At 43.1% G+C, this 144,179-nt stretch overlaps 1 protein-coding gene, 1 long non-coding RNA gene and 1 pseudogene across 2 annotated transcripts; 2 read left to right on the forward strand and 1 right to left on the reverse strand.

Annotated features, from left to right (window-relative positions):
- Positions 1-16,101: 16,101 nt before the first annotated feature.
- Positions 16,102-61,431, reverse strand: BASP1 (brain abundant membrane attached signal protein 1). Its single transcript, XM_087815057.1, has 2 exons — positions 61,233-61,431; positions 16,102-17,676 (listed from the first exon to the last, which is right to left on the reverse strand). The coding sequence occupies exon 2, from the start codon at positions 17,665-17,667 to the stop codon at positions 16,987-16,989; it is 681 nt and encodes a 226-aa protein (XP_087671183.1). The 5' UTR covers positions 17,668-17,676; positions 61,233-61,431; the 3' UTR covers positions 16,102-16,986.
- Positions 61,432-62,328: 897 nt separating this feature from the next.
- On the forward strand, positions 62,329-108,466 carry LOC107540552 (uncharacterized). The gene is made up of 4 exons (XR_001603528.2): positions 62,329-62,689; positions 64,229-64,336; positions 85,382-85,464; positions 107,734-108,466. It is a non-coding gene; the product is annotated as an uncharacterized LOC107540552 (long non-coding RNA).
- Positions 108,467-139,055: 30,589 nt separating this feature from the next.
- On the forward strand, positions 139,056-140,162 carry LOC107540538 (glyceraldehyde-3-phosphate dehydrogenase pseudogene; annotated as a pseudogene).
- Positions 140,163-144,179: the final 4,017 nt, after the last annotated feature.

Consider the following 144,179-nt stretch of genomic DNA (forward strand, 5'->3'; position numbering starts at 1 on the left):
TTTCCTGTGCCAGGCGTTGTTTTAGGTACAACAGTGAATAAAAACAATAAATTTCTTGCTCTTGTAGAGATGGCACTCATTTGGGAGAAGCAGAAAAGTTAACAGATATAGGTCAGTTGGTGAAAAATGCTATATAGACAAAGGGTAGGAGGACAAAAATGATGGGGGCACTGTTGCTGGTGGGCCAGAAAGGCCTTTCTGATACGGTGACCTTGACCTTTGAACCAAGACCTGCAGTAAGTGAAACCAACCCAACTGCTCAGCTCATTTCCACTGGGCCTGTCAGAAGTGCTGAGAGTCGGGAACGAAACGATGTGAGTACAAGGGGTGCAGCAAATCAGGTTCCTTTGGCTGTACCCTAGGTTTAGTCTTTTGAAATTATTATTACTGAGATGAAATTCATATAACACAGAATTAACTATGTCATCATGTACAACTGAGTGGCATTTTGTACATTTACATTATTGTGCAACCACATCTATTTCTGAAAAATTGTCACCAGCAAAAGAAAACCCCATACCCAGTCACTCCCCATTCCTACCTCCCACCACATCACCACCTGGCAACCCCTGACTTGCCTTTCGTTTCTATGGATTGACCTACTCTGAATATTTCACGTAAATGAAACCATACAATATGGAAAACCTTTTGTGTTGGGTTTCTTTCACTTTCAAAGTTCATCTACATTGTGGCAAATATCAGTACTTCACTCTTTTTATGGCTGAATAATATTCTATTATTTGTATAAACCACAGTTTATTAGTTCAACCATTGGTCAGCACTGGCCTGTTTCCACCTTTTGGCTATTATGAATAGGTGCTCTTATGAATATTTATATAATTGTTTGAGGACCTATTTTTAAAGTAACTCTTCTTAATCCCCTCTCTTAATTCACTTCTAAGCCTTGGTCGCAAATCAGACTTGAAACTTTGAAAAATGTTTAAAATGACCCCACAGTGATAAAGAACCAAATTTGCTTAAGCCCCAAAATGAGTGCCTGGCACATAAGAAGCCCTCAACAAGTGCTAGTTGTTATTATCAATAAAAACAATTAAGAGAACACAATGCTAAACCGCGCACGGCTGAGTGCAAACTTCATAGAGCATTGGTCCAACCTGGAGGGCAGGAGAGAGCGGGGACCAGGTCCTTGTGCAGAGCCAAGCAGTTCACAGGCTGCCCTGCAACTGTTCATGCCCCTCACACACCTCCCAGGGGTTGGAGAAATTGGCTGGAACTGTCCCCAGCATTCACATCTTTTATCTGCCACACTATAAAATATTCACAAGTCCCCAGATCTGCCAGTGGACTTGCCCTGGGTTTTGCCCTGAAGTTACACAAACTTTGTGAAAAGCAAATGGAAAGAGATTGTTGGTTTCTGATTTTGTGCTTGGTATTAAACGAATCTTTAACTTATTTATTTAACATGCAACTGCTGACATCACTGCCTGAGGCAACGTCAAGCAGGTCTGACCCCAGCTTGTTTGCCACCCAAAGTCAACACCATTTCAATGAATTATGACAATAAAAATTTCATTTTTATCTAGAGCCAAATATTTGATCCTTGATGATCATTTGCAGTGTTAGGATTTTTAAGATGCACTGACCTAGAGCTTAGGAGAGTTCGAGATATTCCTCGTCTTTCTGTGACTCGTTCTGTGACCTCTGAGAGCACACTCCTGGCATCGTTCTACTTCCCCATTACATTAAGGTTATTTTATCTGACCCTATGTACTTCGCCAAAGGTTGTAAGACTTATCCTATATTTATGTTTACTCAATCTGGCCAATTCGTCAAAGGGATTATGAGTTGTACAAGAAACTGCTTAATTAAGACCATATTTAGATTTCTAATGTCAATATACCTTTTTTATTTCAGTTAAAGTTTTCTTCATGTATTACGATATTAATGATGTTGGTGAGAGAGAATTGGTGAGAGACAACTGGACTAACTCTGCAATTTGCAGTTCCGAGCCAATGCCAATTTAGTATTAATTGCCAGTTGTAAGAAAGACATGTCTTCCTCAAGCAAATAAAAGAGTTATTTCCACAATCCTCTAGAACTTTGTTCATATATTTGCACATATATATATTTGTTCATATATACATAGGGCTCCTCAACTTACAGAAACAAATTCTAGCTGTTTTTAGTAACTGTATGGCTGTCTATCTTCTCAATGCATCAGACTGCAGACAAAGGAAGCTTTCATAAAACTCTCTCCAAACGTTCAAAGAGAAACACAGCACCAAGAGTCCTTCACTATCTTAGAGCTCAGTGACCCAACTGAGATATCTTCACAGCTTAGGCCAAAGTCCAAACCAAACAGGTACCATTATAACCAAATTTTTCTATAAGAAAAATATTTCCAAACCTTGAAACTTTGTTGCCATTGTCTCAGTAAACTATACCCTGCAGACAAATAGGAGGCCTCTGAGACACTGAGTCTGGGGTGCCCAATCTTCCCCTTCCAACCAGGTCTTTCAGAGCAAGGATTTGTACCTCTGGTGCCTGGTAATTAATGTTGTGATGCTGGATACATACGGAAATTAGTAGGTGACATGTTAGTTGCTGATGTTCAATAAATTCCCCTTCAAGGTACACAGAGTTGCCAGCATTGCCAAGACTATTGGAAATATTTTAATCCTTTATTTGCAAATATTGAATAGATTGTTCTGGGGGAAAAAGACCAGTCATTTTGTAAGTAGTAGCCATTTTCAGTTATTTGAAATCTGTTCTCTGTCTGATTGTTCAAACTATAAATTGTTTCAGGGGGAAAAAAAAAAAGTCTTACTCATTTATATAACGGCACCAGCTAGCACAGCGCCTAGTTCCATAATCATTTCTAGGACTGTGCTGTTATTGTTAAACTGAATCTTTAAGGGGCTAATCATAAAATAAGTAAGTAATGTGGGCTAGGAACCCATTGCCAAAAGTAAGTACTTCCTGACTGACAATTTTGCATACAAGCAACCCCGGTCCTACTGAATCTTTTGTTGAAGGCACTATTCCATCTACTGTAAGTGAAATGGAGAGGGCCTGGGAGATTTTAGCCACTTTCATTTAGAAAGGCCAAAAGTTTTTTTCAAGTTCAGTTCCTATGGTGTGCAAACTCAGAGACATGTTGTCCTGTACTGGTTTCTCAGTGGAACTGAGGTATCTCAATGGATTTCCAGTGCTTTCCCTGAAAAAAAAAATAATCACATTTCCCTAACTGCAAGATCTGCTAGGAATCTTTCACTTTCAGGCTAAGATTTCTGAGACAGAGGATGTTGCCTACAGCAATGTTTTCAGATACCAATCCACCCCTTCAACCATTCTCAGGTTAGTGTATCTGGCTGACCTCAAGGAAGCCCAGTCCCTCTGGACCTACTGAGAATGGACCTTCTTGGGGTCCTTGGTTACTCACACCAGGGACCCCAACAAGGGAGGGAGAAGTGGGCAAGCTCCTTTGGAGGTGCGTTACTATGTTTCTGGAAGATAAATGATTGAATGTCCAAAAGTTGTTATATAGTAGAAAGAACACTGGGGAAAAAAGAAAGAGAGAGAGAGAGAGAGAGAGAGAGAGAGAGAGAGGGAGGAGACTAGGCCAGTGTTGCTCAGTGGTTGAGCATTAACTTATGAACCAGGAGGTCAGGGTTCGATTCCCAGTCAGGGCACATGCCCTGGTTTCATACTAGAACCCCAGTAGGGGGCGTGCAGGAGGCAGCCGATCAATGACTTTCTCATTGATGTTTCCATCTCTCTCTCTCCCTCTCACTTCCTCTCTCTGATATCAATAAAGATGTATTTAAAGAAGAAAGGAAGGGAGGGAGGGGTGTCCATAGATCTGATGCTCATGGAACCCTTTCTGAGAAAGGTTTTTTGACACATGGTGAAACGGCATGGATATAGGAACATTTGCTGTAGCAATGTCTGATCATTTCCTCGAGAGGGGAATGATTAAATAAATTATAGCAAGTATTCCTTAAAAGCATGGGACAACTCAACATGACCTATGTACAGTGTAATCTCCAAGATATATTGTTACGCGTAAGATAACTGTGATGCATATTAACCTGCACAGTATCCCCCCAAGTCTCCCAGAGGTGAGAGCATCTCAGCCAAGGGAGGAAAGGCTGTATCGTCTCTGCTATGACTCCCTGCAATCCCATGGCTCTCCTGCCCCACCCTCCAGCCCTGTTGGGGTACAGGGCCGTGACAATCATTCAGTAGTGCTCTCAGAGCAGTTCTCTGCATGCATCTGATCTGTATCTCCAGTGTGAAAAGCCCTTTACATAGAACTTTTATATGGGAGGAGCCCAAAAGGAATATGTTTCTCCAGGGAGCAGTTTACTCCAGGTAGATACTGTAGAGCAGTAACAAGAAAAGAGTACTCCTCAGCAAGAATACCTAGCTGCAGGCAACTCAGTGCTGTAAGACTGAACAGAGAAAAGAAGGTTTGGTAATAGGAATTTTCTTGAGTTTCTGCTCATGGTTTTCTTTGGCTCATTTCTGGGTTTACAGCTCATGAGCTTTCATTGGTCTCACCTCTGACCCCACTCCCAGGTAAGAGGCATGTACTAATGCATCCACAAATTGTATTGTTCAATCTTCACAAAATATACTTAAAATATTTCATCAGTTAAAAAAAAAAAAAGGAAGCATTTCTTTAAAACAAAAAGCTAATTTTTACTGTTGGGAATGTGCAATGGGTGTGGCTACCAAAGTGTTTCAGTTCTTAGCTATTTATGATTCTAACTCCAAATGTCTACTTTTGAAGGCTGTTTCCCCCAGTTTAGGAGCGATCCAAGGTAACAAATATGTTTTTCTCAACGGCTAGAAGATTTATACTAAAAACAACTTTGGAAGGTCTAGTCCTATTTCCATTCTTAGTTCTACTCTAGTTTTATGGAAAAAATGTAAATTCTTTCTTTCAAAATTTACCATGAATATAGCAATAATTCTTATGCTCTGCCTTTTTAGGAGATGTCACTCTTCCTGTGGTGCACAGACTGTCATCCAACCCTTTCATAAGGTCACTGATGCTTCGTGATTATTGTCCATTCCTTTGGTCTGTTTTCCACTGACCTATGTGCACCTGCATGCACAGGAAAACACACATATACAGACATGTTCTCTACCAAATGCCACCTGTTTTTCCACATATATACTCAAAATAACCTAAAGGTTGAGTCTAAATCTGCAATTTCTCAGTCCAATTTTTCTTTGTTCTTTCTATCGCTAATAAATATGGCATATCAACCATGCCCTTATCTGAATCCATTATCTATAAATAATAGTCCCTCCCAAACCATATTAGTACTTCTTTAGGAATGTTACCCTTTTCGAGGTCTGATTAACTAGACAAACAAAACATGGAACTCCAGCCATATTTCCAACACACACTAAATAACTTTCTGTTTTAAATTATGATTTTTTCCAGTTAAAACAGTGAATATATAACCTTTGATGACCAAAACATAATTCCTCAAGGCAATAATTGAGTAATATTTCTCTTGTTCTGGAAGTCAGACTTTGGAAAAACCTAACTATCTTTAACAGAGATATGAGAGCAGAAATTAGTTAGGCAATATTGTGGAAAAATCCAGATTAGCAAGTCAGAGACTATGCCTAACACTGTATTCAATTACCTGCGGCTTGCTGAGCACGCACCACGCTTGTTTACGCTCCGTGTGCATTGCCTTCCCCTTGCACTAATTCAGACCAGAGGGAAAAAAAATACTTTCAAATAAAATGGCAATTTAATCAAGAACAAGTAAGATTTTAGGGCAGATTTAAACTAAAATGCCAGCCACAAATCCACAGAAAGTTGAGATATTAGAAAACAGCATTATAAAAACATATGGATACTGTCAAACATCCACTTAAAATTGAGATTTCAATATAGAAGAAAAAAAGCAAAAATATGAACAGCACTTACCAAGGGCCTGACGCTATAAGCCCATTCATCCCCACAAGAACCCCCACTTTACAGATGAGGCTGAGGGTAAGTCACTCAGGGTTATCAGCGGTTAGAGTCAGCTCCGCCGCAACCCAGGGAGTGGAACCCCAGCACCTATTATCAACCCCGACATCACCCACCATCGGCTTTCAGAGCACGAGAAGCTGGTCTTTTCCTCTCCCCGGACGATGTGGCTTTTTTTAAAGGACTTTGAAATGTTAAAATACAGCGTGGGGTACCTTTCTAAGAACACGTCTGGCCTTCTCTCCGAGACCTTACATTTTATGTGCGGCAGCCTCCCTCCTCCAGAAACATGAGCTGAATCATTAGCATCAGGCGAGGGTGACAGTCATCCCTGCAATGGGACGGCAGCATGTCCACTTCCCAAAGTGCTCTCCCATTCACCAATCACACTGCCTAACATTGCACCCCCAGAAGACTCGGGGAAATGGCCACACGTTCACAGTTTAACGGCAGGGTGTCTTCAGATTGATTTTCCCATCCCAGTTATTCCACAGCAAAGGGCACTGGGATGATGGACTGTTGTTGCGGCAGCGGGCCATTGATCACCCCTCTTTACCCCACTGCTAGGGGAGGGATTCCCACCCCAGCGTTATGGGGGCGCCCAAACACGTGACACCCAGCAATGGACAGGTGAGATCGACAGCAGTGTCTCAGGGAGGGGGACACTGCTCCTGGCAGGGCCACACGGGAGTTGCTCTTGAAAACAGAGTGAACAGCAGAGGCTGTGGAAGGTAAGCTTCGTAGCAATCAGAGGTTGATGTGGTTCCCACAGGAGGACAGGCTTGTTTGAACAGGTCCTCGGGCTGGCAGGGAACTGAAGCTGCCACTCAGAGATGAGCAGGACCGGTACCTGGTCCCCACGAGAAGAGGGATAGAGCACCCTGCTCACAGGAGCAGAGCGGGGAGGGAAGCATGCTGTTAGGCCGTCCAAGACTCCCCTCCCCCTTCTCCCTACATGTTGAGGCAACACCTAATATTGGGCACATTTTACTTCCTTGCCCCAGACTCAGCTGAGCTCGCCTCCCACCTCCCAGATGCCGCCACGTGTGCTCTGGAACCACAGTGTCGCCTTCTACCTGTGCCTTGCAGCCTATCTGCCCGTCAGATGTCTCTAATAACCAGTCCTCTCTTTTATCTCCTTGGTAGTCACCTAATCCTCAACTGATTCCTTTACATGGTTGCATAGACTGGGTCAAATCTCTCCCATCTAAACAAACAAAAACTTTCCTTTCTTGACTCAGTCTTATTACTCCTCTCTCATTCAAACCCAGACTTTCAAAGTTTCTAGAAAAAGTGGCTCAATCTCCTCACGTCCAACTCCTTCCTGAGGTTCCTATAACTGGTTTCAGCCTCTATCCCTCTAATCTGACAGCTCCTGTTAAGGTTGCCAGAGCCCCGAGGTTGCATTTTATGTCGTTTTATTTGACATCTTAGCAGCTTTTGTCATTTTTTTCCATTCTCTTTCCCTGAAACATCGGTTCCTATTATTCCGTCGTCCAAGGCTCGCCCAGCTTTCCTCCTTCACTTGTGTACAGCTTCCCAGTCTTTGCAGGCTCATGATCCTTCCTCTACCCATCAGATAAAAGGCTCAGCCCTAGGCACACTTCTCATTCCCCTCTCGCCTCGCTCCCTGCATAGGTGATATTAATCAGGTTTATGGTGTCAGTTACCTTCTAAAGGATGTCGCCTCCCATTTCTGGCCCAACTCTATCCCTGGAGATCCATGTGGCTACTCAGTCTGTCAGTACTATGCCTCCAAAACACCTCAAATTGAACATATCGAAGTATAAAGTCTTGACCTTCCCCTCAGTCCTGATTGTTTTTCTCACTCCCGGGGAGTTGGGGGGAAGGGGCAGCGATAATGAATAAAGGTTGAGAAACACTAGGTTATACTGGAGGGCTGAGAAAGTTGCTCTTAGTTTCTGACTCATCGAAATGAATGGGTAACCTTATCATTCACTTGTTATAGATAATGGGGCTGGGGTGGGGACGGACATAAGCAAAGTACAGGCACATTCCAGGTGAATTATATTTGCTCTTTCTGAACAAATAAATAATAAGAGTTATGCAAAGTCAGAAAGAACAATATACTTAAAGTGTATTTATGAACTGCACAGTGAAGTTGTATATAACTTTCATAGTTCTGGCTCAGGATAAGCATTTTTGCTTCTGTGTGAAGGTGACAGAAGGAAGGAAAGAAGGGGAAGGAAGGAAGGAGGGAAGGAAGGAAGGAAGGAAGGAAGGAAGGAAGGAAGGAAGGAAGGAAGGAAGGAAGGAAGGAAGGAAGGAAGGGAGGGAGGGAGGGAGGGAGGGAGGGAGGGAGGAAGAAAGGAAGGAAGGAAGGAAGGAAGGAAGGAAGGAAGGAAGGAAGGAAGGAAGGAAGGAAGGAAGGAAGGAAGGAAGGAAGGGGGGAGGGAGGGAGGGAGGGAGGGAGGCCAGCCAAATTGAGGGGGGGGCATTACCACTTTAAAATTTAATTAGCTGACAAAAAAGGTAAAAGACTTGATGGGAAAGACAAAATATAGGGGAAACAGAATAAGGGAGGGAGAAAATAAAAGACAAAAACATTATAATAAAGTGTCCACTAACATCGGAAATGCAGCAGCTCTTTTCCAAGGTACTCTAATTAGTTTGTCTTCTAATTTTATTATCTCTGGTTGTGTAATTTTACTAGTGTGTGTGTGTTTTATTTTGAAAGGGTACAGTTTGCTCTGAAAGTCCAGGCACTTTCAGCTCCTGCAAGGCAAGGCAGCTGAAGAAGTAGCAGGCAAAATACAGTCTCTATTCTACACACACACCCCGGGGAATTTGCATACTAGTCAGACTCGGTGTCCTGCAGTGGGCGGCGGGCCCGAGGCAGCTCTATTCTTAGCCGCCTGTGCCAGGCAGAGTAGGAGGCAAACTGCTCTCGCTGCTGCAGGACCTTCTCCTCGGTTCTTTTAATGGGGTTCACCCGTCAGATCAGATCGCCCAACCCTGCGTAAAAGGCTCTTCTAATCACACATGTCACCTCCTTCTTTTCATGGCAAATCTCAAAACAGAGCTCTTTCTGTCAGGAACGGGCTGAAATGTGGTCTTTCCCTTCCATTCAGAGGACTGCTTTCCTTTTAGGGGGTTGGAGGGCTTTGTTGTTGTTTTTCATGTTTCTTCCCCATTGTTTTGTTATCAAAAGTGTATTATAAGTGAATATATTTCCTCAAGGTTAAAAAAAAAAAAAAGTGCCTTTTTCCTCTAAGTAACAATATCATGGGCCCGACTTTCTGGTTGTGTGGCTCTTAAATACAGTCCAGTTGCCATTAAGGAATCATTTACTCAATTATAAAGCAAGAATTTTTGGTGCATATTAAACACATGTTCTACTTGAATAAATGCATAGCTTGAAAAGCCAAAAGATAGTGAGGGTGCCTAGAACAAGGCTTTCTTGCTAGTGAGTGGAATTCCATCTTTTAGATAATTTTTTAAAAATTTATCAGAATATTTAAGTTTTAAAAAATAAATTTTTTAAGCTTTCATATACATTTCTATACCCACAACTTCAGAGAAGCCTGTGGCCTAATAATGTTTGGTTTTCACTATGTGAAACTCTGCTTCAGAGTTAGGGAAATGTATAGAAAATCACATTCTAGGTGAGAATTTCCCCAAACAGCCTTTTTGTTGAGACTCCTTAATCTCTTAAATCCTGGACTGTATAAGCAAAAGCATATGTTCTCAAAGCAAATACGAATGTTCTCTAAATGATTCTAAATTTGTACGTGTAGCTCCATCATTTTGTCATTTGACCATTTAACACAGTGACCTGAGAAAGTGAAAAACAAAAGAAATGATGCATTATATAAGGCCAGTTAATTTATAAATGAGTGATAGTAAAGGTGAATTTTCCTGGTCTCAGAGGAAACACAAAACCCCCTTTAAAGAAAACAAAATGTGGAACAAAGGTGATATTTGGACCTTGGGAAAATATGAAGGTCAAGTGTACAGGAGATAGAGGTAGATGGTATTGCTATTTAATTTTTCTATTTCAATGCATACAGTTAAACTGAGTATTCTTTTTAAAAATCATAGGTCTTTTTCAAAAAGATATTCACTCTAGAAATTTGCTTAAATATGTATGTGAAGTATATAGCCTCAGAATGCAAAGTGCTCTTAAAACAAAAACAGAAAACTTGGAGAAACATACGGAACCAATGGTTCCTGGACTTTGAGATTTCGTACACTAATAAAATTTCTATCATTAAAAAGACATGAAGCATACAGGCTCATGATAAAAAGGAGCTTTTTTAAAAATCAAAGACATACCTTCAACAAAAACCTCCTATATTGCCCTTTTTACTTTTCCATTAGCAGAGGGGGGAAAAATGACATCCGGCCCAAACAGCAATCTCTGAGCTAAGCATTTAAAATATTAAGTACTTGACAGACCAAAAATTAAGCAAATTTTGCCTCCTTTTATAAGGATGCATATAAAAGTTCATCTGCTTAATCCCACAACTATTAGTGGTACTACTATTTGATATTTTCTTAAAATTACCTTCCAAGCATCCAGTTTTCGATATTGTGCAAATCAGTTAAAAATATAGCTCAAAGTAACTGTACTATTAGTCTCAAAAGTGAAAGAGAAATCACAAGAATGGAGATTAACTTCATCAATCCTGAGACAAGATGTTGGATAACACCAAAATAGTAAATTTAACGAAAATATTTTCCCCCCATAACTGAAATGACTGAAATTTGCCTTGCCCTATATGTATAAAGGGGCAAGAAACAATGGGTGTACCAGAGCCGTATCCGACAGTGGATGTTTTCAATGAAGACAGTTTCAATATAACATGATGTTTCATATAATGAAAATTGAAGTCTCAGGATGCTTTATGAAAATAAACTTTGTGTAGCTGCTGGCACCTAATAATTTCCCCAACTTAGGCAGCTGAAGAATGTCTAGATCAATTTCCTATTGTGCCCTAGACCCACTCCCACTGAAAGGGACTCTCCAAGAATGGTGAATGGCATTCCTGGACCATGGCCATGGGTGACCTCTGCCTTAATGACCAGGAACAGCTGAAGACAGTCTTCTGTTAGGGTTGAGGCCAGGTAGGGCCATCCTGGGATGGCTGGTGCATCCCAGCTCTTGGGGATTTGGGTCCATCCCATCAGGCAGAGCCAGTGTCAGCTATTGGACAGAACCTTCAAGGTGGCAAGACAAACCTAGCAACCTTGAACAAGTTCCTTTCGGTTCCTATTAATTTCTTCCTTGCAGTATGCTCACAGGCTCTCAACAAGCATTAGACCTCGGAACCCCTTCCTTCTTCAGAGAGATGTTGAACACCTGCATTCGTGGGCCAACTCTGTGGTGAGTTCCCGAATAGTGCGGACTTGCCTGTTAAGCACAGCCTGTGTGTTGCCTTCCCTTCATTTTAGATCATTCATGGGGCGGGAACAACCTAGGTTAATCCAAAATTAACTTGGACGCCCAACACTGTTTCCTTCCTCCCTGAACCAATCACTCCCACGCATATAACATTTTCTGTTGAATATACAATTTCAGACTACATCTGAAGTTTTTCTTAGGTGTGGTAAAATTAAATGTTTTGAGCCATGGTTAGGTTAAAATTGTGATTTATATATTTTGGTGACCACATTTCTGTACTCTTTAATTGAACACAATTCTAATAGAGTTAGAAAAGAGAAAAAAATATATAGCTCAGATTTTAATTCTCCTATACCTAACTCAACAATTCTAAGTGTAAATACAATGAGAGAAAAAGGTCTTACTTTCATTTATCCCTAAACAGTGATTTATTAAAAATGCTAATCCAGGAGGCTAATTTGATTATCTCATCACCAAAATGCTTAGTGAATTTTTTAATTAAAAGAAGCCAATGGGGATTGGAGACAAGATGCTGGCGCATGTAACTTCGGTACCCGCCGCCTCCCACAACATCATCAAAATTACAACTAAAATACAGAACCACCATCACTCAGAGCCTCCTGAGATCTGGCTGAGCAGAAGCCCCACAACCAGGGAACCGAAGCAGCACCAAGACCGGGAGGAGGGGTGGAGACGCTGGCCGATTGGGGCTGAATCAGGGAGGTTCGGCCACAGGCCCACCCTGGTGCGGAGGGGAAAACCGAGAGGGAATCTCGGCCAGCGGCAGAGGTTTCCCAGAGGAGGGAGGAGGGAGGAGGGAGGAGGGAGGGGTCCCAGCCCCACAGCAGGCCCCCAGCCCAGGGCTCCAGGGCCGAGAGAAGAAATCCCCACAACTTTGGGCTGTGAAAACCAGTGGGGACTGTCCCTGAGGGTCGCCGAGGCTGCGGGAGCCCCAGCAGCTCCTCCTAAAGGGCCGCACACAGACTTGCTCAGACTCGCTCCCTCTGAGCCCAGCGCCAGGCAGCAGCCTGAAAGGACCCGGGACACTCGGGGAGGAACTAACCTGCCTGGATTCAGGGCGAGAGCTGGAGGGCAGCTTCCTCCCAGGCAGAAGGGCTGGCGGAGGCCATGGCTCCTTTGGCGAGTCCTCCCCACACACAGCCGGCAGGCAGGCGCCATGTTTGAATCGCCAGCCCCTGACTCACACCTTTGGCCCCGCCCCGTGATTCCCAGAGGCCCCACCCCTCCCCACCTGCAGCTCATCCAGGCCATTTCCAGGGGCTTTTCTGTGCAAGTGGCCCCTCGAGCCTCATGCTTAGGACTTTCCTAAAATCTCTCAAACAAGCAGCAGCTGGGCTCAGCATGCCCCATACCTCTCCATAAGCGGCCCCAGGCCTAGCACTAGCGGCAGCTGCATTGATTCATAGCAAGACCTCCTTGGGCGCCTCCAAGCCCAGCACAAGTAGCAGCCAACTACTGTTTGCTGTGTAGCTCATGCTGTGTGGCCCTGGGCAAGGCACAGGCAGAGGCTGACTCCTCACCTTCCAGGAGGCCCCATAGACAGTGCACCCGGTGGTCAGCTTCGACTATGCTGGATTACAATCCTACCACATCCACAAGTGACACACTCAAGGGGCGCACTTAGTGAACACCAAAGGCCCACTGAAGTAAATCCTGCTCCATAGGGGTGTCTCCAGCACAGCAGCTCTTCAGCTGTAGCTGCAGCTGGTCCTCACAGCTGATTGGCCTGGGGGTCAATTCCTCCCAGGGAGGCCAATAGCAACCAAGGCTCAACTATAGCAGGACAGTGCACACAGCCCACACAGAGGAGCACCTAGAAGGCCCAGCTCAGGTGCCTGGGGAGGCTGAGCCACTGGGTCCTACAGGACACCTACTACACAAAGCCACTCTACAAATTCCAGGAGACATAGCAGCTCTACCTAATACATAGAGACAAACACCAGGAAGCAGCCAAAATGCAGAGGCAAAGAAACATGTCACAAAGGAAAGAACAAAAGAAATCTCCAGGAAAAAATTAAATGAAATGGAGCCAAGCAAGCTACAAGATACAGAGTTCAGAATAATGTTTATAAGAATGCTCAAGGAACTTAATGAGAATGTCAAGGATCTTAGTAAGACTTTTATGAAAACTAGTGAGGTCATCAATGACATAATAGTCAGTAACTGAAATGAAGAATAATTTACAGGGTATCAAGAGTAGAGCAGAGGACATTGAGAATCAAATCAGCAATTTGGAACATGAGGAAGCAAAAAACACCCAGTCAGAAGAGCAAAAAGAAAAAAAGAATCCAGAAATATGAAGACAGTGTAAGGAGTCTCCGGGACAACTTCTAGGGGCCCAACATTCGCATTAAGGGAATGTCAGAAGGAGAAGTAAGAGAGCAAGAAATTGAAAACCTATTTGAAAAAATGACTGAGAACTTACCCTAACCTGGTGAAGAAAATAGACTTACAAGTCCAGGAAGCACAGAGGGTCCCAAACAAGAGGAACCCAAAGAGACCCACAGCAAGACACATCATCATTAAAATGCCAAAGGTTAAAGACACAGGGAGAATCTTAAGAGCAGCAAGAGAAAAGCAGTTAGTTACCTACAAGGGAGCACCCATATGACTGTCAGCTGACTTCTCAAATTAAACTTTGCAGGCCAGAAGGGAGTGGCAAGAAATATTCAAAGTGATGAAAAGCAAAAACCTACAACCAAGATGACTCTACCCAACAAAGCTATCATTTAGAACTGAAGGTCAGATAAGATAAAGAGCTTCACAGATAAGAAAAAGCTAAAGGAGTTCATCACCACCAAACCAGTATTACATGAAATGTTGAAGGGTCTTCTTTAAGAAGGAGCTAATGAACAAAAGAATCTGACAAACAAAATAGACCCAGAGACATTGAAGCATGCAACAGACTGTCGAATCTCAGCGGGAAGAGGGAAGGGGGTGGGAAGAGATTAACCAAAGAAGTTATATGCATATATGCATAACCATGGACACAGTAGTGGGGTGAGGGCCTGGAGAGGGGGTGGGAGTGAAGTGGAGGGAGTCAATGGGGGGGAAAATGGGACACCTGTAATACTTGCAACAATAAAGATAAATTTAAAAATAAATATAAATAAAAGAAGTGGATGAAGACGTTGGATATACAACATATTTCTCCCACCAAGCACATTTACTTGCAAGAAGTGCATGCTGTTTAATGTTAGTAACTGTATAAATGTCCTCCACGGCTCACTGAATCTGTCATCTCCCTCCCACCACCGCCAGCCCGCGCTTGAGCTATTTTATATACGCTGGGCCACATTGGTGATAACCTGGACAGTCCTCTGCTGTTTTGCATACCTAAAACAGTTGCATGGTGGTTTTGTGTTTACATATTTCTCATGTGCTGTGCTTTCAAGCATTAAGAGTTCAAATTTATTTCACTATAGAAACAAGAACCAGAAGTGCCAAAAAGTGATCATAGGCATGAACCAAACAGGTATATCTGCCTAGTATTGTTTCAGCACTTCTTCCTCCCCCCTACTACCCACCGGCACCGTCTTAGGTATGCTGCAGACCACAGGCCACTCAGAAAGTAATTGGAAAGAATTTTTGTTCCCCTTTATTTAACCATGCGCAGCGTAACGCATGAGGACACTTTCAGGGACAGCCTCGTCTACTGTATTGCTAAGGCCCCTTTGAGTATACTGGCCCTTCTCAAATTCTATAGAAAATTCCCTATGTTCGAGTATGAAAATTTCCTGTGTTGGAGTATAAATTGTTTGAATTTATCTCTCTGGGCGATTATTATCTAATCTTCCTCTCCCCAAAAACCTGACATTTAACTTATTCAAGCCTGAGTGATCTTTACAGCGGCTAGGGTTAAGTTCATTTTTAAGTGTTTATTATTTGAGATTTGGTTTCTAATATCCAATTGGATAAGACCAAAATGACTACCAAGATCCAAGTGACGATTACTTGTTTTATTTAAAGAATCCCTTCCCCATCTACAGAATATATGGAACCTGAGTAAACTGAGGGGTTTGGGGGAGAAGTCAGGTGCAGAGCTGACATCACATCTGTTGGTACATACACATCCACCATAATATAAAATTGCCACCAGATATACAAACAACTGAATGTTTCAGAAGTCGAAAGGGGTCTTTCCTGAGAGATCATAGAGCCTTTGCCCTCTTGTAGATAAAGCAGGGAAGCTGGGAGGTTAGAAGTGACTTAGAAGCCATGCAGGAGCGGCAAAACCTGGACAGGAACCTGGTCACCATGAAGGCCAGCTCTGCGCCTGCTTTCACACTGCTGCTCCTCACGGCCTGTTCACAACATGCGGTGCCCTTTGCCGGCTCTAGCACAAACAAGTAAGGGATGCGACAAAATGAGTGTCAGTGGTGTCACCACTTCCATACATACGTTTCTGTAAGGTCTTATCACTTTTCTTCCCAACCTTCATGATCAAATCTACTGTCCTTCAACTGTTTTATTCAAAATATTTCTTTTGAAGTAAATCAATCACACCCACATTTCTATTGGGTGCATATCCACAAGCACAGGAAGTTTTCAGCTTGGCCTCTTCCAAGATAACTCACTGGCACTGACCCAACTAGTGACTTAAACAGATAATGTTCATAAAAATTTGAGGATACCACCTCATGCTTCTATCCAAACATAGCCCAGGAAACGCCGGATGCACTGTTCTGTTCTCCACTGAGGTTAATCACCGAGGAGGAAATGGTGGCAAAAGAAAACCAATGGTCATCATTACTTCTTTTTAATTGTTTAACTTTATTACTGTTGCACCATTTATACAATTACATATAATTTCAATGCATCCATTGTACATTTTTTTGTAATTTTTTATTTTTATTTTTTTTCCATTTTCCAATGAGTGGTGTGTTGGTGTCTGGGACACAGAATGGAGGAGAGACTGGAACTGCAATGAACGCAGACATTTTTTTATTTTATTTTTTTTTTCATTTCCACTGACCAATAAACAGAACTACAGGTGCACCCAACCACGGACATGCATTAACTCGTCATGAGAAATCTAGGGAGGCTAAGTCGGATGAGAGAATGTCTGTTACTCCCAAAAATGCCTGGGGAGGAAGGGTGGGGTACTGGCATGGAGATACATGTGGACAGGCTAAGTGGGCTGTCTGAAAGTTGGCATTCATCCACAAACATTGAAAAAATATCAAAATAAGAAAGGCTGCAAATGAAAAAGGAAACACAGAAAATACTGCTTTCGTCAAGATCTGATTGCCTCGGGACGGCCCCGCGCGCAGAGCCGCGCCGCGCTCCCAGCCCCCTCGCGGACGAGGCGCGGGGCTGAGCGGCGGGCGCGGCAGTGCGGGTGCGAGGGGTCCTGCACTTTCAGACGCTGACCTCTAAAATCCAGGGCTGCTTGGTAAAGCTGGCTGACGGTATATTAGATATTTCCCCACAAAAATACTATTCGGATTCTCCCCGCCCCGCCCCCCCCTCCCTCCCTCGATGGGACGTGTTTTCTGTTTTCTTTTCTTTTTCTCTTGGGCAATACATACGGTTATTCCGATTGGAAACAAAGTTAGTGTAGGAGAGAGACAGAGAGACAGAGACAGAGAGAGAGACAGGCCGCGCTGGAGCCGCAATCTTCCCACGGCTGTCCCGGCTACTCCTTCGCGGCCAAGCTTTGCTCGGAACTGGCGGCCGGGGCCTCGGCGGGCTGCGCCTCGTCTGCGGGGGCTGCGGGGGCTGCGGGGGCCTGCGCCTTGGGCGTGGAACTGGGCGCTTCCGTGGCCGCGGGGGTCTCCTTGGACGACGGGGCCGCCTCGGCGCTGCTGGGTTTTGAGTCTGAAGCTGGGGCCCCGTCACTTTTCGTCTCCTGCGCGGCAGGAGCTGCGGGAGCCTCAGTCTTTGCGGGGTCCCCTCCCTCCTTGCTCTTGTCATCCACCTTGGCGGCCGCGGGTTCCGCGGGGGCCTCGGCCTCCGCGGCCTTGGGGGCGTCGCCGGCAGCGGGGCCCGGGGCGGCCGCCGGCTCCGCATCCTTCGGGGGCTCGGGCTTCGCCTCGGCCGCGCCCTCCGTCTGCTCGGGCTCCGCCTTCGGGGCGTCGGCCGGGGCGCCCGCGTCCTTCTCGCCCTCGGGGTCGGCGGGCTTGCGGGCGGCGTCCTGCGCGTCCGGCCCCGGCTTCGCCCCCTGCGCGTCCTTCACCGCGGGGGCCGCCGGGGGCTCGGTCTCCTTGGGGGTTCCCTCCTCCTCCGTGCCCGCCCCTTCGGCCTTCTTGTCCTTGTCCTTGGCCTTCTCATCGTTCACGTTGTACCCCTTCTTCTTCTTGCTCAGCTTGCCGCCCATCTCGGAGCTCTGCAGCGCGGCACAAAAAGAACACAGAACCGGTTACTGCGCGCTCCGCACCGGCTCTGCGCCCCCAGCGCCCGGCCGGACCCCCACCCGCCAGGGGCGGCATTCGGAGGTGGGGCCTCCGGGAGCCACGAGGCCGCCCAGGGGGCCCTCCCCGCGTGCAGGGGATGAGTGCTCCCCTGGAAGGCACCCCAGGGCTCCACTGCCCCCTTGGGGGGCAAAGCAAGAAGGGGAAGGGAGGGGAAGGGAAGGGAGGGGAGGGGAGAAAAGGAGGGGAGGGGAGGGGAGAGGGGGAGGGGAGGGGGGAGGGGAGGGGAGGGGGGAGAGGAGAGGGGGAGGGGAGAGGGGGAGGGGAGGGGAGAGGAGGAGAGGAGGGGAGAGGGGGAGAAGAGGGGAGAGGAGGGGAGGGGAAGAGAGGGGGGAGGGTGAGAGGAAGGGAGGGGAGAGGAGAGGGGAGGGGGAGGGGAGGGGAGGGGAGGGGAGGGGAGAGGAGAGGGCGAGGAAGGGAGGGGAGGGTGAGAGGAGGGGAGGGGAGAAGAGAAGCCAGCCATCCAGCATCAGGAGGCAGGTCCTCTCCGCCCGGGTCTGCCCACCTTGCTCTGGCCCCCCCAGCCTCCAGCACTGTGGGAAATACGTCTCTACTGTCTAAAAGCCACTTCGTGCATGGGACTTGGTTACAGCAGCTGGAGTGGGTGGGGAAGCTGGTGAAGTCTGAAAACTAAAAAAGGCTTCACTTGACCAAGAGGTCGGAACGCTGCTGAACCGTATACACTTTCACATGACCAGCACGGTGAATTTTTGACATGTATTTTGCCACAGTTATAAATAAAACGGTGAATCACTTAAGAAAAGGACGCAGTTATAGTGTCCAACCAGGCAAGCTGAGGACATAAGCTGCGATCAGAGACTCAGCAATTGAAGACGAAGCTTGTCAATAGTAAAGAGACAGGGAGCGTCTTTGTTTCTCATCTGCCCTCCAATGCCCAGGATGGAAGGCGTGTACTGAATGGTATGAGCAGCCATTTCAGATCATAGCATAGCTAGCAAAAGATTTCATAGGTGTTTTTGTTTTTATTTTTTGTTATTTTTTTAATCCGCACCAGAGGATATTTTTTCCATTGCTTTTCAGAGAGTGGGAGAGAGGAAGGGAGAGAGAAACACTGATGTGAGATTGGTTGCCTCCTGCACAAACCCCACCAGGGCGGGGACAAGCCTGCAACTGAGGTACTTGCCCTTGGCTGAAATCAAACCTGGGGACCTTCAGTCCACCAGTGGACACTTTAACCACTGAGCCAAACCGGCTAAGGCAAGACTTCCTAGTGTTAAATGGCACAGCTCTAATAAGCACAGATCACAAAGTTCAAGAAAATAATCCCAAACCACAAACTTCTTTCAAACTCCACTGTACATATACATGTTCATGTAAGCACATACATCTTCAAAGACCAAAGCCAAGCAGGACTTGGTCTTGCTCATTAAGTAGGACCAGCAAAAGGAAGACTGTCCCCCAAGAAATGAAAAGCACAGTGTGCCCAGTTACCTTTAGGTTGTTAGTTGTATCAGATTTGTATTCATTGCTTTTGAAAGTGTTTTTGGCTTAAAAGAAATAGTTCTATAGCAACATACAAGTGTCCTTCACTATCAATTTTCTGGTTAGGATTCAAACTAGATATACAAGATCAATGGTCATTATGAGCCTTGTTAACTCAAAGCTAAGTCTCCAGCTTCTTAGATGACATCTTGATTGGGCATAATAACATGGTTTTGTATTTGAATCCTGAATTTTTCTTCTCTGGTACCACAACATTAATCCAGATAAATAATTTAAATTTATAAATAATAAATTCAGTCCAAAACCACTTCCAGGGCTAGACAGACACTGCATTTTCTTCTTCGAATACATTTTTATGGCATCATGTATCAGTGGGAACCCACTGAAATGTTGCTCTTTAGAGGAAAATTGGTTGCTTTTTCTTGATGAAGCTTGGCAGAAATAATAGTCCAATATCTTCTCTCATCTGCACAAATAAGTTGAGAGAGAGAGAGCCACAACCTGGGCCCCAGTGAAGGTTACAAAGTACAGGTGGGACTGTCTGATTTGGTTCCAGGTCAGGGTCTACTCCTGAAACAATGTTACAGTACTCTTTGACCAGTCATTTTTTAAAAATATCACCAATTTAAAAGAGAAAATTTGCTATTTATTCATTATACTCCTTGAAATTATAATTCATGACAGTGAAATAACCTGCATTTATTCTAAAAGCTGGGTAGGAGAATGCTAATCTGAAGAATTTTGACTGAAGTCAAAACTTGTCTCCCCACTCTGTATGCTAATTTCCTGCCTGGAGTGACTTTAATAGTTGGGGGAGGGAAATAAAGCAACAAGCTGAAAGATGACTAAAATACTAGTTTCTATTCTCAAGAAAGGCCTTTATTATGTATCAAAGAAAGAGTTTCTTTTACATATCTTTTTTTTTAAAAGGAGTGATTTTTTGGTCATAATCCACTTCAGGTATCCAGCAGTCTCTATCTGACTTAATTTTTGGTTATTTCTCCCTTAGAACGGGGAGCAATCAGATGTGCTAAAAATACAATTCCATATACCTTGATCCTATAAGTAATCACAAAGGCAATAAATCAAAATATAAAGATAAAATAAACTAGATCGGTATTTTAAATGATAGTTAGAAATCTTTGCGTTCTTAATTAGCCAGTACCCATAAATGGCGTTATGTCAAAATAATTTCAGCTCTTATATGTCAAGATACCTAAGAAATAGAAAACGCGACAGGCCTGCCTTTAGGATCGCCTCCCAGTTCCATAAAGGAAACCCGTACACCAACGCAGAGATCACAGAATAGAAGACAAAGTGTATGTTGTGAATGTAACGCAGGAGTGCTGAGTTCTGACATGCCCAGCATGAAATTCTATATAGCTATCCCCAGAGGCCGAAAGTCATGCTGGCTCACAAACCCAAAATCTGAGTTACTAAAGTTGGTTTTCTGAAATGCAGTTAGGGTCACTTTCTATTCTTTGTTTTAAACCCAGCTATGATTCCTTTCTGGGTGGGAAATGATGTACAGAATCCAGTTGTAAGTGAGAAAGTGCGTTTCCATTCCTGTTTGTTTTTCAAACACAAAGTTAACCAACCTGCCTTTTGCTAGTTTTCTTGTGATAGTTATGGTGAGATATCAAAGGGGGGCTTATAGAACCCACTAGAACCCTGGAAAGGCAAGGTAGCTGGTTCTTTCCCAAGACAATATGGGTGAAAACCTTGCCTACTCCTGTGAGTAAATTAAAATTACATTTTAAAACCTATTAACCATTTCCTGCATATCACAATCCTAACCCTAAACACATTACAGTACCATAGGTAGTAAGTATACCCTTAGCATCCGTCTGTTACCCATATGGAAATTCTAGCTGACTTCATGGAGCAGTAAAAGCAAAAGGCAGAGCCCAACAAAATTAGGTGAGACAGGGAGGCACCATCTCGGGGGTCAAAGGGAACTCCACTAAGAAGCTGGCAAGTGGGCCGAGCTCTCATCTCAGGGCTGTTACCCACCCTGGGTGACAGGGTCGGTACAGATCTGGGGTGAGTCAGAACTCAAGATAGTGACGAGATAATGATGAAATTCAGAGCTTCAGGGACTCTCTGTCCCTAAACATTTCATCACCCCATTTGCCGGTACAGCTTTGTGTCATGATCCTTAAGCAATTAGAGAAAGCGACAGGCACATTTTAATTATTTTTCTCATTTCTAGTACTTCTAATTTTGAAAGAAATCGGTTGGTGTAGAAAGTTAGAAGTTGGAACTTCTAAGTTAAAAAAAAAAACACGTAGTTAAAAAGACACAGCAACTAGTAACACACCCTGGATATCATTTAAACCTAAATCTAAGCTACAGGGAAATAACTACCTTTGCATTTCTCCACATTTTGGTCATTCACTAACCACTGAGTACCCCAGCAAGAAAACCCAGACCGATGCTGATGTGCTGAGCAATGTGCTGATACAATAACCAAACTAGGACATATCACCATTTTTACCCAGCTATTGGAATGTAGCATTTTAAAAGATTTTTCCAGGAGTTTATAAGTTGGAAAAGAGCCCCAGGCCAGTTACAGGTTTTAAATGACAACAGATTTGCTTTGGGAATATCAATAGAGGTCATGGTGACTATTAAACACAGTAAGAACAAAGAGTCATTACCCTCACATGAAGGAGTGAGAGCAAAAGAGAAAGAGAAAGCTTCTCATGTTGAGTCAAGTCTCCCCACCCTCCTTCTACTGCATCTTCAGAAAATCTACTTCTCCACTGGATACAACCTTTTTGTTTTGGGGTGTGGTTTTTTTTGCATTTTTAACTTATAGGAACTGAAGCCAAATATTCTATCCCATAAGCATGTTCTGCATCTGCAGAGGCACACAAGAATGAAAGTATCCAGCAGTACAGGGTGGACATTTCAAGCCCATTCTGCACCAAAACTAAAGCAAACTGTCTTATGAATCAGGAAGCCCATTGGAATAGTTTCCCTTTCCCCAAGGCTGAGAGGGGAACCCAATTTGGCAGATACCAGTTGCTATGGTAAGTGGAGCCATTGAGCTGAATTGGTCTTAAGTAGTCTCTTTAGAGGACAGAGAGTTCTGGCCATTCCAGGGACAGAGGTTCTCAAATCCTCTGACTGCTGCCAAGTGAAAACACATGGCTCAGCCCCACTGTCTTTGGTTTCCGTCATGAAAACTGCCAGTATTTTAAGACATAGGAAGGCACAGCCCTACAAACCCAGAGAGTCTAATCAATATCTTAGCCATTATGGAAGCTATTTTTATGGCTTTCCAATGAAATGTAAGGTTTCTGGGAGCTATCATTTACTGTTTCCTTTCTTTAGTCCCTGAAATATAACACTTACTAGATAGTCTAGCTGGGTGTAGGTGAGGAATAAGAGGGGAAATGTTGGATCACAGGGAGTCTGAGTAGGAGAAACAACACTAGCATTGTCATCACCAACTTTAAGGTTTCAGTCCTTTGAGGCAGGGCTCAGTAATAGCATGCCATCAGGCATCCCAGAGACCTCAGTCATCCAAATAGCTTTAAAGAAGCCTTCTGCATCTTGGTAGCAAGCAAAATTATTGGTAATTAACAGCCCACATATTGACTTTTATATGTTTTGATATGTAGGTGATCGCCACCTATAATTTTTGAATCTGTGCTTTGACAGCACTTTGTTGGTTATGTCCATTAGTTAGTGTTACCCAAGTGTTTGAATGAAAAACACAACCTCAGTTATAGCATTGTCCCTCTTCAGAAAAATGCAACCTTGCATAATGACAGTTTCCAGGTATTGATGATCCCAAGACCATGGGGGCTTATATGCACTGTGGTCTGCCTACAATTACTACATACTCCATAACACATTCTATTTCTCATTAGTGTATTTTTACATTTCTGTTACTGTCAATGAGCAACAATAAGATTCTGTGACAACAAAAATTATTGGTGTGCATTAACTGGTGTATAAAACAAAACAAAATGATTGATACAGAATTTCTCCATATGATCCCAAAGTTACGATGTTTATGGCTTCACGTGCTATTTTTATGTCTTCTGTCTCTCACTAATAATACCTAGGTACTTCCTATGCAGGACAGTTTGAATTACACCAAGGTCCCATTCAGTGCCAAATTTCCTCTCTGAAAATACAAACCTGGATTAATTAAGCATTTCATCTAGAACTAAGAGAACATAGTTCTTAAGGATATCAGACAGATGATCATAAAGAAGATGACGGCAAGCTTATAGCAAAACCCAACATGAATATCCAACGGTGTGTGTCAGAGACTGGAATGTTATTTCTGGTTTGATTGTTGCTTCATGATGTGATCAAGACAAGAAATCATCTCCTTTTGATTCTGTTTCCATCTTACAATCCGAAGAAAATGTATCTGCGTCACAAGGATGCTGAGAACCAATCAGTGTTTCTTGACACTTACATATGTGGCTGCAGCAACTGGCACTGCAAATTCATCGCTGCAAAGGGTCAATGGGTTTATAGACAAGGCAATCTATATTGACCATTTAAGATAACATATAAAGTTAGAACTGACTTATGAGTTGCATCTGCAGATAAACTCATCACCAGACAAGCTGGATTTACAATTGCTCAGGCCGAAAGAATCCATGTTATTGATCAAACCTAGCTGAAGCATATGTTGAGGTAAGAAAAAGGAAAAGAACCTTTTTTTACCTTAAGAAAAGAATTTACACAGATTATTTTCACGAAGAAAATCAACAAATTTAAAAATATTTTCAATAAAACAGAGGAAAAATTAAAACATTTGGTTATGTTCAACAATTTCTATTTTCAACAAACGTCTGGCTTTTTTCTTTTAAATGGCCGAGATGTTTATTCTGAAGGAGGAAAGCGAAATAAAGATAATGTAGCCCATGTGTATTTTTGGTGTTCCAACCAGGATGTGCTCAGTCACAATGATTGGCTGTCAGGTTTTATCAATGCCTGGTGATAATTCCCATTGTTAGGTTTATTGTTCTCAGCGTCTGATTCAGTTGGAGCTTCTACTCAGCAACTGTAACATCACCAACATTTAGGAGGTGAGACTGTCCTTTAGGGAAAGAATTGTCAATCCATGTCTAAGATTTTGAAGCACACCGATTAAATACCATGAGTAAAATGGTAGAGGAAACATTTTCAAGACAATGTATTCCCTTTGTCACAATAAGAATGTTCACTCAGCATTGTAAAAAATGTACTGTAGAAATGTGTTAAGAAATATTTGGAAAAGAGGGCACGCACACTCACACTTCTAAAACCCAATTTCTCCAAAAAAGTTCCATTAAGATGACTTGGATCTCCAAGGCCAGAAAGCCCTCCAGTACAGTAAAAGATTAATCAGAAGTGACTCCTTCTTCTTTCTCCCTCATGGAAGTCCAGGTTAGGCCTCCAGAAGCACTGTCAAAGTGTCTTTGGGGATCTCTCATCAAAATTCAACATGCAGAGTGGCCTCAAGAACTTCAGATGCTCAAATTATTCTAGAAAATTAGACTTGATCTTAGTGGAAAAAGAACTTTTTTGAACTGGGTACTAAATATAGGCAATGACAGGGGACGTAACTGAGCAAAAAAAACCTGCTCCAGTCTGGCAGGAGGAATAAGATACAATTAAAATGAGATTCAGTTAAGTGTCATAATCGAGTGAAAAACAATAGTTTTCCCAGAAGAGATGGCCTTTAGTTGGATTCAGGGGATCTGGAAAAAGTTTTCTAGAGAAGGTGGAGTTTTGAGATGGTAGCAATATCAAAAGTGCTAATACACACAGTACTCACTCTGCCTAGGACTGTCTTACTATTTAGTCTTCACATGTTTAGCTCACTGTCTCATCAGTCCTATGAGGAAGGAATTGTCACTATCTCCACTTCACTGTGAGGGAACTAAAGAATGTTGGAGGTAAATAACTCACCCAAGATCATTCAACTAGTAGCCTGGAGATGTGGGGTGAACCAAGGCACTCTGGCTCTTGAGTGAGGTCTGTTAACCATCAAGGTAAAGTGCCTGAAAAGATCACTAAGCTATCTACAGATGAAGATGGGGAGGTGGGAAGTGTTTATGTCAGAGTGAACCAATGGGAAGGGTCTAGTCAAGATTATAAGAAAATCCTGTTTATATTTAGGAGATAGGCAAGGACACATTAACCTGGAGGAAGAGATGATGCAAGGTCCATCTATAAAGTTTACCTAATGGAATGTATTCAGGTGGCAGAAAGCAGAAAAACAGGTCTTAAAGGAGTTAAAAGGGAAAAAATGTGTCTCAGAAATCAAAAGAGAGAACTTTAGAAAGCTCGAAGAAGTTATATGCTGCTGCAAAAGGCTAAGACAGATAAGAACAGGAATTGTGCAATCTGATCTGGTGATGAGTTGTCAACTACTGGCCCTGCGGGGACTCAGATGGAGGAGCGAGGACATGCCTGTCCTTGGAAAGGCTCAACGAGTATATGAAGAGCCAGAAAGGATATTCACAATGGTTGACATAAAAGAGTGCAGGCAAACTGAAGGCAAAAGTCAGGGTTCCGGAAGACTCGGAAAGTACATCAAAATTAAGATGGGGGAGCGAGAGAAAGAGCGGGGTAAATTCCAAATCCACGGGTTGTTCCCAGACTCCACAACGGCATCACTCTTCCAGGTGGATATGGTCACACCTGAATTATCCCAGACCAAAGGCTCAACAAGACCTCACTAGAGGAAATGTGAGATCCTGTGTCTTTGTAGTAGTTCATCTTTCAGTACTTTAGGTCTTTATTTGTCCAGTCATTTACCTTCTCAGTTTCTTTCATATTACAACACAAGATTTCTCAAGTACTGAGAGGAAAAGAACACATTTCATAAACTAAAATGTTAAAGCATTAATATAGTGACCACTAAACGTGGAGAAGTCTTACTGTGAAACAGTTGGATGTGCGAAATTAAAGCAAACAGGCTCACTGCGTTACGAAAGGGTTTAAGAGACAAGGGAAAGCACAGGTATCTAGCCATGGATTCTCCTTGTAAATAGAAGGAGACCCTTACTTTTTAAAAACTCCTCTATTTTCCTTGTTACTTTCCTTATTATGCAATCTGGTCTTGTCCTAGATAAGCCATCCATCTCGGGTTGTTTATCTGTTATCTTTATTGCTTAACCCTCTTATATTCTGTTGTACTCTATTGGGAATTTTAGCAGTAAAATAAATCTAGCCTCGCCTAAACGCTGACCAAAAGCCTTTCTTCAGATTTATTCAACATATATCTGATGACCTCAGAACAAAGATTTCGTTTCATGGTTATTAGTACACGATGAGTTCTTGATAAACACCGAAGACTCTGAAACATGCAATTTCCAAATTATAAACTTGGAAGAGTCAATACAACCAGGACTATAAACTGAGTTATGTAAACTCAGCTTTCACTTAGCAGGAGAAATATGCATGCTAAATTATAGCTGAAATTTCCATTCCATTGAATGATACATGGCCAAGTTCCAGGGATCATGCTGATGACAAATTCCACGGCAGAGGACCCATCACATAAAGATGAGAAGGCAGACATCGCTACAATCAAATTAACAAGATATTTTTCTTTAAAGTTACTATGTGCAAATTATTGAAACCAATTTTTCAAAATATATCTCCTGATTGATTCTGCAGGTTTTAACCATAAAACTCTGAATTGATGCTGCTGCTCTAAATATGGCAGTTAAGTTTGTCTTTGACTATAAAGGTAGACTTAATGTAGGCAGACCTATGCAGAGGGGTCCCCCCCCCATTTAAAATATCCTGTCACATGAAGCCAGTGCTATCAGAAAACATGTATTATTCATTCTCATCAATAGTCTAATATGCTTTTAGAGTCTTCTGTGCATTCACATCATTATTTATTTGTACTTAACAGGGAGTCCTTTCAAAAGCCATGGCTGCAGCAGTCTAACATATGACTTTATATGAATCATCTGGTCTTTTAGTCAATAAAGCTAGTAAGTGAACCACAACCAGCTCAGGAAATGCAAGCTGCTGAGATCACCTCTGAACCTCTCTCTTCCACAGACCCAGGAAACTAATGTGTCTTATCACCGCAATTTAGAAGTCTCAAGACAGAATTAAAATAAAGCACAGAGAAAAACTTCTAGCAGTTGAGATATTTTCGCTGCTCATTAATGGACTAGACAGACCATCATGGGCTTGGAGCCATAACAGACTTGCACAGTGTAGCCCACCCGACAAAAGACAAATTGGCCAAGGAGAAGGGAGGGGGCCCACCTATACGGGAAATAACTGCAATTTTATTTCAAGCAATTTCTATCTCCAGTCCTAAAGGGCTAATTCACACTTTATATGACCACCTAAAATGGTCACATATTGACATTTTAATGTATCTTTTTGGGGCACCAATAACAAGTATAGTATTTCCAGTCCTAAAGCTATTTCATATTTTAATAATTTTCAAGGAAAACCATTCTAAAAGTCTTGATACATATGTCCTTGATTTTTTTTTTTAAATTGCATTTTTCTTGGTGTTATGCTTAACACAAATAGGGGTTCAGTAAACATTTGCTGAATTAAGAAAGAATGTATTAAATACACAGGTGAGTAGTATGTGCTGTGTCTGTCTTCAGGGGATTACTTAACTGCAATGCTGAGTTTCAGCGACACAGTGTAACATTCAATGTCCTTTGAAAGTCAGCCCCTCCTTACAAATCCAAATATATCTCTCAAAATTTCTTAACCAAACACTTCACTCCCAGCTGTTCATACTCCTCTCCAGATTTTTGCTTTCTTAAAATTTAAGCATCTGGCTTATTAATGAGGCATTTAGCAACGATGAAGCATTGAATGCTTGAATCCTAGAGCTCTATGAGATTTTAAAACACAACTGAGAGGTATTCCTTCCTAACCTTGGACTCCCTAGAGAAAAAAGACTATGTCTTTTATCTCCAGACCCCGTATGGTAAAAACTCAATACATATCTTTACTATTTTTATTTTTTAATTCTCACCCAAGGATGTTTCTATTGATTTATAGAGGGAGAGGGGGAGAGAGAGAGAAACATGGATGTAAGAGAAACATCGATTGGTTGCTCTCGTAAGTGCCCTAACCAGGGACCGAACCTGCAACCTACGTATGTGCCCTGTCTGGGAATCGAACCCAAAACCTTTCTGTGTAGAGGACAATGCTCCAACCAACTGAGCCACGCCGGCCAGGGCTCTTCTAACAGAAGCAACTGGAATGCAATACCAATCTGCCCCTTATTCATGATACGACCTAGAGTAAAGTCAGTCATACTTTCTTATTTGTCAATATTTTGATATAATATGTGAAAAAGTAGCAGTGAAATTCATGTATACAGGAATCATCTGAAAAGCTTGTTAATATTGCAGATCAGGGGTTTCCTTTCAGAGATTAATTACTGAGTCTAGAGCAGGTCCTAAGAATCTATTTTTTAATAAGTTCACCAGGTAAAGGTGAGGCCATTGGCTCAGGAACCACTCTGAGAAATACAAACACATGGAGTTTGCAGGGACATTGAGTCAGTTAATGTTTTCGCATTATCTGTAACAGCATAAAAAAAACAAAACACCTAAAAACCCATGTGGTTACTGGTGGTGACAAAGCTGAAAACAAGCATGGAAGAAACCCTTCTGTGTGGGACCTGGAGGTAAAGGTGGGCAGAAGCCCAGTGAAATCTTATCAACTACTGAGCCATTTGGTCTCTGAGTTCTTTGCTACCAGAATCACAAACATGTTAGAACTATCAGGGCTTATTCTTCCTCCCAGACAGTCTCCAGCAGCCAACTGCCCCCACTGCCTCTCTCCCACCCTCCCCCCTACTTCCCCACCCAGCCCTCTCACTAGTGCCATTATTTAGCCAAGGAAGGGGCACCACACCAGCAGGCTGCACAGAGGAGCAAGTCTCCTGACCAAAGAGCAGTTACATCAGCTACAGAGAAGCCCCCTGCCTACACCAGGCCTTAGGCAACCTTGTTGCTCTGGCAACTTGGGCTGCTGGTGGGGGAAACACAGTACAGTGGCTATTTGCCTCTGTAAACCCCCTTTTTGTATAATGTGAGGCTTCAATTGTTATTCAAGGTTTACAGCCCGCCCTGCGAGATAATACTGTTTTCAGGAGCATCCATTTTATGTAATTAGAGTTCACATTTCAGAAAACAGGTTTTTCTCTTTTAGTTCAAATGGAACTTTGATGGCTTGCCAATGAATCTTGAGCCCTGATCCAATATACTCTGTGGGAGAAAGCATATGGGCAATGGGGCCAGTAGGCCAAGTTCAGCTATGTGAACTTGGGCAGGGAGGTTAGCCCAGCAAACTCAATTTCACCTATAAAAGAAAAAAGAAGCATTAAATGGAGCATTAAATGAAGCTTTAAATGGAGTATTTGCAGGAAAGGCTATACCAGCTCATGACACAGTCTTCGGTAAATTTTCATTGACCTTTCTTTACCTAAAACCATTTCTCAGTCCTATTAATATGTAATAGAGAATAAATCTGAATTTCAAGACTAAATAAACACATAGGTGGAACAAATTACTATATTCAAAACAGGCAAACAAATGGAAACTGATTCAATTATAATCAAAACACTTTCCCTAAGTATCCAAATCCTAGATTAGATTAAAGATTGTAATATCCACTATACAATCTGTAGGTTTTAAAGGGAAGTAAATGTTACTAAATGGGCAAGTTCTTACAATGGTGTGAACACAGAGAGCTCATTTAGGGAAACGATGAATGATAACAGAAACGCCAAATGCTAAGTGAGCCCAGCATATATGAAAAAACATTACACCAAAAATCAAAAGGGAGAACACACGTTGAAAGCAACCTTTTGGGAAAAAGAGAGTATTTTCCAAACTCTATTTCCATCTCTTTTTTTTTTTAAAATATATGTTTATTGATCTCAGAGAGAGGAAAGGAGAGGGAGAGAGAGAGACAGAAACATCAATGATGAGAGAGCCATTGATCGAGCCCACAACCCGGGCATGTGCCCTGACCGGGAATCGAACCCTGATCGCCTGGATCCTAGGTCGACGCTCAACCGCTGAGCCACGCCCGGCCGGGCTCTATTTCCATCTTGTTTGCTTTAGGAAAATTTAGAGGTTGCGGCGAGGGACCAGGCACAATGCTGTTTTGCCCGTTCATTCCACCTGTTTGGAGTTCAACAGTTTTAAAATGGAAATATCAATAGACCTTTCCCCTGAGGATATTTTATTTTTCACCTACAGCTATTAAGTAGTATGTTCAAACACAAAGTAGAGAATTACCAGATATCCTTCCTCGACTTTAGCATAAAATTCTAGAGAGAAGTCAGCCACTTCCCTGTTTTTTCCTATAGGCTTCAAAAAAGCAAGTAAAGAAATCCCAAGTGCCCAGATCCATGAGCACTTTTCTTGGAATCAGGGAACCAGCCACCGGGGAGTGTGGCACTACATTTTAAACCACACCAATATCACCTTGGAACACAGCCTGGTGACCAAGTGCTAAATACTATCCCAACATGCGGAACTTAAAACAGGGTACCTATTTAATGCCCCAACGGCATCCCTCTATCAGGGTGCTCAAGCCATGCAATCACTGAATCGCTCTCCTTGGAGAAGGAACTACCACCATCTGCTGTCCCTGCTTTTGTGAACTGAAATCTTAAACAATATCTGTTAAACTTGGGCTTGAGTCTCACCATAGCCACTGTTAGCTGCTTAGGTTAAACAAGCCAGGCTTCACTCCCCGAGGCTTGGTTATTTCACTTGTTATGTAAGTGTTTAGACTTGTATTTCTTTGGTCTATAGTTTTTGTCTTCATACAAATGTGCAGTAATAATGTATATATTCAGGTAGATTGAATTGGGCACTCAAATTCACTTATGCGTCTATTTCAGAAGGGCCACAAATGTCCAGGCACTGTTAGACCCAGGGCACCCAATGTAAAACAAGGCCAGCTCTGAGTGCAGGAATACCTCTTAAACATGTCAAAAGTAACAGCACCAGGCAGCGAAAGACAAATATCACCTGATCTCGCTTACACGTGGAATCTAAAGAACTTAATAAACCGATGAACAGAACAGATTCAATGACATGGAAGCATGGATCAGACTGACGAATGTCAGAGGGATGGGGGAGGGCGGGTGGGTGGAGGGGGAGAGAGTAACCAAAGAATTTATATGCAGATATGCACAACCCAAGGACACAGACAATGGTGGGGAGAGGGACTGGGGAGGGGGATGGGATGGGGTGGAATGGGTCATTGGGGAGAAAGAGGGACATCTGTAATATTTTAAACAAAAATAAAATTAAAAAAAAAAAAGTAACAGCAAATGCTAGCCTGTGGGTTGGATTCTGAGTGTGGCTTAAACAATTTTAACAAGTCCTCTACAGCAGAAAGTTCCTTTATTTTGCAAAAGACATAGGCAGGGGCCCAAATCTTTCCTAATGAGGCTTTTGGGGCTCTCCTTGGATGTCCCGCAAATGTTTTGTGCACTTTCTAAGATGAAGACCAAAGGTGGGGCTGCTAAAAATGGGGTGCTGAATGGCAAGGGTGGAAAGTCATGCTGATGCCAGATAAATAAGGAACAAGTGGAACCTCAGATGTCAATAACAGACACCAAGATTCGCTTGATCAGGTGCAAGTTCCCTCTGCTTAGTAGAGCAAGGGTCCTACCCTGTGCTCTCAACCACGCGGGTGCCTGCAGTTTACCGTCAGTAAATGTCCTCTGATCTCTAGGACATTGCCAAATGGAATACAGCAGTGACGGCGTGAGTCTGAAGTAATCCCAGAGTGGTGACAGCTGCCTCGGAGGAGAGGTGCACTGTCTCAATGAGAAAGGCGAAGGCAAACGCATTGCCCATGTAAACAGAAGGTGGACGTGAAAGGTGTGTTTAATGTGATCAAGTTTATCTGACTCACCTAAGCTGGCAAAATTCAACTTCAGTAGAGATTCTGAGGGCTCCGTTCCCCGTTCCCGCCAGCCACCTTGCACTCCCACCACTTCCTACTCTGTTACAAATTACAACATTTCCTGGCTGACACTAGGCATCAGTGTGGGGCAAGAGATTTCAAAACACACAGCAGCCTCAGGCTGGCAAAGGGACCACAGATTCCATATGACGCTGAGATGCAAGGAAAGAACAGAATAAAAGCGTGGAGGGCAATACTAAGCTATGACTCATGAGTCTCTTTTAATGGGGAAAATCCTAGTGAACTTATTATAGTATCAAGTGGGTAAATTGTTTTACTGTGTCATTGCCATGAGTCCTAATACAGATTAAGCTGAACAAAAGGGCAGAAGCACCTGTGTTAGAAGAGCATCCCCTAGCTCTTAGGACCATATATCTGTCCCTAACATCTCTGGACCTACAAGGGTTTTCTATAAAACAAAGGAACTGAGCTATTTCATCTCGAAAATTCCATGTGTCTAAAATACTAATGCAATAAATACCAATACAAAAAATTTGCATGTCCCAAACTATTTACATGTTTGCAACAGTGGGTTCAAATAAATAGATACGTTGCTGGTGAGAACAAATCCTAAACATGAAAAATCAAAGTTATACCTTTGATCAGCTGAGAGGCAGGGAGCACTACCAAACACAGTATTTAGTAAACATTCTTTATTCTCAATCACATGATTCAATTTGTGATAACTTGAACATGGGATTTGCAATTCATATTGAATTAAAATCCGAGAAATAAATATAGTTACTCAAAGCTCTCACTGAGCTCTTCATTACATCCTGAAGATCGGTGGCAAATTAAACATTTTATCAACTGACCTTGCCTTCCTTATACACATAGTTTTATTCCGTTTATACCGTAGCTTTGAAAGTAGACCATCCTAAAATCTGAACCGTCCTCTCAGTAAGGCAAAACAGTCTCCTGAAATTTGACTTTTGTAGGTGATGACGACATAGGATTCACAGGATTCCCCAAACCCAGTCAGGTCTTCTCAGTTCCCCCAGTCACTCTAACTTCAAAGGACCTTTTGCGAGAGCAGAAGTATTTAATTTCCTGTAAGTCATGAGGCGAGCAAAAGGTCAAACAGATAAACACTCGACAGCAGTGAGACGTCCACTGGCTAAAGGTGCATCCTGCGTTACAGCAACACCTGCGGCGCCCCGGGGACCCAAAGGCCGCTTCTACACGAACACAAAGGAGGAATTACAATTATTTTGGCAAAAATTTGCCTTCTCAATACAAATGACAAAAAACTGCTAAAAAGAAGATGGAACCTGCTAGCAAGTAAAATGCATGAAAGCTCTCTAGTGATGCGAGCATTTCTCATTCTAGTCTGTGAACCCCACAGACATCAGGGTGCACATTGTCGGTGATGAAAGCAAACCCACAGCTCAGTTTGGAAATCAAGGCTCACTAGAATTTCAGGGCTGATTTGAGAGATAGGGACTGAGACATTTGGGAGAATCTTGACAGTCCAGAATGCCATCAAGACCACACGGGAGAAAACAAAATAGAAACGGGGAATCAAATATCATACTTTGCAACTGTCCTCCAAAAGTGTCATTACACGTATAAAAAATTATTATACAAATAAGTCAATGTTAAAAACAAAATTAGCTAGATGATTTTAGTTCTGGAAATGAAAAAGAAAAATTGACTATTTTCACAATTTTGTCAGATGGTTTCCTAGAATTTAGCTTTCTTCTGGAGCAGGGGGGTCAGCAAACTGGGCCACCAGTTTTTGAAAACAAAGTTTAATTGGAACACAGTCAGGCCCCTTCATTTACATAATGCAGCTGCTTTCATGCTGAAGAGTTGAGTCTTGTGACAGGAAATGTCTGGCTGGCAAAGCCTGACATAGTTTCTGTCTGGTCCTTCAAGAAGTCTGCTGGCCCCGTCTAGAAGCTTAGATGAACGTACTCAACCGGCGACTCAGTTCCTACTGCCACATGAGAACGTGACTCAGGCCTAAATGACGCAGCAAAGATTCATCGGGCTCTTTAGTCTGCGATAGTAGCAGTAAAAGAGAATGTCACGTAGGAATGTTTCAAGGCTGGAGACAAGACAGTCATTATTTTTTTTAACAGTCATCACCTACTCTGTGTATTCTGACTACCTGAGAGCAAAGAGGCTTAGATTGTAGGATCAACACAGCACTCACCCCATCAAAAACCCTAACCTCTCAGGAGACATGATGCCATGAAATCCAGGCCAGAACCAAAAACAGTTGCTTGGGTTGCAAGCCAGGGTGGCAGAAAATGGGGATGATAACTTTACACGAGAAAACTTACAACAATCGAATAGGAAAATAAAGACATCAGTGCTCCTCTCAAGCCAGGGTGTGGTCTTGTGGATCCCTTCAGATTATATCCTGCCTGACCGTCTCTGAAGTTAAAATCTTTGCAACATTTTCAGAATATCAACAAGAGTCCGATGGTGAAAGTGAAGCTAAAGAAAACACAGCTGTTGCTTCCCTTTTACTATCCCCAGACCTGTCTTTCTCATTTTCAGGCCCGACCCAAGCCCATTCTCCTGTCCATGACTTCCTTCAAAGGTTCATGGGGGCATCACCCTCGGGTCCACATCTTCACAGTCATCTTGCTTTTCCTGGAAGAGGCACCCACGTGCACAGTTTTAAGAGCCTCTTGGGATGCTGATCATTCCTCTGTCTAATGCCTACAGCTTCTGAGTCATTTCCTAAGCCTCAGACTTCTGCGCACAATACCACTGGCCCAACATGGACATCCCTTGGACATTTCAAATTCAACATTTTCCCAAGTGCGCCCACTGCTCCCTTTCCCATCTACCTAAACCCATTCTTTTTCCTGTGTTCCCATACAAGAGACCAGAATCCCACCCGGCCCACTGCCTGGGCAGAAACATGGGGGTTTTCGTGGACCAACCTGCATGACCACCGCCACTACCACGTGCATCCAATTGCTTAAGTCTTTCTTCCACTTAAAATCTGTTCATAACGCCACTGCTAGGTGCTGGCAAGCAAACAGGATCTAAAGTGGTGTGTGTGCTTCTGAAGAAAGATGGCTTGGAGCTCCAGCAGTCATTTTGAAACAGAAGGACAGAAATCAACAGAGAATGGAAGAGCTGAAAGATAGGAGCCTGGTAGCGTGATACCACCACGGAACTGCCACATCAGCCCTGGAGCCCATTTCTGGAATTTTATGTAGAACAGAATTAAATTTCTCTCTCATTTAAGCCATTATAATTTTGGATTTTCTGTCCTATCTATGCAGCAACACCTAATTCTAACAGTAAATTTCTCAAAATCACTCCTCAAGCACCAAAAGTTCAGGTTAAAATATCTCAACACATTTGGCAATAAGCCATTCTTGTGAATTCCCCCAGCCCCATGACCATCTCTCAAACACATACATTTCTCAATTGTTAGTGTTCGGGGTGTGATACTACTTGAAAATACCAAGTCTGCTCAGTGAATTTTCACATAAAATATTATTGATGCTGTAAAAAATAAATAGTAACAAAGAATTAAGTTGATTTTTAATACTATAAGGTCAATCCAGCTAATCTCACAAAATAGACAAGTTCAAAGAACACACCTTCTATAAAGTGCAACATTTTTATAAAGAACAAAGTGACTTTTTATAGTCAAATAGAACATAGTCCAATTAAAAGAGGTGTATACTGTCAGAGGGATGGAGGAGGGCGGGTGGGTGGAGGGGGAGAGAGTAACCAAAGAATTTATATGCATATATGCACAACCCAAGGACATGGACAATGGTGGGGAGAGGGACTGGGGAGGGGGAAGGAACGGGGTGGAACGGGTCATTGGGGAGAAAAAGGGGAATCTGTAATATTTTAAATAATAAAATTAAAAATATATAGAGAGAGAAAAAAAAAATATATATATATATATGCACAACCCAAGGACGCGGACAATGGTGTGGAGAGGGACTGGGGAGGGGGGCGGGACGGGGTGGAACGGGTCATTGGGGAGATAAAGGGACATTTGTAATATTTTAAATAAAAAATTAAAATAAAAAAAAGAAAAAGCCAATCTATAGAATGGGAGAAAATATTTTCAAATTATGTAACTGATAAAGGACTTGTATTTAGAATATATAAAGAACTCTTACAACTCCATAATAAAAAGGCAAATAACCCAATTAAAAAAAAGAGGTGTATTTTAGTATATAGGTGGACAAACAGCTCTAGCAAGAGTCTTAGCAATTAAAAACAAAAAGGAACCCTAAAAACACATTTGAATGAAAAGCTGCCGTAGGGATAGTCAAGAAAAAAAGACTTCGGTCAAATTGTGGGCTAAAGAAAAAGTCCTGGAGTAGGAAGCGCAAAGCGAGCGAAGAAGATACAGGCCTGTTAGAATATGGAAAAGGAGCCGTCCACAGAGGACACGGCAGAGTCTACACTGAGCTTTAGAAAGGGAAAGAGGCTGTGTGCAGCAAGTGATTTCATGTAGGGTCACAAAAATGCACGATGCGAAAGTGCCTCCGCACTGATAGACTGAGGAAAGGTCTTATGGAAGCAGTACCTGAATCTGGCTTTTGAACTTCTGAGTCAGATAATCACATCCTCGAGGCTCCTGCAGGCCCCGCAGCTCAGGAGGGACGTCCCACTCGAAAGGTCCTGACCAGGAGATAACAGGGACTAGCTGCTACAGGTGTGCACGAGGGGAGCAGGTGGCCTCTGGGCTTGGATCAAATGTTTTTCTGGCTTGCGGAGGACTGACATTTACTGTACTCCACCCAGGTCTGACCCATCCCGGGGTGAAGGGATGCAAGGCCAGCAACGGGAATGGTTCCTGATGCAGGCCTGACAGATCTGGGGCAAGGGTTTGAGCTCAGAAGGACCCTGGAAAGTCTAAAAGTTTGGGATCTTGAACAAATAAAACAATGCCTCCAGAATACAAAAAGACCTAACAGTGTGCAAAAATGCTTTAAAACCTATAAAAAAAGCACAATTATAAAGTGGCATGTATTTTTATTAATGATTTTTATCAGTATCATGGTGTTAAGCGCCATCCAGCACCCATAAACATGCTTGGTTTAGGACGCTGTGCTATACTATGGGCTAGAGACCAGTCACACCCCACAGTGGACACGTTGCTTCCTTCTGGGTCTGAACTTGGTCAGTAGCTGAATTTGGTTTTATTAATCCTCAAGTTTATACAATGAGAATGTTCAATCGTGGAACAAACATCAAACTGTCCTCATGGTGATGATTACCAGACACCACCATACCCCAGAGTAATGCCAACTCGAGCTGAAGCAGATATTTTTATATTGGTTCTGCTGAAGTGACCTCCCATTTAAATTTACGCCTCAGAGTCAACTACAGAATTAATGCCACGTAGGCACCAACGTTCAGAAATAATTTTTAGTTGCAAAATCCTTATCCATCACACACAGCAACAGTTTATGATGAAAAAACAATCTTTTATTTTAAGGTATGACATAATTATTTTCACATCAAATCAATAGATTTAGGTCACACGAGAGGCTGCCCTGGTAGGCACACATATAGGTCACTTTCTCCAGGTCATAGACACTGAACATGAACTTGGGCCTTTCCTTACAATAGTTTACAAGCAGTGGCTAAACTTCAGTGTGTGCCAGAGAGATGGTTGCATTTCTAGCTGAAGTGAGAATTCTGAGACTATGACTGCAAGCAACCATGTAAAACACATTTACTAGCATATTGACTAGCATGAAACCACATGTTCACTATCCACCCCACATCTGAAATATTGAGTGTTTGAACTGAAATCATCATAAGCAACCAAGAGCAAGACAGAGGAAGCCTCAAGACCCCGGGGCTACTGACCATCAATGCCTAAGACAGCTTCATGGTGGCCCAGTGCAGAGATTTCTCTGCTCACTAATGCCCCTTTTCCAAGCAACAGTGGGGTGCTGCTAAAGAGAATACAAATGCCAGCTATTTTCCAAATACTCTGCAGTATATTTATCCTGATTCCCATAGCACAAAGCCCACCCATTCTTTTAAGTTAAATCTGGGACATCTGAGGTGCCAAGCTCACATACGTCATTCCTGCCACTGTCTTATACTCAAAGAGATCCAGTTTCTTAAGTTTGACTGAGGGGTTAGTCCATCAAAGGCAGGCTTGGTGCTGGCCCAGGAACTTTATATAGGCCACATCAAAGTAGATTCCCAACCACTGGTACTGTTTGAAGCAGCATTTGTGTTAAGAATTACAGCTTTAGATCAGTTTCAAAAGCCTGAAAGTGTACAGCACATACATCCACTGGGCAGTGTGTTATTACGCTGATTTCTGCCATATTGAATGAACACATGGTAACGTTTATGTTTTTCTACCCTCCAAATCAAAAGAAAACCTCACAGGAACATAACATAGCTGTATATATGAAGTCAGGAGCCACATCCTTTACCACCTGTCTCATGGAAGGGTGGAGGCAGTGTGCTACAGGTGATCCAGAATGTTCTCTCTCCCTTTACACCCATGATCCACTGTCTCATACTCCAATTTTAAGAGAGGAACAAATTTATGGGGATGGGAAGGTCTATAAAAACATCATTTTATAAGCACATGTTCACTTATTTAAAGATATGCCCCGCCCCCAGCAAGATTTCTTTTAGAAGGAAAAAGATGCTTGCTTTTTTTTTTTTAAACTGAGTTGTTTTTCCTAAAGTTCCAGTCCACAGGATATTAACAAGCTGAGCAAATATGTATTATTATAAATAATGTTAACCATTTTTTGCTGTTTAAAGATTCTTAAACATCTTATTGATAGTCATAGAGACATAATAAATACACTTACAATCCCTTAACCCCCCTTAAATTAAATGAGAAGCCCTGACTTGAGCATTTATTAAGAGACACAGTTATCACACTAAAATCGTGAATATGTCATTATAAATTTGCCCAAACCTATAGAATGTAGAATACCAAGAGTGAGTCCTAATGTCAACTATGGACTTGGGGTGATTATGATGTGTCAGTATAGGTTCGTGGATTGCAACAAATGTCCCACTCTAGCCGGGGATGTTGATAGTGGGGGAAACTGTGCATGTGTGGGGGCAGAAGGTGTGTGGGAAATCTCTCCATCTTCTGCTCAGTTTTGCTGTGCACCCAAAACTACTTTAAAACGCCTATTAAAAAAGAAAGAGGTAACGCCACAGAATCATTTCACCTCATATATACATTGCAGATATAGATGTACACTCAAGTTTCTCCCTCTCCCTGCTTTACTGAGTAATCAAGAAAATTTAAAAGAAAAAAAGAAACCACAAATACACTGTGATTGATAGTGATCGATGAAACTATTGACGGTGCCTCAAAGGCTGCCTTCTTACTCTCAGGGAGCAGAGCAGTAAGACAGCACCTTACTGTGATGTTCGTCCTTTCTGTCACTCAAGAAAGCAGAGAGTGAGTGAATGAGGGAGTTGTTTTCTTCGAGGTAACCACTCAGCATTAAAATGCAGCACACCTCCAATTGTGTGGGGAAATCACAGCATGATTCAATATCTCAGTCAAGAGTCCCCTGATTTAACGTTATTTAAAAAGCTTAAATTTGAGTTTCAGAAAACCCAGCTTTGCATGCACTAGTCTTGCAGCCTTGTCTATCCTTAAATCCATCAGCTCCTGGTTGGTCAGTGGGTCAGAAGACTTTTTTGTTTTGTTTTGATGAACTGACCCACAAACCTGACATCCACCCAGTGCAGTCAAAGGGACTAAAGAGGGGACATCTGGGACCCTAGTGGCCCTGAGGGGCTCACAGGAATGGCGGCTGCTGTGCACCCTGGCTTGCTCCAGTTCTGGGACTGATCCTATGAAAGCTTCAGAATCTCATTCATTTCCAACAAATGTGGCTAATGCATGGCACTCATTTAAAGCAGTCGAAGAAAAGTTACCTAAATTGGAAGCAATAAATTACACTTTTTTATTGCCTGGGAAAATTCAAACAAGTTAAGAGAATGGAATGCGGACCAAGAAGGGCTGAGTCACACTCAGCAGGTTACGTGACCTGTTACTTACTTCTGTGCCAAAGCTTCCTCATTTGCACAATGGGATAACAGCAGCACCTACCTCATCAGGTGGCTGCATCTGAAAATGTTAATCTTTTCAGAACACTGCCTGCTTAGCACACGGTAAGCCTGTGTTCAGTAAACTACAAGGTGGGGTTTTTTTTGCAATTTATAATTAAAAGAGATTACAAAATGCTGTGAAATGTCATTTTAAAAATAAATCTTTGCCTAGTTCTCCCTTCCCTGTAATGATGGTTTTAAGCTTTCAACTTAGAATCAAAATCACAACCATGCAGGCTTTTTACTTAGCAGTCTTTGAAATGCATGTCTCTTGACAGTTCCAACTACAGGACTAGACACTGGAAAAGAAAGAACAAACACCACAACAGTACTGGGGGGTGGGGAGGGACATTTCCAAAGACCCGACGACTACCTCGGTGGTCACCAGTAAAGAGGACTTTGAATAGTATAGATTCACAGATTTGGGAGAAATCCAGACTAGAAGAGTTTTGCTTCACTAATTGAAGCTTGAGTTTTCAACAGTAAGAGGCCATCATCAGATACAAACATGCCACACATCTGAATTTCTAAGTGGGCATCAACTAGGGTCACCCTGACTTTGCAAGGCCCTGGGAAGATCTTGAAGCTGTAACTAAGATGGGTAACTTGGGCTATCTCAACACATCCTGCAGGACACTGAGGCCCAGATCCCAGGGGGAGTGCAGGGTTGACGGTCATCATCAAATATACAGCCTTCTGTTACAAGCATGGTAGTCCCCACTCATCCAGGGTTTCACTTACCCACAGTCAATCGCCGTCCAAAAGTATTTAATGGAGAATTTCAGATATAAACAATTCACATGTTTGAAATTGTGTGCCATTCTGAGAAGCAGAATGAAATCTCACTGTCCAGCTCAGCCCCACCCAAGATGTGATTCATCCCCTTGACCAGCATCTCCCTCACCCATTAGTCAGTAGCCCTCCAGGTTATCAGGTCAACCATCTGGGTATCCAGTGCTTGTGTTCCAGTAACCCTTATTTTACTTATTAATAGCCCCAAAGCGCAGAGTAGTGATGCTGGTACACTTTGGACATGCCAAAGAGAAGTCATAAAGTGCTTCCTTCATGTGGAAAGGTATATTTGTATAGGATATAACATTGTATAAACAGGGCTTGGTACTCTCTGAGGTTTCAGGCATCTACTGGAGGTCTTTGAACATATCCTCTGAAAATGGGGAAGTGGAGGGGGCGGGATGACTACTGTGCTAACACTGACCTATTTTATTTGGAACCTGAGTTTGGTGACTTCCAAAATTGTTTACAAAGAAAACACAAAGTGAATGGGGGTACTTTTCATATACGCCATACCTTCTTTCAGAAAGCGCTAAAGGCAGTGTGCATTATTTACTCAAGTATGATTGATTATTAGGGAGGGGTAAGGAGCCGTGTAGCTTTACTCTCCAACTCATTTACACATTTTATTGAATGAGCCAGCAAAAGTGGTTTGTTACAGGGCTAAAAGGAGCAAACACTACATCAATACTCCTTTTCCAGGCACTTATCAGAGAGCTGGGCGGTCCTCATTTGAGTGGAAAGATACTTAAAAGTTTACTGAAGATAATCACATTTGAATAGAAAGCAGGTGATTAACAGTTTACACTCAAAAATAAATTTCCACAGAGTCTTCGAAAAGGCACTGTCATATCAGTATTTAAGTACAATCTATAATGACTCATGTTTAAATAGTCCTAGCATTCCACACTCCAGACACGGAGCAGGGAATAGGAGCAGTTCATGGTGCTGGACAGTAGGGCGGCAAACTGAAGACAGTGTGATGCCGGAGGAACAGGTGGCAGGGGACGAAGAAGAAAAGATGGGTCAAGTTCAGATGCAAAGTGCTTGTGGCTACACGTCAGTCCATTCAGCTGAGACTATGTGGGGGCCCGGCGAGCATTTTACTCCAAGCTTCCACGGGTTCTATAGAAACCTGTGACCGCAGAGTATCAAATGCTCCACGCAGACTATTAAAGGTTTGTGCACACGGCCCTAAGGCTCACATTAGTCTCCATTAACACTTAACTACATGTTTCATCAAATAAACATCAAATTATTTCCAAGATAAACATCGGTAGGTGTTAGTTGAAAGGGACAGCAGGGAGGCTCAAGCTTCTTCAGTTTCTTTGAAGTTTTATTTTGGTTTCAATAAAACCTCAGCTAGCCAGCTACGGAAACTGAGTGGGTTGAAAATAGTGACCACTTTTCCTGGACAAGAAAGACCAAGATCATGGGGAGATCCAAACAAACCTGGAATGACTGTGAGGAGAAAGTCCAGTGCTATTCTGGAAAAAAGAGAGCAAATTAAATAGAGAAGGAATAGCAAGGAACCTGGGCAATAGGATAGGTATAATTCAAAAAAACATTTCAAGCCACAAACCAAAGAAAGTATCCGTGAAGTGTCAGACTGCTTGGATCCATCCAAGCAGGAAAAGACAAGAATCTTCCAAATAAGCATTTACATAATTAAACAGCCTCCACACACACATCATGGTTCATACTACCTTGGTGACACTATTAGTAGTCTAACTTTAGAAAACATCGGGGAGCACCTCGTAAGGGCCAGGTGGCAGAAAACTCATGTATGCTGTGCATTTCCAGAGGTCCACACCTGTAATGCCTGCAAGTCCATTCAACCACGGCCTGAGGCAGTCTTCCTTCTTTAAAATGAAAACCATCCAAGTCACTAAAAATGAGAACAGACATTTAGTCTGTGTTTTAATCCCAACAGCATTCCAGATGAGCTCAAGGAGGGTTCTTGGTGTCCCTGTCAGACAGCCTTCCTGACATCCTTGTAACACCTCAATGAAGAATTCTTGGTTGTTTACTGCAGCCTGGGCTGGAGATTCCATTAACAAGCTTTCAAGATATACAGAAAAATTCCAGCTTGTGAAAATTTCAGGGGAATTACACAGCAGCACAAACAGCTCTTTGATACACGGAGTTGTGCTGTTTTCTCATCAAGCCTGCCTATTGAGAATCTTTTCTTAAGATACAGAGCTAATTAAAAGTGGGCATTACCCACTGCACTTGAACGACTCAACTTCTAGATATTGGGATCTATGAGGACTTGATAGAAATCTTTAATTCCTAATATTAAAATATTTCTGTGTTTATAAACAATGAATGAAAACTAAACTCTGAGTACATGCTCTCAGAATATATTCAGGAGCCATTTAACTACTTAGGAGAGAACATCAATAGAGGAGGAACACTGTAATTCTCATTGATCAACCAGGAAACTAGCTTTCTGAATGGTTTGCCCAAGATCCCCACAAATATATACACTGGTTTAAATACTTGTAATAATAAATCATTTTTGCTTTTCTTCCCCAAGGTAGAATAAGCTCTAAGATTAATCATTGATTCACATTGAGCAATTACTCTGGGCCACCTACTGTCTGAAGCTCTAGGAGAACCAACAGAAAGGGTTCCTATGTCAAAGGGGGGTTGAGAAGTAATCAATTGTCAATCAGCCATTACTATTGACAGGTAGCACAAACCAGACTAGAAGGTGAAGTCTAGAGGAATGATAAAGAGATTGGTTACCAACCTTGCCACAAGTTTATTGAGAGACTTCAAAAAATAAATCATGTTCAAGAGTCCCAGCTGCCTCTGGAAGCTATTTGCAATTCAGGAATCAAGAGAAACCACCATTTTATGGCAGAAAGGACTAGATATGCAGAGAAATACAGTTCCTATCACAAAAAATTAACAGAAACATGAACTATCAACTTTAGCTACAAACTTACCCAATCTACAAAGAAACTCTAGAATTAACGTTTTCCAAAGCAAGTTTTATGAAGACTGAATGTTTTCTTTGTATACAGAAACCTTCCTTTGTCATATGTCCTGTGCAATTTCAGCGTCATTTCCATGTATCCTCAACTTGTGTCCCTAGACATCTCTCTAGAACAAAGGACAAGCATCATTTATCCCTTGGATCAAAGAATAACTTCCCTAAAATAAAGATCTGAAGGATCCTATAAACCATTGTGAGCTTTTCTTGGCATCTTGAAGACAAGAGAAACGACGATTCTTCCCTGTTCTTCAAGCTGAGTTAGCCTGAATGAACAGACTGGCAGGAGGGAGCACCTGCTGGGGACGGTTCCCCCAGTGGTCCCTCAGTTACTGTAAGGATGCTGCTCAAAATCTAAAGCATATTCTTACTGTATTTTAAAAACTAACTATTCTTGGAAGGCTCTTCCTTCAATTCATAAACCCAAAGTACTTTGTTTTTGATGAAAATTTATGATATATAAATGTCTTTTCTATCTAGTTTTAAGACCTTTGAATTAAATGAAATCAATCCAGAATTCTATATTCTCAAAAGTGGTATGTACATAAAACTCTTTAAATAATAGCTGATTGAACGCAGAGTATCTCACATGGCTTAGTCAAGTCAAAGAGGTGGCTCTGACAGAAGAATAGAGAAAGGGCAGGTAATGACTGATCCAAGTAGTTAATTTAATGACTATCTGCTGGTTAATACCTCTATCCCATGTTATCTACAGACTAACACTTGTCTCACTGTAATTACTGGTGTGCTTGTTTGCCTTCACTGACTATAAGCTCCTTAAAAGGAAGGAAACAGGCCTTGGCATCCCGCTCCCAGCTCATTCAATAAACAAACATTAATTGTGCAATATTTTAATGTGGTTTGTATTTCCCCACATTGAATTTAACAGGATAGAAAAAATCCTACATTGTCTGCTCATTCGAACTGCTTTTAAAAAGCTTAGTCTTAGAAATATGCTTACAAAAGCCACTGATGTTTAAATAAAGAACCAACTCATCGTAAAAGCAACACTTGTACCTTTTAACTATATAAAATAACTGTTTAGTTATGACTTCAAATGAATAAGTGTACATCATGAGCGTCCAGCCCAATAATGAATTTATAGAGCAGAAATAATGTCAGAATCTAAATATCCACACCAAGCATGCCTTGGGCTCCTTACTGCGGCCACAGCAACTTTTCTGATTATATTCTCCACTTTTGAAACCAAAATGATACCTTTGCCCTAGTAAGTCACATAGGAGGGTTTCAAAATAATAATAAAGGAAAATATCCTCTAGTAAACTTGTTGGAAATACACATCAAAAAGGATATCAGTCATCCAGTTATTCATCTGTGTCATAAATGGCTGCTCAACCATCGATACCATGTCATTCCAGCTAATTACATATTCCAAGGACGCAATCTACATCCTGGGCCAAGACTTCAAAACAAAACATGAAGCTCGGTATGTGAGAGATCAACAGTCAGTGTGGCGAGTTAGGGAGACTAAATAGTACATAAAATAAAAAATTAATTGCAAAGAGCTATCACTGCCCTTTCTAGTCTACCACTCAACTTAAATCAAACTGACTTGACCCTGTGGAGTAGATGACCTTCCCCTGACCTGATGGCCAGCTCTTTTTGATCCTTATGGAAGTGTCATCCAGTATGTTGGGGGACAGGCATCAGGGGAAGAAGGAGAAGCTAAAAGAGTCACAGCTGAAGACAATGCCACTGGCTTTGTCTGACTTTATTTCAGATGAGACCATGTTTAGACCAAATATTGATTTAGCAATAAAAGTAGCAAGTGTGTGTGGTACAAATGGTATGGGGATGTCTTATGCCCCAACGCAGCTCACAAATGTAGACAATAAGGACCCTGTAATCACCTCAACTGTAACTAGTTTTAATATGTAAAAAAGAAGCCTACTAAAATAAGGATTTTACAAATAAAGTATCAATATCTAGAAATGTTTTAGAATGAGTCGACTGTATTGCCAAATTATACTTGCTTACTGGAACCCTGAATTATTATTTAACTACAGGTTATTTTAGAAATCAATTTTATATTATTGTAAAAGACTACATTTTTAAAATGTAATAAGAATATCATCAATAAGTATTAGATTTAGAAAACTAGACATTGACTTGTGAAGGCCAGTAACAGTCAGGGGTGAGACAATGAAAGTTGAATATTGACATCAAAAAGTATATAAGAACATAAGGACAAGGTATGGGGGGGGCAGGGGAGTAAATCACAAATGTTGTCTTAATTGTGTTCCTCCCTCCCCCCAAAAAACACTGTGATGTTTGCAAAAGGTTTATTACAAGTTGGTTCCTGGATGTGAAAGTAAAGAAAAGACAACACCCTGACACATGTCTTATTTGTATAGCACAATGCCAAGGGACACTATGGAACATGTCGTTCCGTACCTTCAGCCCAGTACTGGACTACAGGTTTTGTGTTGGAAACTGTCATCCAAAGATGAATGAAGCAAGATCCTGACTTGGAGGAACTCACAATGTGGTCACAGCACAGAGCCAGGACTAGATTCCTAACCATTTATTTGGTTAGGTTTATAATTGACTTATGTGTAAAATTAAGATTTTTAAACCACATGGTCATCTGGAGACCGAATGCTCCCAACTTCACAAAGGCTGGTACAAAAATGCATTGGTTTGGAATGAACCCGGACCCAGGGTGTTCAATGACTTGGAAGAAGGGATGAGGAATGTTAGGACAATGAGCCCAGCTTTCATTCCTTGTGGTTTACTTCTGAAAAGATTCCACAGTGTAATAGTATTTGTTTCCCACAAATAATATATACAATTTCATTCTTCCTTTGAATCTCTACCTTGGGAGGAAGCTTAGATGCATGAGCCATTAGTACTAATTACTCATAATGTCTCAGGGATTTAGAACAATTACTACTAAGGTTACTGCCGGGAAACAGAATAATTACACTAATTGGAGTTCATCAGATATCCATCTTCATAGTAAGCACAACTGATGAGGTGAAATTTACTGTCCATAAATGGAAGTCATCTCAACTGCCAAAGGTAACTTTCAAAAGACATGTGCCCTCCATGAATGTGATGTACTGTAGGCAGCCTATGATACTGAACAAATGTGGAGTGCTTGATATGTATCAGAACTGTTACAGAGCACTGTTACGGTCAACAAAACTGATATATCCAAGCTGGTCTTTTCATCTAGAGACATTAAATAATCACATCAGTTTTGATAAATGTAATGACAAAAGAAGGCAAGTGTTATGAGAGGTGTGGGGACAGTCAGGAAAGGCATCTCTGAGAAAGTGGCATTTAAGCTGAGGAGTGCTTGGACAGTGGGAAAAAGAATATTCCAGGCATAAGGAATAGTATTACTACTAGAGCTTGGAGCATTAGGAGAACTGAAAGGCGGGCAGTGTGGCTGGAGAGCAGAGGATGGGTGAGAGAGTGAGAATGAAAGGGTGGAAGAGAGAAACAGGAGGTAAACATACAAGACCTTGCAGAGCAGTGAAGGATTTTAATATTTTATTCTAGGGGTAACAGAAAATCATGATATAAAGTCTTAGGCACAGGAATGTGAGGCTTAGATTTAGAAGAGTATTGGGCAGTAATCAAGGACAGGGATGGAGGCTTTGTCTAGACTCATGGCTTTGGGTGGTGGGTGAAGGGGAGCAAAGTTCACCATCCCAAAATGTACCTCTTCAGGATATTGATTATTTTAGGCTGGTTAGTTTTAAGAAACAGCAGATATGGAAGAAGCTCTGAAAATCAAGTAGAAGTTATCCTTTGTAAAAGGACCTTGACATTTGAGGAAATCTCCATTTGCAAGGGTGTTTCCCTCACTGTATCAGGAAGGTATCTAAATCCCTATAAGCTTATCAATGGAGAAGGCATGGACTGGACTCAAATCTGAGTAACAATTTTGCCCTACTTACCGATGCTTTTCCTGGTAACCTCCCATAACTGACTATCCCCAATATCTTCTGTCTTTAGTTGAAAGTGGTATCTTGTTATTAAACTTTAATTTTACTCTGTCTCAACTTGATTATTAGATGGGCCAGAAGAACCTTGAAAGGTAGAGAAAAAATTATCCTCCCCCACAAGGGAAATGGACATACATGCGAGACACTTACAAGGTAGAATTGATAGAGCTTTGTTACCAGGAAGAGCCCTGCTCTCTGGAATGAATGGAAGAAGGTGCTATTGACCAAGACAGTGAGCACTGAAAGACTGTGGATACTGGCTTGAAAATAAAAGACACATAAATTAAAGAGTTAAAATAAAATATTCTACGGTAACTCACATCACATGTTTCATGCAGAAAGTAATTTATCAGTGAAAATTTTTATGAAAGATATTGAATAGTACCAACTTTCGATTATTTTTAGGGCCAGTGGTTTATTTAGTATAGTAAAATTGAATTGTTATATTCAGTTAGACCTTGGATCAATGAGGTAATATTTTTATTGCCATAGTTAACACAATGTGACATGATCTGAAATTTGAAACAGAAAGCAATAATTGCATCACTTGAGAGGGTACCCTCAAAGGTTATAAATTGCTCTTTTTAAAAAAGCCTCTCAAAAGAGCTAAGTGTGGACATACCCAAATCAAAGAACCCCCCCTCAAAGAATCCATGAAGTATCACTACTTGTTTTATTGTATGGAAAGGCCCCAAAATTCATTAGCCTTGACTTTTGTGTCATCAAAGATTCCACATGATTCCTGACATACTTTCCTTCCCAGCACTTAGTGTGGTACAGAAACCCAGCAGAACCTCACCCATTCTTCCCACACATGCTTTTGTTACAGCATCTATCTTCTAATGTGTTCAAGTCTCCATCCAGTAAGGCTTGCCCCCTGGTAACATTCTGTATGGCAAATCCCTACCCATAAGCATGGATGCTAGAACAGGATTTTAAACAGGCCTACACATCTGGTCAATCCTTTCATCTAGAGTAAGAAGGCTCTTTCCCACTGCCATTACTGGTGGGAGATTCTAAAGTGGGCTTTCTCAGAATAACTCCAATTTACTCAAGGCTAGTTTTTTTACACTAGACGCACTAAGTCCATCTTTGTCTCTTTCTGCACTGTCTTGTAAAATTCAGGTATATAAAAACCTAATGGAAAAGCTTTCAGGCAGAGAGAAAGCATGATAATATACGATAGAATGAAAAACAGGCTTCACTATGTGTTAATGCCCATTGACTGGTGGCGGCTGCCTAAAGCACTGTATTGGGAAGGATCCCGAGGCCTCTTCCATGTACCCATGGCCACCGGGAGTACAACAGAGGGAGTGGCACCTGCACACACCTTTGCTACCCCCGGGGGACAATGGAGCCACAGAAACATGGCTTTGAATCCCACACCAGACTCTAGTTTTTCTAGCAATGTGAATCTTAGCGAAATTAACCTCTCTGCATCTAACGCATAAGATAAGGACACCTATCTTTGCCCCACCTGCATTTCTGAGCATCAAACCAGGGGCTCAAGTGTTGCGGATTTTCCCCACTCCCTTCTTGAGGGCGGGAACGCGTGAAATAGCACTTTGCACAGAAGCTGGAAATTGTCCTTCACTGTAAAATGCCTTCCTTGGTATAAAACATAAATTGTAATGAGCTGAGTGGTACAACCCCCAAAATTCATTTGTTGGAGCCCTAACCTCCAGTACCTCAACATGTGACTATTTGGAGATATGGCCTTGAAAGAGATGATTAAATTAAAATGAGGCTATTGGGATGAACCTTTCATCCAATAGCACCGGTGTCCTTATAAAAAAAGAGATTAGAATATGCTGGAAGAGACACCAGGGATGCAAGTACACAGATGCAAGACTGTGAGAACAGAGCAAGCAGTCAGCCACCTGCAAGCCGAGGAGAGGGAACCCTGAAAAAATCACACCTGTCAACACCTTGATTCTGGACTTCTAGCCTCCATAACTTAGAAAATCATCTTCTGTTGTGTAGGCTGTGGTCTTTGTTATGGCAGCACTAAGGGACTAAGGGTAACAACGCTCCAGTGTCCTCCACCACCTCTGTTCTGCTCCACCCTTCCTATCCATTCACTTCCTCCTCTCCCAGGGTATTTTCTTTTCACCCCTTCGAGCACTAGGAGGGAGCCATGGGGCCCAGAAATAAGAGGTAACGTTGACTGCTGACCTAGAACAATGTAGTTTTGCTTCCCGTATTGTACTTACCAGAAGCCCTGCCCACACAAGGGGAGTACGGACACTCCTGGGAACAGAAAGGAATGATGTTCCCCTCTCCCCATTCAGACACATGGCTGCAAAATCACCGCGCTGAACTTCCCTCAAGCGTGGCCATTTCCTCCTCCTCAGGAGGGTTTTTCAAAACCTCAGTGTTTAATAAAGAAATTCTGTTGCTCACAGGTGCCCCTCCCTCTCTCTAGACTGAACTGTTTAATTAGGTAGGGAGGTAGTTAAATGTGTTATCAGAATCCAATTTAAATGGACATGCGTCCTGGCCCATTAAATCTCACACTAACCACGGTGCACATTAGTGCTCTAAAACATTTGTTCTAGCAGTTAGATACGTTCTCTACCAGGTAAACTGTGCACACCATTGCCCAAGTGTCAGGGCCTGCTGGTTTGCCACGCTGACTGCTGCGAATGTCACAACACCTTGCTGACCGGTCACAAGTATACACCAGTTTCCATGTCCGGACACTGCCGACCAGTCACAAGATGACTTGTGTCGGCACTTACATTAATTTAAGTAATTTTAAGCACCTTGCTGACCAAAGTAGCCAGTTGCACAGGCGATTTCTGGCTTGAAATTAGCCAGTAAGCAAGGTGTTAACAACTGTTCAATACCCCAAGAGTTTGGGTGTTGTTTTGTTTTTTTAGATATATCTCCCCCCAGTTCAGCCCCGCTTCCAATAGGAATCATGCCCAACTCAAAGTTGGCCTGAGTTTGTTCACTCCCCTGAGAAACAGCAGTAACATTTCTTACAATATGACATCATCCTGGACTTCTTTGCCCTTTATCTGAGGTTCTTGGCTCTCACTACAGAAATGACAAAGGATCCTCCTTTGGTCGTCTGCCTGGCCAATGGCGATCAATACAAGAGTGAGACTCGAAAGCAGTGTCTCTCGGTCTAAAGGCAAGTGAAAGGGGTTAGACGAGTGCTCTGGTCCCGATTTGCCAACTGCTCCCTCCAACCACCATTTCTCCCCTGAACAGTCGAATATTGGTTGCTGGAAGCAAGGATACAGCAAAAAAATAAGTAAATAAAATAAAAGTGTGATTATCGACGGCATTAAAATTTAAAATGCAAAAAAAAAGTGATATTTTTTAAGCAGAAAGTAGTAATTAACATGGTTGTTTGGATGAGGGGAAGAGATGTGAAGACTGTTGAAAGTTCATTTTGTTAAATTCACTTTTTTATGACTTCTCTATATTCAGAGTTAGTAGTAAATTAAACATAATATCTTAGAAATATTCCTAGAATGTTTTCTCATTGAGAGTGTGTCATATTTAAAACTACAGCTCTTACCTTAGTAACATCGTGAGTTATACTTCCATTGTGTAGGGACTTCTCTCTGCACTGTGGCCAGCTGCAGTCCCCTGGGACAACCACACACCCAGGAACCTTTAGGACAACTGAAATGAAAGCTAAGCTCTCTGGATGGTGGAAACAAAACCAGTTTGAATGGAAAGGGTAGAGGTGAGTAAAGCAAGCTATTAATTTTTGTCCCTTACACCAATGAAACCTTCAAGGAGACTTTTCATTAGTCAACCATTGGACCGGATTCGGGATAAGAGTAACATTCAGATGTGAATTACATGAAGAAATATATACCTGGGAAACCATTATCAATCTTGTCTTGACAACCTTTTCAAGAACATTGGGACAAACAATTGTTGCTATTTGTCTGGAAACCAAACACTGAAATTTCTGGAAGCAGGTTTCTAAAGTCCAGCTGAGTGAGCACTGGGAATTCAAAGCTTGAGTTCTCAACAAAAGATCACCAGGGCTACTGAGGAAATGCTCTTGCCACAATAAACCTCCTGTCAACCGGGTGGTATCCACCAAGGATGGGTCATCACAAGAAGATCCAGGAACTATGTCATCTCCAATTGTTAATTGAGAGTCTTTCTTTTTTTCCTTAGGAAAACGAGTCATTCATAGAAGATTCCAGAACACCTTGCTTAACCATAACAACGTATTTAGTAAATACCCTGGTGGTCACATAACTCACCCTACCTTCTTGGGGAAATGCAGGATAAAGGGAGAAAATCACCTCAAATCTCCCCACCTGTAAATCACCAATTTCCTCTAGATTTTCCTTTTCCCCCATCATCTTAAATAGGCCAAGGCAAATATAGGAGCTGCTTATCCTCTATTGAAACGGCTGAGAACATTTGTAAAGGTCAAAGGGAGCAAATATTCCTACGGCCTTTACTGTTTCCAAGACAAGCTCAGGGAAGCTTAAGACAGTGTTCTGGGAAGACCCAACTTATATACATCCTTAAGAAATAGGAATGTTCTCACAGTTATTAGATGGCTGCTATTGTTTCCCCTTTTAATATACTTTTTCCACAATTAGATCTTGTTACTATTTAACTTGCCTATTACATTAACCTAGGTGGTAATCGTGTTTTGAATGGCTGTCAGCGGGTAAATGATGTGGGTCTTTTCAAAATCATTTTGCCGAGCAATTCAGGAAACTTGGCATGAAGAAAGTGCAACCGGGAAAAACTCTCTAACATCTATTTCTTCAGAGACTTAAAAAAAAAAAAGAGGTTTCAATTTGGGCTTATTTTAGGACATATCCTTTTCTGAACCTGAAAAACTGTAATATTTAAAGCATTATAAAAAATTGTGAAGTTATTTTTTGCTCGTTTCCCTGGGGGGGTGGGAAAAAAATATCAAAGCTTATTCTCCACTTATTGAAATATCTACAGATGATCATTTTAAAATATGAAATTAAAATTGTGTCTTATCTAAAATGATTACAGTTTCACCAAATACAAATGTAAACAGCTAACATCAGTTTCAAACATCTAAATATTAAGCTTTGCAAAATGTTTGAACATGTACCTCAGTTCCATATTTTAATGACTGCCTCAGAAACTTAGAGCCCTTTAAACCCTCTAAATCAGCCCAAATACTATAAATGATAATTCTAAAGAAAAAAGAGTGAACCTCATATATTATGCAGCTGTCAAACCAATGAGCCAGATAACACTAGTAATCAGAGTAAAAGCTCATGTCCACCCATCACCTCCCACAACACAGCTTGCTGGATTTCCCAAGAGCTTCCCGAGCGCTTCTAGACCTGATGCTTGACGATTCCGCTTGCTCTGTAGCTCCCAAATTAGTCTACAACCAACTGGCTTCTTCTCAAACATGCACCCTCCATCCGCAGCTCCCCAACCTTGTACCACTGTTAATTTTAGGAGGAAAACAAAAGATATGGCACTAAAATTTAGTTTTATGAGCAGTTATTTTAATACATGCCATAAATTCTTTGGCATATGAAGGAAGTCATGTGCCTATGACGTAAGAAGCAAAGAAAGGTCAGTTGAGGGGAGAGGTGGCGAGTTAGATAAAGCAGTGGCAGGTAGAGACTGGAGATGAGGGGCACAGTCATGTACCAAGAGCAGAAGTTCTTTCTGTAGGAGATGGGAGAGAGCAGCAGGTAGAGACACACAGAGTCAGGTTGGGATTTTCAAAAAAGTGGCAGGAATACTGGCTTTTAAGTTGCAGACAGTGAATAAGAGTTTGACTCAATTAGACAGGAGGGAGGGACAGTGGGAGTGACACTTTATTGGGAAATAACCTGGGTTTCCACTCGGCCACTAACCAGCTGACAGGACCTTGAGAAAGCCACTAACTTTCCTAAGATTCTTTTCGGTTCCAAAATAAGTGTTTTAGTCATGAGCCTTCACACCTTTTGTTACCATGACATGAATCTTTACAAAGGCCTTCTGTTGTAGTTCAGCTATATTGAAAGCAGCCACCAAGTTTCTGCAGGTGAATCCTGCACACATGGATTCTGCATGGAGGCAGAATGAAGAAAACTAGTTAACACACTTAGGGCCTGGTTTATTTCTAATCAGGCAACTCTACTGCGTAGCTGGAAGAGGGCTGGCTAGTATCTGGTTAGTCTGGCAAAGTCAGGATTCCAGGAGAGGGGTCTGAGCGATTACCTCCACCCATGAAGTGTAATGAGGCACAGGAAGGGAGCAGACCAAATGCACATCTATCCACAGTGCTTTTTAAGAGCAGCCAGCACCAGCATCACACTCGAAAAGGCATGGCTTGAGGACATTAGCCCACGTTCACTATCGCAAGAAGCACTACTTAATGTATTGACTGATTAAATATTTATTCCACACTGCTTCTTTTCTATAACATAATTATTCTTTGAAGAACTTAGCACGGCTTTCTCTAAATAACATTGACGATGTGAATACATTAGAAGGCTGTCCATGTTACATAAGGTAAAATGTCCAAGGCTTATGAAGTACAGAGTAGCCTTGTGGAGAGGAATAGGGCCATCAGACTTGGATTGAATTCTGTCACATTTTATTAGCTCTAGAATCTTACGTGCATTATTTAACCCCTATGGTCGAAAAAGGGGCCACATACTAACCCTGACAAACTCAGGGGAGGCCTGCAAGAGATAAAACTCAATGAGAGCACATGATGTACAATAAACAGCCAACAAATGTCCAGTTTCAAACCTTAAGTTCTCCAGATTTAAAAACAACAACAACAAAAAACCTTTGATAGAGGAAATTTTTGTAAAGCTATAAGCCCCGTGCCCAAAACCTCTTTTCTACAGTGGACACCTGACAGAGAAGTAAAATATAATTTCCCTCCTGATTCCATAAGATTCAAAACATATTTAAAGAAACTATTTTAAATGATTTAACCAAAAAAAGAATGTCTTTACCTTCACTCAACAGCAAAAACCAGTGTCCAGAAAGCCAAAAACAGTCCACTTGGGCATATCCCTGGAATATATGCCTGAAAGACTGGAACTGATTGGAAGAGGGTGGACCAATCCCAAACATCTGAAATTCCAAAGAAACTTTTTTGGGTTTTGAAGAGGCCCCAGTGACCAAAGTCTCCATGCAGATACTTACTTCCACAAATTTTGTTAACAGGTGCAACACCTTTACATTTCTGCATAGTACAAGCTTCAGTTTTCCTCCTGGAATGGGGGTTATGGGGGATGTGGGAAAGTGGAAGCAGATACCATGTGTCCTTGGGATTGTAAATATATAAATTGGTTTATGTCAATCTTAGTACTAATGACTAAGACACTCCTTTCAAATGCCAATTAATGAATGCACCTTGATTCAAGGCACAACAAAGCCAAGCACTTTCAGGAACTTGATTGAATTAAGTCTACCCCCAGCATCACACAGTGAGCCTTTCTCTGAAGGTCTCTCAAGTTCCAAGGATTTTCACTTTTTTTTCTTCATTTTAATGCCAGTTCAGTGTGGAGGCTGGGGTTGTATTAACCTACCCACTTTAGACTTTTGAAACTGGGACAAGTGTCCTGGCTACATATTCAAGGTGTCAAAGGATTATTCTAAAGCACAGACTTTAATGCCCTACCAACTACTCTCTTCAAGGTACCACCATGGCCTGTCTGGCAATATGACCTCTGAAACAAGCATATGAACAGCTACAGACGTAGGGGATCAAGTAAAGAAAGGTGGGCTTCTCCCCACTTTATGGTGAATATGCTAAATTAAGATGCACTGAATAATATGTGTGAGGCACTGTCATTTCACTCAATCCTTATAATAACTCTTTATTGTAACCCCCATTTTTCAAATGGGGATTGAGGCACAGAGAAGCTAAGCAACTGGCCAAAATTTACCCAAATAGAAAATGGCTGAGGCAAGATTCTCAACCCGGTGAATCTGGCTCCAGTCCAACTCCACCACACCTGGCCCTCCAAACCATGCTTTCTAGATATTAGACTCCCTTCACAATGTAGAGCAGTAGCTGAAGTATACATTTCAGAGAGAAATCCAAAAAAAACAAGAATCCAGCCCTTCCTCCCTCATCCAAAATAAACAACCACCACAACAAAATCAGTTCAACAACGTTCAAAAAATAAGTGATAAGGGGGAAACAGTGTGTAAATGCTTTGCCTTCCCCACTGAACACCATTTTCCTATATTATCTTGAAATGTTTCCTTATGCCCTGTGCCCCTGTGGTGCTAGCAGATGGTTTCTATTTCTCAATCTCTAAAGTTTTCAGGAATTTATTCCTAGACTTCGAAGCCTGCTCAGTCTCAACCTCATTGATGGCCTTGACTAGTCAAGAAATCTCTGCTTTCCCTGTTAAAAAAAAAAAAATCGAATACCTTTGGAAAGCCTGATTTTTTTTTAGGTTATTTAAATCCTTAGGTGTAGAAAGAAAACACACTATGAGACTCTCTGCAGCCCACTTCATCCCATTTCTGACCTCCAGAGGGAAAGAGAGAATGCTGTTTAATCACAGTGCATCTTGGGCTTGTGTTTTCTCAAAATTACAACTTAACTACATCTTGGTAAGATCTGGCTCTATGGTTGTCTTTTACTCTTGATAAGGATCACTGGACAAGTTTTCTGTTGTGACACCTAGATGTCTGTCTCATTAGCTGTGGAAGGTATGGCATTTAACAAAAACTTTCCTTTGGCAGGCTGGGAACTTCTGTGGTTTTAAGACTACCCCTGTATTTTTTCAAAAGAACTCAAATGCCATCTCTTGAGTTACATAAGCTGGCATGGGGAATACAATGGGAATGGCCATCCCGGCTTCATTCAATCCACTTTTGGCCAAACTCCTATGCAGTCTCAGAATTTCAAATATGTATATCCCTAAAGACAGAAGTTTGGGACTATGATATCATAGCATCTTTGAGAATGAGATATTCTATTTCTCACTGAATATACCAAGCCCTCAGATCTTGATTAATCAACACGAAACAAAAACACAGCTCAATATACAGAAATTAGATAGTGATGTCAATCACACTGAATGTGCTAAAACACAGACTGAAAGGTCCAGAGACCCCTAAGAGCTAGCTGTTGTACTTATGCACTTTTTACACATATGTGTAGTCCTTAGTATAGCCTGAAAATAGGAATTATTATCCCAGCTTGACAACTGAAGAAAGTAAAATCCAGAGTGGTTTAAAGTAATTTGCCCAAAGTGGCCCAGCCAGTCCCTAAAGATTTTTCAAATCCAGTTGCTATCCACTATGCCCTAGGAAACCATAAAAAAAAAACACAACTCTCCCCAAAACACAACAAGAGTGTACTCTTTGAAAAAATTCTGACAATTCACAACTTCAAAGTCATTTTTGTATATTTATCCACCATAATTAAGCCAAAAAGTAAAGTTCATGTTTCATTGGGTTATCTCAAGTCTTAAGAGACAGAATAATGAAAAAGATTCAGTAAGCTGAGAAAACTTGATGAAATGAAGAAGATTCCACATCATTCCCCTTGTCCATATACGAAAGGTTTTCCCTGGTTTCCAGTTTACCAGCTGAGACGGTCATTAAGAAATGTTAACCTTTTGATAAAAAAGGTGCAACAATGAGGAGGTAAAAACTACCCGTAGAGAAACAGGAGCCTGAGCAACCCGAAGTACGTCTTTCAAAAGTATCTGACACCAAAGGCAAGTGCTTTTAACAAGTAATAACTGACAGGCCTTTTTTGGACATTTTCAAAACAAAAATTTACAAGAGATCACAAAAATAAGACAACAATTTTATAAATCCTTTATTTAGAAAGCATTGTTTATTACAGCTTTTAAAGTTCAGTAGGGCTTAATTGTGAGTTTTTAAGCCTCTAAATGAACATCTTCATTTAAGATGTTCAATGAAATCCATTTGTTTTGGGAGTACACTGGTAGAAATTGGAAATGAGCTTCTTAGTAGACTAGCTGGGCTCCCTCCCTTTTACATACATATTTAGAGATAAAATTATTTTCCAAAGACAAATATGAAACACTATAAAATAATATTCTATTCCAACTGGTTTAATTTCATACCACTAAAGAGATTTATTTTATAGCATGTGCATATATAATATATACACCTGGCACCTTTAATTGCTTTAAAAATGGTTTTGGGTTTTGCAATTTTTTTTTATAAAACTGCAATGAAAAACACAGACATTTATTTTATAGTAATCAAAACTCATCCAAATGTAAATTTTTCACACTCCACTTATTTTGACCATGGAATGAAAATGGTTTTAAATTGTTCTTAATGTAATTTACACACACACACACACACACATAATGACACCTCCAAGAACAGGGAGCTGAAGCCCTTTGAGCTGAGCTCTTCCATTGGACATTTTCAGTACAGTGATCTTGGGGGAGAAAGGGTTCTCTTCAACAGGCCACAATGAAAGCATGAGCACCAGTTAAAGACAAAAATGCCGCTGTCCATATAGTCACTGTTGGAGCATTTTTGCCAAAAGGCCCAATTAGCTAGCTCCCTTTCTCCGCCTGCTAAGGCTTGGCAAAAATCGAGCTAGCTAAAAGAGTAAGGCAACTAATTGTTTTTTTAAAATTCTATTTTAAAATTATTTTGCTCAAAAACCTAAAACTCATTGAATTTGGGGTACATTGGTATATATTTGCTATTAAATTTGGTCTCTATTCCAACTCCCCTTTCCCTCAAAAACACAACCTACAGGAAAAAAGATAAAAAGTACATATAGCCATCTAAATCATGATAAATCACTCAATACTAAGGAATAGAGCAGGTACCAGGCAGTTATCCTACCAAGTAAAGGCCCTTTTAGATAAGATTCAAGTTTTTATGAGAAGGAACAAAAGAGGTGATTTCCATTTTCCTGCCACGTGTTGTCCTACCAGGGTGTACCGAGCATATGTAAGCGTAAAATTCATATAAGTGTATGTACCACAGCAAAAATATAGTTAGCTCTATTTTATATATACAAGGTCTCCTTTTGAATGGTAAAAAAAAATAGCCCAAAGAGAAATCTAAAAAGCTATAGCCTGGACAATACATTATTAGAGAGAAAATCAGCCAAAGGTATACATATTATGGCTCCTGTTAAATACTGAAGAAAAAAAAACAAGAGAAAGAAGCGCAATGGACTTAACCATATTTACCCCAGCAGCTGGACTGCCTTCTTCCTCCCCCAAGAGCGGGTTTCCATCCCCCTGGGGTTTGCCTTTGGGGATCCCTACTGGAACAGTGAGGTAGGAAGCAGGAGAAACATGAAAGGATTTAGGATCCTGACGAGGTACCCATTTTCTCCGCTCTGGGTTTTGTAGGCCATCTTGTTCCTATAAAAGCCATGATGTCTCAATTTTTCCCAAGTAGTGAGACCAATGTCCCTTAATCAAATGACCAGCAGCAAAAAAAAAAAAAAAAAGTCAAGCAGTTAATTGATGCAAATTAAGAGAGTCACCATGCACTGCAGTGCAATGCTACAGGAAAATGAACAAGGGACGGTACTAGAAAGGAAGATAACAGTGTTCCATTAAAAAATTCCTAATCCACAATTTGCTCTCATTATAAAAGCTAATCTCATTTTTGGCCAATTGAAATCAGTAAGAAAGCAAAAGATGAGAGAGAGCCTGATAAACAAGAAACACACACACGGGGGTGTGGGCGGGGTGGGAGAGTGTCATTTTCACCCTAGGGTTTTCTGCAACATTTAGGCAAACGCCTTTGTTCCTCCACCTCGCCGGGGAGTGGGTGGGTGGGTGGGTGATGGGGAGAGAGCTCAGACCCGGCTGCCGGGCCCTCCACACCCTGCTCTCCCGCGCATGCGCGAGGCCAAGACAAAGGAATAGGTAATTACAGCCGGGATTCATTCATTTTGCCCGCAGCCCTGGGGATCTGTTAGCCCGGCTGTAATCCGGGGGGAAGGGGGGTGAGGGTGTTGGTCCGCACCCCGTCGGTAGGAAGACCACCTCGACGCCAGTGCCCGATTTTAACCTGCCACGTACGTGCCACTGGCCTCGCGGGAGACCGAGGTGTGGCAGCCGGTTCAAGGCACTAAAAACGCGCCCATGTGCGCGGTGCTGGTGTCAGCAGGGTGAAATTACACCAGCCAAGGCTGCCCACGGAGTTGTCTCGGGGCGGAAATATCTCTGGGGAAGCAGATAAGGAGCTCAGCCCAGCGTTCGATGAATATTCATGAAAAGAATGCGTTTTCTAGCCGCACATTGTGTGTGCGATCCGATCCGGGGATTCTGCAATTTCTATTTTTCGGAGGGGAGTTGGGGGGGGGGGGGGCGGGGGACAGGAACCGGGCGTCAGGTTTCAGAGTTAGTGCTTTAGGCAAAACCTGCTAAACCCCAAACCTCCGCTCACGGAGGGGCTGGGCCGGTAGGGGCCGAGCGCCGTCAGGTTCAAGCGCACACCCTCCAGGCCGGGGTCGCGAGTGGAGCGCCCGGTGAATGCTCTGAACCGAAGACTCCAAAAAATTAAATGCTCGGAGAGGCCCGCAGGTTAGCGGGAAAGCGGTTCAGTCCCGTCCGAGGCTGGGGCTTGGATCCACTCGGAGGTGCTCCTGGAGGCACGTTGTCGCGTAAGCCTCGCACTCCTTGGCCACTCCACGCCAGGAGGCAGCAGTCCCGCCGGTCAAGGAAACCCACCCGATAAAGCCCAAAGCCACCTCCTTCCTCTGATCGGACCAGAGTCCCCGTATTTTCTCTCCCCTCCCTCCCGCCGCACCCCACCCCCACCCTCCATCTTTACTGCTGCGCCCCTCGCACCGAGGGCTTTCTTCCTTGCCGGGGAAGGTTCCGATGACAGATGCGCTCCCTCAGCCCCGCAAAGCCTGCGCTTCGGGACCCGGGGCGCTTAAAGGGTTTCGCATTGGGCAATTTCTTCACCTAGCGGCTTCTCTCCCGCTACCCACCGCCGCCCCAACTCCATTTATCGGACTCGCCACCCCCCTCCCCAATCCTCGCCACCACGCGAGTGGCTGCAGCCTCTCACCTCCGGGGCCCCCTTCACCCCAGATCCCCGAAGTGCAACGGAGCCCTCGCGGAGAGCCCCCACGCCCGGCGTGGTCTAGCGCGGCCCTGCCCCCCCCCCCCCCGCCACCCCAGCCGCAGCGCGGAGGTGGGACGCAGGGCCTGGGAGTGGGGCACCGCGCGGCGGGGAAACGGGGCCCCGGGGAGGCCGGCGCCGCGGGTCTGCCTGGGCGACGGGGCCACCGGGACGCCCTCCTTACCGGCTCTGGGTGCCTGCGCCGCCCCTGGGTGAACGCGGTGCCGCCGAAGGGCCCGGTTGCTGGCGTCGCCGGCCCGGGGTCTGGCCGCCGAGGAGGCTCTCTCTCCCGCTCGACGGCGGAGTCCGGGGCGAGGAGCGAGTTGGAGCGCTGCCGCCGTCGCCGTCGCCGCCGCCGCTACTGCCGCCGCCGCTGCAGCCTCCGCATTTCTTGCGCTCGCGCTCCCCCTCCCCTTCCTGCCCAGCGCCCTCCCCCGCCGAGCCGCGGCCCAGCCTCCCGCTCGCTACCCCGCCCGCCTCCCGCCCCCTCCCTCCGCGCGGCGCCCCGCCCGCCTCCCCTCGACCCCTCCGTCCCCGCGCTCCCTAGGCCCCCTCCCCTCCCCAGCCCCTTCTCCATCCCGGCGGGCCCCTTTCCCCCCTCCCCTCCATCCCAGTACCCATCCTGCTTCTCTTGATCTGCCCTCCGTGTGGGTTTCCCACTCCCTCCCCACCACCCTACATTCTGGGGGCCCCCCCACCCCGGTGCCCCCTCCCCCGCTGCGCGGGGCTGTCCGTGGGTGGGTCTCTCTCTCTCTCTCAGAGCCGTTGGCTGGAAGTGCTACGACTTTCGCTCAGACTTAAGGGGCTGCCTCGAGGTGATGAGTGATGCCCCCTGCCCCTGCGACCCTTCTCAGCACCCCAAGGCCGGCTGAGATCCTAAAACCCCGACAGGCAGCGGGGTTGGGAGTGACCTGGCGGCATTCCCTCAACCCTTAAGGACGGCTGTCCGCGGGTGGAGGGGGGCCCCCAACAGCTGGCACTTCTGGGAGGCGCGCGGGGTAGCGCCGGGCGCGGCGGTTGCCACCAGCAGCGCAGCTCCCGTCGGGCGAGACCGCTCTCGGGACCTGAGAAGGCCCAGAGCCCGAGGGGAGGACCCGCCGGGACGCTGTGTGTGCCTGTGATTCAGTGGAGGCCGCCAGTCCTCGGGAAGGCCGGCTTAGCCGAGGCCACCGGCTCGAAGCGCCCGCGGCGCAGCCGCGCCGACCGCGGCGCGCGGGGAGCCCCGGGGTCTGCCGCCCGTGGAACCCGGACCCAGGATAACCACCCGGGTGGGGAGATACGCTCGCCTCGCTATCTGTTGGCAAGAAGCAAACGCAAAGGACAGCGTACCAGGACGCCGCTCACGACGGGAGCTCTTTCATTAGACAAAAGCCAGTTTCACCTTCCCCGCAACGGCCGAGCGCGCCTCGGAGCTTCCTTCGCGGCGTTTGGGCGCCCTCTGGCGGGGCTCGGGCGGCTCTCGGCTGCCCGCGCCCCAGCGGGAGAACCGCTGAGCTGCGGTCTCCTCCAGGCGGCAGGGTGGATCTGCCCCCTGACCTGATTCAGGCACCGGTCGTCCTCCAAAATCCGGACGACAAACCATAACCATATTTAGGCGGACAGACGCCCAAGGCAAGTGCATCCGCACGCAGCTGGGAAAAGGTAAGTCTGTTTCTTTATTTACAGGAAAAGACTTCCTGAACTTAACTGCATTTAAATCAAGTGGGGTGGCCATGTCCGCCAGCACTGCGGGGGGCACACTTGCACCCAACCGAACAGGTACTTGCGGTTTACACGGGCCCGCGCCAGGCTCGACTCACGCGTGCAAGCTCGAACTGTTCACAATTTAACCAAAGGGCGGTAAGAAAAAAGTAGGGGTTTTGTTGGTTTGCTTTTTTCGTGTGTGTTTTTTCTCTTTTTTCCATGTAAGTGAATAGCAAATAAATATGGTACAAGAACAGGAAAGCAAATTGCAAACCATCCTATTTCTTTGACCGTAAATATTAATTCAGTAATTTAATATGTTGGATGTGTGTCCCTCATTCCGGCACACCATCTATGAGGCTAGATAGATGCAGGGTTTCTCAGCCTCCTGCTTTGAGCTGGTAGTTTTCTGTTGGGGGGACGGGGCCTGTCCTGTGCACTGTGGGATGTTTAGCATCATTGCTGGCCTCTACCCACTAGTTACGAGTAACACATACATACACTCACATACACAAACACACACCGCCACCACCACATACGTTCCAAAAGTTGTGACAACCAAAAATGTCTCCCGACGTTGCCAAATGTTCCCCAGGAGGCAAAAATCACCCCACATAGAAAATTTGATACACTGAGCCCCACTGGTAAGTGTAGGCTAGAGAACCAAATTGCTTCAATTGAGTCACAAGACCTCATCTACAAACTGCAAGCTCAAGGCCAGACAGCCAGTATTATATGTGAAACTCTACAGCTTTCCTCCCCTAAATATATTTATGATTTTTAATCAAAGTAAAATATCAAAATCTGTATAGCCTTTATTTTATCTTTCTCCCTTCCTACCCTCCCCACCACCCCCCATTATTACAACCTCACTATCACATAGCCAACAGAAAGGACTTCCTCAGTTTCACTCAGCAGTTCCCAAGCAAGGGCTCTTTTGCACCCCAGAGAGCACTGGCAATATCTGGAGGAATTTGTGCGGAGAAAAGCATAAGGAGGGCAAGTATTTCTGGCATCTGATGGGTAAAGATCGGGGTTGCTGCTGAACATCCTACAATGCATACAGAACAACTCCCCAACAGACAATCATCCAGTTCAAAATGTCAATAAATTATCCAGCCCAAAATGTCAAAATGAGTTTGAGAAACCTTAGCTTCAAAGTGCATGAAATAGGAAAACACCTGATTTTTGTGAAGTGCCACAGGGATCCGCCTCTTGCTATGGTTCAGGTGTCCTGGGCAGGCACAGGTTTGGAGGCACGGAAATGGAGCAGAGCTCTCCTCTGAGCAGGGGCCCGCCATGCTCCCTGAGCCCTTCGCTGACCACTGTCCCAGGCTGTCGCACAAATCCAGGCAGTCACTTCTAGAGCAGTGCCAAAGATTAGCATCAGGGATTTTGAATTCCACTTTCTGTTACTACACGTTGAGCAACTGGAAGAAAACAGATTAACTTCGGTTCCCTGTTCCACGTTGCTCTTTATGTTCTGTGAAAGGATAGCCGGAAACCTGAGCAGGCGTGTGTTTACTACGCAGCACTGGACTTGGAGTGGAAGGAGCAACCTGGCCTTGGCACGAACACTAGGAACATTTTTGCCCGAGATGAAAGGTGAATAAAAAGCATCTCATCCTCTATCTAAATAGTTCTCCCTGATCCCTGTCATCGACCACAATTTCCCAACTAGGCTTTCAGTCCCAGAGTACTTTTTCTACTCTCCAGCATTTCCTATTAAGAAAATATACAGAACCAATGGTAGGAGGGGGTTTGCCTCACTGAGCAGCAAGGGCTCTTTCCAGGCAGGGCCTACCTGCTCCCACAGACGCAGGGCCGGGGATTAGAGCAGAGGGACCAGTGTTGGGAAGACAGTTCTTAATTCTTTGGCTGTCCTTCCCCCATAATCACCCACTAAACTCTGCAAAGAACAAGTTATGGCATAAGGAATGTTATGGAACAATTATCCATGTGGCTCTCCTCCTGAATAAATGTGGTTGTGGGGGTTCCAGTGCTAGATAGTGCAGTCTTGCCACATTCCTCGTTACCACCTGATTCTTCTCTCGATCAGCCCCTACTGAGAATCAGAAGGTCTTAAATTTAACTCCAATGCAGGGAATGGTGCCCAAAATAAATTGGGTAGTGCACAAGCACGTTGCCAAACAGTATGCAAAGGATGCACATTTTTGCTAGGAATTAATGAGGGGTGCTGTTTCCCTGGCTTCTCCAAGTGCAAATGCTGCCCAGATGCCAACATCTGCTTACCTCTGCTCCATACATAGACTCCCAAAGACCGCAGATGCCATAACCCAGTTGTGTCCCAGCCTGGGAGTCTCCTCAAGTAAGCTCAACTCAATATCAGGAAGAATGACTTCTCTCCAAACCAAAAAAGGAAGATAGTAAGAAAGGAGAGAGCCAGGCTTCAAGTGTGTTAAGGAAAAGGCTGGCATAAATGGTCGAGGGTATCTAAAAACAAACAAACAAACAAAAAACAACAACAAGCAAAACAGCTATTGCATTAGTAGTTTTCTGGGGAACCTAATGCCACCTATGAAAATGAGGTAGCCTGTCACAGTGACGGGCCATGGTATTGGACACAAGAAAAATCATGGCTCTTGTCACTTCCTGGAGGACTTGGAACAAAAAAAAAAAAAGCATTTTCATTGTAATTAAAATATTTATTTGATCAAAATCAAACACAAGGAAAGATGTCAAAAAACAACTTCTTAGGTGCCTAAAGCAAGTTGCTGACCAGGAGGCGTTTGTCCCGTCGTGGTATCATCAGTACATGGGGAAATGTTTGAGGACTTTAGCCCACACGGGTACCAGGCTGCTCTGCTGAGAACTGGTGCCATTTCAGAGGTGGGGTGGAGCTTGCTCAGCTTTCCAACACCATGTCATACAATTCCGTGTAGAATGAGTGTTTTTCCAGTGACCACTCATTACTCTGGGAATGATATATAATTTTGTGTGTTGTTCAGGAGGCCTGTTCCAAGCTGAGAAATCACTACTTATCAGCTTTCCCTGCACTCTGAATTTGAACCCTGAACTTCTGTTTCTTGCATTTTTCTTTAAATTAGTGGCTCAATTTGGGTGAAGAATATGGCCCCAGCCCTGGCATCCTTCTGGCTGTTAGTCCAGTTCTCTGGGGTGTCCCACTCTCTTCCACTTCTAAGGCAAGAGAAGCTTTTGAGGTGATGGCCGGAGCCAGGAGATTTTAGCCTGTAGTTAGCACCTACTACACCATCCATATATTAACTTACTTTTTGCCCTGATGGACCCATAATCAACGCAAAGCTCTGTTTTCTATATAACATTGGCTTTCATGTCTTTCTCCGTCTATCTGAATGATCTAATACATAGCATTGCTGCTGAATCAGTTCACTTAAGCATTTTATCTTCTATTGAAGGCCAATTATCTTCCTTTCTGTTTTTTTACTTCTAATCATGCTGCTGTGACAGCTTTAAACACATAGTCTCATCTTTTAAAATATTTCCTCAGTTTAAGTTTCTAGCAATGGGATCCATCAATCATCACTGTGCTGATTTGTGTGGGTTTTGTCTTCCACTGAGATTTAAAAATTCTGTGTAACCAGAAACATTTAAGAGAGTCTTTTTCCCCAGCTCCAATACCAGTACGTGTCACAAATATTTTTTAGGTGCAATATGGTTTTAAGTTGCATATACTTAATGCACGGACAAGAATTGACTCTTTTTCCAGGACTGCTTCACTGTTTGGGTTTTGTCTGGGAAAACAGATTCCATTCTTACAGATCAGTTCTCCTGACAGCTGTTGAACTCCATTGGACTGTGACTGGGGAGATAGTACATCTTAGTGGCGGAGTCAACAAGCTTGGTTTTTACCTAGTAGTGGTTTCAAATCCTAACCAGGCCTCCACTTTCTAGCTTTCTGATTTTGAACGCAGTCCTTCCTGTTCTTTAGCCTTAGTCTTTTTCACCTGGAAAATGAGAAAAGTCCAACCTCACGGGGTTGTTCTGAGGATTCTGTAAGAAAATGTATTTAAAGCCCTTAGTTGATTCATAAAACTCATTCAGCAAATGTGTCCTAAAGAACTGATTGTAGAGCACCACCAGCAGGACCATTAAGGAAGAGAGAAAATAAGAGTTAAGTATGGTATCGGGGATTACAGGCGGGCTTGGGTAACTCTAATGGAAAACCTGAAGAATATAGCTACGTTTGCACAAGGAATTTTTACCTGTAAGCTTCCTGGCAGCCAAAAGAAAAGATTAGAATATCATGGACTGTTCATTTCTCTAATAAAAGCAAACATTTTCAGTGTGTCAGGAGGGACAGACCTTCCAAGCCATCAACTTTAAGAGAAATGTGTTGCCACACTCTCTTGTGTAAAGGATACCGAATTTCAGAACGGACAATTTTTTACTGCAAATATAGAAATTTCCTCATGAGGCCATTTATTTTATCAGCCTGCAAACTGCAGAAGCAATCCTATTATAACTTCATTTGCAAAAACCCGTGGCAGGTCAGCTTTAACACAGAGCTGTCGTTTGCCCACCGCTAGTCTAGATCATTAAGAATTTCCTCCTGCTAAAATCGCCAATTGCTATCTTCGCTTTTCACTAAAGTAAACTCTATACCCTCTTTCAAATCTTCAAATCCATTCAGATGTTTTTATCCATTCAAAACATTTATGAGTGTCTGACACACAAGGTGATGAAAATTTTCACTTGATCCCGATTTCCTTTAAAGAAGTGTACGCTTTCTTCTGCGGTTTATTTTGTTGTAACCTCATAATTTCACACTTGGTATCCCAGTAATTGAAATCTAGCTCGAAATACCTGCCAGTCTGGTCTGGAATTACCCCTGGCAGAGAGGCAAGGTGGGGGGGTGGGCGAGCAAGTGAAGCCAGCCAATCAGAAGAGAAGGAGCGATGACACGTCTCAGAGGAAAATGAAACATTAAACACAATAGATACCAGACTTGGCGCAGGACATTTTTCTGAAAGGAACAGTTTTAAATATTGTACAATAAAATACTTTTCCTTCGTGGTACAGGATATCAGATGAACTCTGGGTAAATACATAGGTGAAGATCTGTTCCCATGTATCTTAGGCTCATTCCTGGAGATTGCGGTTCACAACTTTGAATCTGAGTTTAACTCTTCTGTTATTATTAAATGCTGAGGACTGTTCAGAGGTTAAGTCCAGTTTATATCTAAAATGCAATTGAAACAACATTTTGAGACTCCGTCTTTTTAAATCTCTGACATTTAGAGCAGGAGGAGACCATGTGACCAGGAATGCACAGCCAACACCACCTCCCTCATCCAGGGTGGACATCACTAATCAATCAATACCACAGCATATTTGTGGCCAAAAAATTCTTTGTAATATTATACCCAAGGTGCCACTGCCAGTTAGACCTCGCCCCAAGATCCTTACGTGCTGTGTAACTGTCATCCAGAGCAGCTCAGCCCTCCATTCACAGATCGGGAGCCCACCGGTTAAAGAATCTTCCCAAATGCTAAGCACAGTCCTCACCCATTTAATGCCCTTTCTACCTCTATTTTCCAAATACCAGATTACCCGGAGACCAGGCCGGGGTGGGTGTCATCGTTATTGCAATATGAATCCGTACGCACACTAAACACATTTATCGAGCACTTGCTACTTCTGAGGGCCGGGGATTCGGCAACCAGCCAGGCAGATGAGGCTCTGGCGGCACAAGGGATAAAAAAGAAAAAAACTTTTGAGAAGTTTTATTGTGATGGGATGCAAAAAAAAAAAAAAAAATGCAGCATTAGATAGAAAAAATCGGGGATTAAGGAAAGTTGTTTTGAAAGGGTTTCTTTGTTTGTTTTTTGTTTTTAAATGAAAGACATTGGCGCAAGTCTTTATATTGAAGGGCATGGGCAAGGGGCAGGGGGAAGCCTTTGAGAATGTAAGAGAAAGAGGGGGGCTCAGTACAGATGCAAAGTCCTTGAGCCCTTGAATTGGCAAGAGGCGTCCTTATGTTATAAAACATAAGCTCCAGAAGGTTGGGGGTTCTTGTTCATTTCATTCACTGTTGGAAGCTGGAACAGAGTTTGGTACACATTAGGTGCTCAAAAAATATTTGTCAAAGAAAAAACTGCGGAGCAACTGGTTTTGCCAAGTCTTATTTTCCACATAACCACTAGGTGGCAGGCTCGTTCCAGAAAACAGTGACACCTGGCTGGCTAATTTCTGTAGTGCAATAAATGCTGAACCCAGAGAAGTGACTTTTTAATGAAGAGTCTAATAAACTAGGGAAAAAATTAACTAAAGCATTGGGATGTGTATGTATTTACTTGTCTTGTGACAGACAAGGACTTTATGCAACCATGAGAAAGAAAATAAAATGCAAAGACTGGCTAGGTACCCATGAGTTTAAGATATGCTTCTGATGATGTGAAATTATTTTCTCTTAAAATTATCTCACCTTTTTTTTTCTTTTTTAAAATATGTCTTTATTGATTTCAGAGAGAGGAAAGGGGAGGGAGAGAGAGACAGAAACATCAATGATGACAGAGTCATTGATTGAGCCCACAACCCGGGCATGTGCCCTGACCGGCGGGAATCGAACCCCAATCGCCTGGATCCTAGGTCAACACTCAACCGCTGAGCCACGCCCAGCTGGGCAAAATGATCTCACCTTAAAACAGTCACACTTACTGCCTCTAAGCTATTTCATTTGTCAAGTTTGAGTCACATGATGAATGTAAAACACTAGAGAATCCCCAAAATGAAACAGGATCCTCTTTGAGACCACCTGAACTGGATTTCCTTTGTATAAATAACATTGGAATGGCCCTTTTGTAAGGCAATCTCTCTGTGTTATTTCTTATAGGATAATACCTTTATGTTTCCTTTTTATTTTTCAACTACACCCTGGAAAGATAACACGCGTGTGAAAATTAATTCTTTCTCTTAAAAAAGTGGCATACAGAGTTTGATTCTAACATTTCTGCATAATTAAGAAATGTTAGAATTAATTAAGCCCTTGATGCTATGTTCTTGTTTTGTTTTGCTGGTTTTGCTTTGTTTATGGTAGATCATATTATTCAAAATATTTGCTGCCCTCCCTGGTGGAGGATTGTACTCCCCCATCCACGGATACCAGGCTGGCCTCATCGTTGGAGATGATCCTCGATGAAATAGAGTAAAACCTCTGGCTCAGTGAGGTCAGGAGTGACTTTGTGACTGGCTTTGCCCATGAATCGAATGGAGACGTGACATGCATCCCTTCTAAACAGAAGTTTTAAGAACCAGCTCACGGTTCACCATCTCTCCTATCCCTTCACCCGAGACTATGAATATCCATCCAGGTGCGGCTCCACCTTCTAGGCCCTTGGTTGTGCAGCCCGTGACAGACGTGCTGTGGGGATGAGAAGTAAGTGTGTGTTGTCATCAGCCTCTGAGACCTGGGGGCCACTTTTTCATTGCAGCATAACTTAGTCTAGGTTGACTGACATAATATCTTACATGGTAGTTGTAAAAATAAGCGAACTAATACTTATGAAATACTTAGCCCTATGGGTGGTATATATTAAGCAACGCGTTGTTAATGTCCTTGGGTGTCATTCAACCATTCATTTTACCTGCCATATTCATGACAAAACACATTTCGGCTTTATCTAATTTGCTTTACAAGGTGTTGGCATTATTAAGAGGTTTAAAATTAGATTTAGAGTCCAATAAAGAGGCTAAGATATCTTCTGCATGGAAAGCTCCGGAAAGTGTGGGTGATTAAGAGCCATCATTGGAACACACACACTCAAGTATATTCATTGAACAATTAGTGTTAATTTCCCTGACGCCACTACTCGGCTTTTGCAGCCTCTGTTATACAGAAGGTATACATTTCTTTAACTGCTAAGTACAACCAATAAAAAGAAATTACTTAACCTAAGATATTCTAATTTTTACATTCCAATTCCATTAAATAGTTTCCCAATATGACAGTGAGTTCTTGGCATCAAGGGAAAGAGAGTGCACACTCCCCTCCCGTCCTAGGTCAGAGTAACAAAGCCAAGCATCTTTGATACCGAAATGGAATTATTTTTACATCCTCTTGATGTTTCTGCAAGAATGCATTCTAATGTACCAAAAAAATACAAATTTCCTTTCAAACTGATGGCAAATCAGCGTTCTTAACAGTTTTCAGTATTTGCCAGCTACCAGCCAACTTCCTCAGCGGAGTAGATTCTGACCTGTTGTTCTTGCTGATCCTCTCAACCCAGATCAAGCATCATGAATTCCACCCCACCAGACAAGTCACAACAATACTCTTTGATTGGCTCCTTTCATGGAAAAGAAAATGGTTTTAAACTGTCATTCTTTCCCAGGAGGGTTTGAAAGCCAATTTTCCTTGCAGAACTTTCAGATGCCCAGGACTTAGAGGTAGGAGATACCTGAGGCAAGGGATTGATGGAAAGTTTCTACGTAGAATGAATGTGCCCCCAGATTTCCTTCCAGCCATTCCATAGAGGCCACCACCTCCACGCTCTCTGGCCCCACCCTTGGCTGGAAATGTGTCTTAGAGAAAGTGACTCCAGGGGGCGCCAGTCTAATTGCTATTGATGAGCACAGAGAGGATGAGGCACAGGCCTGAAAATAAGGGAATGAACTGAAAGTCGGCCTAATGATGGTAGACTACTCAGCCCATTTCCAAGAACCTGATGCCAGAAGGCCTTGGCCAGGGAGATACCCACCAACAAGAGGTTGGAGGCTTCTCTGGAGAAATGGGTCCCTAATGAAAAGGCCAGTTGTCCCCTTAGCCAAAATTTTTGTTTGGCAATTATAGTGAAGCCCACTTGTCCACAGCTCTGCCCACACACAGCCTTTTGCTCCCACATTTGTGAATTAGAAAGAAGCCAATTTATTTTTGGTAGGTTAGTAGAGAAACAGAGGGTTTCTAGACACAGCCCATTGATTGACAAATAAATTGCAATGATTGAAATATACAAAATGACTGAGATCAGTGACCTAAAAGGTACAGCAAAATGTTGATCGCAAAATAACATTAAATGTGGGAATAATGACTGAATAGCCCCTGATGGGAAATGTTTTAAATATAATCTTAAGACATTGGAGACTGTATTATTTTTCTGTGGCCACCTTAACAAATTGTCACAAATTTGGTGGCTTAAAACAACAAAAATTTATTGTCTCGCAGTCCTGGAGGCCAGAAGTTCAGAACCAAGGTGTTGGCAGGGCTGTTATCCTTGGAGACTCTCGGCGAGAATCCTCCCTCGCCTCTTCCAGCTTCTGGTGGCGGCCAGCATTCCCTAGCCTTTGGCCGCAACACTCCAGTCTCTGCCTCCGTCATCTCATCTTCTCTGTGTGTCTCTCCCATGTGTCTTTTATAAAGACACCTGTCGTTGGAGTTGAGCCCACTGGAATAAACCAGGACGAGCTCTCCATCTCAAGATCTGCAACTTAATATGCCTGCGAAGTCTCCATTTTCAAATAAGGTAGATTCACGTGTCCTGGGGAACAGAATGTGGGCATATCTTCTGTGGAGGCCTCCATTCCGCCCCTTATCCAAAGGTTAGGGAGATGAACCAAGGTGAATTGAAAGATACACAGCAAGTAAAAATAGGAGGAAGAGCATGCGGTGTGCAGACTCAAACACACAGAATGGGAGGCTGCACTGAATTGAGTACATGTCAGTGTCAATTGGACATTAGGATATTGTGGCCCATTTGGAACAACACTTGTGAAAAGGAAAGTAAATCTGAAAAGAAAGAAAAAAATCAAACCTGTGTGTGTAAAACAGGGCCTTCAACGAAAGGATAAACAGTTTGAGCATGGCCAAGAGAAAGCTCAGAGGGTAAAATAATAGATCCCAGTCCAGCAGGTGAAGGCTTTCAAGAAAGGACTCTGACACTGGCTTTTCTTCAGCTCACGGGGTTGCTGGTAGGTTAAGGGAGCAGCTCAGAGGTAGAGGGGAGGTGTGAGATATGAGTTTGGGGCCCCCAGCCAGCCAGCCCCCGTCTGAGAGGTGTGTCCCTGTTCCAGGCCACAGTGTTGGGCTGTGTGGAGTGTATGGGATAGTGTCAGACTCTCCAGAGACAATTTTAGTGAATCTCTGCTTGTCCTTTGCCTCCGTCAGGTGAATTAGTGACTGTATTATAGGGAAATTCAACTACAGATGTGATTTTAGGCCCATTCAGGCTCTAAAGCTCTGTGAACTTCCTTTCTGAGAGTAGCATGCCTGGGCACTGGAATGCAATGGCCCCTCTGCCAGCAGTGATTCACACACGGGTCTGCTCTAAAGTGGGAGGGTTCGCCAGACAACCCCTTTATTTAGGTCCTGTGTGTTCCTAAGTGTCTCTAAGGTCTGACATTGTCACATACCCTCCAGGGCAAGCAGAGGCCAGCAGGCAACAAGTTCTGTAACCCTGGAGGGCAAGCGTTCTCTCAGAGTTCATCTCTCCTTACACAACAATGGATGGGGGGCTGAGTCCTGATTTGGAAGAAAAAACACAGAGGAGGTGATCTCCAAGTCATGCAGAGAAGATCAAAGTTCAAAGGGAAAGTTCTCACATTGTCCCCAAAGCCAGTCACAGACAGGTGCCCTGCAGTCTCCTGGAAGCTACAGAGCAAGGAAGTGAGGCCAGGACCTTCACCTCCACCCTCACTGTGGGCCAGAATGCGAGAGAGCAGGCGGGGCAGGGAGGTCCTTGTCTTCGCTGAGTAAGTTGGGGATAAAGTTACAGGCAGGACATCCTTATGCAAAGCCATAAGAAAGTGGCCTTTATCTGGGGACCTGTTGTTTCCTCCCCACCCACTTGTCACAAGCCCTCTGGCACCAAATAGATGTCAGATGCTCACCAAATGAATTCATATCTCTATCCTGCTTTAAAATGTTATGAATCATATTAATCTCAGTTTGAAAACTTCACTATAGTCATGTGTTTAGCATTTTAGTTTTCTAGATACACGTGGCACGTTACCTACCACAGTTCGATAGCCCTTAGGGTAACTTTCTTCTGTGCCATTTTATTGTATCTGCCTTCTCTCCCCTCTTTTCTAAAATGAGGAAGAGAAGTGTAGAAAATTTCATGTGAACAATCAGAGGATTATATACACACACCATTTGGTCATGTGTTGACGTGAACTTTAGTTGGATGAAAAACAAGAAGCAAAATATGGACCCACTTTAGAAAACAATGAGTTTGTTAAAATGCTTTCTTAGGTGTCTGTGAAAACTGGTACAACACATCAAAATATCCACCAGGGGGCACTGCAGTCAAAGCACAAAGAATGGACTCAAAGCCTTTACTCAACTGCGGGTAAACTCAGGTCATTTGTTTCATTAATATTGTCAAAAATTAATTGTTTTCACAAAATGAAAGACCACTATTTTCACTTTTTGCTCAAGGGAAAAAAATCCATTTTCTGGCAGCAGAAGCTAAAAAGTAGCTGACTCTTGGCATCCAGAACTGGCCCTGTACTAAGGTCAATATACATGTGTTCAGGAAACCTGAACCCACTTGAGATTGTGGACCAAGCAGGGCAGGTCAGAGATAACACCCGGGACTTGTAAATGTCACACTGCCGAAAATGTCCTCCCTCCCACCTTACCCTTCCCCACCCTCCCCCCAACCCCCGCTGGTAGTCATAGACAAGAAAATTTAGGTGACTCACAGGAGCTTTAAAATAAGATTGAGAAGGGGAGGGCCTTGAATTTCATAATGCGTCTGATGTCACCAGCTGACTGCGGCTTAGTGAGGGCCTAACCTCCAAGGAGCCTGGTCCCTGTGCCAGAAGATCCAGAGGGGTCTTCATTGCGACAGCAGCAAATGCAGAGGGGAAAATGGGGTAGAGGGTGAGTGGCTAGAAACACGTGTTCTGATCCTTTCTTAAAAAACATTTGACTTTTGTATTAAAGTAAGTCCATTTCTTAAAAGCACTAAAAAGAAATTTCTTGGGCTGAGAGTTGAAGAACCACTGAGGGTTAGGAGAGGTTATGGTGACGACCCAGGAAAGGAGCTAAGGCACATACAGCACAGTTCAGGTCCCTACAAGTCCTGCCTGCCCTGTAAGACCACCACCAGGTAGCCTTACCCACTCAGGGAAGTTGCCAGAGCCTGGGTCCCCCGGGGAAAGTGAAGATTTTTTTTATTTAGTCAGTATTGTGAGTTGAATTGCATCCCCCACAAAATATATTGAAGTCCCAACCCCCTTTCATGTGAATGTAACCTTATTTGGAAAGGTCTTCCCAGATGTAATCAAGATGAGGTCATTAGGGTGGGCCCTAATCCAATATGACCGTTGTCCTTATAAGAAGAGGAAGCCTTGACACCAAGATTCGGAGAATGCGTTGTGACCACACAGGCAGAAATCGGGGTCCGGCATCTACCAGCCAAGGAACGCCAAGGATTGCTAACAGTCAACGTTGTTTGGGGAGCAAGGCGGATCGGATGCTCCCTCAGCCTGCAGAAGAAAGCAGCCCTGCCCACACCTGGATTCCAGACTTCCAGCATCCAAAGTTGTGAGAAAATCCATTTCTGCTGTTTTCAGCCACCAGTTTGTAGTACGTTGTTACTGCATCCCTAGGAAACTCATTATTATGACCAAATTCAGAAACAGTAGGATGGAATTCTGGGAATGGCAATGAAGAAATACTTAACTGACTAAGCACAAGGTTTTAAAGATTTTTTTCCCCTTTCCTTCTCCCCCCCCTCCCCCGTCTACCTAGTACCAATATTCCAATGTTTTAAAAATGAAATACTATTTTTATTTATCTTTAAATGCACAGCTCTTAGTGATTTCTAGAAATGTGATCATTTATAAGTCTCCTCAAAAATCCAAAAACTTTACAGTCCAATCGGTATTTTTAAAGCACTTCGCTCCCTTGAGGTGCTCAAAATATTAGGCTTAAATGTTCTTTATTCTTCATGACATCTTAAAGGAAAAGATTTTTTAAAAAAATAGGAGAGTTATTTTAAACCTCAGGAAATATAGAGCCTAGTTAATCATATTGCCCAAGCCACACAGCCTTTCAGTGCAAGAACAGGCTTTCGGAGACAGATCTCCCAATTTCTCGTATAATGTGTCTTTTAAACATCACGCAATTATATTTTGTTCTTAATTATCCACCTATAAGAGAAGAATGAATAAATCCTCCAAAATTATGGTCAATCAAGAGTTGCCAACTGAGTACTTTTTCTATATTTTGGATACTTTGGGAATTTATAAAACCTCAAACCAAATGGTACAAACACATTGTCATCTTCTAATTTCCCAGTCACCACAAGAACTTTTCCTCCCTTCCTTCCCATTCCATTCTGAGAAAGAGTCACTCCACCTCTTGGGATGATAGGAAAGATTAGACGCAAGCCAAGCTAAACTTTCTCCCCACCTTTCCTGGCTGCAGACATCCTGCAACAAGAAGATCATGAGTTTGCTGACTCTGAGCGCCAAGGTCATTCAGAATGCCTCGGAGAGCCTGATGCCCTCTGCCATCACCGTCCTGCCTCCCAAAGAGGACTGCCATCGTCAAGGTCTGGCCCATGCTAGGACAAAATCCCTACTCTTGCTGTGACTCAGCAGGATTGAGATAGAATGGAATTTCCAAAAGTACCAACAACAAAAAATTGGTTTTCAAGGAAAATCATGGAAACACAGAAACACAGCTGAGTTTGTCCCATAGCTCACGGGGTTTGTCCCCCATCATTCCCCATCAGAGCATATACACCAAATTCAGATGATAAAGACCACCTGTGGCCTCCTGGTGTCCCAGCTCTCAGTCATTGCCATGTAAAAAGTGTCCTCTGAGACCCATACCAAGCCGGCTTCCTAGTCCATTTGCCCCCTTGGATCAAATTTGTCACTGACCTGAGACCCAGTCTTCAGATGAGAGGTCGATGATGAGATTCTTCACATGTGATCTGGACTGTGGTGGGCAATAGGGGGTTGTCTAACCTCCCATTGATCCTTATAATGGAATAATTATGAAAATATAACCACAGAATAAGCATGGCACTTGTATAAGATAAATGACATACATATCATAGCTTATGTAGATGGCAGTAAAAATAAACCATCTGACCAAGGTTGAGCGGTCCCAGGCTAGAGCTACAAAAAGACAAGGATATGATGGGAAAGAAGAAAGGGACACTGCAGGGAGGAGGGGGGGGGGGGGAGGCATGGAGACCGGGCGGTCGTCATTAGAAAGTGGGATAGGCATGCAGTGGAGACACATGTCCTGAGTTAAGGAAGGGCAGGGATCTCTTGTGGGGACCAGGTTATGAAGTTCCAAAGAATGCTGAAGTTTCCCCAAATGATGGTGGGATTTGGGAAGGAAAGCAAGCAGGCCAAACATGATGTACTTAACAACCATAGAGTTGTGACAGAAACGTGCCAATCACTTTATATGGGTCTTCTCATAACATCCTCACAACAGCCCTATGCTATAGGAAGTACTATTGTTTGCATTTTATAGAAGAGCTAACAACATTAAAAACATTCAATAACTTGGCCAAAGTCACACAAACTAGTGGGTACAAATCAGAAATTAGAATCCAAGCCATCAGATATTATAGCCAGGGTCTTGACAATATATATGCACGTACACACACACACACACACACACACATTTACACACACACACTCACATCTTAATTGCATTGGAGAGGTGGGAGGGAGCAGTCACCAGCAGATCCCATGGGGGGCAGCAAGGAGGAAGAGATGGGGAGAGGAATCACAAAATGTCATGGACTCAACAGATGGGGGCTATTTTCCAAGAGGAGAAGAGTAATAGATTGCAAGTGATCATGGAACATTGGTAGAGTGTTGAATCCCGAACCCAGTTGATGAAATGTGGAAAAGTGGAAAACCAGGATACTCTAGAGAGAGCCAGACTTCAGTAGGGTTAGATCCTTGGAAGACTCTGAGGACACAGAGGAATTGCCCACCATGGAACAAGGACCCCAGACAGCTCAGTGGAAGAGGGCCCAGGAGTCCTCAGAAAAGACCCATGGAGCAGCAGGTGCATGAGTCAGAAGGAAACATTACCGGAGGGGCCAGAACTTGAGTGATTCCTGGAGATGACAGAATATTAGGCAGGATGGGACTCGCCAGCTTCCAGGAGTCCCACAAGTGTCCTCTTGTTTCCTGTCCTCTGACCTTGGGGACACTGGGGCCTGTGGTCAGCTGGTTGCTGTCCAGGTGGAAGGGGACTCTTTGGGGCCACTGATATGGTGAAGGAGGAAGGAGCTTGGTTTCACCCAGCTGATGGCTGAGAGCAGCCAGTCCTCTCAGGAGAATTAGCTGGGCTAGGAGGCTTACCCTGACGTGACAGCGGGAAGGTGAATAATCTGCCTAATAGACATTCCTTTTTCCACTGGAAAATCTGGAACAGAGAACGGTTTGCTCTAAGCATGGACCTTCTGCTTGTCTGGAAGGGGCAGGGCAGGGAGTTACCCAACAGAGCAAGACTTGTAGTGATTATCATGACTAAGAGCCTAAAACTGAACACCATATTTCAGCCCCCAAGTAAGGCTGAAATAAGTGACAGGATGCTTGACTGATCTCAGGTCACTGGTTTCAGCCTATTTTTCTAATCTTCCAGGCAGATTTCTATTTGGAAACTATCTCAACCAGCCACTATCTGTATGTCAGAGGCTTTCTCTACCGTCTTGTACTCTTGCCATCTCTGACCCCTGCCTGCCTGGAACATGCTGAAACAGTTTTTGAGTGTGTTTTTAAGGTTCCAGGAAAAAACTAAAAAAAAAAAAAAAGTATTTTTGGAAAATGAGTTTGGACTAAATGTCATTCCCGCTTCGGTTTAGCTCAACGGCTCTTGCAGGCAAAGAACAGTCCGATACTAGAGCCACGATCATTTGTCTTGGCCTCTGTTTCCTTTTCCGTTTTTTATTATGGAAAGTTTCAAACATACACACCCAGCTTCAATAATTATCAACTCATTTTGGCCACTACGTTCAATAGACAATGTTCCTTAAAAAAAAGAAAGAAAGCCCTAGCAGGTTTCGCTCAGTGGCTAGAGCATGGGCCTGTGGACTGAAGGGTCCCAGGTTCGATTCCAGCCAAGGGCACGTGCCTCCGTTACAGGCTCAATCAATGCATGGGGGCAGCCAATCGATGTCTCTTGCTCTCTCCCCCTTCCACTCTCTCTGAAAAGCAATGGAAAAAATATCCTCAGGGAAGGAAGGAAGGAAGGGAGGAAGGGAGGAAGGAAGGAAGGAAGGAAGGAAGGAAGGAAGGAAGGAAGGAAGGAAGGAAGGAAGGAAGGAAGGAAGGAAGGAAGGAAGGAAGGAAGGAAGGAAGGGAGGAAAGGAGGGAGGGAGGGAGGGAGAGAGAGAGAGAGAGAGGAAAGAAAAGAAAGAAAGAAAGAAAGAAAGAAAGAAAGAAAGAAAGAAAGAAAGAAGAAAGAAAGAAAGAAAGAAAAAGAAAGAAAGAAAGAAAGAAAGAAAGAAAGAAAGAAAGAAAGAAAGAAAGAAAGAAAGAAAGAAAGAAGAAAGAAAGAAAGAAAGAAAGAAAGAAAGAAAGAAAGAAAGAAAGAAAGAAAGAAATGTTAAAATGTTACACAAAATTTGGAGCACGTTCCCCCCTCCCTCCATATTTCCTCTTACATTCGAACCCAGATTGAAATAGTTTTCAATGCAAATTACACACAATTTGTTTTTGCAAACTCTTCCTGGATCCTGAATTTCAGTTCAATTTCAGGTTATAGGAATTAGGAGCCTCCTTAAAAAGGAATTTATCTCATCGTAAGTTCTTTTTCTGAATATGACTCTAAAACAAAACATGATTATTTATGCCAAGCTCACATTTTACTTGTTGGGGATTTTAACCACATAGAGCAAATTCCAGTAAGAAGCTTAAGAAATTTCCCAGCTAAAGAAACACTGGTGGTGGCAGGATTGGGGGTGGGGATCAGGCACGTTTCAGACTGTTTAAAGAAAAATAACCCATGGGAGGTGATTTTAGGGTGAGTCAATGGTGACTGTTCCAGAAGGACTGAGACAGTCCACTACATTCCAGGCAGGAGGAGATGGCCTATCAGTTGGGAGTTTTTCAGAGGTAGCTTGTGATTTCCTTCCTTTATCTGTTTGTTTTGTTTTGTTTTGTTTGTTTTGTTTTGGAGAGCATGGCCGTATTGAGAAAAAGAGAATTTATATCATCAATATTAGCTGTAATACAGTCACTCACCAAGATTTTCTGTTTTCTGTTAGCAGATAAAAGTGAGAAGAAAAAACATGAGCAGTAGGTACCAGTTCTAGCTCAAGATCTAGCCATATTATTTATTACCAGAGCCATTTGAAACCTCCCATTGCGGGATTTGGTGAACTCAAAGGACTGCCCCAAAACACTGACCACGTACATCACAGCAAATGAGAGGTTTGACATGAAATAGATCAGGGCCTGAAATCTTGGCGGAGGCATCTCCCCTTCCACGTGTGTTTCTCTCTGGAACAAAATGCTCAAGGCAGATCTGTTTCTAAAAGAAATGCAGCCCCACGGAGAAGGGGGAGCCATAGCTTTCACACACGTACACACCCCATACACAAATAGAAATGAGACCCGGTCTCTTGGGGCATGAGCACTCCGGCAAGCCCCTAGCCACCAGTCAAACATCTTAGAATGAAAGACTGTCCTCAAGGACCCCAGGGGTGACCTGCATCCACCTGAGACAACTTTTCTTGTTCTTGACCATCTGCACAAGTACAAGGGACAGGACCACCCTTGGGAGAGTTAGTGGCATTCTGATTTCTGGAGGTCTAAAGGCAGCCCTAAATCTATGGTAAACTGTGAGCACGCAGGAGGGCTCGGCATCTGCCCTGTCAAACCTGAGCCCCAAGCCTCTCAGCTGCGTGAGTGGGGGAACGCCACTTCATCTTTTCTATAAACTAGAGAGAGGAATACCTGTGTCACAGGTTAGGATTGGATTCCTTAAGTATACATAAAGTCCTTGATTTATGGAATATGTGATGATGTTAGACCCCTCCTTTCTAAAATGCTATGATTTCAAACAAGAAGGAATCTGGGAAGTTTGCCTTTCTGGAACACAACTTGATAATTCAGTCCAAAATATTTCCCATCTAACTTATTACTCATTGGAGAAGAAAATTATACAAATCTAGGTCAGTACTACTGGAAAACACTTATGAGATCAAAGTGTTGCATAGTCTCTGTCTCATGTGAGATAGTTTGCATATTTTTTCCTTAGTTGTTCCAAGTCACTTAGAAATAAAAGAAATGGTGTGCGTTAACCAAGCTGGGAAAGTGAAGTCTTCGCAGAGTTTATATTGCTAATTAAATTAAGGTTTCTAGCAGATCAAGGACAAATGACTGAGTTCAACAAAATATTTCCTTTGATCTCAAGATTTTTTACTTCAAAGACTAGCCAGCAGGACCATGCAGGCAGCTGCCAGGGGCTCCTCCTCACCCTACAAGGAGGGGCTCGTGGTGAAAGAACTTGCAAGGGTCTGCTTCCGAGCTGTAAACACCTGCAGGGGTTGGCCCTACCCAGGCCAGAGCGGGTGTGAGGTGTCTTAGAAATGAGTCAGAAGATGTGGGTTTGAGGCTTGGGTCTACCACTTACCCGCATCCCATGACCTCCCTACTTGACCTCAGTCTTCATGTTCTCCCATGTGAAATGGGAGCATAATACCTCACCTATTTCTCTCACAGGTTTGACGTATAGATAATATTGGGCCTTTGCTACATCAAATACTGAGAAAAAATAAAGAAATAAAACCCCAGCAGGATCCTCTGGCAGATTCCCCCCCCCCCCCCCGCCCCCCGCCCGAGGAAGAGTTTCCCCTTCATTGTGTCTCTAGTGCTTCTAGTAGTGGGTGTTCAATAATTCTTTGCCGAATGACTGAAGGGATAGATGAAGAGGGTGGTGAGGGATGAGCCCCACCTCTCGGATCACCCCATTTATTCTGCCATTGCAGCCTTGGCTCTTCTTAAACTTAGGATGTAGTATAAAAGAAGTACCAGGGTTGGGGGTGAGGGAAGGTCAATGGAGAAGGTCAGGGACAGAGAGAAAGGGCCACCCAGCAGCAAGGAAGGAAGGAGGGCAGCTCTGGGGATGGGAGGGGACATCCTGCAACACTTGCAAATGGGAGCCTGTGCTGTCCCAGCTCAGTGTGTTGCATGCTTTCATGGACAAGAAATTGGCAATATTGTCCCCTTAAGTCCACGTTTGCTTCTGACCAAAGGGATCAGCATTCATGTATCATCAAATATTCATAAGCCTGGAAAGACAAACACCCTTCTTATCAGTAAAACACAACTTCTTGTGGGCCTGAATTCTTAGTCATAGAAGAGAGCTTGGGAGACTTGGGAAACCCAGACGTTGGCTCCATGATGACACCGTAATGAATAAACCTTAAGAATAAGCACTGCAGCCTTTCATAGATGTTTTTCAAGTCTCCCTATCTCTTTGAGCTTCTCATTCCCATAATACCTCTGGACAAACTTTATCAGAATCAGAGAAAACGGGCAGATGCTGGAAGGCTGGGCTTCGCTGTCAGCTCCGGGCTGGGCACGGGTGGACCCCCCTGCGGGTGTCTCCATCTGGGTATTTCAACATCAGCATTCCCAGGCCTTAGACTGTTCTTCCTCTGATGATGGGATGGTTTCCTAATCCGTGAGTGCTGTGAATCAGCCCCTGGTGGAGGGGTGACTCAGTGGACTAACACGGTCAGGGCTCTGGATGAAAGAGGCCCGCTCAAAGACACCGCAGCAGTTCAGATGCCTGAAGTTTCAAGTCACAGGAACTCAGCCTAAAATGGTCTTAAACATAAGGATGTGTACTCCTGTCACATAAGAAGAAATCTAAAGATAGATGGTTCCAGGGCTATGCACTTCTCTCTGTTCTAGAAAGACAGCACGTGGAGCGATGAGGGCTCAGCCTCTGCCACTAGTTCCCCTGGCCTCAGCTCCCACTTGGGTGCTTCTCGGCTGTGGGGCTCTGGCATTCCTTAAACTCTCCAAGCCTCAGTTCTCTCCTCTGTGAAAATGGAGGTAACCACAGCACTTCCCCCCGGGGTTCTTGTGAGCATTAAATTAGTTAGTATGTGTAGACTGCTTGGCCAGGGCCTGGCATGGAGTCAGCACTATATTAGGGTTAGCTCTTATCTTTATTTAGTAATAGCAGCCTCTCATTGTCATGAGAGCTTCCAAGGCATCAAGTTTCGCACTGAACATGACAAAATGCTGGGCGGGCAGGAAAGTGTGGGAGGGGGCCAGGGCAGAGGGTGAGAATGGCACAGACTCTTCTTGTGCATCTCTCTCCTTTTGCCGGGAGAAAAATCTCCCCAGATGCCACATCCCTTTATGTTGGAGCCTATAGGTCAGGGTGGGGCCAAAAGGCGATGTCTGGCAAGACTCGGCAAAGAAGACTAGAATCACCATGGTTTGGAGTCTTCGTGCTAACATGGTAGCCACTAGCCCCATGAAGTGATTTAGGGTTTAATTAAAATTAATTAAAATGAGCCCTGGCTGGGTGGCTCAGCTGGTTGGAGTGTTGTCCTGTGTACCAAAATGTTGCCGGTTTTATTCCTGGTAAGGGCACATACCTAGGTTCTGGGTTCAATAACCCTTCAGGGAGCATACAGGAGGCAACTGATCAATGTCTCTCTCTCTCTCTCTCTCTCTCTTTCTCTCTCTAAAGTCAACAAGCATATTCTCAAGTGAGGATAAAAAATAATAAGTAAAAAGATTAATTAAAATTAGAAATTCAGTCGCTCAGCCACATGAGCCACATTTCACGTGCTCAGTAGCCACGTGGAGCTGTGTTCTCCATGACAGACAGGGCAGATGTAGATTGGTCCCGTCCCCCCAGAAAGTTCTGCAGCCAGCGCTGCACTCAGAGGTCACGCATGAGGGGCCCACCTTCCCTGAGCACATTTCCTCCAGGTGCCTGAACAAAATCAGGGCCCTGTTCCCAAGGAAGAGTGGGGGCGGCTGTTGGTCAGTAGTCAACAAGGAAGGAAGACGAAGGAGGACCATCCTAGATGTTGGTGAGATCAGAGAAGATCTCAGGGAGAGACTCAGAGAAGTTAAGGAAGTCGCATCCGACTTCAAGTTTAGCATGCTGGCTCCTCTGCCCACTAGGCTTCCTTATGCACAGCATCCCGGGTATTTGACTGGGGTGGAAATTGGAATTATCAGGAAGGATATTTTTAGACGCCCATGTGAGTAGCTTCAGTTACTAAAGCACAAAAATGAACCTCCAGCCTGCCGACATCCTGGACCCCAACCTAATGTTACAAGGCTCTGCAAATCACCACACAATGTTGGCTGTTTTTATGATTGTCACGTAAAATGGGGTAATAAAAAACATGTTCCACTTCACATAATCACCATGAGGCATAACACAACATAACAGAGCCCTCAAGAAAGTCCTGCAACCTACCTGCAAACCCTGCACCAGGATCATCCCTGGCTCACCCAGGGGTCTAGGAAAGCAGTAAAAGTCCTCTCAGTGTTTGAGAAGGTGTCACTGACTGCAGCAGGAACACAGCTGGGGTCATAATAATAACTATTGTGCATTTATGCTGAACTATATGCCAGGCACTTGCCTAAGGTCAGGAAATGGCAGAGTGGGATTCACGCCCAGAGGTTTTACTGCCAAAGCCAGGCGCTCTGCCACACATTCTCCCCAGAACTCTAGATGACAAAGCTCTTTGGGGATCAGTCAGAGCAATAGTTCTCAAATTCCAGCCAGCACCAGAATCACCCAGGGAGCCAGTTAAAACCCAGATCTCTGGGCCAAGAATGTGCTTAGCAGGGTCTGCATCTCAGCTAGGGAGAGATGACTGTGTGCGTCCCTTCACAACTCCCTGCTCAAGGACCTCACAGTGGTAGCCTGAAACTGGTCCTAGTGGGAGATTTAAACCACGGGAATCAGCAAACTCTGGAGAGTCGGTTGTTAAACCTTCAGCAGCACACCTCTGACTAGTTTCCATCCTCAGATTCTCTAATTCAGTAAATCTGAGATATGGCCTGAGAATTTACATTTCTAGTAAGTTCCCAGGCAATGCTGAGTCTGGTGGTCCAGGGCCCACACTTTGAGAACCACTCAGAAAAAACTTTCAGAGAGAGCCCTGAAATGGACGACAGATTGTTGTCCGGACATAGGTCATCATTGGCAGGAAGAATGCTGGTGGCCTCGTCGAGGAATGTTGCATGTAGATGACTATATCAAATCAATACTAATAAGAGCTAATGTTTACGGAGTCGCCTGTCGTCAGCTACTGTCCTAGTTGCCCCATGCCTTAACTCATTCCGTCCTCCCAACAGCTCTGGACAGCAGGTTTTATTACAGTTGAGACGGAAGCACAGAGCAGTCAAATGCCTTGTCCAAGGTTGTTCAGGGAGCAGGTGGTGTCACTGAGACGTGAACACGGGCATTCTGGCTCCAGAGCCCATGAGTTTAACCGCTACGCAGCAAATCACAGATGAAACCTGACTGTAGTTCTGCCAAATATAAATCTAGTAACAGTTCCCTCAAAAACAAAAACAAAAACAAAAAAAAAAACAACAAAGCAAAACAAAACCCTTCAAAGAACATACACAGAAAAGGGAATTTGAATTTGTTCCTCCCAACTAGACATTCCTGACTTAGGAGAAAAATGGAGTTTTCATTCCTCTCACTTTCCTTCCTCCCACATCCTGAAGGTGCAGGACCACACTACCAGCTGACGAGAAAGTCACTCACCTGGATCAGGAGTCGGTGAACTTTTCCTCTGCAGGACAAAATAGTAAGTAAACACTTCAGGCTTTGCAGGGCACACAGGCGCTGTTGCAGCTACTCAACTCTGCCATTGTAGTTTGAAAGCGGCCACACAGGGGATGTCAGAATGAGTGTGGCTGTGACCCGGTAAAACTGTGTTTACAAAAACAGGCATTGGACCCCGTTCAGCTGTGGGCTATAGTTTGATGACCTGTCCTAGATTTATCTAGAAGTTACTCCTTATTTCTAAATAGCTAGCAGGAACTATATCTTCATTAAGTTTAGGTAGAATTTTAGCAAAAACAAACACACAGAACTATAAAAACACTATGTATAAACATAGAACATTGGTTACACCTGTAGATCACACCACTCTGTGTTCAGTCACTCACCAAGCCTTCTTCCAAGGGTGAGAGGAGGGTGGTGGCGATGTGTGGGTGCTGGCGGTCATGGACGTGGAGGTCATTAAACACGAGTGTCCAGGAGAAAGAGTTAACAGGCGTGCAGGAACAGCCAAGATACCAGAGGTGGGAGTAATTAAACTTCCCTCCTAGTAGCCCAAAAGGGGCTCCCAGTGCCTGCGCAGGTACAACCCTCCTCTCCAGGGAAAGATGCCAACCAGATGAGAGGGGAGCCCTGGTTTCTAGAAGCCTGATTCCATTCTCATCCACATCTGAAAGAGGAATGAAGATTGATACCATCTGGAGGAACATGGGGAGACCTGTGGTTCATTTCCAGCTCTCAGGCGCTCTGAGTTTATTAGGGCTCAGGAAAGAAAAGCAGTCACGATTCACAGCATGAAGGAGGTCAGTGCGGTGTGGCCAAACTTCCTCCCTCCCACAGCACCTTCCTAATGAAAACAAACAAACAAACAAACAAAAAACCTGCACCTCAATTAGCACCATAGCGCATAGTGCTAATTTTATCAGAAGGGGGGGGGGGGGAACCACAACTGAAAATGCCTTCTAAAAATCTGTTGTCTTCGGTTGCAAAAAGTTTCTAAGGACACAAATTCCCACTTCTGCTTTGAACCCTGGTGTCCAGGTGAGGTTACTTCCTACCGCAGAGCCCTCCACCCTAACAACTTACATTAAAAAGCCAATGTCTTTGTGGTTGCTGCCAAGAAATTTGAGTCCATTTGAAGCATTTTTATTCTAAGAAAATTTATTTCCATATGTAGTTGGGATGAAAACTACATAATATCCATTCCAAAAAAGGTGCTTTATAACGATGTTTGAAGTTACAATTGTGTTTCTTCCCTAGCTTGTCTTATCTTGAGCCATATGCTGCTGTGGATTAAAGGAAAGGGCATTTAAACCAAATGGCTTCTCTGAATAGCATTAATGCTGTCAAGAGTAGTTTGTGACAAAAGCTAAAGGTTGTGCTGTTGCCTTTTAAGCACAACCAAGTTAAACATCTGAACTATTTCTGCTGTCTCTTTAAATATTAGGATGTAACACATTTGGGATATTTGTTGACATTTGTTATACTTCTGATGAACAATTAGCCTGCAAGAATATTAACAGGAAATTCCATTCATGAGATAAGCAGCTGTTCGTGCAAAGCTTCAGCCAGATCATGGGACCAAAAATCTTCTTTATGCAACTAATGTTTGTTGAATAGTCAGCATTCCTTAGGTATCCAAAAGGAAATGCTTTGAAAATAACTTTTATGGCTGATTTTGACTCATATGTTTGTAAGGAAAAAATAAGTCTTATGATTCATTTGGGCTCTGGTAGTTTATAAAACATGAATATTTAATAGTGTCCCTAATCACCATATATTTTTCAAATAGCGGGTACCAACAAATGACTGACCCCAGTAATTTCCAACCTGTAATACAGAATCATAAAGCCAGTCTTAACAACCCTAATTCCACAGCAATTCATGGAGGGTTCTTATTTCGTTCTTGACGCAAAAGCTTAGAGCATCTACCATTATATGGAACACTCTTATTCAAAAATATGCATCTCTTTCATTTCTGAACTATAGTTATTAAAACACTTAATGTAATATTCCCATTGCAACATTTATTTAGGATCCACTAAATTGCTAGGAATACAGCTTCCAAATACTGAGAGGCACATGACTGGTAAGGAACGAGTTAGAGTCCAATGCCATGAGAGAAATGATGGCAGTTCTGTGAAAGTACTAGAAAGGCAATGCCTTCTCCACTGAGGGGCAAGAGTTTGATCAAAGGTTCACTCCCAAGCCATCCATCACCAAATTCTAAATACCATTGCCATTCACCACCTTCCTCTTTCTTTCCAGCTGCCTCATCTACCCCTCTCCTCTACCCACCATGGACAAAAAGGGAAATCTGAAAGGGCCTGGAGTTTATTTTAAAGTCAAAGCAAAAGATCATAATTGTGTCCCCATCAGTAAAATATTTCTGAGCAGGCATTCCCAGTGTGTGTGCATTTATTTATAAATTATACACATGTCCTACTCTGAAGTAGAGTATTAAATATCAGTAAAGTTTAGTGTCTCTTTCCTCTCAGATTAAAGACCACACCTGCATCCAATTTTCTTCTAATACTTTCCTGCATACTTTTTGGAGTACAAGCCTCCCCTGCAACTTGTGGGACCATTACTCAAAACAGCCACCAGAACAATCTTTCTCAAATGCTATCGGATCATACTTAAGACCCTGTCTAAAGTCCTGCAATGTATGGTCTGTAGCTTTTACTTGGGCTTATTTTAATAAACAAAAAGCCCTTCTGGATTTCCTCTTTTTTTTGCCCATTATAGACTCAGATCTGGCTATAAGGATAAACAGGTATCCGCTCAGATAAACAGACCCTACACTCCCCCATCCTCACCCTCACACCTTCATCGCCCTCCTATCCAGCTCCCTGCTCTAGTCCTGCTGAACTTTGGCTGCAAAGGAGTAAATGGAGGCGCTGCAGTTTGGGAATGGAGGGGCTTAAACTTTTGAAGAAGCCAGTTCTTAGGGGAAACAAATAGCACCCTAATCAAAGCTTTGACCTCCAGACCTACCACAAGCTGTTAGAAATTAGGGCCCAGCCTCCCTCTTCCTCGAGTAGGTCAGCCTTCTACCTCTAGCTCCCTTTGCTCAACAACAGTCTCCACCTCACCCTGAGGCTACTCCCTCCAAGTAGAGTGGAGGTGGGGGCAGGGTAATTCCCTCCTTCCCTTTCATCCCCTGGCACCCTCCCCCATTAAAGAGTCACCTGCTCCTGTGACAAGTTTCAAACACTTGTAGCCTAGGCTAGCTACACTTTTCCTAAATTTTCACAGAATGTGTACAAATCTCTGCTTCTTAGATGCTAACATTTAATCTGTTTGCATGAGTAACAGGTTGAGAAAACTCATTACTGCCCTGGCCGAGTGGCTCAGTTGGTTGGAGAGTCATCCCATACCCCAAAAGTTTGCAGGTTTGGTTCCCAGTATGGCGCATACCTAGGTTGTGGGTTCCATCCCTGGTCTGGGCACACGGGAGGAGGCCCATCAGTGTTTCTCCCATCATGTTTTTTTCTCTCTCTCTCTCCCCCCCTTCCTCTCTCTCTCATGTCAATAACCACATCCTCGAGTGAAGATCAAAAGAAAACTCCTAATTCCCACTTAGCTCTTGCTGCTCACTTTGGGGATGGAACTATGCTTGCATGAGAAAATATGTGATGCCCGTCGGGGTAGAAGGCGAGGCCCTGAGGGCGTAACTTTTAAGCCAACTACAGAAAGATAGTTGAACAGCTCTGCTTGTTTAATGAAAGAGCATTAGCTGATGCGGAGCAGAACAGGGAGGCAGGAGGGGAGAGAAGGAAAGAAGAAAGAACAGAAGGGGATTCAGCAAAAGAGTGGAGGAGTGGAATTAGAATCGGTGGAAAGGCCCATAACATTAGAAGAACAGGGGGTCTAGTACTCAATTGTAAAGTCATCGCCCTACGACTCTGCGACGTAACCTTCCTTGTCGTCAAATTGCCAGCGGAAATCTACTACATGCAGCTGCATCGTGTGCGCTGCATTTTGATGGATGGGGCGGATTTTTAGAAAGTGCAAGGCTTATGTCCTATGTTTGAGTTATCGCCAAGAAAAAGAAAAAGGAACAGCTGTAAGACATAGAGCGAAGGGCAAAAAGTCAGTAGAAGTTGGAAGCTCAAAGCAGAGGTGACTGGGGGTGTGACACAGGCATGTACAGGAGTCTTGGCAACAGCACTGAACTTCCTATTGTCTGGTGGACGAGGGGCCTGGGCAGATCTGACCTAGGTCTAAGAAGGCATGGTGGGTGGCCCAGCCGATACCCAGTGTACTCCAGGATGTGGCTCTGTCGTATCTGACATCTTCGAGATCCTCAACTACGAACTCTTCCTTGGCAGGAGGGTGAGGCATTCATTTCCTCATAGCAGAGCAAGGTGTCTGCTTCAGTAATAGGTGATGAAAGATTAGTCCATCACTTTATAAACTTTAACTAATTGATAAGTACTGAGATGTCATTTATCATAGTTGGTGGTCTAAGATTCTGTGATTGATAGCTTAAGCTATTTTTTAATTAAAGGCTCTTTGGGTTTTTCTATTTATTACATAAGAATAATATATTATATCATTATATTCATATTATTATATTTGGGGGGCATTGCAACATTCTGTACCTTTTGGTGGTATTGAGCAGTGTGTCAGCCTCTTGAAGTGACCATCATTCTTCAGTGTAGTAATGAATATCCTGAAGAAGTTCAGGTCCCAAGTACCTACCAGGGACCAGAAGGTGACCAGTCCTATAGGGACTGTTATGGGCTGAATTGTGCCCTCCCCCCATTTTGTATGTTGACTATTTAAAACTATGACTGTTTTGGAGATAGGATCTTTAAAGAGGTAGTTAAGGTAAAATAAGGTTGTATGGTTAGGTCCTAATAATCCAATCCAACTGGTGTCCTTGTAAAAGAAGAAAATTAAGACATAGATATATGCACACACGGAGGAAAGACCAGGTGAAGACATAATGAGAAGGTGGCCATCTAGAAGCCAAGGAGAGAGACTTCAGAAGAAACCACACCTGCCAGCACCTGGATCTTGGAGCTCCAGCTTCCAGAACTCTGAGGAAATCAATTTCTGTTGTTCAAACCACCCAGCCTGTGGTAATTTGTTTTGGCAGTCCTAGAAAAAAAACACACGGAACCATATTTTCCAAACTAAAAATTAAGACACATGACCTTAAAAAGTGATTTATAGGAGCAATTGACTGAAATACCTAATATTTGAAATCCAGCCATACCTAGCCCATAGTCTTATTTCTAAATAGGACTTGACTTAATCCTAGAAAAATACTTTTATTGAATTCTTTTTTAAAAAAAAATCTTAGTAAGGGGGTTCTATTACACAACTGGAAATGTACCAAATCCCAATTTTGAAACTGAAGTTTTACTACCATGTATTATTTTGGCGCCATTTAAAAAACCAAACCAAATGTAATTTAGAGAGAATTAAGGGCAGAAATCCATGGACTTTTTTTTTCCTTAACATGTAAGTGTAGGCTAAATTACTATAAGCACACGCCATTCTATTTTTAGGAGAAAGGAAATCAAAGAACCCTGAATGCCTTCAAGAGGACAAATCCTATAAGAAGAACAGCACAAGCCAGCATTGGCAGACTCTTAGGCCAACCGACTACATAATTAGAAAACACCCGGGGGTTGGGGGGCTGGGGGGTGGGAAGGACTTTGTTTAAACTAAATCTTCTTTAAGATCTAAATGAAGGAATGAATTGGAATCTGGCCATAGCTGTTGGTACAGTGCACATTAAACACAATGTCTGCTTTCTCCCTTAGAGCAAGAATAAAAAGGCAAAGCTCTTATTTATTAATATGAGCTACACAAAAATGTTAACTTATATGTTTAAAAACCCACTGGGGACCCCAAGAACATAATGAAGCACATGGAATCCTCGTCAAATGCCAGCCAGGTGTGAATTTTTCCTGCCTTTCAGACTCACAGGCCTCATAAGTCTACATTTCTGTTCTTCCTACAAGTCAGAAAAATAAGCTAAGGAAAAAGGAAAATTAAATTATGAATATTTCTGGAAGAAATACAATTGTTTGACTTCTGGGGTCAGATGACAAAATGCATCCAAATTGTAAAATTGCTCAATTTACAAAAGCCAATGAAGAAAAGCATGGCTAGAGAAAAATGAATTGTATCAACGCTCCTTAAACAAATGAGGAAAGAAAGCCCATATTGAATCATTGAAAAGTGTTACCCACAAAAACCTAGGTGTTTCCAAAGATGGGAAGGTAGCTCAGAACCTCATATTCCCAGGAGCAGTTTCAAAACCAAAAAGATGAGTGGGGAAAATGTTGGGAGAAAATCCCGCTAATTTCTCCCAGCCTGAGGACATAGATAGGAAGCCCAGGAGACATGAGTGGAATGTTCCACCTCTCTGCCCACTGACTCCCCCCCCCCACCAGGACTATTCAGGGAAAAGAGAATGTCATGAGGGCCCAGAGATGATTGTCTCTATTCACAAATAGGGGTTTCCAAGGGTGAAAGACAAAAGAGAAAATAAATAACATAAAACCACTGAGATTGGGGGGCCCATGGCATGAAACTGCACAGAAACCTCATTTTAAATCTTCAACTTCTCTTCAGATCAAAACTGCCATCACAACATGTGGGGTAGAAGATCCTCTACTACTTATTAGCTATGTGACCTTGGCCAGGTTACTTAATCTCTCTTAGCTTCCATTTCCTCATCTGTAAAATGAAAGTTATTATAGCAGCTAAATACAAGGATAAAATGAGTTAATATATATAAAGCACTTAAGAAAGTGCTGGGCACATAGTAAACACTATATTAGTGTTTGTTACCTACCACTGTTCATGTTCTTGTCAAAGTCCATAGCCTTTCTTTTGTTTTCTCTCTCTGGCTAGAATGGGTGTGGGAGGTACTCATTGTGGTTCAGGTACCACCTAAGTTACTGCTGATTTAAAGCAAAAGATTCAATGCCCAGCTAATGAAATTCTCAATCTTTTAGGGAAGGGGGAGAGGGAGGGCAAACATATCAACAAATGAGCCACCCAAGCTCCCTCAGTGCTTTGCCTCAGTCTGTGCATCGCAGGGCACTCAAGCCTGGGGGCATTTATTTGAGAGATCCCTACTATTAACACGAGCCATGAAGATACGGACATTCTCACTTCTCTTTTAGTGGCCAATTGTGTTTTGGTCATTTTAAAATAGTGTGTTTATGTTCTTCCAGCTCTTCCTGTGCTGGTGTTGTGCACGAACTTCACCACCCTGAGCCAGCCCCTTCTTGTCATACCTCTTGCACAATTTGCCACATAAGCATGATACATCAAAGCACAACAGGACTTATCTCTTAAGCCCCTGCATTACATACATAAGCATCCTGACTCAGCATGTACCCATGTCCCGGCCTTCATCCCTCTGGAGTTAACATGTTCAGCAAGAAGTGTGTCACAAATTAGCACATTCTTACATCTGTGCTCCTGCTTCTGAGCTGTTTTTCCATCCTTAAGAACAGAGGATGGAAAAACAGCTCACAAGCAGAGCCACGATGTATGACTGTGCTAATTGTGCACCATTTTGTGAACAAGGACCCTAGAGTTGTGCAGAACAACCCAATGCAGCAGCTCTGCCAGCACGCGTTCTAACAGAATGTGCACATGGCACATTGGGAACACAGCAGATAGAGTGCTCAGCTCTCTTTGGGAAGGTCAGGGAGAGCTGTAAAAACAAGTAGTTATTGACCATTCTTCCAAAAGTCGGGGGGGGGGGAGGTACTGTAGGGAGAAGAAGCAGCATGTGAAAAGACACAGATGCATAAAACTGTGCAACATCCTGGCATTACAAGATTAGCAAGGACTGGGGAATATCTAGAGCAGAGGAGAAATGGGAGGAGCAGCTGGAGGGGAAGGTGAAGATGCAATCATATGGGGACTTGCATGCTATGCCAATGCACTAAGGGTATAAGGTGCCTGTGTGTGTAAGTGGGGGCAGTCTCGGAACTAGGGATATGGGTTACACATGGTCAGATCTGTGCTTTAGAAAGATTACTATAGCTGTGGGGCCAGCTAACCTGGGAGACCACTTGGAGCTTTTCATTATAATCTAAGAGCTAAACATGAGCATCAATACTGATTAATGCAGAGATTCCAAAAACACTTAACAAAGATATTAGATAAGACATACTGACTAACTGGGATGGAGAGTAAGTTGAAAAAGACTAGAATAACTTTCAGAACCCTAGCTTTGGTAACTGAGTGAAGGATAGTACTTTTGACCAGTGCTAAAGGAGTAGGGGAAGAGCAGGCTTGAAAGGGTTCATGTAGGTTCAAGTAGAAGAGCCCTTGAGATCTGCAGGTAAATATATCAAGTCTCCAGTTGGTAATTTGGGTCTGAAATTCAAGAGAAAGGTTTGCATTTCACTTCAAAGTCATGACAGAAGATGACAGCACATGAAAGTGAGTAGAGATTGCTAGTGGGGGGTATTATCTGGGGGACTTTGTAAAGAAAAACAGATAAATGCAAGGTTGAGGAGGGTAATTTTTTTCTAATGGGGCTTGAAAACATTAATGGATGCAAGAAAGGAATAAGACAAAAGAGGGCAATTGAAACATGTGAAGACAGCCCAGCCAGGCGTGGCTCAGCAGCTGAGCATTGACCTAGGATCCAGGAGATAGCAGATCGATTCCTGGTCTGCGCACATGCCTGGGTTGCAGGCTCTATCCCTAGTCGGGGGCATGCAGGAGGCAGCTGATCAATGACTCTCTCTCATCATTGATGTTCCTATCTCTCTCCCTCTCTCTCTCCCTTCCTCTCTCTGAAATCAATAAAGATACAGTAAAAATAAATAAATAAAAAATTTTAAAAAAAAACAAGAAACGCTGCTGTTCTCACAAAAGTTGTCCTTAGGACCTCATACTTTAAAAAAATAATAAAAAGAAAAGAAACATGAAAAGACAGAATAACTGGAACTAGATCAGGAGGGTGTTGATTGAGCACACAGTTGAGGGGTCATCTAGAACAGAGACCTTTCTGAGACTCCAAGCTCACTGAGATTTAGGTTGGAAAATGAGGGCTTTCCCATCTAAGAACTCTATATTCCCTAAGAAATAGGAAAGTAGTCATTCATTAATTGCCATTCTTTCAATAACTATTTTCTGAGCACCTACCAATTAATTACCCTAGCATCACAATAGGCATTATCCTTGTTCTCTTGGAGCTTAAAATCCAGTGGGGTGGCAGGCATTAATCAAAAAATCATATAAATAAATGTAAAATTGCAACTGTGATAGATACTATGAAGATTTACATGGTAAAATAAGAGTTTACAGTGAGGGGAATTGACCTACTAAGGTATCACTGAAGCCTTCCTTGCTGAGGTAACACAAGTAGGACATGTCACTTGGTGAAGAGATGTGACTCCAGGCTACAATGTGGAGTCAACTTGAGAAGACAGGAGGAGGGTCAGCATGTGCAAAAATCCAAGCCAGGATGAAAAATAGTCAGTGTGGATGGAGCAGAAGGAGTGAGATAGAGTGTGGTGAAAGATGAAGCTGGAGACATCAGTGGGACCAGACCAGGTAGGACCTTGAAGGACATGGCAGGAAGGCTCATTTTAATCCTCAAAGTACTAGGAACACATTGAAGAATCTGAAGAAGGACTGGGGGTAGAGGTCACATGATCACATTTCTATTTCATGAAGTTGCTTTTAACTGCAGCCCAGATAAGGGATTAGAGGAGTCAGGAGAGGACAAGATAGACCCATTTCTGTAATCCTGGAAGAAGTGACTGATGATAGCTCAGAAAAGGTGGTGGTGGTGAAAATTGAGAGATAATTTCAAAAGCTATTTATGAAGTGAAATTCAACAAGATAAGGTGCAAAGAATACTAAAGTTGGCTCCTAGATTTCCAGTCTGCACACATTCGGGTAGGTAGCTAAAATGAAGTACACTGTAAGTGGGTTGGGTTTGTGGAAGGATCATGAGCTTAACGTGTGTTTGAGACATTCAAGAATGAACATGCAGCAGAATGCTGGACACATGAGCCTGGATCTCAAAGGAGAAGTCTGAACTTTAGACACAAAGAGCAGGCATCGCTAGAGTAAGACTGTTTATGAAAAGAACATAGAGGAAAGGACAGGGCCGAAAACACACCCTTGAGGAACTCAAACATTCAATGGATAGATAGAAGATGGTGAGACTGAAGAAAAACAAGAAATGGCCAGAAATATAAGAGGGGGGGAGAAAACTAAGATAGTTCCATGGCACAGAAAATAAGAGATGAGAAAGTTCCAGAAAGAGAAAATATCCAACAGTGTTGCTAAGAAGAAAGATGAGAGTAGAAATGTCCTTTCAGTTGGCATGGAGCGAAAACTGTGTTCATTGAGTAATAAAGTCAGAAATCACACTGGGGCAGGTTGAGGAATGAGTGGGAGGAGAAAACGGAGATAGTGAATATAAATGATACTACCAAGAAATTTGTCCTGAGTCATCAACTGCAAATAAAAGGGAAAAAACTGAGAAGGTGCCTTGAGGAGAGAGGGGGCAGTTTAGATAGGGAGCTGCGAGTTATTAAAGAGAGAACTGGCCTAGAACACGCAAAAAAAGATAATGAACTGGGAAGACAGACGTCCATTAATTGGTAGCGGCACCAGTTCGCCTGGGTGGGCAATTCTTTCTAGCTATCAAAGTCTGCACTTAGTTAGGAAATACCAAATTGCGGTTAAAAAGGAAAAAGAAAAGAGAGAAATAAACAACCAACAAGGAGACAATGAAGCTGAGAGGCTTCAGAGAACCAAGTTCAAATTGGCCATGGGAACCAGGCTCCATATGGAAGGAATTGTGGTTCCCAGGAGCCTGATCACTTAGCGGAAAATGAATGAGTTGAGGGATTAGGGACCTCAATAAAGACGAAAGACATATTTAGGAGAAATGCGGGGTTAAGGAAGACGAGATGGTAGGTGAAGCAGGTCTGCTGAAGGCCCCCTATTTCTATGCCCCTACTCCGGCCAGACAGTTACTTACTTTTGGCTCACTGCCTTTTCAGGCCAGAAATACTGAACAGTTAATGTCCCCTACGTGAGGCCCTTCAGACGATGACTGATGGACAGCGGTGGATAACTCCCCAGCTCCCCAGGGTGAGCACTCCGAGTGATGTTCTGCTTCCTTCTCTGCCTTGTTTCAGCCCCACTCCCCACTCCCCACTCCCCACTCCCCTGCTGAGATCAGCTTCTAATAAACTACTTGTACTGGAATCTCTCTTCAGAGACTGCTACTTGTGAGACTCAAACCAAAATAGTAGGTGATTGCTGTTGAAGTTTTTAGAGGTGATGTTGTTTGGGGATAAAAAGGGTGCAGGATGTGCTAGTGAAAGAAGTCTGCTCAAATGCAGTAGAAGTTCTGAGATCAAGGAGCTTTAGATAACGATGCTTGGGGTTATCTACATGGATGTCAAATTGACCCCAGATGTTTTAGATGGTGACAAGACCATCAACCAAGTACCAATTTTCCATAATGTGGGAGAGAGATCAGAAAGCCCGTAGATGACAAAGATCCCCAGGGGTGCAGAGTGGACTAGGTGAATGGCATGATGCTAAACAAAGAGGATTTTAACCAAGGGAAGTAGAGTCATGGCTAGGCCCAGGAGAGGGAGTTGAGCACAGTGTTGAGCCCCTCTCTCAGATTAAGGCAATGTAGACTGTAAGAGAAAGAGCAGCCCCCACTGCAGAGAGCCTAATTGAAGAAAAACAGCATCCCTGTGGGAGGACAACAGATTCATCTGGAATGTGTTGAAGATACAGAGAACGTCTTTACAGGAGGTTCCAGATGGTTTAGGATGGAGGTCAACAGGGAAGGGATAAATCAAAGAGTATGAAATACAGAAGGTATGAGTTAAGGGGAAGACAAGAGGTTGTACATTTTGATCAGTGCCTTGGAATGAAGGTCTCCAACCCATTTCTGAGGCAGGATCCGGGAACCTGAGGCCCACAGTCACATGCCCATGTGTTGCAGAATTGGAGAAATTGTACCAGGCAATGGGACTCTCAAGACCACTAGCCACCATCAGCACTGCTCCTTGGTGTCAGGGCTCCAAGGCCTCCCTCAAAAGCAAGGGCAGGAATTTGTACTTATATCATGCAATGCTTAAACTTAAAAAAAAATTTTTAAAAAAAAGGTGTGCAAAACATGATTGTGTGGAAATACGCAAAATAATTACACAATTAATAATAACCATGCCTGTATTCTGGCACCATTGTCTTTCTTATTTTAAAATCCAGGCTTCTGTTTTCACCACCAGTCTCTAGCAAAGTAAACAGAATTAGCATCCAGAAGACTGACATTAAAAGAATTATTATTATCTGTTCAGGGTTCATTCCAAAAAGGAATCTGCTATATAGCAACTTCTGAATTGGGTTCAGTCCGTGTTCTTTGATGCACCACAGATGTTAGTGCAGACCAGCTAATCTAATAATCTCCTGCCCAGCAGAAAGCAAGACTCCTGGAAAACTGGGCTGAGTCATGTGGCTCAGAGTCCCCTCAGGAATGAAGGCTTTCTCCCAGCTGCTGGCAATGCTGCAGCCCCCAAACTCTCAGTGTGTCCCCCCCATGGAAATTGCCATGGCTCAAAGGAGTTTCTCCACTCAAGGTCACGTCCATTCTCTGGATGCTGCACCAGTGACTGATCTGACAGGGGTGGGGGAGTGTATATAAAGATCAAGCCCTCTTGTCCCAAGATGAGTCAACTCTGAAGAGCCATCTCAGTTTCAAAGCTCCTATTGGGGTCCGCTGAGGCCTTTACCAGGACTGCGTCACAGCTAGACTTTCCTTACTTAATCTTACTTCCTTCCTCTCTTTTTTATAGGTGCCAATCTCAAAAACACTCCCTAATAAACATCCTTTATTTACTCTCCATTGTAAAGTTCTGGAAAGGTAAAACGTCAAGAAATCGAATCTGATAGTGCAACATTGGTTTATACAAAATATAATGCTATTTGCCAGGTATCAAATGGGAGAGGGGAAAGAGCTTATGCTAAATCACATGAACTTGAAATTGAATCCTCACCTTATATTTTCTCAGGGAAGTTCCTAAAATTCTTTGACTACAGAACTCTTAGAGCTAAGGCTAGGATAACCATCCTGATTTTTGCAAGTCTGGGAAGGGGGTGGTCCTGGGAAGCATGACATTTAGGACTAAAACTGGGACAGTCTGGACAAACCAGGGTGTTGGTCAAGGTCAATAGCTTTGGGGGTGCTTGGAATTGAAAAACAAGGATTGTTGACCCCCTGAAGAGAGAGAAGAGCTGGAATCTGCTACTCCCATCCCTGCTACCCCCATACCCACTGCCAATTTCTTTGTATGGGCTGGTCCTTAGTCCAGAGTCCACAAGTAAGACTAGGTTGTGGTGGGCCTATACTTGCCCTGTTGTGTAATACTGATGAGTTGACATAAGAAGAAAATCCATGCTTTTCTGCCAGGGAAACTGAAGCTCAAGAAATCTGTGACCTACCCAAAGTTCTGAAAGAAGAATGCTAGAGTCAGAAATCAATGTTAATTAAATCAGAAGTGTCCCTTCTTTCCCTAGTTAACTTCTACTATGATGATGGAAATATCTAGAAGAAAGCAAAAGACCAACGTAGGTAATAACTCTATCTCAATTCATTCACAGATGACCTCTACACCCCTGCTTAGCTTTAGAAAGTGTCTCACCATGAACTGGGATGATCGATTCCCCAGCACTCGTGTACATTTCATGGTGCATGTCTGGACTATCATGTTGGAATACACCTGCAGCCAGGGTGTCCCTGAATTGTAACTTGCATTCCCAAGTAGGGACTTTTTAACTTGGTGTGCAGATTTTGTGACTTTCAGGACAGCAGGCCTTTCTCTTGGGTGCCTGCCTCTTTGTGAACATTTAAGCACACACTGACTCAGAGAGAACTTCGGCTCCATGCACAACATGCAAAACCTTCACTTTACATTCAGGGCCCAGGACAAAGCTTTCATGCCACTGGCATGCAACAAATAAATATTTTCTGCAATCAATATAGCTGCATACTTTGTTCTTGGGCTTGTCATAATGAACTTCATAGATGTTTATATGATCTGTGGCTAGCTACCAAGAATAGATTCAAACAGGGGGAAATGCAGACAGATGAAAAAGGAATGTTGGATTGGGGGATCCAGGGTTCTGTTTGCCCACCAAAACGGAAATTCTTCAGTAGCTGAGGGGGAGTCCCAGGAGCCCAGAGGAAGTGCTTTGTGAAAAGTCTCCCCAAATGAGTAATTATATCAGCAGCCTCATTTGTTTCTCAAAGCCTCCAAATAGAACATTCCACCAGCCAGAGCAGATTCCTACACAGGTTTGCAACATGCACTGGTCATAGTAAGGGAGGCCTTGGGCACTGTGCTCATAGGGCTTTCTCCCAAAGAGAGAGGCATCGTTCCAAGTGATGTATCTGGGGACAGTGAACATTGGTGAAAGTGTGTTACACGACCACTAAGTCATGACACAGAATCTGTTGCAAGTAGTCCATCATCTGCTTAGGTTAACTCGTCTAAACTGTGAGAAATCCAAATTTAGGGGAACAATGGGTGCTCATGACTTTGAATAAGTTGTATCTTACATGCACTGACCATAGGCTGTTGGCAATCAGCCATTAGCCAGGAGGACATAAACTCCCATAGACTGAGAATAGCTCTCATTTTATTTCCACTCAGATGTGTAATACCCACGATTTCCATTGCTGTTTGTTAAAGTAATCTTACTCCCACAAGGTGCTTGTAAAGCCATAGAATTCCCTGGATGTCAGGTTTAGTAATAAGTCCTTAGTTATAACTCATACATTCACAAGAATAAGCCAACTTATAATAAGGATTAGAAGAACAAAACGAAAGAAAAACAAGCACCTTATAAATTAGTAGGCTAATCCGGCAGTTTATGCTTAATGGCTTGACTGACTCTATTCCTAATTCGTTGCAAGATTTTGCTTAGTTCCCTGGCTAAATGGCAGCATGAGTGCATGGTTTTTCAATGGAAGCCTCTGGGATATTTATTGAAAGGTGATATACACACACACACAAACACACGTGGTTATTGTTGTTCCCCCATTAACATAAAATAGGTTAGCATGAGTATCTCATGTGTTTCTTGTGAAACTATTTTTTGGGTTGGCACTTCAAAATACATTTTATTTCGTGTTGTTTTACGATGAGAAGATTAATACTGCCTATGTGGAAACATTTTCTACCCTGGCCAACTTAAATCGTTTTAAAGTTCAAAAGAAAACGGTGACATATTTCTCATTTTGCCTCCAGGTTTGATGAAAATTAAAAGCAGATTTTATAAGCAGATCCTATGATTTCATAACGGGGACAAAAGCATTTACAATGCAGAGAACCCCTTGGGAGCTCTTGCACTTTCTGAAACAATGGTTAGGGTGGAATTCGGTTTTCTGCACGTCTACTGTTTAAAAACAGCTGTTTTTTGTTTTGGGTTTTTTCCTAAAAGAATATTATTTCCCCCCAAATTTTCTGACATTCATAATGGTTTTTGCCCATACCATTTCGGAAATGCACTTCTGATTTCCCAATTTATTATAAATTTCATAAAATAAATGCGGCACTCATGTGCATTATTACTGTACCTGGTAGAAAGACGGTTCTAATTTTCATGTCCTGACATAAGGAACAATACCCTAAAATACTCCTTTTTATTATTGTCCAACAGGGCAGAATAATTTCTTTTGAGATTAATGAGAGAGAATTACCTTTAATTTTAAACTACTTAACCATTTCTAAGGTAACATGATTGGACAGGTAGTGGGTGAGGCCCTCTGGGCTAAAATGTATTTCTTCTTTTTGGTGACTTTGAGTTTTTTTCTGCACTTAGAGTCTACAGATGAAAAGACTTCAAAAAACCAGCTGTCACAGTGTCAATTCAAGGCTTTCAAAATTTCAAGGGTTTGCCTTTGTGTTTCCTTTGTTTGAGGCTCTTGAAAATATAAGCCTTTTTGTAACTAGATGTGGTTCCTAAGAGTAATGCAGTATAACAACAAAAGCTGCCCCCATCTGTGAGCTTTGGGAGATAAGATAATTAAGGTAAAAAGCCTGAAGTTCAAATTAGAAAACAAGATAATCTACATGCACGTCATTGCATTGACATTTTTTAAATCTAATTAGGCAAATTAAAGAGAAATAAATTAAAGATGGTTATCTTTAATTTTTATTTTTGCTGCATAGCAAATTATCTCAAAACATAGAGTCATACAACCCTGGCCAGATGGCTCAGTTGGTTGGAGCATCATCCCAAGAGGTTGAGGGTTCAATTCCCAGTCAGGACACATACCTAGGTTACAGGTTCGATCCCCAGTCACAGTATGTACAGGAGACCGTTTGATCTTTCTCTCTCACATCAATGTTTCTCTCTCTTCTTCTCTCTAAAATCAATAAACATATCCTCTGGTGATTTAAAATACCAAACCCAATTCTTTATTTAGCTCCTAATTGTGTAGGTCAGTGACTTGGATTAAACTCAACTCTGATCCTTCTGTGTTCTCAGCTACAGTCACTCATTTAGCTGTGATCAGCTGCTGGTTCTGAGGTCAGTTGGTGAGTGCTGCAGAGGCTGGCTCATTTCTCTTGGCCTCATGTACATGTCTGGCAGTTGGCTGGCTATCGACTAGGGCACCTTGGTTGTCTGAAAACCCAAGTTATTGAGAGAGAGAGAGAGAGAGAGAGAGAGAGAGAGAGAGAGAGAGAGAGAGGGAGGGAGGGAGGGAGGGATTCTGCTGCATACCATTAGTCAAAGCAAGCCACAACTTCAGCTCAATTCAAAGGATGGAGAAATAGACTCCATCTCTTGATGGGAGGATCTTCACTATCACATTACAAGGGCACAAATGCAGGAAGGCACAGAATCAGTGACCATTTTTATAATCCACCACAGTATCAAATTGCTTGTTTGAACACAAGAAGCAGCAAGGCTTAGAATGCTTAGAAGCTATGGTTGGAACCATTAAGTTTCACCTGACTTTAGGCAAGTTAAGAAACCCATTATTGCTTTAATTTCTCTAAGTAGAAGTAGTCCTGCTGCTAGCTATCACTCATGGCTTCTGCACAGACAAACCTGTAAAGGACCCCACCCTGTATAGCTAAGCAGGCAGAGCCTGTATGTGCAGAAAATGATTCCTTCTTTGGTTGGACATAGCAAAGGCTTTCCTGACAGATTTGGGGGACAGAGTGAGAAAGAAGGAGTTCAGAATGACTCTAAGGTTTTTAGCCTGAGTGTCTGGAAGGCTGACACTGTCATCAACTGAGATGAGAAGGACTGTGGACAAAGCAACTTTTAAGAAAGGCTAGAAATTCAGGTTTAAGTTCCTTATGTTTGAGATATCCATTAGACATTCACATGGAGATGTCAAGTAGGCCCTTGAATATGTGAGTCTGGGGTAGAGAAGAGCAGTACAGGCAGAAAGTTTAAATTTGGGAGTCATCAGTTTAAAGATGGGGCTGAAGGTCATGAAACTAAATGACTTCACCAAGAGAGTGAGACAAGTAGAGAAGAAAAGAGGTTCAAAGTTGAGGCTCTAAGTGCCTCCAATCTGACAAGTTAAAGAAAAAAAGATGAAGCTGGCAATGGGGGCCGAGTAGGGAGGAATGTGAAGAGAGTAGATGCCCTAGAAGTCAAAAGAAGAAATTCAGGAAGACGGCATACAACAAAAAATTAACCATTTTAAAGTGTACAAGTCAGTGACATTTTGCATATTCACAATGTTGTGCAACCATAACCTCTATCTAGTTCCAAAGTATTTTCATCAGCCCCAAAGAAAACTATACCCATTAAGCAGTCATCCTCCATTCTCCTCCCCCAGCCCCTGACAACCACCAATCTGCTTTCTGTCTCTATGAATCCACCTCTTTCTGGGTATTTCATGTAATATATGAACTCTTGTGCCATTTTTCTTTCACTTAGCATAATAATTTTGAGGTTCATCTATATTATAGTTTGTATCAGAACTTCATTCCTTTCTATGGTTGAAGAATAGTACATTCTATGTACATGCCATGTTCTGTTTACTATTCATAGTTGGTGAGCAAAATTTTTCCACCTTTTGGTATTGAAACTGGAACCAAGGTTCAACTGCCTGCCACCACAAAAGCCAAACTTATGAGACAGGTACTGGTTAAAAAGGAAAGAGGTTTATTCAAATGCCAGCATCTCAAGAAGATGGGCAACTCTTATCCAAAACCCATCTCAATATCTCAGTACATGCAGAGGTTTTTGTAAGGAGGGAGGGAAAGCAGAACAAAGAAATCAAGGGGAGGAGGTTGAAAAGTTCTCTACATGCAGGCCAGCACAGTCCATTTCAGTAAGGATCTAGAAACTGGTCAAGTGATGGTTTGGTTTACATCATCCTGGTCTTCGTCATCCTCATTCTACGTCATCCTAGTTCTATGGTTGAAGGTCAGCAAATCTCCCAGAACTGGGATGACTGAAGGTCGGAGTCTGTATCTTCTAAAGTTAGTTCTTAGGATTCTTATACAACCATGCTATTTATCTACCAGCTACATATTAGTCAGAGTCAGCATTTACAGAAACAGTGTCAAAAGAACAGCGGGGTGGGTTACAATCCCCACTGTTACAGTATTGTGAATAACACTGCAATAAACACTAATGTACAGGTATTTGTTTCAGTACTGTTTTCAATTCTTTGGAGTATACACGTGGGAGTAGAATTGCTGGGTCACATGGCTAGAGTCTTGAGAGCAGAATACAAGGTTTTAGAGGATACGAGCTCTTTTGACTACAAGCTCCTAAAGCCAGGGACCAGGCTTTACTCTCCTTTGCATCCTCAGCACCTAGCACCATGCCTGGCATCCAATGGGTGCTCAAGAAATGTTTGTTGAACTCAATAGAACTGTTGTCCTGGAAATAGAATGTTGTGGGATATACTAATGTGTAGCATGAGAGAAGAGAGTGTAACATCTTTTCATGTCTTGGCTCCTAGTCCATTGTATAGTTCTCTAAGCCATATTATAAAAATCAAATGTTTACAAACCCTACATTATAATATGGACACACACACAAATGCACACACACACACACACACACACACACACAGAATAAGTATATCCTGGGAAAGTGCTTTATTAAATTCAATAAACACTCTTGTGAGCATGACCTAATGCTCCTGCATGTGAATTTCTGTTTCTGGACATGCTAATTTCTTGTCAGAAATGAGGCAGGACTTTCCTCCTTAGACCTCTGAATATGCTTTTTGTCCAACTTTTATCTTGTGGTTTCCTGGCTTTAAGGAGCAAAAGAACTCATGGTACCAACAGTAAGTGTTGCTTCCCACTTAGGGTTTTTTCACACTTAAGAAAAGTGACAGCTCACTGAAGATACAAAAACAAGAGGAGGACCAGATTTGACCCAGGGGCAGTAATTTGCCAAACCCTTGTGAATACCTTACCATACCATGTACTCTATTCTTATAAGTATTATAATGTTAGCATGAACTTTAATCTTATTTTTTTATTGATTTTAGAGAGAGAGGAATATTTATTGGTTGCCTTCCATACACATCCCAAACCAGAATCGAACCCACAACCTGGGTATGTACCCTGATCGGGAATTGAACCTGAGACCTCTCAGAGTATGGAATGACACTCCAACCAACTGAGCCACACCAGCCAGGGCAGGTGGAAATTTTATTTTTATGAAAAGATCGAATGTGTACATTTTCACAGATAGAAAACAATGCTTCCCAGGAAATAAAGCCTCTGGATTACAAAGCATAAAGGCATGTGACAGTAGATGACCACTGATGCTATCACTGAGTCATCTGATTCCCAGTCCTAGAAATAGAAATATTAGAAATAGAAATGATAGAGACAAACACATGCAACTTAGAGAATTTAGATAATGGAGGAAGGAGGCGAGTAATTTTGAGTGGAGATGTGAGCATGAGTCCTGGGAAGGCAGACAGAGGTAAAGAGAAGAGGAGTCTACTAGGTATGAACATCCACGGGCCGCTCTCACAGGAAGTCCAGCCTCACAATTGAGCCAGAGAACAGAGGCCAGAAGAAAGTGGCTTCAGGAACAGAAGAGCTTGATAGACATCCTAGATATCAGTGAGAAGAAAATACCAGTTTGTTTGAGCTAAAAATAAGAAAATTGCATGACTTTTGCATTCTTTGCCTAGAGTGAGATCCAAAGAAAAACAGACCCATTGGCCTGAGAGAGAGTTTTAGAAAGGGCATCTTAATGACATACTCGTGTTGCTTTTCTCCAGACCTCTGGATGCCCACTCCCATTCTCTCTTGGCAGCTCCCTGCAACAGTTGGTCGCAGTGACTTCTGAGAACTGTTATGGATGTGCAGTCCCTTCTCTTTAATTTAAGTCCATGTCCACTAATTTGGTCCTTCACAAAACTGATGAAAAAACTGGCCCACATTCCCTACATTAAAACCTTTCATTTATCTAAAGATTGTCATTAAGCCTCCCTCAGCCTGCTCTTCTTTGGACCAAACAGCCCCACATGTTTGAACCTTTTCTCATAAAACTAATTGTCACCCTTTATAACATCTTTTTGTGCCTCTGGTTTCTTCACATCACTTTTTAACAGACAAGCCAAAAAACATGTTTTCTAGCAAAGTTTGGACCAAGGAGGAACACACAGGAAGGTGACACAAAAAGGAGAGGGGTTTCCTAAACCATTCCTGTCTTACTTCTGGCATCTCAGTGTCATTCTGGCTTTTTCCCACAGATCCACTGCATTTCTGAGGAATGTCCATTTAGTAAGAGGAGTCTGCTCCACCCAGGTCATTTTGCCACTAAACTTGTACCTTGCAATAATCTCCTCGACAGCATCAGTAATAGAGGCATCTAATTTTGTCCTGTGTTAACAGCTCACAGCCACCCCGAGTGGTAGGTCTGTCATTATCTACATTATACAGCAAAGGACACAGGCTTGGGGAGGTTTGGGAACTTGCCTGAGATGATCCTGTGGCGGAGTGGTGAAGCCTGCATTGTCACCCAGCCGCTGAAGCTCCGGGTCCCCACTGTTGAGGTACGGCCCAGGCTGTATGACCCCTCGGTGTCTATCTGTGGATTGTAGTTCATGTTATCTCTTTTTATACCAACTTGCTGAACTTCTGTTCCTCAGCAAATATTTCTCTCAACAACACTCCTGATTTATCAAGGTCATTTTCAAATTTATACTGGCTCTCAGTCTAGAGAATTAGCAAGTGCATTTACCTAAGTAACATCTGCAGTTTCAGTCAGTATATTTTATCACTATCTTCATTCCCAATATGGAAGCTTAAAAGTTCAAACTTTAAATTATGGATGTTAAAAGCAATAAGAGCTACCACTAGGCACTGCTGTTGGCATGCTACATACCTTAACTCCTTTACCGCTCTACAGCACCAAGAGGTGGGTGCTAGCGTTTCTTCCAATGTTACCAACTGAGGCACAGAGAGGGTCATTAATTCGCCCAAGGTCACTCAGCTGGAAGTTCAGGCCCACATCTTTACAGGTAGCTTTAGATTCAAAAAAATATTCTATGCATGTCTTCTCACCAATTCTGTTTTAAACAAACAATCCCTTTCTAAACAGGAATGTTAGGGGGGAAATTGGATCATTTACCAAATGTAATTATACATTTTTCTGCTAATGGTAATTTAGGTTTCTAACCTTTTGCTATTTGGAAGAAATGTTTCTCTAAAATTATTGGGTTTTTGTTGTTGTTGTTGTTTCAGGGGATATATACATGTAACTAACAAGGGCATGACATACATCAAAATCAGTAATGGTTCCCTGACAGGTGGAGATTGGGAAGGGGACACAGGAAGCATCAATCATATTTGTAATTTTTCTCTTAGGCTTGTTATGCTGCTGATTTTTATATTATTTTACCTCATTTTGAATTTTTGAAATTTTCATAATTTTTTTAAAAAGTGGGAAAGAAAATTAAATATGAATAAGTATAATACAGCAGGAAAAAAAGTTGATGGTCAGGAGGTGTGATTTCTAGATTTTATTCTGCAACAAGCCCATAGTTGAAATTGAGCAAGTCATTATGTCCCCGTTTTTGTAAATAATGTTTTACTGGGACACACCCATGCCCATTTGTTTACATATTGTGTATGGTGGCTTTCACTCTACAATGAGTTGAACTGGCAGAGTTGAACAGTTGTAACAAAGACTGTATGGCCTGCAGAGTCTAAAATATTTACTATCTGGGGCTTTATGGAAAACATTTGCTGAGCCCTACACTAGAAAATCAGTCTCCTTCAGCTCTAATATTTGATCATCCCAGGATATAGCAGCATATTCCAAGACTGCACCAAAGGCGAACCATGGACACCAGTCTTCCATAAACACAAACCGCTTAAGCAGTAAGCACGTGTATACCAATGAGACTGAAGAAACCTGAGGACTTTGAAGTCACACCGCAAAACCCTTCACCATTGTTCTGGGAGATGATGGGCACAGACGTCTTTCCCTGAGAATACCTCCTAGACTGAAGGAAAGGAAAGTCCACAGACACCAGGAACAATTTTCTAACACCATTGAGGCGGTGTGTGTTGTGTGATTACTGTACAGTTTATATATGGTTACAACCCTGTGAGTTTTATATGGTTGTTTTAGAATATGAGCACCTGGTCTTTGAATAAAATTTCCCCTGTAAATAGTGGATTCATTCCTCTATTCAGAGCATCTCACCTGCTGAAAGAGCGGCGTATGATAGTGGTCAGGAGCAAGAACTGAAGAGCCAGATAGCAAAGACTAGAATTCTGCTATACACCCTTCCGCCTCCACATCTTGGGCAGTTTATGTAATCTCTCTAAGCCTCTGTTTTCTCATCTATGAAATGGAACCATGCTAGTATGTACCTCATCTGGGTTCCTGTGAGGACTAAAAGATACAATTCATGGTACATCATTTAGCATAACATTGAGTAAATAATAGCCATTATTAAGCAGACATATTTAGGACACAATACAAATTATGAAATGGGTTTAAAAGCACAGCATCTAGTATCTGTTTTCAGGACCAATGAAAGCTAAGCGAGAAAAGTGGAAGCTAGAAGGCAGCTTAAACATATCTGTACCAAGTAGAACATATGAAGAAAAGGTTGCCATTTGGCAGTGGCATCCAGGAGCCACAAAGAGCCACCATCAGTGGCACCCTGAAATGGAGCCCATCATTTAAAGTGTTCAGGCAGTGACTGGCTGTTCCATCAGAAGAAACACGAGGGTCTCTTCTCGCCCTCACAAGCTTAACACAAAATCATGACTTGACACACAGCCCACTTAGTACTCATTGGAATGAAAACAAGCATTAACAGCTGACGTTATACAAAGTGTTTACAGTGAGACTTCAGGCAAGTTACTTAGCTGCCTTTGACCTTCATTTCCTCACGGGACCTCACTGTCCAACAGGCATAACATAAGAGCTATGTACATAATTCTAAATTTTGTACTAGTCACATTAAAGAAAGGAAAAAGAAATAAAATTAATTTTAATAATACACTTTACTTAACCCAATATATCCAGAGTAATATTTCAACATGTAATCAATATAAAAATACACTAATGATATACATTAATGTAATGATATACATTCTTTTTTTCATAATAAGACTTCAACTTGGTGTATATTTTACACTTACAGTACATGTCAATTAAGACTGCTGCAGGCTCAATGGGCACGTGTGCCTGGCAGCTACCCTACTGGACCATGTTGGTCTAGGACACATGTAGCTCTTAGAAAATCACTGAACCCTAACACTAAACTTCAGGTTTGAGGACAATGGTAAGGATGAAAGCTATATGCAGTTGGTCCATATATGAAGATTTAAACCACACTAATAAATGATATTTTATATTGCCATATAATAAAAGAGTAAGAATTTCAGCCCAGAGACCAGGAAGATTTCTGTTAAGAGGAGGCTCCCATACAAAGTCCTCAAGGATGCTAATATTAAATTAACAATTGTGACTTTCAGCTGAAGAAATTGAGTTGCTTCTCCTTAAAAATGGCTTATTAGCTTTCCTTTTATTTCTTTCATAAGCATTTTGTAATTTAGCAAAAACCTGTACAAGAATGTTCACTGCAGCTCTATTCAGAATAGCCAAAACCCGGAAATAACTCAGATGTTTTTCAGTGGGCGAATGGTTACACAAACCGTGGCATGGCCACACCATGGACTTCAACTCAGCTGTGAACAGGAACGCTTGAGACATGCAAAAAAACTGGAGAGGTCTCAAGGGAAATACACTGAGTAAAAAAAGCCCATCCTGAAAGATTATATATTATGTGATTCCATTTACACAACATATTCAAAATAACAAAATGACAGAAATGGAGAACAGATTAGTAATTACCACAGGTTGGGGGCTGATGAAGAAGTTATGTGGGCCACAAAGAGACGGCATCAGAAAGTCCTGCAGCAATGGCACAATTCTCTATCCTGACTATGATGTTGGTTACACAAATATACGCGTGATAAAATTGCATAGATCTTCACACAGAACACAGATGAATGTTTGTAAAGCTGGAGATGCTGAATTAAGCTCTATAAATTGTACAAAAGTCGGTTTCCTGGCTTTGATAGTGCACTGTGGCTAGGTGAGATGAACCATGGTGGGAGGCTAGGAGAGGAGCACATGGGATCTCCCTGCTCATTTTTAAATTTTTTTTGCAACTGCCTATGAATTCGTAATTATTTCACTGTTGAGGTTTTTTTTTAAGAAATCATAAATATATTGTATTCTATAAAATTTTCCTAATTGCATTGTGGAAGAAAAATTGTAGAGGACCAAGAGAAAGGCCTGGAAGAGAGAAAATGATGAACTGAGCAATGGCAATGGGATGGAGAGGAGTGAACAGATGTAAGAGCTATTTAGAAGTTAGAAGAGACCAGACTCATTTGGGCAGAATAGCATAAGTGTTCAGACTGCTTGGGTTCAACTCTTATTTCTGCCCTGTTTAGGGAAAGTGACTTAATTTCTCTTTCTGTAGAGTAGGAACAATAACAGTACCTGCTCATGGGATTACTATGAAAGATAAACAAGTTAATTCACAAAGTACTCAGAACAGTTCCTTGAACATGGTAAGTGCTCAAAATATATTGGCTATTATTATTGAGTGTAGTATCTCAAAACAGGAAACAACACAATTGTTCCTTTAAAAAAAAAAAAGTACATAGAAGAGAAGATCTTTAGGAAAAGCAAGAGCTGCTTGGCTTGGCAAAGCCAGGCCCTAACAGATAACAACCCAAGAACTGGATTTTCAGAAGCCCAGTGTCCCAAACATCCATTTCTTACATGCAGAAATCAACGCCAGGAGAGAAATGATTGGTTTGATGCAAAGCAAACCGATTCTGACCCAAGCCCCCTGAGCTCCAGCTCCAGGAGTTTACTGCTTTCCAAATCCACAAAGTATGTTTTATGGCCTCAGTGAGTCAAGTTGTATGGGGCTCATCACATGATGATGCAACATCTAATTTTTACAACCCACAACAAAGTCTTGGTGGGAGGGGCAGTTATGAAGCCTATACAATGCGGTTGTTTTCTGCTTTCCTTAAAGCTACAACTTCTAATGAATTTGTTTCCTTTTAGGCACTCTATTCTCTCTGACTATATGTCAAGACATTGCCTTTTTACTCATGTTATCTGTTTCTTAATGGTAAAGGCTGGTGGAAACCGGAGTTGAGGCTCAAAGCATTAATCTAGTTAAAAACTAAACCCTGAAGCTTGGCCCAAGTCAGTTTGCATTTTTTTATCTGTTCACTTTCTGACCACAAGAGGGCTTCTTTCTTTCCCAGTTGTAAAAACCAGCGGAATAGTGTGTAATCTGGAATTTACAAACATCTTACAAGGGAAAAGGAACTAGAAACCGAGTGCCCCCTCCAAGTACCAGCACCGGACTGACCATACAGTTTTGTAAAATGTGGAATTCATCGCAGAACCTCTGTGATATATACTTCAAAGCTTGGTTTCCTATTTTTAAATTTGGCATTCTACCTGATGGAAACTAGCCAGCCACTTATAAAGCATGCTCATGACTTCATTTCCCAGTTGGCGAATGAAGCAGGGCCAAGTGCCGTTCTTATTTTTGTTAGTTTTATTAGTAACATATAGAGCTCAGCATAATGCTGGGGTTTAATAAGAGCGCCGCAGTCCATGGCTCCTTACTCATTATTTAAGATCATTCCGTCAGGCTAGAAGAAGAAGTTCCCGAAGTAGACCCCCCCTCCCTTGCCTGCAGATTTCAGGCCGCTTGGTTGCAAAGCAAATGTTTGGGAGGAAAGACTCATCTTCCCCCTGAGGTGTGACCCAGAGTCTTAGGGGAAGGGATTTAGAGGCCGGATTCCTGGAATGCTGCAAGTGGGAGCTCTTCACAGGCACAGGAGACTTGGCAGCATACCCTTGTTTCAAGATTTCCCTGGTTTGTCCTTGACCCTGTTAGGGTTGCCCCAAATCCACACATGCCACTCCTAAAATTAAGGTCCCATTGCTCTAACATTTGACCACTGGGGACAGCTACCAGAGCTAAAACACTATACCCCGCCAAGCCAGAAGTTGCCATTATTTATTGACTCATTGCCCAGTTTGTGGAACTCTCTGCATTCTATTAAAGTGCATGCAAATGAAACAAAGAATGCCTATTGTTTTGCGAGGCATCGGTCCTCAAATTTGAAAGAGGTTTCCATTGAATTATTATTTTTTTAACTAGAAATTATAATTGAGAACCAAATCAAAGAATATTCTGCACTATGTCTTTTTTAGCAGGTGTCTAGGATTAACTGTCCCTGTCCCCACATTCACCTTCTCTGTGATAAAGGTGCATCAACTGGCACCTTCTCTGCCTCTGGCCTTGCTCTGTCTCCCAAGTCCAAGAGAGAGTTGGTCAGAGGAGAGGACATTGGGCCAGGATGAGCATTGGCTGGAGGCGTCACCATCCTATGGGCTGCTCATTAAGGCAATCAGGGAACATGACCAAGATTTGCTTGGTGGAAGCATGGTCCAATCAAAATGCACAGTTGCTAAAAACAAAATCTGTGGCAGGTGCAAAGGACGCTCGTCAGGGAGTCTTGAGCCGCAGGTTTGGGGGTCCTTGTCGGCCATTGCGTGGCTGTGTGACCTGACCTCCTTGCTATGTAACAGCTCCTTGTTATGTGAAACAAGGCAAATATATAAAATTGCTGTGGCCAGATAATTTCCAAAGCTTGTCTCAGCACTAACTTCAGCCCAAGACTCGCTTTGTGATGTTCATAGCCTAACAATTATTAGGGCATTCCTGGAAAAACAGCACCCTTAAGCCAAATTCTCTTCCCATGTGATTAAAAGGAATAGTTTGTGTGAAAGACTCATCTGAGAACCTCTGTTAGAATCTACAAGATGTGATTTTTTTAAGCATAAGCATATGACTAGCATAGATCTACCAGCCCTATCTTTCTTGAGAAATAGGCCCAGAAAGAACTGAATGTTGGTATTTGATATTTCCAAGGGAACATTCAATTTTCCTGGTCGAGTTCAGTCCCGCATAAGTGAGAAAGGTCAGAGTTTGTTTCTCAGCTTGGCCTGACTTTCTTGGGGATTAACAAGTATGTTTGTGTGCTCCTGTGTACAGTGTATACCTTCTTAGAATCTATTATCTCTATCTTGAAATAAAAAGCAGGAGCCATTTGAGTGCCTGTGGCAGGAACGTTCAACACTGTATGAGCCACGTCTTTATGCATAAGATTAAGTCACTGTGGGCCAGTTCTATAGCTGCAGGGAATGCCGTGAGGAGCTGGGGACAGTCTGTCTCGTGTGGCTTTCTCCACGAATGTGGCTTCTCTCCTCCCTGGCCTGGTCTGATGACAGAACCCTTCTTGGTGAGGCCTAGACCTTGTGTGGTGAGAAGTGAGGGCAGTTGGTACATCAGTCACTCGATTCTGGACCGCTTGTTTTTCTTCCATAAAGTCTACATCATCTTTTTAAAAAACCCAAAAACGCCACTTTTTTTTATTTCTTTTTGCCATATGTGCTCACCGTGGGCTGGTCAACCTCTGAGGAGCTGTCCCCAGGTTGGAATAGATGGGGAGAAAAGCAGGGACAGAATGACTCATAGCAACAGAGAGGGGGCTGCTGATGGGACCAGGCACAAGATAAATACATCATTGTCCAAGCAGCAGGGGTCCCATTTGGCCCTTCAAATAACAGGCTCTCAGCATTGGAATGTCCTCTAGGTCATCCAAGGGACCACATGACAGTCTGAAGCAAGACTTCAAAATTTCCCTAAAAGGTATTTACATAAAGAAAGTAATAATTATTTCTTCCTGGGGTTCTCAACTTTGCAAAAAAAAGAGCCATTTTTATTTTGAGGGGTTCTTAAACAAAGATGACAAAGTCTGCTAAAAATGCAAGTGCTTTTACCTTTTCACATATTTTCTTTAAAAAAAAAAGATATCTGCTTTCTTAGTAATACACTGTAGTTGGTCATGTTTATGAGATTTATTTTCTTGGATCAGAGTCTGCTGGGGATGGGAAAAAAGAGGCTTAGGGAATTTTAAAAACTCTACTTAAACAGGGTTATTAATTCTTGTGAAAAGAAATATTTATTTTAAAAGCTGATTCATTATATTACAACCTTGTGAATAAATATACCCAGGGCCTAGTCTAGGGAGGAAGTATGGGGAATTAGTCACGAAGAGGATGGGCAGGGGAAGGGGCTGACAGTGGTTAAGCACCCAGTGTTGAGAGATATTATTTCATTTAATCCCAGCTGTAGGTAAATATTGTACCTCCGTTTTAATAGATGTGGAAACAGAGGCATGGACACAGTAAGTAAAGTATTTTGAGTTCATACAGGTAATAAGTGATAGATCAGGGACAGGGACCTGCGAGGTCCAAGGAAAGACTCTCCTACGCCACATACTACAGTGGGAAGAATGCTGGGCTCAGATAAGGGAGGCGTGAGGGAGCTGGGCTCTGAAGCCCAGTTCAGTTACTGGTTGACCGAATGGACTAAGTACAGCCTTAGGAAAAATTGTGTGATTCATCTGGGCCTCAGTTTCCTAAGAGATTAAGGTCCTTAACTTTAGTGGTAGATACACGTCCACCACTTTCTTTGAGAAATAACATTTCTCCTGCCCTACTATGGTTTTTTGTGTGTTTTTTTAATTTTTCTTTTCCAATTCCAATTTGCTTTCAATCCTGCCCTAGCATGTTTTAGCCGTTTCCAAAACCTGTTTTCTCTCCGTGTCAGCTCTGGCGGGGGGAGTCCAACAGGGCACTGGGATCTGGTTGGGGACAAATTGAGACCCAGTGAGGAGCGAGTGTGCTTGGATGGAAATGGGCTGTATCATGCTCAGCTCAAGCACTGTTCGCTAAGTAACTGAGGTATAATCTAAACACAGTGAAATGCACACATCTTTACAGCTCAATGGGGTTTGACAATCGCATACACACATGTAATCCACCGCCCAAATCAAGTCAAAAAAACTTTTCAACACCCCAGTAAGTTTTCTCGTGCCCTGGTAGTCAATCCCACCCCCTCCTTACCCAAGAAGCAACCACTGCTCTGATTTCTGTCACCATGGCTTAGTTTTACCTATTCTGGAATTTGACACATGTGGAATCATATGCGTGAATCCATTTTCAGCGCTAGAGGAACATCTATGACTCCAGGAAGTAGATGACAAATTCCCTGCAAACAGGATCTGATTCTTCAACAGGGCCTACCAACTCAGTGCACGTATTATTTTTTCTACCCATATTGATTTAATTAGGTGATATTTTTACATCTTCTACCTTCGTTCATTTATTTATATATTCATTCATTCAACAGCAATTTGTTAATGTCCATCCCTATGTGCCTGAGACTGTCTGGGGGACAGGACCAGTCACAAATAAGATGTACAGAGTTGTGTCCTCTGGGGCTCACATTCTAGTTGGGAAGACAAATAATAAATGCCCTACAGTGGAATGTAAGGGATCATCTGTAGGGGTGGTAGATGCTATGAAGGAAGAGCCAGGGTAATGGGGAGAGAGTCACCAGCGTCACACAGTACCTGGGTAATAGGTGGTTTTGTGTCACACTTAACCTACTACCATTTGCAAGATGCAGGATTAACATCGCTCTTTTGGCTGGAGCATGAACCAGAATTTGAATCTTGGGGCCACATTTTATTACTCATCACTTTACTTATTCAAGGCCCACTATGTGCCAAGCATAGTAGATTCAATACTGAGTCAACACAAAAATAAACGAAGCATGGATGCTCTTCCCAAGTTTACTTTTTAGGAGTTACTGATCTCTGGCAAGTCCTTGCTTTTAACACATCAACATTGCTTTCTCCGATATCATCGTGCATGGGGGGGAAAATTAGTGCATCTAATCCACACTTTGATAAGTTTTCATGAGTCGCTTTGAATGGGGGGGGGGGTCACTGGACAGCTTTTAAAGAGGTGTAAGGAACCCGCTCTGCTAGACAAAGACAAACAGACTGCTTCCCTGCAATGTTTCAGGACCTGGCTGGTCTCTAGGTCAGTTCACTGACAGCCGGGTCTTGAGAAAGTAAACTGCACGCTAGAAGGCTTACTTCTGGGATTTTAACAGTTCCTCGAAAACACAGCATAACGTGTCCCAAGCTAATAAAATCAACCCCCCCCCCCCAACTCTCTCTCCCTCTCTCTCTCTCTCTCTCTCTGAAGGTTAACCACTGCAGCTACCAGGGGACAAAAGAGTTCAGCTGTGTTCCACAGATGAATGTTGGATATCACGGGACAGGACAGAGCAAGAACAATCAGCCCCTCTTTGGCCAAAACTTTCCCATTAGTGTGAATCAGGAATGCGCAGGCTCTGATTGCAAAATAAGTAAACAGGACATAATGGGTTTTCAATAAATGCGGGCCAGCCAGACTCCAAGTCCATTTGTAGAGGTTTATTTGACACACAGAGCCAGCCGGGGGAATTGAGGACAGAAAGGTAAATGGAGTTGAAGTTCATTGGTGAAAACTGGTGCAGGGGGTGTCTTGTGACCACACCTGCCACTGCAAGCAGGTGAGACCATTCTGATTGGGACGGCCTGAGAATCTGTAATAATACCTTTGTCAGAAAGATCCCGAATTTAATTGTCAGAATAATTAGAGGGAAGGGAGACTTAGAAAGGGTTTGGACTTCTTTTGTTTGGTTAGTTTTGTAAAGAAAAAGGAAAGAAAAAACCCTGAAGCCAAGGCCTAAAACCCCACACCTGGTTGAATCAGAACGTGACCCTGGGTCGTTTCTGAAGCCACTTGGTTCCTTCATTTCTCTCCCAAGTACACAATCATAGGGCACAACCTGGTGGAAAGCATTTGGCAACTAGATATTTTAAATGATGGTTATGTTCTCATAAACTGAAATTAGTTTTAATAATTTCTTTCTGATTTTAACCAGAAACAAATTAATGTATGTGTACATTAGAGTTTATTTCAACTTAGACTTAAAATAGTCATGAACTTTTAAAAGACTGAGCCACTGAGGAAAAAAAAGAGAGGCTCTAGTCCCAGATGAAACTCAGGAAGCCACTCCCTCCCCTAAAACCTGGACTAGCTCCAGAACAGACTGACCTTGGGAGCCCTTGGTCAACCTTTCTGCTTCCTGGGTATTAACTCTCCACTAACAAGTTAATAAAATAATCAACAAATGACTGATACTTTTGGAATACAATCCAAACATTTTTCCGTCAGCACTTTGGAGTCCTGGGTCATGTTCCCAAGAAGCGGAGCCTGAGACCAAGATCCAGGCTTGTGATTTACTGGGGGAGTCCTCTTCAGGAAAAGCATGTCAGCTCAAGCTGCTGTAACAAAAGACTACAGACTGGGTGGTTTTAGCAAAGGAAATTTCTTTTCTCACAGTTCTGGAGGCTGGAAGTCTGGAGATAAAGGTGTTGGCAGGGTTGACTTCTGAGGCCTCTCTTCTTGGCTTGCAGATGGCCGCCTTCTTGCTGTCTCTTCACAAGTTGTCCCTCTCTGCACAAGTCTCCTGGATGCTCCTCTTCTTATAAGGACAATGGTCAGATTGGATGAGGGCCCATTCTAACTGTCTCATTTTAATCACATCTATAAAGCCTTGTCTCCAAATACAGTCCCTTTCTGTAGGTACTGGGGGTTAGGTCTTTGATATGTGACTTTTGAGGGACACAATTCAGTCCATAACAGTGAGAGAAGAGGGACAAGAAAGCAGAAGGAGGGGAGACAGGATGTGGTCTACAGGAAAGCCTAGTCTCAGCTTGGTCCATGGGGTGAGGGGCTTGTGGCACCATCAATCACACCACAGAGTGGCCTCACCTTGAAGTAAGGAGGCTGGTCTTCCTATCACCATAGCTGTTAGTTCACTGGACAGCCCCCAGTGTGTGCCTGGTGGGGAGGCGATGTTTGATTATCTGCTCAGGCATCTCCAAGCAAGACAGCTTCTGTGAGTCCAGAGAGGGTCACACACCAGCAAACCTCTAGCCACTCAATGCTTAGGCAGATTCGGGATGTCACCTCCACACAAGGAGGGCCTGGGCGAGGCACCAACATCACCCTTGACACAGGTCTTCCAGGGTCCTCTGCTTATTACAGAAACTTACCAGTCTTCTGTCTTCAGTAGTTAAAGCCTCTAGCCCGCCCAACCCCCGCATCCAGGTTCAACACAGGACCTGCGAGGGCTGCAGCGGGAAGGGAACAAGAGGGTCTGACCCATTCCTTCCCTCAGCACATGGCACCACCATCAACCCAGTTGCCCAGGCCTGAATCCTTGACTTCCAGGCAACCACTAAATCTATCAGCCCAACCTCTTTATTAGTTTTCAAATCCTTCTCTCCATTTTCATGGTCATTGCCCTAGTCCAAGGAACTATTTTTTCTTCATCCCAATTACTGAAGAGTTTCTTCTCAGATCTCGCCACTTCTAATCTAAACCCCATCCAGTTCTCCCACAGCAGCCAAATCTGAGCAGTTCACATCCCCACTCAACACCCTGCGACGGTCTCCCTTCACTGTGGAGACAGTCAACCCTGACTGTGACTTAAGGGGCCTTCCCCTGTATGGCTGCTTCCTCTTGCGTCAACCCCCCCCCCCCCCCCCCATTCCTAACATCCCAACTACATGCAGCAATGTTCTTTCTCTGCAGACTGTTACCCTGCACTCAGCGACACCTACGGCCCCCCACCAATCAGATGCAGCCCATATAACATTCTTTCTGGGCAGCCTTGCCTGACCTTCACATTTAGTTGGTTGCCTCTACTACGTGTTCCTTCTCTCTGGCACCAAACACACTTAATTGCAGTCGAGGGTTTAATGGTCCATCTCTCCCTCACTACATGATGGGCTTTCTGAAGGCAAGGTGTGAGTCTATCTCCTTAGTCATTAATTCCCCACCTTCACATCCCTGCCCTGCTGCTTCATGGTGTATGACCTTGCTGTGTCTCAGTTTCCTTCTTTGTAAACTATGAATAATATAACACAGCATTCCCCATAGCTTGCAGGATGAAGTGATTGAGCATGTGTGTGGCAGGTGGTACTTAGAACAGTGTTTGGTGTAGAGTCAGCACACGTAAGGGCTGGCCGTCATTATTTCTATTACTAGTAGACATAGTAGTCTCAGTGCAGTATTGGTATCTCTAGCACCCAGCAGAGTGCTGGGCACATCAGATAAAAACAACTGTCAGTGCTAGAAGTGGTCTGGCAGCCAGTTTCGATTAATATCACCTTCATTATTTCTCCTAATAGTTTCACAGATGGTGAAACCAGGAGCCTGAGTGATCCCAGTTTCGGTCTTATCTCTGACTTCACTGGCCTCCAAGGCAAATATCTAATGTCAGTTTATGGCTGGCACTAATAGCTTACTTTAATATTAGATAAGGGCAAGAAAACAAAAATCTTCCCATCAGAAGAGGTGATTAGGTTGAACCACGAGAGTTATACCTGAAGTTAATCATTTCACAGGGTAAAAACACAGCATGGGGATATTTGCTAATTCTCATGAAATCTTTGCTCATCTAACTGTTTTGTTAAATAAAGTGCAGCCAGCAGGAAACAGAGCCACAGAACTGCATCTTTCCCGTGGCCCCAGGGAGCGCAGGCCTCACCTCGTCCTGCTCCAGCTGCCCATGACTGTTCTTCAACATCTGATCCACTCGGATCCAGGGCTGGCTGGCCTCTGCTGACTCACCAGGCCGCTGGCTCCCCGGAGGGCAGCCTGCCAGCCGAGCCACATCCTCCTCCTGCGGGCTCCTCTCCCCTCCTTTGCTCCTCTGCGCAGCCCACCCTCCTGCACAGCTTTCTGAGATACTCTCTGCCGAGATGCCAGCAGCTGATTAAAACGCTTTCCACACCAAACATGTCTGGGCCCAGAAACTCACAGCTAGAGCACTGTAGAGTTGAGCACCAAACCATCTCCTTTCCATCCACGCAACGGCAGCAATGACCAGGAGAGTCACCGTTCAATGCAATGCCGTGGGCTTCACATTTTTCTCAGTGTTGTTTCTCTGCATCTCATTTTTCTCTTTGCCTCCAGTCACTCTCTTTTCCACATTTTATTTATTTATTTATTTATTTATTTATTTATTTATTTATTTATTTATCATTTTTAACCCACTCTGGTCTATCTGCCTGCGTCCTGATCTCATTTCCTGTTTCCTCACTAAGGTCATGATGCTATTTGAACACCTAGGCAGAATTCAGCGGAAAAAGGCCTAAAAAAGAAGCAGTCGGGTCCATTAAGTAGAACTGCCCACCCTGAGGACACTGTTCCGGAGCGCTCTGGCCCCTGTGTGCCCGCTGCGCACAGACACAGGAACATGAGTCATCAATGAGACACTGTTGCCACCCGCCTTTCTTCCCCAAACCTCCCTAAAAAAAAAAGAGGAAGTGGCCTCTGACATCGGGACGTATGAACAAGGGTTCCACACATGGCACAAAGCACGAGAACCTCTGCCACGACTTCCGCACTGGCTAAGGGATGCTGGTCTCATGTTTGGTTTTCAAACCTCAAATCTAAGGAAAAATGGCATCCGAAGCATGATTTGTAGGGAGTAGTATAAAGGCTGATTCAGAAGGAAAAACAAAGCCCAAACAGAACTACTACTATTATATGACTTCTGTGATTTTTAAAAATAATTATAGTTTTTAAAAGGAAGATTTGGCAATTCAGAGAATGAAAATGAGAAGAGCTATAATTGCCTTTAAAGTGCATAGAGCAATATTCGGGGGGGGGGGGGGTGTCAATTAGCCACACTTGTCAATAAAACTGGAATGAGACGCAATTAAGCTTGTTCAAAGAAAAGTTTGATTAAAGATTACAAAAAGCTCTCTAATTATGAGGGAAGGAAAGAAGATTCTTCGGGGAGGCTGACAAAGGAGTCTACAAACTTGTTATCCCTCAGACTGAAACAAGAAACCCAACAATTAGAGATGCTTAGGACAAAACAACATCATCCCTAAAATGGATAGCTCCGTTCTCTAGTTCAAAGAATCCACGAACAGTTTTTCAATCTTTAGCCTTGCCCTTTCCAGGTATCTTAGAACCACGTGAGCAAAGCTACGTGGCGAAACCAGCCCTCCACTCACTCCTCTCTGCGTGCAGCCGTCAAGGTAAAGGATCCTGGAGCTTTCCTTCCCCGCAGCTGGGTCCCAGGATGCCAAACAAGACATGCTCAACACCCACAAAGGCATCCTGTGAAAAATGTGCTTTTAGGCAAATTGAAACTACAAAGGACTAGGAATGATCAGAGAGTTTGTCGGCAACTGTAAAATCCATCTGTGGTTAAAAACTATGTTTCCTTTTATTCCACCAGCAATCTCGAAAAGAATTCATTTCCGTCGGTTATTGAGAAGATGTTAACGTTCGGAATGGGCACAGTGAATCCTGTTTCTTTTTCTGGTTTTCTCAGCTGAGGGGAGAAGACACACAGCTGATGCTCACCATCTCCTGGCCAACAACTGTTCCCCACAACCACATCTCCTTCTGGGGACTGCCATTCTCACTTCCTCCCTTGCCTAAGAAAAGCAGACTTCTTCTGGAATTGGCAGTAAACCGGTATTTGCTCTACTTGTGTTCTAAAGAGAAAGAAACAGGTTTTACCCTGTTCCCCTCTGCCCCCCTCCAAAAAAACTCTTCAAAGTAAGCGCTGTGTGCCTCGGTTATAGGCCCCAAGCAGCGAAAGGGATACCCATGCATGAACTGGCAGTTCACTGGGTCTTACAATTCTCACCAGGGAGGCAGACTCAGCAAACCAATTAACTAATTAAACCAATTAACCAAATGTGTAATTAACCTTGACAACAGACGTGTCAACAGAAGCACAACAAAGAAGTTACCCTCCTTCTGGAATAGCCTGGTGGTATTGTGCCTTTTATTTTTTCTGTCTTAAAGGCCTACCCACAAAGGGAAAATGTTTTCTGGGCACAGGATCAGTGACCAAGCAATACCATCGTATAGATGGGATGAAATCAAGCCAAGGGCAGTGTTTCCCACTCCAGTTACAGTCCACGATCTGCAAGTAAAGTACAGGGGTTTTGGAAGACTGGCCAATTCAAGGTCATTTCTTTTAAAATCGCACTTGTCCATTACGTTGATTATTCACGATGGTTTTTCTATATTTTAGTTGTAATTCCAGTTTGGTCCTGGGAGAGTGTCAGTGTGGCTTCCACTCAATCCGCCACTATCTTGGAATCTCCACACTTGTCCATTATGAAGAGCAGGGGAATAGCTAGAAATTTCCTAACCTAAACCAGAAGATGGTCAAGCAACTGGTCATCGAAACAACCGATTCTAGGAGAAAAGGAACCAAGAAAGAGATGACAGAATGTTGTGGAGGCTCCACCTGCACACAGAAACCCCTGGGCATGATGAACCTGTGTGACGGGAGGAATGCCTTGCTCTGTGCAATTCCGACATGTGGAAATTCATCTTTGCCAAAACAATTAATGCTTGCCATAATTACTTTTAAGTAGCTCACCTTATGAAATTTGGGTTTTCAAGTCGCTTCCGGAATGTTATTTAGAATTAATGATGTGAAAGACACTAAGATAAGCCTGTTGCCTTTAAGCAGCTCACAGTTAGGGCATGTATGAAACTCCCTCAGAGAAAAAAGTAAGCAACCAAGAACTATATGTTAAACAGCAAATGGATAACACAGGGTCTAGTCAAATATCTAAAGACTGCGTGAGGCAGATTGAGACTTAGACCATCTCTTATACCATTTCAGAGAAACCCAAATCATGCTGCAGAGGTCCACACAATCAAATCAGTAACCGGGTGAGTGAGAGCTACAGTATTAGGAAACGGGAGGCTTATCAAGAGAATAAATATGTATGTGAAATCTCATACTGGATTTTCCTGTTGCTCTTTCATAAAAGACGCAGTTTTCGAGGGTGACCTTGGGCAAGATCAAAGCTCCCCTGTGCTAAGTCAGCACACACTTTCTAATCCTTGAGTAAAAAGATACACTTGTGAACAGTAACACTCGGCCGAGCTCACAGACCCTGCACATAATCAGGGACTTTAAGTGCAATTTATAACCAGGCAAGGATGTTTAGGAATCGTGTTTCACTCCCTAAACCAAGGATCCTGTTCCTGCCCCAAGTGCAGAGCAAGCACTTGGTATTACTTCAGTTAACCTCTCTGGACCTCCGTTTCCTCAGCTGAAAAAATGAAGGGGTTTTGGAATAGAAAATCTCTATGATCCCTCTCATGAGTCAAATAGGTTGTTTTTCTTTTCCACCATTAAAGGGACCAGACTCTCTGACAGCAAACACTTCCGCCCCTAACATTTTAGATCAACCAGAACACTGAGAATTTGGTATGAAAAGCTTTTCTCAAACTACAGAGATAGCATTTCCTCAAGAATAATTGCCAGTCTCCTTGAAACTTTAGCCAGGGAACTTATCAAATAAAGAAACCACCTAGTTCCAGACCATGGGCCGAGTCCCAGAAAGTCAAACCCAAGGCCTCATGGGAATTTAGAATTACACAGTTGTTGGTCAAGTTGAAAGTAAAGAATGTGAATTTATTTTTTCCGAGATTCTCCAAGACCATATGAGCTGGGGCTTGGTGTTCTTTAAATCTTATCATTGAAGAAAGAAAACTTCTAGAGAGAGATGTATCTCTACAAGGCCACATATTGCCAAATGAGGGACTTAATATGCTCTTGTTTATCTCTGCCTCGAACCCCAAAGCCAACTGTTGTCCACACACACTGAACCTTGGGAATGGATGGTGGTGATAAGAGGCTGAATTCCAATTCTAAGTAAGGTGCTTCATATAAATAAAATAGAGTTCATTCTGTCTACCCATGTGCAAATTAAGTGTATTAGGACTGACATGGCATAGATTTGTTAATAACTTTAACATTTGATAGACTGTTAATATCACATGTAAGATGTTCAAATGTTTTCTTAACTCCATTGGATAAATTCTAAGACAATCAAGAAAAAGATTAAAAGAAAATCCAAGGCAAATAGCATTTAAATGTTTTAAAACATGGTTTAGTCCATTCAGGCTACTATATGAAATATCGTAGACTGGGCGGCTTATAAAACAACAGAAACTTATTTCTCATAGTTCTGGAGGCTGGAAGTCCAAGGTCAAGGCACCCAGAGATTCAGTGTCTAGTGAGAAGCCAATTCTTGGTTCATAGACTGCAGACTTCTCACTTTGTTCTTAGGTGGTGGAAGGGACAAAGGAGCTCTCTGGGGTCTCTTTTTTAAGGACACTAATTCCATTGATGAGGGCTCCATCCTCGGGATCTTATCACTTCCCCAAAGCCCCATCTCTTAACACCATCACTTGGGGGTAAGATTTCAACATATGAATTGGGGAAGGACATAAGCTTTCAGTTTATAACAAACATGTCCATGTTAATGCTATTTCTCTTGGACTCATATTAATTCCCTAAACAATGACTTATTGAACACTTGCTAAGAGCTGTCTAGGTTGAAAATGTGGATAGAATTGGGGATAAACAAGTCAGTCACAGTTTATACTCAAGAGTATTGTAAACTACAATTATGTAAAGATATTTATTTGGGTAATTCACATAAAGCTTCAGTATTTAATACCACAAGAATCTTGACTTTATTATACTCCATGAATTATTTGGGGATTATGTGTTGTTGTTTTTAAAACAATGAATGACAGGAAATACAAATAAATTTGGTAAAGCATTCAAGCATAGTATAATGTACACAATTTTTGAAAATCATTTCTAAGACAAATAGCAAATTGATTTTTAGGGCACTGAGCACTGAGGACATTGCAGCATATTGGGATCGATATTAAATGTTTGTCACTAGCAAAGAAAATAATGGTCATAGTTTCAAAGACACTCTATCGCTCTGATTTGCTGGCATTTTACAGACTTTTAAAAAATGTAGAGAGGTTTATTTCTGAAGGGCCCCGGATGACACTTTTTCACAAAAGCTAAAAAGGAAACATTCAGAGCCTTTGCACATGGGGAGTCCCTAGGCTGGAATCCCATCTCGGAAACTGACCAGCCCCACGAAGGTCAAACTACTTCCTCAGGGCAGCCCCGAAGCTTGAGAAATACGCAGAATCAGAGTTTCCCAGAGGCGGTGGCCACTGCCGGCCTTCTGCCTGCCAGGGCCCCTCTCCTTCATCCTTCCCTCCCAGCTCCCAGCTCCCAGCTCCCAGCTCCCAGCTCCCAGCTCCCACCCCTGAGCTGCCGCTTCCTCACGTGGGACATGACTTTACCATACATTTATTTACATAAATAAGATAAACGTCTTACATTGCAACAAGAAAAGGCTGAAAGTTGTAGAATAAAGTGAATCTCCCTCCTCACTTCAATATGTTTATAGATCAAGTGGCCTTTACACATGCTGACATTATGATATGTAGTTATCACTCCTGTTAGCCTTTGCAGGCAAGACCTGTGGTTAACGCATCTTCCTCCCTCAATGCACAGGCGTGAATGGATTTGCTACAAGAAACAGAGCTGATAAACGTTCCCTTTAGACTCTGCAGGCTGAGTTTAAAGATGGAATTAAAAGAGCAGGTCAGTAATTCATCATTAACAACTTATGACAGGAACAGTGAATGAAAAATACGAAGTGATGTGACCATTGTATTTTAGATTTTCAGATTAGCTCAACTTTCCGAAAGCAGAGGCCTGTTTTCTCCTAAACGATGTGCAGCTCTCTTCCTGGGAGCTGGTTCAGCGTCGCTGGTGCTGCATTTAGACTCTGTCCCTATTGTCACAGAAACTCTGCAGAGGGTCTGTCTGCAGACAGCACTATTATATATTTGAACCCTCACTACAATACTGTTTCTTATAGTAACACACACACATGTACTTTTAGAGTGTTTTATAACTTAAGCTTTTGTTCTTAAATAGAAATAAATTTCTGGAAATTTCCTTCAGGAGGGATCTCACTTCTGCACAAGATACACTGCACACACTGATTGGTGAAGCTGTTTCCTTGAAAAATAACCCCTTTTATTCACAGGATTTGGGAAGCAGTAAGTCAAAGCCCTGGCAAACAAAGCTTGAAATAATTTTTCCTCCATCTAATCTCTTTTAAACAGACGGGCTGATTTATGACTAGAGTAATCATAATGCAGACTCTGTTCAGGAAGGAACATATGTAAATGATTAGAAGCTATTGGGGGCATCTTCACGGTGCATTAACTCTGACGTATGATATATTCATGGTAGCTACTAGCCTGGGTGGCTGTTTCTGCCTCAGAGTGGCTGTTTGCATATGCAGGCAGCTTCATCAGCGGAGCCGGGGCTTCTAGAACTGAAATATAGCGCAGGGTGAGCCGCTGATCTCTTAGCAACACGCGCCCTGAGCGACGGGAAAGAGTGAACACGAGGGGCCGGGCCGCAGTTGCTTCCACAGGCAGGGCTAACTGTTGGGGAAACGCTTGCTTACTTTCATTTCTCTTCTTCTTTAAGTAAAAAAATATTACAACCCTCTGTCAGTTTACAGAGCGAGGAGAGATTTTGGTAGCCAAAACACAAACTTCCCAGAGGGGCTAGAGGCTTTGTCACCCTGATGACAATCAGCATAAATAGCTCCCTTTGATAAAATTAGTGTGTCTTTGTTATAAGTCGAATACCTGGTTATTTAGCACAGAATATTATTGATTCTCCAAAGAAAAGTACTTAAAATGAAGTGGGGGTTTTTCTAAAATTAGTATGTAAAACATACCAACGTGTACGTACCATTAAAGTATAGACTCTAAATAAGTAAGATACACTGGAGCTAACTTGATTGCTGAAGATTTTTAAGATGTTTATAATTCTTTATAGTCATCATTTCTCTGCTAATCCAAGTGAAAAGAAAAAAGTTTTGTGCAAAGTATAAACTAAGTGCAATTCTTCTTTTTTGAACTTCCGGGGCGGGGGGAGTTATACTGGTTTTATTTTAAACATTCCTTTAAAATATTTGAGGAAATGGTTATAAACTGTAAAAAAATCAACAAATAAAACTACAAAATAAACAAATAAACCAAAAAAAGGGAAGAAAAAGAACTTGCAGTTACCTAGCGGGAAGAACCCTCTGGAAAGCATCTCGGCACATGTACTCCCATTAAGGAAAAATACTGAGCGAGGGACTGGCATGTTGAAGTGCAGAAAATGTGAAAACGGAGCTCATCATCAATGTCCGGGAGCCAATATCATCAGGGCCTCAGGAACCACAGGCCAGGGGCAGGGAGACTTATGTGCCACGCTAGAATGGAAACCACATCACACATGGTGCTTGCTTCATCTGAGCCTAGGCTGGTGGTCTCCGGGGAAGGGCAATACAACAACAATATTGTGACAAGTTTGCACGGTGACAGATGATTACTAGACCCAGTGTGGTGAGCACATTACAAGGTACATAAATATTGAATCACTAATATAATACTGGAATCCGACTATACTTAAATTTATAAAATAGATAGGTAGTCTCTGTTTGGAATTAAGTGGACAGAGATACATTTGATAGTCTTCCAAAAATGGGGTTCTAACTATCCACTGAATTCTCCTCTCCATCCACTGTCTCCCGCCTTGGGGCAGAGGGCTGCGTTTGCTAATTCCGCAGTTCTCCATGGTGCTTGGCTGTGAATTCTGAACGTGTTTCCCCCTTTCTTGCTTACATCCCCAAAAATTGTTTCCTAGCTTGTGTAGCCAGTATGGGTTGACACACCACTCGGGTGCCTTGGCTGGGGTTTACTCCACTCCCCCACTTTGGAGAGAGGCAAAGCAGCTCCCTGCCTTCAAGTACTCTCCTTTCCTCTGCTAGCCTGTCCCTAGGTCCCAAAATACGGATGGATGCAACTGTACAGTCAGGATCAAAGGACAAAGAGACATCCTCCCATCCCCACCTCTTTCTATCTCCAGCCAGCTTATTAATAAATTATCATCTATAAAATATTTACTACTCGAATCCCTAGACATGTTTATGAACGGCCAGACTAGACGAAAAGGCCTCACCTCATGGAAGTAATATTGACTTAAACCCTGACAGTGAGTGCACAGGCTCCCCTGCCAGGCTGTAGCAAGCGTAGCTCTCAGTCATAGCGAAGAGGTACCAACCGGGAAGACTGTTTCAATAGGAAACTTTCACTTTGGAATTGCGATGCTTGATTGTCAACAACCAGACTCGTTGGCCTTTACCCCAGGTAGACCATTTCACCAACAACCAGTGACTGTCTCCACACTGGTAGTCATCAGTCGTATTTATCATAACCACTGTTTCCTTGGATAAATATAAATCATACACTAGGTGTGTCATTGAGTGCACTACTTAAAGGAATACTCTTGGGAACTCCTATGGCAAAGTAACAAAAATTTTATGCTAAAAACATGCTCTTCCAGTGCCTATTTTGTAAGTCTATTGTTTCATGTGACTAGGTTTGCTAAAAATAAGGCTTGCGTATGGTTATACGCATTTTCTCACACTAGTCTAATACCTTGTTACTATTTTTTTTCCTGCACTGGAAGTGGGCAGATATACTGATGCCAAATGTATGCCAACATCTATTAAAGAGAAGCCAATTAAGAATAAACTCTGCTACCATTTAGGCAATTCTTCAGGCGAGATACTGGCAAGTAACAATCAGCGACTGTGTGTGATTGTTCAATGTACAGACAGGATTCTGATTCTCTGGCTTTGGATCCCAGCTCTTACGAAAGTCCCTAAACTTGAGTTCCCACTGCTAAAATAAAAATAGCACCTTCCACATTGAGCTGTAGTGAAAACTTAAATTAATAAGGTCATGAAAATGATAAGTTTAGCACAGTACCCAGCATAGAGTGAATGCTGACTAAGAGCTAGCCAGCATTACCAGCACAGACCTACCAGTCTTGTTTTGTTTTTCATGGAAACTGCTCAAAAATGGTTCCAGTGGGACACTGAATGCCCACATAACATTTATTATGGCAGCCTCAGCACCTTCCCTTTAAGTCCTTTCCCCCTTGCTAGCTGCAGAAGAGTTGAACTGAATCCGAAGTTTTCGCTGGCTTTGAACAAAGGCTGGCAGCAGTCACAAGGCCTCCATGCCTCCCGTCCTCATTGGCTCCCATCCACACTGTGCCAAGCAGATCATCAACAGGATATGGAGTCATCTTCCGTGGACCCAGCTGGCTTTGATTGTGCTGTGATGACTTGGCTATTGCACACACTGGACTGAAAGCATGTCTCAACTTCACCTCTTGAATGCAATGTTGTTTATATTTGCCCAGTACTCCCCCCTCCCCTTGGGTCATTTAAAGATCATGCCAAACGTCTTGTTTCTTTTATCTGGATAAAGTCTTCCATAAAAATATTTGAAACAGTTACTCTCATTGACATTTTGCAGATCTGGAAGGGAGTTTTCATAGCTGCACAGTTTTTCCCTCCCCAAAGTCCTGGCTCCACATAGAGCAAAAGTGATCCTTCTAAAATCTAAGCCAGATCGTGCCACTCCTTTGTTCCAAACCACTCACTGCCTTCACCGCAGAGTAAAACCCAAAGTCCTTAGATGGCTCACCAGGCATTACGCAGCCTCCACTCACCCCTGCCTCACGGTCCTCTCCTCTCCTCTTTGCTCGCTTGCCTGTTTTTGAACACCTCTGAGTATTCTTGTATCTCAGGGCCTTTGCTCCTGCTGTGCCTCTACCTGGAATGCACTTTGCCCCAAATATCTGCACAGCCAGATATTTGGCTTCCTTCTGGTCCCAACTCAATGTCACTTATCAGGCAGGCCTTCTTCTACCATTCTTCATAAAATAGAACTCTTCCTCTCACCCCTCTTTGTTTCTTTAGCCTGTATATATCAACACCTCACATATTGTATTGGCTCTTGCACTAAAATGCAAAATTTATAAGAAGACCCTGCTTTGTTTGCCACTTTATCACCGGCACTTAGAGCTTGCAAGCACTTAGTAGATGCTCAATAAATAGTTATTAAACGTTGAAAGAACAACTCCCTAAAGGATTCAGCAGCAACTAGTTCTCTCTTTCTAGTCTGCACATTTACCCATCAAAGGGGCACATTGCTAATACCTTTCTATCAAATTATTGTTTTTAATGTTTTTGTAATTTTTTTTGTTTTCTTCAATGTCATGATTCCACATTTCTTTTTCACCAATATTCTGGGATACATTATATCACTCTCTACTTCCTGATTCTCTCTCTTTTTCTCTCTCTCTGCATTAATCTACAGAACACAAATTGTGGAAAATGATTATCTAGTTTCATAAATGCCTCTGTAAATCAAAATGTGTGCATGAGCTGAGCTTAAAAAAATGCATTTCAGTCAAACTTAACACACTATCCTTACCTCACAAGGCCTCAGGCCCACCCATTCATAACAGTGGGCATATCAGTTTGCACTTTTGATAATCTCAGTGCATGTAGGTGGCAGCCCCTTTGAATTTTGCCTCAGCATTTTGTGGGTGCTCTGGAGCTCAGAGGTAAAACATGCTTCTAGCAAGATGCACTCTCTGTACACATATGGCAAATCCTGCTGGTACAAAGCCAAGAAGCCGGGTGTTTGAATTGAGTTGTATCTTGCTTTCCTGTTCCTTCTTAAAAGGATTGACACAGCATAAGGTCAGGGGCTAATATGGAATTTAAATTTCTATGAGAAAGATAAGGAGGGAGCAGAATGAAAGGGCTGACAGGGGTCCATTGTCAAGGCAAAGAATGCTGAGAAAGACAAACTTGCCCTCTCTACAACTTTCAAATAAGAATGGAAAGAAACTGATAGGGAAGAATGATAACAAAGAAGAGGGAAATCTGGAAGAAATGAAAAGAATAGCATTAACTTGGGTTTATGGTTTTAATTCATAGCATGCCAGAAAATTCTGGATCTCACCCTCGCTTCTTCTGCTCCTTCCATTGGCAAGACTGCCTTACTCTTTTAGGACCTCCTCCTTCCCTGGGGGAGAGGCGGTGAAGGGAGAAGACACTCAGGACCTCCAGCCCCTCAGGGGCTCCCTCAAACAGCATCTGGGGCTCCTCGCCTGGTTTCAAAATCTATCTCCTACTAGCGTGTCCTGGGCAAGTTACTCAACTTCTCTCTGCCCGATGGAAATATCAGCAATGGTACCTTCTTTCTAGGAGCATGGGGAGGGTTACACGAGTCAATGAATGCAAAGCACTTAGAGTGACTGAAAGTAAATGGTAGCCAGTGTCCCCAGCAGCTTGGAATGTCTTCCCCTCTCATTCATAAGGTCAAGGACTTGGTGTCCGACTGACAGAGCAACAGCAGCACTCTTTCCTCCTAGCTTCGGCTCCATGGCCCCCTCAGCGCAGAGCCGCCCAGCTACTCCCGGGGCCCAGGACGGCTCCACTCTAGGGGAGCTTCTCCTCCATGCAACCAGTTTGTCAGGGGACGTGAGTGTCACCCCAGATCGCGTGGGTGCTGGGCGGCACTCTGTTCAGAACCCTGAGAGTGAAACAGTGTGAAAGCCGTTGAACTTGGCGGTTTCCTTGCAGTTCGCCTACTTGTTCCATTTTCCTTCTCACCTACCATGAGTTTCCATCCTGAAGGCCTAATAGGGGTGTGTCTCTGTGACTAGACCCTTGCCCATAAAGTTGCAAATACATCAACTTCCTGGGAGAGCCTATTAGAGGACGATCTGAGCTCAGTCCCTTCCTCCACGATGTGTTCTCCCTGCCCCAGGTGTCCTGAGTGGGATGAATGAGTGGGCTCAGGCCTTTGCTCCTGACAGCAAAGCAGGACAGGGGAGCACCCCTGCAGCTGGAGATGTTGATGCCATTAAGTCAAAGCGGCCACAGGACGGACCGCCATGAGGAACATCCGCAAAGCCGCGGCATAAAGCTAGGTGATGTGTTTGTACAATTTGTTAAATCATGACCCAGAGGTTATTGTTAAAAGAACAGAAAAGTAATAATAATATTATAAATATAATAAAAGGCTATATAATAATAAAAATCTAACATTGTCCCACTAGATGTTGCTCTTGGGGATGAAAATGCAAAGGAGCCATGAAATGCCTTCTCTGTAGGAGAGGGAGGCAGGCTCCCAATGCCAGGCAACATTGTCACAGAGAGAGTCATGCGAGGGGAGCAGCCACACGGCCTAGGAAAGACGGGGAAGTGACTTTTACTGAGTACTGCGCTATTACACGCCAGGGCACATGCAAGGAACGTTACCCGCAAGCAACGGTATGAATCAGCTATTACTGTCTCCACTGTGGTAGTGAGGACTCTAAGCTGAAACCTAACCGACCTGCCCCAGGACATAAAGTGAGGGCGTGACAGACCAGCGCTGAAGTTCTTCAAATCACGGTGGCACCCACGACAAACACCAGGCCCCCGGGAGGCTCTGTGCCACAGCGGTCTTCATGCGATGGGCAGAATCTGGACCACGTCCTACTCAGGACGACCTGGGAATATGCTCTATTACGTGACAAAGGTAAATCAAAATAAGGGAGATCAAACTACGGTGGTGATAAGCTGACTTTGAGATGAGGGGATTATCCTGGACTAGCTGTGTGGGCCCCTGTCGTCATGATTGTCTTTATAAATGAAAGAGGGAGGCAGGAGAGCCAGAGTCAGAGAAGAATAAATGATGAGAGAAGCAGAGAGCGAGAGAGATTTGAGGATGTTCCCTGCGGTCTTTGGAGACGGAGGAAGCAGCCACAAGCCAGGAATGGAGGCGGCCTCTGGAAGTCGGACAAAGCAAGGGACCGGACCCCCCCTTAGAGCCGCCAGGAGTGACACCGCCCTCTCACGCCTTGACCTGAGCCAAGGGACACCTGTTTTCAGACTTCTGACTTCCAGAACTGTAAGACCATCCATTGTGTTGTTCTGAACCACTGGATTTGCAATAATTTGTAAAGCAGCAATAAAAAACAAATATCCTTTATTACCACATTGCAAGTTACATCAGGAGTCAGCAAATGTTTTCTCTGAAGGGCTAGGTGGTAAATATTATAGGTTTTGTAGGCCAGGAGGCCATATAATCTGCTATTGTAGTAGGTAAGCAGCCACAGACAATACAAAGGGGCAATGAGCGTGGCCGAGCTGGCGGCAGTTACGAAACAGCCTGAATAGGGCCTCCTCCTGCAGCCGTGAGGGAATGGCACACAATGGGGGGGCCCTTTAGAAACCTGGCCTCTTGAAATTACATAGTGCTTTCAGCAATATTACTACAGTCACGCAGGGGCATAATGTTAGTGTACATACAGCTTATTCTGCCGGAGTTTGGCACCTCTGGGGAGGCAGTGAGATATGATGGAAAAAATAAATAAAAGCACTGGATGGGAGTCCCGGCACCTGGTTCTGGTTTTGCTAACACCTGTGTGCCTGTGTGACCTTGGGAAGGCTATTTTAACCCCCGATGCCATAGTTTTTTCAACTATAAAATGAAGCAATGAGGCTAGAAGGTGACCAAAAGAGTGTCCTTCAGATTTCTTTTTCTCTTGATTTCTAACAGTGTCACTGATGGGGACAGGTCAGCCAGGAATTAACCATGTGGAGTCTCAGGGCGATTCAGTTTCTCTTTCCCAGTGGTGTTTGTAGGGATATGAATCAGCATCATGGACACAGGAGGAATCCGACGGAAGCAGAGCACTCCTTCAGTTGTTTGACCGCAATTAAATTTATAGACTTGGAGGTGAAAGGAAGGGTAAAAGGGATGAATAAAACTTCAGTTAATGCAAACAGTGAGCGGAAGCAGGAGCCTGGAGAATCCTGAATTCAGAAAATAAGCGTAGCTGGTTCTCAGAAATAAAACCCACTGGCAGACAGGAGATCAGCCAGGGCGCGGCCACTGAGCAGACTGGATTTGGCCCAGGTGCCCGCAGAGGGAACACTGAGAGGTAGAAGATATATCCTGAATCACTTCCCTCTGAACTTCCGTAGGGGATCCCGCAACAAGCCGTTGGCTGAAGAACAGGGAAAGGGATGGGCTGCTAACAAGTAGTTTTCTCCAACCCGGTGAGGAGCGGTGCACATCACCGAGGGGCAGGGAGAGCCGCGGACCGCGCCACACCGAACACAGAGGCCTTCAAACTCAGCTGCCCAACACCGACCGTAGCCACCAACCACGTGTGGCTTTCCAAATTTAAATGTAAACTCATTAAAAGCAAATGAAACTAAAATTTCAGTTTCTCAGTCACACTGGCCACATGTCAAGGGCTTAACAGTCGTGTGTGTCTAGTGGCCACCATATGGGCCAGAAGAAATATACAACGTTGCCATCATTGCATAAAATTCTGTCCCACAACACAGCTCTAGACCTGTACTGTCTCAATACTGTAGCCATTAATCACCTGTGGCTATTTAAATTAATTAAAATTAGAAATTCTGTTCCTCAGTCACACTAGCCACATTCCAAGTGCTCAGTAGCCACATGACCAGTCCCTACCATCGACGCATCGCAGATATGGAACATTTCCATCATCGCAGGAAGCTCCACTGGACAGCACTGCCCGTGAGCTCATTTCCTGGATCTTCGGGATCATCTGCATGACTGTCAGATCAAACTCCATGGCGATCTCAGAAAAGGGACATGGTTAGATGCAGCTGGGTACTCAGGCTCCTTGCTCCATGATTTACATGGCTTTATATCAAGGATTTCTTTTCCCATTGCTTTTTTTTTTTTTTTTTTCCTGCCTTCTAGGTTATAACAGTAACCCCCAGCTGCAGTAGGTATTATGACAAGCACCTCCTAGCTCAAGTTTCAGATGCAGTTTCCAACTGAAAGAGGAACAGAGGTCACTCCCAGACTCCCCCCTCCACTGTCCCAGCCCAGCTACTCACCTTGAAGCGCTGTGCCAAAGGAATTTCCCAGAAAGGGAGTAGGGGAGGAGTTGGAGTCTAGCAGAGGTGGGAAGATCTTGCTGAGATTTATTATGGCCCTCGGATGCCCTGCCAATCATGCAGAGGGCCCTCTTCTGTGATGAAAGAAAGAGGCCTCCATGCTGATGGGGGAGGGGAGGTGTTCAGATGGCACTGTAGCCCACATCCTCAGTGCTCCATGCACATTGACATGCAAACTCTGTAGCTTCATACTGAGAGGGAGACAAAGAAAAAGGCAGAAAGAGAGAAATCTTTCTATGCGTGACAGATTTTTTTCAAATGATAAACATACGCCTTTTGGAAGCCCTCTGAGTATTTGCAAATGTCACTGCTCATGGCCACTAACGTTGCACAAAGCATCCCCCCAAATGCTTCTAATTTGGGCGCTGGGTTAGATGTGCTACCTCTATCCTAGCTTGTTCTCCTCTCCTACTTAAGAAACACTTCTTCAGAGTCACTTGTTTGGGTTTAAACCACCAAGGTGGATGCAGTTTTCAGAAAGGCAACAAATGTTCTACTAGTAAAAGCAAGAAAGCCCTGGATTTCGGGCCATTGGTTTTTACATTAGCTCCGATTCAGTAACCACATTTTATTTAGAGCTTATTATGGTTTGCAGAAGCACACGGGTGGGGATGAGGGACATCAGGAAATGTGCTTCCTATATACGAACACAGTTCTGTAGACGTCTGGGACGGAAGGCAGGCCCTGGATGGAATTCATCAAATCTCAAGGCAAGAAGCGTCATCTAGTCCAAACCCCATCCGATACAGGAATCCCTACCAGGTTCCTAGATGTGGTTCTCTAGACTCGGCCAGAACACCGCAGGAGATTCATTTTATTTTGTTATCTCAAACCGCCAGGGATCAGAACAGAGCAGTCTCATCACCATGTTCCCCTAGATTCAGGTATGGTATACGTATGGATGAAAAAATATGTCCCTGATGTTCGCTCTCTCTTAGCCCCTAACAGTCACTCGGAGCGCAGACCGGCCCTTCTGTTGGGCTGGTGAAGCCTTTCCCTCCCACCGCTGGGATAAGCCTCCCTCCATCTAGGGCATGATTCTAGAGAATGATTGAAGTTTCTCCCCCGCTGCCAGTTTTCAAAAGCGTGGGTGATACAAGTAAGTATAGGCGTGTTTTTATAGAGGCAGTGACTGTCATTTTTACCTTAGAAGCCAACTCTTATCGTCTGAAACAGCCTCAGGGGCCAAGCAAAAGTAAAACCGATGAAGTCAAGTCCACAGCTCTCGTTCTGCCTTTTCCGTGAACTTAATAGGATGTTTGTGTCTCCTCCCAGGTCTGGCAAACTTGTGCGAGCTGGTTCATTGCCTCGTTACAACCCCGTGGATGACGTGCGTTTCAAACAAGCCCGTGTTGAAAACACGCTGGCTTTCCTGGGAAAACAGGAGGAAGAAACAATGAACTGAAATGCTCCTGCCCCAAAGGAGGCACAGAATACATAGTATCTCAGCAAGGTTAAGTCTTCAAATAATAAAAGTGAAAGAATTGGAAATGTATCGAAGCAGGTATTAAATCAGAATTAGAATCTATTCTAAAACCTTAGAATTAAAAAAAAAAAAATTTAACTTCTAAATTGAGTACCAATATGGACTCCCTAAACTTTAAAAGATAGACTAGGACCTAAATTTTTTAAGGTTTATTCTTCAAAATAAGGAGGCAGCATATATTTAGTGACAGCTCCTCTTAAAAGGTATAAGGAACTGCCCGTGGATTTCTCTATGTCTCAAATGATTAAATGGTTATGGAGAAATTTTGGATTCTCTTCTGACTGAGGCCTAGTGATTTTTTTATAAGAGCTGCAGTTGACTCGTATTTATATGATTCTATTCCTTGAAGGTGAAAATTAAATGACAAAAATCTTAGGTAAAAGATTCAACACTGTGTTTCTTTGTTTCTGGGTTTTGGGTTTTTATTTTTTTCCTCCCTAATGGTTGGGGCAACACATTCACCATTCTTCTAAACCCTGCGAAGCTTCGTGTTCCTTCTCTGCCTTTCACTCCTCTCCCTGCTCTCTCCTTTCCCTTTCTGACTCAACTCTCACAATTAAACATCCTAGTACAGCCCAGGGCCTGTGAAAGTCACAGACGCCCAACTCCATGAAAGATCAGAGCCATGTTCCAGGCCAGCCCGAGGGTTTAGGGCCCACTTAGGAAGACCACTAGTACATGACACATGTCAACTTACACCTGCACCCCAAGGTGCCCAGCTGAAAGCTCTTCTGAACAGGGCACAGTGAGCCCCGCCTGCCATAGCCCAGAAAATGCATTTATTCCTTCACCTCCTACTCACAAATCTTAGCTCTGTCCACCGAAGGGATTTAAACACAAATCTCCTAACTTTGCTCTTCTGTGAAAAGAGGGCAAAAACCAGTTTCGGATCCCAGAGGAACCCTCTGCCTCCTGATTCATTTCCATTTTTAAAATCAGCTTGAAACATTTGATCCAATAAATCAGGTGTAAGGAGTCCAAGGAACTGGCCTCAAGAGGTTGGTTTTCAGGCCACATACCGTGCTTACCCTAGAAAATAGGAGATGTTGGGTTAACAAATTCGCTCTGGAAGTAGATGTGAGGGCAGAAGACAACGTCTCCATTGTAAAGTCAGTCAGGATTTAGTCACCAGCTTCTATGCTTCTTCTGGACAGGCCTTCCCCTCATTTCATCGTACCAAGGAGAGACCCCACAAGGCACCCCCACAGAGCTCCCGTACTTGAACCCTCCGATGTGGTTGTTTGTTATGTCCCCTGAATAATTTGGGGTTACAAAAAATGTTAACCTGGAAACCTTACATCTGCACAGCACTAGACATTTTTCAAAGGGCTCTCACAGACATGATCTCATTTGGCTCTTAAAGGTTCTGATGGTCTGACAGCCACAAAGAGAGCACAGAACATCAGTGGAGGTGTCCTCCAGGCTAGAGTGTGAGCTCTGGGGCCAGACCATCCTGGATTCAAATTCTGACTCTGCCATTTAATAGCCATGTTGCCTTGGGTAGATTGTTTCACATCTCTGAGCCTCAGCTTTCTCATTTTTCAGCCTGGGATAGTAATAGTACCTTCTTTAAAGAGTTGTTCCAAGGTTGAGGGTGACAAAGAAGCCATCTGAAGGATTTAGCCTAATACCAGGCACATGTAAACTGTGCAGTAAATGTGAGCTATTATTATTAAGAAATATGTTTAGCCCACATAAAAGCAGTCTGCAAAAGAATATTCAGCCTTAAAAGTTCATCTTGTCTCTTCATAAACTGGCAGGGACAAAATCCTGAGTTGTCAGTGGAATCCAAAGATGCAGATCATAGCATCTGTACTAAATTATGCTAGTAATTTGTGAGCAACTGATGCTCTGAAATTCAACAGGCTCAGCACAGCAGAGGGGTTTAAGCATTTGGTCTAATGATTAAAACTATGCTTATTATTTATCAACCATTATATAGAAATAGTTGCAGTGTTGCCATTTCACTTTTAGCTACGCATTCTTCATAAATACAAATCATGTTTACAGTGATTGTTTTGTTGAGTTTACTGTTCTCTGGGTTTCCTGGGTAATCAGCTCTTCTGACAACATTAACTTGATATACATGCCTGCTCATTCTACATTTACAAATGTTCTTGTTTAGAACTCTAAGCAGTCTATGGTAGGATTTACTTCTTCTCTAAAACGAACTAACTTTGTAGGCCAAATAAGAAATGTGAGAATTATATATACTTAAAGTTTATTTGTGCATTAAAATATACTCCATTTTTTTGATCCATGCCTGCTCAGCTCAGAAGGACAGACTAGACGGAAATAGCTTCAGTGGGGACACAGATGCCTTTGTGTACTAGACAGCTTTCTTCGATGATGTACTTTTACCAAAGAAAAAATGTCATGGGCTTCTAAGAACAAAGGTTTTATTCTTGCTTATTTTACAGGTTGATTGAGAGTTGGTTGCAACTGCTCTGTGCGTCTTCATTCTGGGATCAAGCCCACCTAGGTCGTGTTGATCTCGAGGAAAAAGGAGAAACCAATGTCCGATCCATAGGATGGGTCTTCATTTTCTACCAGGAAGAGGCATATCATATTCCCACTCATGCTTTATAGGAGCAGGCCAGGTGGCCAAGCCCGCCATCCAGGTGTGGTGAAGTACACTCACCCAAGGGTGGAGCACTGTGAGCCACACGGCAGGCGTGGGCACGTACCATCCTCCCACAAAGGGCAGCCAATGAGAACAGTAACACAGTGCAACACAATGAGTTTTGGTTAACTAAGAATGATGTTCCTCTCTGAGATCTCTTCTGATGGTTCTAGGACATCCCTAAGATTTAGAGAGCAGTGTGGAGTGGATTTAAGATTCATTCAAGAACAGAACAACTTGGCTCTCTGCTCCTCCTGTTCATCAGACAGCCGTGTCTTCCCGCGCAGTGCCAGCCGCAACCCAGTGACACGATGGTGAAGGTCGGAGTGAACAGATTTGGCCGTATTGGGCACCTGGTCACCAGGGCTGCTTTTAACTCTGGCAAAGTGGATATTGTCGCCATCAATGACCCCTTCCTTGACCTCAACTACATGGTCTACATGTTCCAGTATGACTCTACTCATGGCAAGTTCAAAGACACAGTCAAGGCTGAGAACAGGAAGCCTGTCATCAATGGAAAGTCCATCTCCATCTTCCAGGAGCGAGATCCCGCCAACATCAAATGGGGTGATGCTGGTGCTGAGTATGTTGTGGAGTCCACCAGCGTCTTCACTACCATGGAGAAGGCTGGGGCTCACTTGAAGTGTGGAGCCAAGAGGGTCATCATTTCTGCCCCTTCTGCGGATGCCCCTATGTTTGTGATGGGTGTGAACCATGACAAGTATGACAACTACCTCAAGATTGTCAGCAATGCCTCCTGCACCACCAACTGCTTGGCCCCTCTGGCCAAGGTCATCCATGACAACTTCGGCATTGTGGAGGGACTCATGACCACAGTCCATGCCATCACTGCCACCCAGAAGACTGTGGATGGTCCCTCTGGGAAGCTGTGGCATGATGGCTGAGGGGCTGCCCAGAACATTATCCTTGCTTCTACTGGAGCTACCAAGGCTGTGGGCAAGGTCATCCCTGAGCTGAACGGGAAGCTCACTGGCATGGCCTTCCATGTCCCCACCCCCAACATGTCAGTTGTGGATCTGACATGCCGCCTGGAGAAAGCTGCCAAATACGATGACATCAAGAAGGTAGTGAAGCAGGCATCAGAGGGCCCCCTCAAGGGCATCCTGGGCTATACTGAGGACCAGGTTGTCTCCTGCGACTTTAACAGTGACACCCACTCCTCCACCTTTGATGCTGGGGCTGGCATTGCCCTCAATGACCACTTTGTCAAGCTCGTTTCTTGGTATGACAATGAATTTGGCTACAGCAACAGGGTGGTGGACCTTAAGGTCCACATGGCCTCCAAGGAGTGAGAGCCCCCTGGACCACCAGCCCCAGCGAGAGGAAGAAAGGCCCTCAGCTGCTGGGAAGTTCTTGCCCCAAATCGATCCCCCAACACACAATCTCCTGACCTCCACAGTTTCCATCCCAGACCCCCTAAAGAAGGGGAGGGGGCTTAGGGAGCCCTACCTTGCCCTGCACCATCAATAAAGTTCACTGTACCCAAAAAAAAAAAAAAAAAGAACAGAACAACTCTATTGCTCAGACAATTCTAGCCCACTCCCACTTTTGTATGACCCAAGGGCCATGAATGGGTTTTTACATTTTTCAAGGGTCATAAAAAAATAAAAAAGCAAAAAGAATATGTGACAAAAACCAAGTGCATCGTATGAGGCTTAAAATATTTATTATCTGATTTATTATCTGACTTTACAAAAAGATTGTCAACATTGGACTAAAACTAAATTTAAGATGGGCCCTGGAATGTTGATTTCATCTGCAGTGGAATCAATCCATGTCTAGTCCAGATGAAATCAGCTTCTAGAAATAACAAAATATAGCCCTTAATTCACTGGCTGTGATCAGTGTAGATTTAATCCTCTAGAATCTAGAGTCTAAACTCCAAAGAATCTGTCCATCCACATCTCTGGTGTTGCACTTAGCACATTGGATTGTAAATTTTTTTTTTTTTTTTTTTTTATGCCTCTCTGCTCCACAAAAGAACTCTGATAATTTCCTTGAGGGAAGCAATTGAAATGTTTCACAGTCAGCCCAGTACTTGACAAAGGTGTTTTACAAATGTATTTTAATAGAATTAAACTAAACTACTGGCATCTCAGAGAATCTTAAGACGTCTGCCAGCTCTCAATTTCATCATGAATCCCTTGCACTTAAATAAATTCCTTGTCTCAGTTTATTTAACTGAAAAATGAAAATATAAATGTTAGTCACTGTAAGGTTTCTTTAAATATTTACTTACATATGACAGAAGAAAGTTATGGTCACTACTCTGCATTAACTGAAACCCAACAAAAAAACCAAAAAGGTAAGGGAAGTTTTTGATTTCATCCAAAAATTCTTAACTGAGTTATAGGTATGTGAAGTTCAATTTTATTGACTTGCAATAGCATAAGGATTTGGTCAGAAAATAGTCTACTAATTAATAATTAAATATTTGTTTTTCTGTCCTTGAGATACTACCACTAGGTAAAAGCCAATTTTTTAGAACCTAAAGAAAACCTAGGCAGTCATTAAAATCATGGCATTTCTATAGTCCCATGGCTGTTTGGTTCTAAAGTACATCGGTCTCCCAGCCAGCAGTTCTCAGCCCTGGTGCACATTAAAGCCACCAGGGAAACTAAAAATCCCAGTGCTGGGGCTCATCCCCAACAATTCAGATGTCATTGACAGGGAAGGATGGAAGGGTTGTGCTTTGTTTTGTTTTAATCCCCTTTATTTTTTCAAATATATCCTATTCTCAATTTTCATTTATCTATCTTTCTGGGATTTCTCATACTTACTACCATCCCAGATATTTCATAATTTTATATTTTCCAATTCTTTGTTCTTTCCTATTGGTTAGTTGGTTAGTTTTCAGTTTCTGAATCTAAGTTTACCATTTACTCATTCATTCTTCAACTGTATTCATTCCTCTATGAGCTCCATCATTTCTCTTTTTATTGAAAATAGTATATTTAAAAAATATTTTCCCAATATTTTATTATGAAAAGTTCCAAACATGAAGAAAAATTAAAAGAATTTTATGGTGAGCACATGTACATCCAAACATATTATTATACCTGCTTTATCACATACCTCACCCTCTCTCTTTTCTTTCTTTTTTTGCCATATTTTAAAATAAATGACAGATATCAGTGTACTTACCCCTAAATACATCAGCATCACATCAATATGTTTAATAAGCTCTTTGAGTCAGCAGGTTTGAGTACAGCAGGTTTGAGGACCGTGTCCATCTTAACTCCATCCTAGCTCGTAGTGTCCTGGCTTGTGGTACTCAAAGCACTTGAGAAACTTTTTTGCTTGGGCAGGAGTGGCTCAGTTGGTTGAACGTTGTCCTGTGCACCAAAAGATTGCCAGTTCAATTCCTGGTCAGGGCATATGCCCAGGTTGCAGGTTTGGTGCCAACTGATGCTCCTCTCTCACATCTCTGTTTCTCCCTCCCCCTCCCCCTCCCCCTCTTCCTCTCCCTCCTCTCCCTTTCCTTTTCTCTCTCTCTCTGAAATCAAGGAAAACATTTTTTTAAGAAAAGCTTACTTTTCCACTTGCACATGATAAATCCTCTTTTAAACGCCTTTTAAAAAGTCAGACAAATGAGAAATAATGTCTAAGTCCACCATAAAGTAAGTACAAACTGAAGGATCAATATGATGTTAAACTTCAGGGGGAAAAAACAAAACAATAAATGAAGACAATGTCTTGCACTGTGCTTAGACTGGTAGTAAAAAGGGAAGGAAATTATCACATTTTTAAAGATATATCTTTATTGATTTCAGAGAGAGGAAGGGAGAGGGAGAGATAGAAACATCAATGATGAGAGAGTCATTGATGGGCTGCAGCCCGAAACCTGGGCATGTGCCCTGACCGGGAATCGAACCAGAACTCCTGGATCCTAGGTCAATGCTCAACGGCTGAGCCACGCCCGGCTGGGCGGAAATTATCACATTGATTCAACTCAGTATGTCATCCAACTGCTTGTTTTTCTCTGGATATTTTCCAGTGGGTAATAAAAGAAAGGTTATTTTCCAGGCATTCTGATGGGAGCCTCTCCACCAATCTCTAGTTGCCTCTCAATACTGTCAGCTGTCACCTCCAGTCCTTTACCTAAATCATAAGTATTTACTGAGAGTAAATAAAACAATTTGAGGAGCCCCACCTCCAAGTTGGCTAAGTGAATACAATAATTGCTGTTGAGGCGCAAATTGACCTAATGATCTTGGCACTAAAACAAAACATGAGTTTTGATGAGTTATCAGCATTTTAATGTTTGCTCTTATCATGGGTATGTTTAAAGGAACTGCTGAGTAAACTCGCCCAAGGGTTTCATGCGTATCTTTTGTTAATTGATCCTAAATGTTTGCTCTGCTGGCAAAGAGAGGAGAGATACAAACTTATGTTCTTACTGAATCTACCAGCCGCAGTGTTCTGAAAGGTCACAGTTCCTCATCTGAATGTGTATTTGGATGAAAGTTCTCACCCTAGCCTCAGGTTCATTATAATTACTGCAGTAAATGAAAGGCAATGCTAACATCAACTCACATCAAAATAAATCCTCTGACTCTTTTGTTGCCTTTCTTTTACTAGATTACTATCTGCTCTAAATTTTGTTAGGTTTTCCCAAACAATCAGATCACATATTTAGGCTAAATACTGGCAGTTCTACTATTTTAGATGTAGGAATAACTCTTTCAAGAAATTAAAAAATGTTCATATGTGTGCACGCATCTATTCTCATTTAAACACTATGCAACAGACAATAAGTTCTACTATTCCTTTTATATTCTAAGCAAACACTAAGGGTGGCGGGGGAGCTCTTCGGATGATGGGCATATTGTCCTTCTCTAGCAACCATCTCTACAAACCTCCAGACCAGATTGCGTCCTAACAAACACATAAATAAACCTGTTCCCCTTCGCAATAAAGGAAGTTGAGTGAAAGCGCAGTTCTCGCTTTGTGTGACTTCACAGGGCATCAAGAATTGTGCGGAGATTGGTGCCTTAATTGGTAGTAGAGCTGGGATTGCTCTTCTGCCTGACGGTGCCTCCTGGATGTTTTGATCTTTGAATACGAGGGGCTGGCCAGGGTAGTGGTGAAGGAGTCGACTGTGAGCCAAGCTTGGGGTCCTGAGCTATCAGGGACACCCCCCTCCTCTACAAACCCCCATTCCCAGGGGAAAGGCCTCTGAAGGAGAGGCCAGTGTGGGGGAGCTGTCTGAAAGGGGCAGGTACAAGAGACGGGAAAGGAGGAGTCAGTCGGAATGCTTGAGGGCCTCATGAGGGAGTAATTACTAAACTGGCTCCTTGTTTTAATGAAACTTGTGGGCTCTG

The sequence above is a fragment of the Miniopterus natalensis genome, chromosome 3 (genome assembly GCF_054644295.1).
Source record: "Miniopterus natalensis isolate mMinNat1 chromosome 3, mMinNat1.hap1, whole genome shotgun sequence".
NCBI lineage: Eukaryota > Metazoa > Chordata > Mammalia > Chiroptera > Miniopteridae > Miniopterus > Miniopterus natalensis.

Coding starts and splice junctions, on each gene's coding strand:
- BASP1 (XM_087815057.1), bottom strand. CDS start 17,667: ATGGGCGGCAAGCTGAGCAAGAAGAAGAAGGGGTACAACGTGAACGAT.